This window comes from Macaca fascicularis, chromosome 15 (genome assembly GCF_037993035.2).
Source record: "Macaca fascicularis isolate 582-1 chromosome 15, T2T-MFA8v1.1".
In the NCBI taxonomy this organism is placed as follows: Eukaryota; Metazoa; Chordata; class Mammalia; order Primates; family Cercopithecidae; genus Macaca; species Macaca fascicularis.
In genome coordinates, this window is record NC_088389.1 from 104,217,654 (window position 1) to 104,361,832 (window position 144,179).

General features: G+C 35.2%; 1 long non-coding RNA gene across 2 annotated transcripts; it reads left to right on the plus strand.

Annotated features, from left to right (window-relative positions):
- Positions 1-29,966: 29,966 nt before the first annotated feature.
- On the plus strand, positions 29,967-93,447 carry LOC123569112 (uncharacterized). Of its 2 annotated transcripts, XR_010581612.1 has the most exons (4): positions 29,967-29,999; positions 70,147-70,246; positions 86,441-86,521; positions 87,763-93,447. It is a non-coding gene; the product is annotated as an uncharacterized lncRNA (long non-coding RNA). The 2 variants fall into 2 exon arrangements; XR_006692639.2 differs by lacking the exons at positions 29,967-29,999; positions 70,147-70,246 and adding an exon at positions 83,528-83,896.
- Positions 93,448-144,179: the final 50,732 nt, after the last annotated feature.

Genomic DNA, 144,179 nt, shown 5'->3' on the forward strand with positions numbered 1-144,179 from the left:
AAAGTGGCTCAACCTCTATTTGAATTTTGTAAAATAGGATTTTGTTTGAGGAGAATTTAAAACTAAGTTCCAAAGGAGAAATATAGATAGTAGCAGGCTGGATAAATAAGGTATTATTAAAATTGTCTAATTTTCCCTGGGAAAATTTAAGAAAATAGGTCTAATTCTATAGAGGATGTTTGTAAATCAAAAGTTTAACTTAACTCCTATTTTGGCCTAACATACATTAGTTTTAACATCGATATTTTAAATCATATTTTTAAAAATGACTTTCAATCTGATTAATACCTTTGTGTACAAAAGTAGGAATATTTGACTGGAGATTTAGTAGGCAAAATAGGAACTTACATATAAAACCTTTTTAGACTAATTTAAAAATCAAATATAAATAACCTTGCCTGAAGCAAATTATACAACTACTTTAAAGCAGAGGTGCTACAATCTCTTTGAACTTTTGGTATTCCTATAAGAAGCTTTGTTTTGAGTCCCTGTATAGGAGACTAGAGGAAGCTGTTTTTAGATACCTCAGAGTAAGATAGCACTGCCTTCATTGTCTGGAAAGATTCATATGGTTCACTCATATGGTTTATCCTTTCAATTATTTATCTTGTTAATAAGCCTTGAGGGCACTCCTAAGTCTGCCAAGAACTGGATAGGAGCTGAGAATATAAGGAAATGGAAGATTATTATGGTCCTTAAGGATTCAACAATTTTTCTAAAATATTTTTGTTTTTTTCATCTTTGCTATAGCAGGCATCAGTTTTCCTAGAATATGATTATCTCATCAAAAGGACTTTCTCTTCCATTTTACTCTGGGAAAAAAAGTTAGCAGTGGGTTTGTAACACATTCTCCCTTTCTCTGGGCACTTGAGCTCTTACAGACCTCTAGTAGACATCTTTGTGAAATGTCATTGGCAATTACTGATAAGAAGATAACCAGGGGAGTTCTTATTTAAACTTGTTTTTTTTCCAAAATATACTTGTTGTGATTAGGGTGTTTATTATGAATAACTAGAAATGTGTAGCATATAAAATACAGCTGGCTGGACAGTAGAAGTTGGTAATATAAATTCTCTACATAACAAATGGAGTGTAAAAATCAATATACTTCAAACTTAAAGTGTGCCCTCTGAGATGACATTGAACACATACTTTGTAAACTCTTCTTTGTTACTCCTAAACCAAAACACATTCCAGTAGGAAAAAGGCCCAGGCATGACCCACTTTTATTTTATTTAATTAATCAATTGGTTTTCCTACTTGGTGTCTACCAGTTCTCTCTATATTTGGAATAATTATCCTTTTTTAGGTATACGTGTTGTAAACATCTTCTCCCAATCTGTCCCTTTTAGCATAACTTTAATATATTTTGATCAACAAAGGTTCTTCAAGTTAGTCAAATTAATGCATCTTTTATTTTACGTTTAGTATTTTCTTTGTAATCCTATAATCTTATATTTTATTCTAAGAGTTTTAAAGTTTTATTTTCTTCTCCCTTGAGTTTTTATTTTTGAAATATATATGTCTATAAAAATATCTCAGTAAACATTACAGGTACCATCCATAGACTCTTGACTTACTCCTAAAATTTATACCAAAGAAGAAACCCCAAAAATACTTTACTTACAAATAAGTTTTGCTGTAACTTGTTGACACCTGGTGTGGAATAACGACAAAAAATATTTCTTGTCCTCCATTCACGGACATTTTTAAAGACTCCAGATTTTCTTATGTCATGTACCACAAGTCAAGTGCCTCTGATTAAATTTTCTGTTAGATCCTATCCAGAGGCAGGTGTTGTCTCCTCACTGGAGATACTCAGCTTTATCATCTGACGAAGTTGGTGTCTGTTCAGTCTCTACACTGTATCTTTCACACTTAAGAAATTAATAATAAAGTTAAATTAATTATTTGAATTAATAAATAAGCTTAAAGTAATAATTTTAAACTGTATAAATCTTGTAGCCAACAACACTTCATCAAATGGTTTAGACATTCATCAATGACACTTTACCTAAACCAACAATTACACTGGTTTCAAAAAAATGATGCTTTCTCATTCTATTATTTATTTGCTATTTATTAATTGGCCATTTTCTTCAAGGAAGAGTTTTCCATTCCTCTTCCTCTCCCCACTTTGTGTAATATCACAGCAAACTCATTTATTTAAAAAAATTAATATTGCATAATACATTAGAACCATCATCCCTTTTGTCAGTCAAAATTGTTCCAAATTTGGCTAGTGGCAGACCTTTGAAACTGGCTTCAGTGTCCTTTTGACATGCTACTATTAGTCTTGCTTTTTTGGTCACACACCAAAAGAAGGTATATGAGGCTCACTTTGCATTTCTCTTGCCTCATGTTTGGAACAAAACATTTCTGTAACAAACATTATAAAAAGTGGTATTTAGTTTTTGTCTTTGGTTCTGTCTATATGCTGGATTACGTTTATTGATTTTCATATGTTGAACCAGCCTTGCATCCCAAAGACGGAGCCCACTTGATCATGGTGGATACGTTTTTTTGATGTGCCGCTGGATTCGGTTTGCCAGGATTTTATTGAGGATTTTTGTATCGATGTTCATCAGGCATATTGGTCTAAAATTCTCTTTTTTTTGTTGTGTTTCTGCCAGGCTTTGGTATCAGGATGATGTTGGCCTCATGAAATGAGTTAGGGAGGATTCTCTCTTTTTCTATTGATTGGAATAGTTTCAGAAGGAATGGTACCAGTTCTTCCTTGTACCTCTGGTAGAATTTGGCTGTGAATCCATCTGGTCGTGGACTTTTTTTGCTTGGTAGGCTATTAATTATTTTGACACAATTCAACAGCCCTTCATGCTAACAACTCTCAATAAACTAGGTATTGATGGGACGTATCTCAAAATAATAAGAGCTATTTATGACAAACCCACAGTCAATATCATACCAAATGGGCAAAAACTGGAAGCATTCCCTTTGAAAACTGGCACAAGACAGGGATGCCCTCTCTCACCACTCCTATTCAACATAGTGTTGGAAGTTCTGGCCAGGGCAATCAGGCAGGAGAAAGAAATAAAGGGTATTCAATTAGGAAAAGAGGAAGTCAAATTGTCCCTGTTTGCAGATGACATGATTGTATATTTAGAAAACCCCATTGTCTCAGCCCAAAATCTCCTTAAGCTGATAAGCAACTTCAGCAAAGTCTCAGGATACAAAATTAATGTGCAAAAATCACAAGTATTTTATACACCAATAAAAGACACACAGAGAGCCAAATCATGAGTGAACTCCCATTCACAATTGCTTCAAAGAGAATAAAATACCTAGGAATCCAACTTACAAGGGATGTGAAGGACCTCTTCAAGGAGAACTACAAACTACTGCTTAATGAAATAAAAGAGGACACAAACAAATGGAAGAACATTCCATGCTCATGGATAGGAAAAATCAATATCGTGAAAATGACCATCCTACCCAAGGTAATTTATAGATTCAATGACATTCCCATTAAACTACCAATGACTTTCTTCACAGAATTGGAAAAACTACTTTAAAGTTCATATGGAACCATAAAAGAGCCCACATTGCGAAGACAATCCTAAGCCAAAAGAACAAAGCTAGAGGCATCACACTACCTGACTTCGAACTATACTACAAGGCTACAGTAACCAAAACAACATGCTACTGGTACCAAAACAGAGATATAGACCAATGGAACAGAACAGAGCCCTCAGAAATAATACCACACATCTACAGCCATCTGATCTTTGACAAACCTGACAAAAACAAGAAATGGGGAAAGGATTCCATGTTTAATAAACGGTGCTGGGAAAACTGGCTAGCCATATGTAGAAAGCTGAAACTGGATCCCTTCCTTACACCTTATACAAAAATTAATTCAAGATGGATTAGAGACTTAAATGTTAGACCTAAAACCATAAAAACCCTAGAAGAAGACCTAGGCAATACCATTTAGGACATAGGCATGGGCAAGGACTTCATGTCTAAAACACCAAAAGCAATGGGAACAAAAGCCAAAATTGACAAATGGGATCTAAGTAAACTAAAGAGCTTCTGCACAGCAAAAGAAACTACCATCAGAGTGAACAGGCAACCTACAGAATGGGAGAAAATGTTTGCAATCTACTTATCTGACGAAGGGTTAATATCCAGAACCTACAAAGAACTCAAACAAATTTACAAGAAAAAAAAAAAAAAAAAAAACCCATCAAAAAATGGGCAAAGGATATGAACAGACACTTCTCAAAAGAAGACATTTATGCAGCCAACAGACACATGAAAAAATGCTCATCATCACTCACCATCAGAGAAATGCAAATCAAAACCGCAATGAGATACCATCTCATACCAGTTAGAATGGTGATCATCAAAAAGTCAGGGAACAACAGGTGCTGGAGAGGATGTAGAGAAATAGGAACACTTTTACACTGTTGGTGGGAATACAAACTAGTTCAACCATTGTGGAAGACAGTGTGGCAATTCCTCAAGGATCTAGAACTAGAAATACCATTTGACCCAGCCATCCCATTATTGGGTATATACCCAAAGGATTATGAACCATGCTGCTATAAAGACATATGCACCCGTATGTTTATTGTGGCACTATTCACAATAGCAAAGACTTGGAACCAACCCAAACGTCCATCAATGACAGACTGGATAATGTAGCACATACGCACCATGGAATACTGTGCAGCCATAAAAAAGGATGAGTTCATGTCCTTTGCAGGGACATGGATGTAGCTGGAAACCATCATTCTCAGCAAACTATCACAAGAACAGAAAACCAGACACTGCATGTTCTCACTCATAGGTGGGAATTGAACAATGAGAACACTTGGACACAGGAAGGGGAACATCACACACCAGGGTCTATTGTGGGGAGGGGGAGGGAGGAGGTATAGCATTAGGAGATATACCTAATATAAATGAGGAGTTTCTGGTGCAGCACACCAACATGGCACATGTATACATATTTAACAAACCTGCATGTTATGCACATGTGCCCTAGAACTTAAAGTATAATAAAAAGTAAAAAAGTGATATTTAGAAACAAATACATTGTATTTGTGTATCACTACTTCTTAACCCTTTAGGTGGGAAGAGCAGGAATTTTGAAAAATAAATTATTTGGGGTGAATGTCTTTTAAGATGGCTTCCAATACTCTCTGCCCATTGATATTTATACCTTTGTTTAAACCTTTCCTCTTGAGTATGAGCTTGATTTAGTGATTCACTTCTAGGAAATAGAGCATGGCAAAGGTGATGCTATGCCACTTCTAAGAGAGCAGGTTAGGAAAAGACCATGGCTTCTGTCTTGGGTGCTCTCTCTTACTCTTACCTTGCTCACACTGAAGTAAACTAGCTGCCACATTGTGAACTATTTCATGGAAAGGCTCACATGACAAGGAAGGAAGACAGAACTTCAGCCAACTACCAGTGAGTAACTGAGTACTTCAGGATAATAGCCTGTGATGAGGCACAAGGGTGAGCTTTGAGGCAGATTCTCTCATAGTCAAACCTTTAGATAAGATTGCAGTTCTGGCTGATAACTTTACTATAATGTTGGGAGATACCTTAAGTCAGAGTTATCAAGTAGCACTTGGATTACATACACACTACAGAAAAATATAGTAATTTTTTATACTTTAATGCAATAATTAATTCAGGAATTCTGAGTACCCATAAGATAACAGTGACCCCTAAAGTAAAATTTGTTCATACATTCTCAAAGGAAGAAAAAAGAAAACCCAACATACAGATTAACAAAGAGATGAAATAAGACCATGCATAACCTATGTTTGTAACTAAGAATCAAGAAATAGCACAAATGCCAAATTTTATCTAAGTAGAAAAATAAGCACTCATTCCAGTAGAACTAACTTCACAACCCACATTGACATATAGAGTTGGAAGATGATGCAGCAAAGAAGTCAGGAAAGCAGAGGGGTTATGCATGATGAAATAAGTAGGCAAATGTTTCAAGAAGGGGAGAATGGGACTCTAGTGACAAAATATTCATAGGAGATCACTAGCTACTTGTGAATTGAAATAAACAAGCTTGATAGTGCATGGGACAGAAATAGCTCCTGGAGAGGCATGGTATTGAGAGACAAATGTTTTTGTAGAAAGCAGATGTACTTCTTGGACACTTGTTGGTAAAGCAGGGGATAGGATGTGGGTGAGGAGCAAAAAGTGAAAGTTAATGATGCTACAGAAATAAAAGACTGTCAAATAATCAGAAGATACTATAATCTTTAATTCATGAAAAATAGCATTGTAGATTAAAGAAACTGCAGTTCATTATGCTAGGAAAAGTGAGTACACAGCACACACCTGCAGGAGATACAAGAAGCAATTAAAAGAAGTGTACTAACAATATTAAATTCTGACACTGTAACCAACCCAGTAATCCTATAGATAGTTTTATTTATTTGTTTATTTTGGAAAAACATAGAAGTTGACCTTTCTTGTCTTAAATCTTAAACTTTACTTTTGTTTTATCTGAGTTTCTTCCTCAAAAAATCAACCTTCAGGACTCTCAAAAAAAGTGTCAAAGAACTGAAACTCACAAGATTGCCACATCCAGACAATGAGATGCTAGATTCCTCATTCATCATGACTGCTTCCTCGCCCTTTCTTCATTCCTGTCTTCTTACACACTGTTACAGTTCTTCCCTGCTATATAAATTCGGAGTTTTAGTCAGTCAGGGAGATGAATTTGAGACTGAACTCCCATCTCCTTAGCTGCAGCACCCAATTAAAGCCTTCTCGATTAAAACCTTCTTTCTTGGCAATATTCATTGTCTCAGTGATTGGCTTTCTGTGAAGTGAGCAGCAGGGTAGGAGATACAAGAAAAAATTACAAGGAGTATACTAATAATAGTAAATTCTAACACTGAGACCGACCCAACAGTCCCATATATAGTTTTTCTTTTTTTTTGAAAAACATAGAAATGACCTTTCTAGTCTTAAATCTTGAACCTTACTTTTGTTTTATCTGAGTTTTTTCCTCAAAAAATCGACCTTCAGGACTCTCAAAGAAACTATCAAAGAACAAACTCACCAGATCGCCACATCCAGACAATGAGATGTCAGGGTCCTCTTTCATCCTGACTGCTTCCTTGCCCCTTCTTAGTTCCTGTCTTCTTACACACTGTTACAGTTCTTCCCTGCTATATAAACCCTGAATTTTAGTCCATCAGGGAGATGAATTTGAGATTGAACTCCCATCTCCTCAACTGCAGCACCCAATTAAAGCCTTCTCGATTAAAACCTTCTTTCTTGGCAATACTCATTGTCTCAGTGATTGGCTTTCTGTGCAGTGCGCAGCAGGACCTACACCAAACCCCTGGTTTTTCAGTAACAACAAAACAAGACAGATCTGGAAAGGCACAGGACCAAAAATAGGTGAGTAAATAAAAAACCAAACAAAAGTTACACAGTAATGTAGACTTATAATATTTTGAACTCTAACCATTTGATAGAAAATATACCTTTTTAAAATGCGTGATGACATTCACAAAAGTCACCTACATATTAGTCACAAAGAAAAAATATTAATTACCATCTAGTAAAAATTATGTAGTTATGCAAACAAAGCTATATTTCATAATATAATCAAGCTAGATATTAAGAAAATTAAAAAATGACTTTTATCCCTTGGAATTTTAAACTTTTTGATGACAGAAGATACAAATCAAAGTAAGAGAAATATTAACAATATTATCATGAAGTTGTAGAAATGAAAAGGATCTCTTTCCCTTTCCCTTCTGAAAGCTTAATAATTTAAGTCTCTAAAACAAACTGACAATAGACAGATTAACCGGAACAAAATAGCATACAAATTTACTAATGTGCATAAACATGGGAGTCATATACAATGTATAAGACTCAAAGAAGGGCCAGATGATTGAAGCTTAAATACCCTCTTAATAAGAAGGAGAGAAGAAAGGGGAAGTAAGCAATTTTGGAGGGGCAATAACTGATTTTAAAAGAGATATATGCACCTTAGAGACAGAAATTTGCTTGTAAATATTAATAATTATCTTTGTAAACTGAATGGGACTGGAGGACAAATAGTACCTTTGGACAAAGTTTCTTTGTGCTCTAGGTGTAGAGTTTAATTTTCAGTTTCTTCCTTCCTCTCTGATATTAGTTTTAATATTCTCTGGTTAATAAAATTTCATGGAAGTGATTGAAGGCAATTGTGTTGCTGTGGGGCATATCTAGTTTCTAAAGAACAGCGTTATTCTGTGCTTTGGGAGAGACAGAGTATCAGAAAACCTTGAGGCAGCTTCTATAGTTCAGTATGCCAAAGTGTGATATTTTAGGGTGCTGTGTTCCAAGCCCCAATAATACATATATGTTATTATATATAATGAATTATATAATTTATTTTATCATATAAAATATATGAGAAAAGACTATTAACTAAATTAACCAACTTCAGATATATAAAATACTATAGCAAATAACTTCAAAGTATATATTATTTTAATGTTCACATAGTATTTTTATCAAAGTAGATATGTTTTGTCATAAAATGAATCTCAATAAATTGAAAATGATTTTAAAGTATATTCTATGATAATGATACATTTTAACTAGTATTTAATGACAAAAAAATAACTTAAGCCATCTCCAACTATAGGCGTACCTCATGTTATTACACTTCACTTTATTGTGCATCACAGATAATGCATTTTTTAGAAATTGAGCACTTGTGGCAATTCTGCATCAAGCAAGTCTGTTGCCACCATTTTACAGATCACATGTGCTCCTATTATGTGTCTGTGTCAAAGTTTGCTAATGATCTCAATATTGCAAACATTTTAATTGCTCATATTTGTTATGGTGATCTGTGGTCAGTGATCTTTGGTGTTGCTATTGTAATTGTCTGGGGCACCACAAACTGAACCCATGTAAGATGCTGAATTTAATCAATAAATGTTATATGTGTTCTGCCTGCTTCACTTACTGACCATTCCCCATCTCTTTCTGACTTCTCAGGCATTCCTATTCCTTGAGACACAATAATATTGAAATTAGATCAATTAATAACCCTACAATGTCCTTTAAGTGTTCAAGTGAAAGAAAGAGTCATACATCTCTCACTTTAAATCAAAAGCTAAAAGTGATTAAGCTTAGTTAAGAGGGCACATCTAAAGCTGACATAAATTGAAAAGTAGCTAGCCTAGTTGTGAATGCAAGAAGAAGTTCTTGAAGGAAATTGAAAGTGCTACTCCAGTAAAGACATGAATGATGGGAAAGAAAAACAGCCTATTGCTGACAGCAAGAAAGTTCTAGTGGTCAAGAGAGAAGATCAAACCAGGCACCACATTTCCTTAAACCAAAGCCTAAGTCAGAGCAAGGTGCTAACTCTCTTCAATTCTGTGAAGGCTCAGAGATGTAAGGAAGCTGCAGAAGAAAAGTTTGCATCTAGCAGAGGTTAACTCATAAGGTTCAGGGAAAGAAGCTATCTCCATAACAAAAAAGTGCAACATGAAGCAGCAAGTGCTGATGTAGAAGCTGCAGAGTTATCCAAATCTAGCTAAGATGATTGATGAAGCTGGCTATACTAAACAATAGACTTTAGTTGTAAACAAAAGAGCCTTACTTTGGAAGAAGATGCTATCTAAGACTTTCATAGCTAAAGAGAAGTCAATGGCTGGCTTCAAAGCTTCAAAGGACTGGTTGACTCTTATTACGGACTAATGCAGATGGTGACTATAAGTGGAAGCTAGTGCTCATTTACCATTCCAAAAGTCCTAGAGCCCTTAAAATTTATGCTAAATCTACTCTGTATATGCTCTATAAATGGGACAAGGAAGCCTAGATGATATAATATGTTACAGCATTGTTTACTGACTATTTGAAGCCTACTGTTGAGACCTACTGTTCAGAAAAAAAGTTTCTTTCAAAATATTACTGCTCATAGACAATGCACCTGGTCACCCAGTAGCTCTGATGGAGATATACAAGGAGATCAATGTATTCTTAATGGCTTCTAACAATCTGCAGCTCATGGGTCAGCTAATTTTGACCGTCAAGTCTCATTACTTAAGAAATATGTGTTATAAGGCTATAGCTGTCATAGTAATTCCTCTACTGGATCTGGGAAAAGAAAGTTAAAATCTCTCGAAAGTATTCAGCATTCTATATGCCATTAAGAACATTTGTGATTCATGGGAGGTCAAAATATCAACATTAATAGGAGTTTGGGAGAAATTGATTTCAACCTTCATGGATGATTTTAGGCATTCAAAAACTTCAGTGGAAAAAGCAGTTGCAGGTATAGTGGAAACAGCAAGATAACTTGAAGTGACCCTGAAGATGTTATTGAATTGTTCTAATCGCTTGATAAAACTTAAATAAATGAGGAGGTGCTTTTTATTAATGAGCCAAAAAGTGGTTGTATTATTGAAATGGAATCTACTCCTGGTGAAGATGCTATAAACATTGTTGTAATGACAACAAAGGACTTAGAATATTACATAAATTGACTGGGTGCAGTAGCTTACGCCTGTAATCCCAGCAACTAGGAGGCCTAGGCAGGTGGATCACCTGAGGTCTGGAGTTTGAGACCAGCCTGGCAACCTGGTGAAATCCCATCACTACTAAAAATACAAAAATTAGCTGGACATGGTGGTGCACACCTGTAGTCCCAACTACTTGGGAGGCTGAGGCAGGAGAATACCTTGAACCCAGGAAGTGGAAATTGCAGTGGGAAAAGATTGTGCCACTGAACTCCAGCCTAGGTGACAGAGTAAGACTCCATCTCAAAAAAAAAAAAAAAAAAAAAAAAAAAATTACATAAATTTAGTTGATAAGGCAGTACAAGATTTGAGCAAAGTGATTCTAAATTTCAAGGAAATTCTATGGTGGGTGAGTAAAATGCTATCAAACGGCATTACACACTACAGAGAAATCTTACAAAAAGTCAATCAATGCAACAAACTTCTTTGTTGTCTTAAGAAACTGCCACAGTCGCTTCAACCTTCAGCAATCACCACCCTGATAAGGCAGCAGCCATCAACATCAAAGCAAGACCCTCTACCAGCACGAAGATTACAACTTGCTGAAGGCTCAGATTATAAGATTCTTTTAAAACAATGTTGTTTAAATTAGGGTATGTGAATTGTTTTTGTAGACATGATGCTATTGCACACCTAACAGACTACAGTATAATGTAAACGTAACTCTTATATGCACTGGGAAGCCAAAAAATTTCTGTGACTCACTTTGTTGTGATATTTATTTACTTTATTGCAGTGGTCTGGAACAAAACCCACAATAATTCTGAGGTATGCCTGTATTTGGAAACTAAACAATATAGCTCTGCATTAGCCAAGGATAAAAGAAAAACATACAATTAATATAGAAAATACATATAACCAAACATTAATAAAAACACAACATAAATTTATGTTGGCTGCATCTAAAATAGTACAGAAAGAAGTGTATACTCTAGATACATATATCACAAAAGAGAACACATTTAAAATCAATAAACAGCTTTCACATCAGAAGAACAACTTAAAGCTAAAAAATATAAAAAAGTAATAAAATATTACTAGAAATCAATGAAATAAAAAGCTAATAAGTAATAGAAAAAGTGAACAATAACAATTTGCTTTTCTAAAAAAAAAATAATAAAATTGATAAATGTCTACCAAAACTAAACACATGAAAGTGGAATTTGATGACAGAAGTGAAAAAAGAAACACGATTACAGTTCATGCATATATTAAGAGAAAAATAAGTCAACATAATAAACAAATTTATGCCAAAAATTTAATGAATTAGAGAAAATGCATAAATTCCTTGAAATGCGTAACTTTCTTAGACTGAACAAAATATCATAAAATATCTTAACAGCCTTTTATCTGTTAAAAAATTTAATCACCATTTTAAAATCTCATGTACAAAATTTTATTCTCAGATGATTTAAATAATATATTCTATTAAATGCCTGAGGAAGAACAAAAGTAACTCTTACATAGAGATTAAATGCTTCTTGAATTGCGTTATGATGCAAATATATCACAGATAATGCAACATGAAAAAGATTGAAGAAAGAAAATGTTAAATCAATGTCAGTGATGAAGGTAGATGCAAAGCTCATAAATTGTAACTTTTAAAAAATAAATCCAGCAATATATAAAAGAATATATATTGAATGATTGTGATCATCTCAGTTTAACCTTGTAAAATAAATTGATATAATTCACAATGTTAAGAGAAAATGTGAAATAAGTTAAATATTTATGGCATATAGAAGATAGGAGAACATCTTCATCTTCCAGGTTCATAGGAGAACCCTGTGTAGGTAACGTTTTCTTAGGTAACACACACACACAAGTATTTGAAAAAGAAAAAAAAAATTGATAAATTGGATTTCATTAAAATTTAATACTTACCATCAAAATAAACTGTAGAAGGTCAAACGGGCAAGAAGGAAGTCTCTCCTTGGCATGATATCAATCTTTTATTCTGCTTCGGAGATCATTACACAGGACTATACATTTGCCAAAATTTACAAAGGTGAATACTTTGTGCAACTTTTTGCTATGAAATTATAATTCATTAAAATGATGTTAGCACGAAGTAAATTTTAAATACCCTTCATATTCAAAAGAACTTTTAGGAAACATAATGGCAGAGAAAATCTGATTTGTAATAGTATTGAAAATAGATAAAATTAATTAACCAGTATATGCAAATTCTATTTTTGGAATTTTTTGAATTAATGGAAATAGTCTTGCTCTTAGATAGGCTGCTTCAATCATTAAGTTTCTGTTTTATTCTGAGTTAAGTTATACATTTTATGTAAGCTCAAGAAATATTGTAATCATTTTTAAGAGTGGTGAGATAGATGACTTACTATTAAGTAGATATGGAAAAATAAACATTTCAGAATTAGTATAACAACCCTCGCGGGGGGATAAAAAAAACTCATGAGGTGGGATTAGTTCTACTAGATGTTTAATCATAGTAATAACCTTTAGTTACAATAGTGTCACACTGGTGCATAAACATATATACCAATCAGCAAAACAGGATAGTAGTTCTAGCAATAGATTTGAGTACATGAAAATATTTGCTGCATGATATGAGACACAAGTAAAATCATTGTATAAAAAATGATTTAAATAATATATAGCATTTGAATAGCAAAATCTGCTTGGAGAAATACACATGTCAACCCAGAGTACACTAAAATGAACTCTAAATTAATATCTGCATTTTATTTATTTATCTATTTTTAACTTTAAGTTTAGGGTACAGGTGCACCTTTGTTATATAGGTAGATTGTGTGTTGGAGGGTTTATATATAGATTATTTCATCACCTAGATAATAAACATAGTACTTCATCGGTAGTTTTTTGATCCTCATCCTCCTCCTACCCTTCATCCTCAGTAGGCCCTGGTATCTGTTACTCTCTTGTGTTCATATGTACTTGATGTTTAGTTCCCACATGTAGGTGAGAACATGCAGTATTTGGTTTTCTGTTATTGCATTAGTTTGCATAGGATAATGGCCTCTAGCTCCATACACATTGATGCAAAGGACATGATCTCATTCTTTTTATGGCTGCATAATATTCCATAGTGTATATGTACCACATTTTCTTTATCCAGTCTACAGTTGATGGGCATTTAGGTTGATTCCATGTATTTGCTATTGTGAATATTGTCACAATGAATATATGCATGCACATGTATTTATGGTGGAATAATTTATATTCCTTTGGGATTGCTGGGTCAAATGGTAATTCTGTTTTAAATTCTTGCAGAAATTGTTAAACTGTTTTCACAATGGTTGAACTAACTTACACTCCCACCAACAGTATATAAGCATTCCCTTTTCTCTACAACCACACTAGCATTTGTTGTTTTTTGACTTGTTGTTTCTAACAGATTATACACAATAGCCATTCTGACTGGTGTGACATAATATCACATTGTGGTTTTGATTTGCATTTCTTTGATGATTTGTGATATTGAGCATTTTTATATGCTTGTTGCCCATGCATTTGTCTTCTTTTGAAAAGTGTCTGTTATTGTTCTTTGCCCAATTTTTAATGGGATAGTTTGTTTTTGCTTATAAATTTGTTTAGTTTCTTTATAACTAAATTAAATCTTATAGATTCTGGATATTAGACCTTCATCAGATGCATAATTTGTAAATGTTTTCTCTCATTCTATAGGTTGACAGTCTACTCTGTTGATAATTTCTTTTTCCATGCAGAAGTTCTTTCATTTAGTTAGGTCCTACTTATCAATTTTTGGTTTTGTTGCAATTGCTTTTGGCCACTTTGTCATGAAATCTTTGCCTGGTCCTATGTCCAAAATGGTATTTCCTAGGTTATCTTCTAGGGTTTTATAGTTTTAGGAGTTATATTTAAGTCTTTAATTCACCTTGAGTTGATTTTTGTATACGGTGAAAGGAAGGGGTCCAGTTTCAATCTTTTGCATATGGCTAGCCAGTCATTCCAGCACCACTTATTGAACAGAGAGTGCTTTTCCTATTGCTTATTTTTGTTGACTTAATAAATGATTAGATGCCTGTAAGTGTATGACATTATTTCTGGGTTCTCTATTCTGTTCCTTTGGTTTATATGTCTGTTTTTGTACCAGTACTATGCTGTTTTGGTTGTTGTGGCCCTATAGTATAGTTTGATATCAGGTAATGTGATGCTTCTAGTTTTGTTCTTTTTGCTTAGAATTGCCTTGGCTATTTGAGCTCTTTTCTTGTTCCTTATGAATTTTAAATAGTTTTTTTCTAATTCTGTGAAGAATGTCATTGGTAGTTTGATAGGAATAGTATTGAATCTGTAAATTGCTTTGAGAGGTAGGCAATTTTAACAATATTGATTCTTCATACCAATGAGCATGGAATGTTTTTCCATTTGTTTGTGTCATCTCTGATTTCTTTAATCAGTGTTTCATAATTCTCCTTCCAGAGATCTTTCAGCTCTCCAGTTAGCTGTATTTTTCATTTGTACATATTGAACCATCCTTGCATCCCAGGGAAAAAGACTACTTGATTGTGGTGGATTAGCTTTTTGATGTGCTGCTGGATTTAGTTTACAAGTATTTTTTTGGGGAGTTTTATATCCATGTTTATCAAGGATATTGGTCTGAAGTTTTTGTGTGTGTGTGTGTCTGCCAGGTTTTGGTATCAGAATGATGCTGGCCTTATAAAATGATTTAGGGAGGATTCCTTCCTCTTCAATTTTGTGGCAAAATTTCAGTACAAGTGGTACCAACCCTTCTTTATACATGTGGTAGAATTTAGCTGTGAAGCTGTCTATTCCTATTTTTTTTTTTTTTTTTTTTTTTACTGTCAGGCTTTTATTACTGGTTCAATTTCAGAACTCATCATAGGCCTGTTCAAGGATTCAGTTTCTTTTTTGCTCAGTCTTGCCAGGTGGTATCTGTCCAGAAATTTATCCATTTCTTCTGTGTTTTCTATTGTGTGCATAGTGGTGTTAATAATAGTCTCTGAGGGATTTTTGTATCTCTGTGGGATTGGTGTTAATGTTCCCTTGGTCATTTCTGTTTGTGTTTATTGGGATATTCTCTTTTTTCTTTATTAGTCTAGCTAATGGTCTATCTAACAATTTTTATTTTCAAAAAGCCATCTTCTGAATTTGTTGATTTTTTGTATGGATTTTTGTGTTTCAATTTCCTTCAGTTCAGCTCCAATTTTGGTTATTTCTTGTCTTTAGCTAGTTTTGGGATTGATTTGCTCTTGTTTCTCTAATTCCTCTAGTCGTGATATTAGGTTGTTAATATGAGATCTTTCTAAATTTTTCATGTGGATGTTTAGTGCTATAAGCTATCCTCTTTGCACTCCTTAACTGTTCCCAGAGCTTCTGGTATGCTATATCTTTGTCCTCATTAATTTCAAAGAATTTCTTGATTTCTGCCTTAATTTAATTATTTACCCAAAAGTCATTCAGGAGTAGGTTGTTTAATTTCCATGTAATTATATAGTTTAGAGTCATTTTCTTATTCTTGATTTCTAGTTTTGCTATGCCATGGTTCAAGAGCGTGGTTGGTATAATTTCAGTTTTTTTGAAATTGCTTAGGATTCTTTATGTCCAATTGTGTGGACAACTTTAGAGTATATGGCATATGCAGATGAGAAGAATGTATATTCTGTTGTTTTTGGGTGATGTGTTCTGTAGATATCTATTAGGTCGATTTGGTCAAGTGTCAAGTTCAAGTCCTGAATATCTGTGTTAGTTTTCTGCCTTAATCATCTATCTAATACTATCAGTGGGGTGTTGAAGTCTTCCACTATTATTGAATGGTTATAAGTGTCTTCATGAGTCTCTAAGAATTTGCTTTATGAATCTGTGTGCTTCTGGATTGGGTTCATATATATTTACAACAGTTATGTCTTCCTGTTGAATAAAGCCTTTTATCATTATTTAATGCCCTTTTTGGCGTTTTTTGATCTTTGCTGCTTTAAAGTGTGTTTTATCTTAAATTAGAAGAGCAACCCCTACTTTTTACTGTTTTCCACATGCTTGGTAAATTTTTATTCATGCCTTTACTTTTAGCCTATGAGTGTCATTGCTTGTAAGATGGGTCTCTTGAAGGCAGCATATCGTTGGGTCTTGCTTCTTTATCCATCTTGCTACTCTGTGACTTTTAATGGAGTTGTTTACCTCACTTACATTCAAGGTTAGTATCAATATGTGTGGATTTGTTCCTGTCATCATATTCCCAGCTTGTTATTATGCAGACTTGTTTGTGTGATTGCTTTAGAGTGTCACTGTGTACTTCAGTGTGTTTTGTAGTGGCCAGTAAAGGTCTGTCACTTCTAAGTTTAGCATTCCCTTCCTTCAGGACCTTTTGTAAGGCAGGCCTGGTGGTAAGGAAGTCCCTTAATATTTGCTTATCTGAAAATGGTCTTATTTTCTCATTCACTTATGAAGCGTAATATGGTGGCATATAAATTTGTGATCTGGAAATTATTTTCTCAAAGAATGCTGAATATAGCCCCCTATTCTCTTCTTGCTTCTAGGGTTTCTGGTGAATGGTATGATGTTAGATTGATGGAGTTCCTTTTGTATGTGACCTGCCCCTTCTCTCCAGCTGCCTTTAATATTTTTCTTTTATTTCAACGTTGGAGAATCTGATAACTATGTGTCTTGGGAATGGCCTTCTTTGTGTAGTATTTCACCAGGGTTCTCTGCATTTCCTTAATTTGAATGTTGGACTCTCCAGTGAGGATGGGGAAATATTGATGAAAAATAGCCTGAAATAAGTTTTCTATTTTGCTTGCTTTCTCTCCCTGCCTTTCAGGGATGCCAATGAGTTATACATTTTGTCTCTTTACTTAATCTTATATTACTTGGAAGTTTTGTTCACTCCTCGTAATTTTTTTCCTCTATTTTTGTCTGACTAAGTTTTTTTGAAGAGCAGGTCTTTGAGTACTAACATTCCCCAGCTTGGTTGATTCTGCTGTTAATACTTGTGATTGTATTCTTAAATTTTTAGAGTGAGTTTTTCAGCTCTATCAGCCTAGTTTTGTTCTTTCTTAAAATGATCATTTTGTCTTTTATGTCTTTTATTATTTTACTGTGTTCCTTAGAATCCTTGGATTGGATTTTGACTTTCTCCTGAATGTTGATGATCTTTGTTGTTTTTCATATTCTGAATTCCATTTCTGTCATTTCAGCCGTGTCAGCCTCATTAAGAACCATGGCTTGGGGATTAGTGTAGTCATTTAGAAGGAATAAGACACTCTGGCTTTTTGAGTTGCCAGAGTTCTTGTACGAGTTCTTTCCCACCTGTGTGGGCTGATGTTCTTTCAGTCTCTGAAGTTGTTGTACTTTGGATGGCTTTATTGTTTTCATTTTTATTTTATATTTTATGTCCTTGGGGGTTTGATTGCAGTATATGGTGGGTTCAGTTGACTGGCTTTGTTTCTCATAGATTTATTGGTGGCAGGGGGAAAGACTCATCTCAGCATTCCTGGGCTGTGTAATCTAACTCTGAGGGGCTGGTATCAGACCCTAGCTTTATCCTCTGGCCCCCTGAGGTTGGGAAACTGCACTGGAGAGGCAAAGGTGTTTCCCTGACCACAAGCCTGAAAGGTGGTGATAGCTGAAGTGTTTATTCAGGCAGTGGCTGTGGTATCCATGCTCATTTGATTGTGTCAGCAGCAGCTGCAGCAGGGCAGTGTATGCTTGTCTTCTAGGGGAGGGAGCTGGTGGGCCTGGAGCTGCTGGCCTCTGTATGGGCATTGGAAGCAGTTGTAGTGGCAGTGTGGGGGAGAGAGTTCCACTGGGCTGGTGTGCATATTCACACCGTGGCTCTGTTGACGCTGGGGCAGTGCACTGATGGGCATGTGGCTGGCTACCTCCATGCCTGCATTCATGCTGAAAGCAATAGCAGTGCAGGGTGGGAGGTGTGGCCACTGTTGTCCATGTGCACGTTCATGCTGGCAATGGTGGAACTGTAGTAGAAGGCTGTGGGTGTGCTCATGCTGGTCACAATGGCACAGTTGGTTGCACATGCACCCACATGCCAGCAGGGGAGGGGTGGTTAGGTCTGCCTACGAACACACGTGCCAGCAAAGTAGTGGGGGGTTGACCTTGGGTATGTGCCAGCAAAGAGGCACAGAGGAGGCCACATTGTGAGGAGAGTGCAGGTGGGCTGGTGTGTGTCAATGGTGGTCATTCTGCTGGAGTTCTCCTATGGTCAAGCATGGTCTGCCAGCACAAGAACTATGATGTGGGCTCCCAGGGGGCACCCTGATTGGGCATCCGAGGTTTCACTGCAGGCAGTGACAGCCAGGCTGGGGTCCTGGAAAAGGCCAGCAGACAGAAGGGTGCTCAGGTTGGACTGGCCCCATCTCATGGGTAAGATCTCTCTGCTGGGTTTCTGGTCCAACAGTTCCCTTAAGGCTAGAGTCTCACAGGGGAGCAAGGTGAGCCTTGGAAAATGGACATCCCTGGCCATACTCTCCTGTAGATGTTTCTGCACCAAACCCTCTAGACTCTGCACAGGAAGAAGTCCTGCCCCTGTGACCTCTCCAAGCAGTTTTCCCTACCAGCTCAATTGTCCATGGAGGTCATGTGTTCTCTTGCTGCCAGGATTCTAGAGGTCTGTGGTGAGCACGAGTTGCTCCTTACCTGCTCAATTCACTCCTTCCTAAGGAGTCACTGGGGGCCAAGAATGAGTCTCAGTGTGCAGTAGCCCTGTGCATGTTTCCCAGCTTCCTCCCCTTTAGCCTGGTGTCTATATCTTCCTTCCATCTATTCACAATGCTTTTCTTCTGAAGATCTGCTTGGAGTGCGCCAATCTTCTGGTGTCTTAGTCCCTCACTGGCAGATGTTCCTCCTAGCTCTGTCTAGATGGACATCTTTCCATGGCCCAAATTTTAAAAATTAAAAATATGTATATATACAAGTACTGGAAAAACTATGGATGAAATAACTTATACCTGTAGTTTTGAGAAAGTCTTTCTAACTATGATAAAAAATGTACATGGAATTAATATTGATAAATTCAGTTACCTACAAACAAAATTACATGGGAAAACACAAGACACATAATTAAAAAAATAAAATACAAACAAGAATAAAACATTGACTAAAAAAAAAATCCTACAAATAAAAATCCTACAAATAATCCTACTAATTAAGGGTGTTTAGTCTTTTGGCTTCCCTGGGCCACATTGGAAGAAGAATTGTCTCAGGCAACACATAAAATATACTAACGCGAACAATAGCTGATGCGTTAAAAAATAATAAAAAGAATTGCAAAAAGAAATCTCATAATGTTTTAAGAGAGTTTATAAATTTGTATTGGGCCACATTCAAATCTGTCCTAGGCCACATGTGGCCCATGGGCTATGGGTTGGACAAGCTTGGACTAATTCCACAAGCATGTTTAAGAGTCACAAAAATTGGTAAAACATTAGATAATTGAAAAAATACTCAAGAGTATATACATACACATGTATTTTTTTTCAATTGCACATAGTATGTGCTGAGCCATAGCAATAAGGAAAATAATGTTAAAACTCCCTTTTTTGAAAAATATCAATAAAATTGACAAATGCCTTCCTCATTGATCAAATTTCAGTAAGTTTACAAGAATTGAAATTATACAGAATATGTTTTCTAATGACAACCCAATTAAGTTGAAACTGATACCATAACCCATCAAAGAAACCCCAGATACTTAGAGGTTATTATAACATCATTCTAAATAGGACAAGAAGAAACCACAATGAAATTAGACAATATTTTCTGGGGAATGATAAGACTATGAAACAAAACAGAACTTGTGGGATACAGCTAAAACTGTTCTTAGAAAGATATTTGTAATTTTAAATACTTACAACATAAGAAAAATGAATATAAATGACCTGAGAGTTCATGTCAAAAAGCTAGGAAAAAAATAAAGTAAACCAACTGTTAAGTAGAAGAAAAAAATTCAGATTAGAAAAAATACCAGTAAAAAAGTGAATGGAGTCAAATAATGGAGAAAATTCACAAAGCCAAAAAGTGGTTTTTTAAAAAGATGTTTTTAGAATGGATAAACCTTTGCTAAATAGACCAAGAAAATAAAGAGAATACAGTTTATGAATATTAGGAAAGAAAGAAGGTTAATAAATACTCATACTGCAAACATTAAAATGTTAATAAGAGAATATCATAGACAATTTTATATCTGCAAATCTGAGAATTTAGAGCAAAGGAAATTCCTTCAAAGACACAAAACTATAAAACTTTAGAAGAAATAGATACCCTGAATTGCCCTGTAGCTGTTAAATGTGTTTGGTTTATAGTTAAAAATTTCCTTAATTAAAGAGAATTCTAGAGCTGGTGAATTTTACTAGATATTTTAAAAAGAAATAACAGAAATACTAGGCAAAGTATTTTTGAAAACAGATGAGGAGAAAACACTTCCTTACTCAATTTGTGAGGTTAGCATTGCACTGATACTGTTTACGCTGATGCAGTTTATTGTATAAAATTATACTTCAATAAAATTGATACAAAAAGTATAATTAGAATATATATTAATACACACTTTATTTAAATATTTATATAATAAAAATTCACCTAGTCCAAGGGGAAAAAAAAGGTGGCTCTCAACTATTCCTTGCACCAAAATTCTCCTCTTCTCACATCCAACATCACAACCCCAACAAATCATCTATCATTATTTCTTGTGAAGTCTAAATTTTTTCATGGAACTTATAGAATTGAACCTCCAACATGGTGGATGCTACAATCAGGTGACAGCTTCCTTGAAATGATTTTTAAATTCTGGCTTGGAGTCAGAAGTTTCTAAAATAAAAGGATTCTTTCTGGTAAAAATATTGCACTTTGCGTGCAAATGTATCACTTGTTAGTACTTTAAAATATTATCACATATCCATGTGAGTTATTATCTTAGACTTTTTAGAAATAAAACATAAAAAGCTATGTTTTTATTGTCAATGGTTTAGAAAGAACTCTTTGGATGGGTGCAAGATAGGATGCCCTTCTTCAGGGATTCCAGACAGATGTTTAGTCACTTAGCCCGTCAGCACTGGCATCACTTAGGAGCAGAAGCTCAGGTCTCAGTCCTGACTTAATGAATAAAAATCCAATTTAAAAAAAAATCCAGGTAAGTAATGTACAATAATTTTGAAAAGCACAGATTTAGTTCACCAGGGTAGAAAGAAAATGACAGAAAGGAGAAAACCTAACTTCTGAGTGTTCTCGGTTGCCAAGGCCTGTTATTTACCTTTCACATTGACTGTCCTCTCCATTTCAGTTCTTCTTTACAAGACAGCCTATACTCATTTTTGCCAGAAATCTTGCAATACTTTCTTAACTGGTCATGCTTTTCCATCTTTCCCACCTCTTGGATTTAAAAATCAACCAATTTTAACTTAGCCTGTCTAGCAATAGGGAATGTGTAAAGGGGGATTGTATTTGATTTACTTTAAAAAATTTTAGAGGCTTGAAATGTGTCAATTATTGTTAAGGGAAAAATAAAAATTAATTGATCAAGAAGAGACCTAGTGTTTCTGAATGCTATAAATGACATATATTCATGATAAAAATAAACATGTTATTTCAGGGATGAAGTATAGAAATGAAGGAAAATTATAGCAGCTGTAGGAAAGATTAATGAAATCCAAGTTATAACAATACAAATAATGAGATAGGCCTTTTAGTAAAAAGGAAATCTCAGGAAAAATATATAAAAAAGAAAAGAAAATGTTAATAATATCCAAAGGGGTTTTCAAAGCAATAAATAAGGATTATGTGTATACTAATTAATGAGAAGATAATGAAATCCACAAAGACTTTGAAATGACTAGAATATTGACCTGCTTTCTAAAATCTTCTTTAACAACAAGCAAAAACAAACAAACAAACAAACAAAAGACAAGGTAGGAAGTTGGAGCTGAAGCAATTACCACGTAATAAAGATCTTGTTAAACACATGGAGGAGAGGATCGTTTTAAAAATCCAGCATTTTGCTTTTCTACCATGCAATTCAGAATGCTAAGGAATAAAAACGTATACATTGATTTTGTGCCACAATTTTAAGACAGAATAGGGAGACATAATCTATTCAGTGAGGTTGCTTCCCAATGACAAATGCAGCTTTGTTTATTTTCACAGGTAACTTGAGACTATAAAAGAGAAAAGCTATGAGCAAACAAGGCTCTGTTTTCTTAAAAGGAGAGCACTAGTCATCTCAACTCTTAGTAAAATACGAAGACAAATCCTAAGATAAACACTGGAAGACATCTAGAGGATAAATGAATTATGAAAAGCAAGCAGTAGGATTTTACAAAGAAAAAATCATGCCAGGCAAATTTAATTGCGTTTTTTTTCCTTGTGGATCAAGTTATGAGATTAATAGATGAAAGCAGCAATAGATGTGGTATATCTTGATTTCAGCAAAGCAAAAGGATAGCATGTCTTATAAAATTTTACTCAAAGTATAAGTTTAAATTAGCTTGGATATGAACACTTTTACATAGACTAAAAATTGGCTGAAGTATCAAGTAAAAGGGCTCATAATAAATGACAATTATTCTAGAACGGAGGGGGTACCTAGAGGACCACTATAAGGGCTAGTGGTAGGTCCAGTTATTTTAAACAGTCTCGTTAATGATGGCATTGAGGAAGTAAACAGCATGCTAGTTAAATTCACAGTCCTTGCTAAGTTGGGAAATATTGCATACATACCCAAGGTGGAGAAGCAATAATAAGCCCTGAGGAGGTTCAGTGTATGTTCAAAACCTCATTTTGACTCATCCAAATTGAAAATCCACTGAGGAAAACATCCTAGGCTACATATGATCTCAAGAGAAAGATGTCCCCCAAAAGGGTAGTACGAAATGATACCTATTTAAGAAGTGACCAAATTTCAGAGGCCTTGTCCTTTTAGCCTAGATAGCACAAACCCCAGCTGGTGTGAAAATGCATTATCTAAATCACTTATATTGTTATGCTTAAAATAATGTTTAGTATGAATACAGAGATTTGTTTTGGGCATCTCATTTCTAGGAAAAGGTTAATGAAAAATAAAAGTGTTCGAGAAAACAGTACAAAGATATTGATAAAGGGTTAGGCATGAAAATCCCCATTAGGATGGTTTATTTAACATGACATGTCTTTTGAAATAAGCTTCATTTGTTGATAAAACTTCATTATTTTCCAATTGATGAATTTCATGTGTAGTAATACCCTTTAAGCAAATATTAAGAGATCTATGACTGAAGTGGATAAATGAAATTATTACTTATAATTGCAAAAAAATAGAAATAATATAAAAATAAATGACATTGCAACAATAGAAAGAATAATTTTGCAAACATAGGTAATATTTTCAAAGCATTTCTACAACATTGAATGAAAATAAAGACACCAATAAATAGGATGCAAAATTGTACATATGGTATATTCCTCATTTTGTAACAGTATGTAAAAAAACATAAAGGGAGATTCACCAAGGTTTTAAAAAACTGGTTACCTGGGGCGGAGCAAGATGGCCGAATAGGAACAGGTCCAGTCTCCAACTCCCAGCGCGAGCGACACAGAAGACCGGTGATTTCTGCATTTTCAACTGAGGTACTGGGTTCATCTCACTGGGGAGTGCTGGACGATCGGTGCTGGTCAGCTGCTGCAGCCCGACCAGCGAGAGCTGAAGCAGGGCGAGGCATTGCCTCACCTGGGAAGCGCAAGTGGGAAGGGAATCCCTTTTCCTAGCCAGGGGAACTGAGACACACAACACCTGGAAAATCGGGTAACTCCCACCCCAATACTGCGCTTTAAGCAAACAGGCACACCAGGAGATCATATCCCACACCTGGCCGGGAGGGTCCCACACCCACGGAGCCTCCCTCATTGCTAGCACAGCAGTCTGTGATCTACCTGCAAGGCAGCAGCGAGGCTGGGGGAGTGGCGCCCGCCATTGCTGAGGCTTAAGTAGGTAAACAAAGCTGCTGGGAAGCTCGAACTGGGTGGAGCTCACAGCAGCTCAAGGAAACCTGCCTGTCTCTGTAGACTCCACCTCTGGGGACAGGGCAATAACAAACACAGCCGAAACCTCTGCAGACACAAACGACTCTGTCTGACAGCTTTGAAGAGAGCAGTGGATCTCCCAACAAGGAGGTTGAGATCTGAGAAGGGACAGACTCCCTGCTCAAGTGGGTCCCTGACCCCTGAGTAGCCTAACTGGGAGACATCCCCCACTAGGGGCAGTCTGACACCCCACACCTCACAGGGTGGAGTACACCCCTGAGAAGAAGCTTCCAAAGCAAGAATCAGACAGATACACTCGCTGTTCAGAAATATTCTATCTTCTGCAGCCTCTGCTGCTGATACCCAGGCAAACAGGGTCTGGAGTGGACCTCAAGCAATCTCCAACAGACCTACAGCTGAGGGTCCTGACTGTTAGAAGGAAAACTATCAAACAGGAAGGACACCTACACCAAAACCCCATCAGTACATCACCATCATCAAAGACCAGAGGCAGATAAAACCACAAAGATGGGGAAAAAGCAGGGCAGAAAAGCTGGAAATTCAAAAAATAAGAGCGCATCTCCCCCGGCAAAGGAGCGCAGCTCATCGCCAGCAACGGATCAAAGCTGGACGGAGAATGACTTTGACAAGATGAGAGAAGAAGGCTCCAGTCCATCAAATTTCTCAGAGCTAAAGGAGGAATTACGTACCCAGTGCAAAGAAACTAAAAATCTTGAAAAAAAAGTGGAAGAATTGATGGCTAGAGTAATTAATGCAGAGAAGGTCATAAACGAAATGAAAGAGATGAAAACCATGACACGAGAAATACGTGACAAATGCACAAGCTTCAGTAACCGACTCGATCAACTGGAAGAAAGAGTATCAGTGATTGAGGATGAAATGAATGAAAGGAAGCGAGAAGAGAAACCAAAAGAAAAAAGAAGAAAAAGAAATGAACAAAGCCTGCAAGAAGTATGGGATTATGTAAAAAGACCAAATCTACGTCTGATTGGGGTGCCTGAAAGTGAGGGGGAAAATGGAACCAAGTTGGAAAACACTCTTCAGGATATCATCCAGGAGAACTTCCCCCACCTAGTAGGGCAGGCCAACATTCAAATCCAGGAAATACAGAGAACGCCACAAAGATACTCCTCGAGAAGAGCAACTCCAAGACACATAATTGCCAGATTCACCAAAGTTGAAATGAAGGAAAAAATCTTAAGGGCAGCCAGAGAGAAAGGTCGAGTTACCCACAAAGGGAAGCCCATAAGACTAACAGCAGATCTCTGGGCAGAAACTCTCCAAGCCAGAAGAGAGTGGGGGCCAATATTCAACATTCTTAAAGAAAAGAATTTTAAACCCAGAATTTCATATCCAGCCAAACTAAGTTTCATAAGTGAAGGAGAAATAAAATCCTTTACAGATAAGCAAATGCTTAGAGATTTTGTCACCACTAGGCCTGCCTCACAAGAGACCCTGAAGGAAGCACTAAACATGGAAAGGAACAACTGGTACCAGCCATTGCAAAAACATGCCAACATGTAAAGACCATCGAGGCTAGGAAGAAACTGCATCAACTAACGAGCAAAATAACCAGTTAATATCATAATGGCAGGATCAAGTTCACACATAACAATCTTAACCTTAAATGTAAATGGACTAAATGCTCCAATTAAAAGACACAGACTGGAAAACTGGATAAAGAGTCAAGACCCATCAGTCTGCTGTATTCAGGAGACCCATCTCACATGCAGAGACATACATAGGCTCAAAATAAAGGGATGGAGGAAGGTTTACCAAGCAAATGGAGAACAAAAAAAAGTGGGGGTTGCAATACTAGTCTCTGATAAAACAGACTTTAAACCATCAAAGATCAAAAGAGACAAAGAAGGCCATTACATAATGGTTAAGGGATCAATTCAACAGGAAGAGCTAACTATCCTAAATATATATGCACCCAATACAGGAGCACCCAGATTCATAAAGCAAGTCCTTAGAGACTTACAAAGAGACTTAGACTCCCATACAGTAATAATGGGAGACTTCAACACTCCACTGTCAACATTAGACAGATCAACGAGACAGAAAGTTAACAAGGATATCCAGGAATTGAACTCATCTCTGCAGCAAGCAGACCTTATAGACATCTATAGAACTCTCCACCCCAAATCAACAGAATATACATTCTTCTCAGCACCACATCGTACTTACTCCAAAATTGACCACGTAATTGGAAGTAAAGCACTCCTCAGCAAATGTACAAGAACAGAAATTATAACAAACTGTCTCTCAGACCACAGTGCAATCAAACTAGAACTCAGGACTAAGAAACTCAATCCAAACCGCTCAACTACATGGAAACTGAACAACCTGCTCCTGAATGACTACTGGGTACATAACGAAATGAAGGCAGAAATAAAGATGTTCTTTGAAACCAATGAGAACAAAGATACAACATACCAGACAGATTGGATTAAGAAAATGTGGCACATATACACCATGGAATACTATGCAGCCATCAAAAAGGATGAGTTTGCGTCCTTTGTAGGGACATGGATGCAGCTGGAAACCATCATTCTTAGCAAACTATCACCAGAACAGAAAACCAAACACCGCATGTTCTCACTCATAGGTGGGAACTGAACAATAAGATCACTTGGACTCAGGAAGGGGAACATCACACACAGGGGCCTATCATGGGGAGGGGGAAGGGGGGAGGGATTGCATTGGGAGTTATACCTGATGTAAATGAGGAGTTGATGGGTGCAGCACAGCAACATGGCACAAGTATACATATGTAACAAACCTGCACGTTATGCACATGTACCCTACAACTTAAAGTATAATAATAATAAATAAATTAAAAAAATAAATAAAATAAAATAAAACTGGTTACCTCCAGGTAGTTGTGAATAATTACTGGGCATTTTTTGTTTATTTTTATATTTCTCTGAAATTTTCAAAGGCTATATTACTTTATTACTGTATTATTTTAATGGGTAAAATTTTATAAATCAATCAATGTAAAAGTATGAATGTAAACGATTGGATGTAGACATGTAAAAAAAGAAAAAAGAGGAAGTCAACAAGGATCATGCATTAGGTTAGTCAAGGAAGCTAGTCATAGAAACCGCTCTCTCATGGTTATTTTTAAACCAGACTTAAAGGCTAGAATGGAACTACAGATGTACTAAGAGTCCATTATGTAAGACCATTTGATGGCATGCAACAACATGCAGACACGTACTTTTAGTGTTCTGAATTTACTTACTGGGAACAATAACTTTATAATTTTAAAAAATATGAAAACTGATTGTCCTTTTGAACTACCATAACAAATTCTAAATTTCCTCCAAATCATGGACCTCATTTTTTTCCCCTAAGTACACAACAGTGTTTCCATGCTTGCTACTTAAAATACATGAGTATTTCTGAAATTAAAGAGTTTATGGCCAAATATATCAAAGCATTCTTTCTTAATGTTGTAAGCTATGAAGATTAAAAATAAAAGTAAGATATTTAAAATTTTTCAGTGTTCCAAACCAAACATAAGCTTAAAGTTTAAATTAGTTTTCTGTTAATACAGAGAATGCCTACCTAACCTATTTTATTTTATACAAGTTGATTTATCTTTCAAAGGTGAGATATTGTAATGACTGGTATAAAGGCAGTACATTTAAATGTGCAGAACACATTACCTATAGGTAAATTAAAAATTTGGGTCTGGAGATCAAAAGTTCTTTGTACTTTATCATCCTTTCTTTATCAAGAGATACAAAACCGTGCTGTGCATTTACTATAAAGTGAGAGATGTTCATCCTGTTTTTAGCAAAAGGCATCTTGATCATTAATTCCTGCCGTTTGTCCACATCTCTTATAAGAATGTCAGCAGGAACTTTACTGTTTCTAGAATAATGGCATAGGCATAGGAAATAGAAATATTACAACTCCTAATCTGCATGTGGTAATCATTTTTGAAATACAACAGTTAAATACTTACATTGTGCTTTCATTGCAATCTTCACTGTATCATATCATAAGTATATCTGCAGGAGTGTATTCACTTTTCAAAAAAACACAACTAGTTTTAGTAAAAATAAAGGAAATAGATGATTTGTTTTCTTTTTAAACATATTATTACAAATGGACAACTTATAATTTTGATTTATTTTCTTATGTTAGGAGCTATGGAGGATACAAAATAGATTTTTCTCATATTTAACCTATATATTAATAGATTTAACAGTCTTAGCCCCAAATATCCTGAAACTATTGTTTATGCCTTTTGTAGATTTCTCCAGATTTTTAGTATTTTACTATCACGATCTAGGACTTACCTACTTTGGTTTCATTTAATTAACAACTAATAGCATAAAGGCACTTGATCAATTTTTTAATTACAGAGATCAGATCGTTTTAGGAAACTTCCAGTGTTCTCTTGCCATAATGGCTCTCTTAAGGCCTCATGAAATTACTTGCTCATTAGCTTATTTGATGTGTTATTATAGAAACTATCCATTTAGGCCTACAAAGACTTTTTCTTTTACATTTCTGATTACTCAGTTTACGTACATAGACTTTAAAATAAATTAGTTTTACTTCTGGCAATGTTTGATGTTTTGATACAAACCATAAATAATTTTATGTCAGAGCATCTTAATTGCATTTCCAAAATTCTACTTATTTACTACAATGCAAGATTATTGTAATCCTGGAACTCATTTTAATAAAAACAGAAAATGACATTTTTTAAATGATTGTTCATCATGTAAGAAAAGTAATTTAGAAAAATACAATAGCATTAAATGCTGAACGGCTAAATTCAGCTTCGTTTTCTTAAAAATTAAAACTACAAGTGAATGAAGTAAATAAAATCATTCATATTTTTAGCCACATAACAAATGGAACTATCTAGTAGAATTATGCTTTATACATTAGACTAAAGGTTAGGATGGAAATAAATATCACTTTTAGCTTCCATTAATAACTATCAATGATAATTTTTAAATATACATGAAAATGCTAATATTAGTATACACACACACTTACACACAGGTATTTATGCACTTATTTATTATAAAGAATGACCAATACTTAAATTCCAGATTGATGTCTGATAACTTATTCCAATGGAACACATTGTTTCTTTTCTTAAAGCAGAAAGCTTTTCTTAGACTGCATTTCCAGTTGGATGTTTTATATAGACGTGGTAATGGAATGCATAATGAATAACTTCTATAGTCTGCTATTCCCTAAACTCTTCTCATATTTTTTTGTAGTGAGTAATGCCATACTTTGAACAAATTTTAGCATTTTAATTTAACACCACCTTTTGTTTCTTTAGTGCCAGCTCATTAACAAATTATATAATTTTGACCCACACCACATTTTTCTGAGTTAAACCCTTAATATATACACACCACCAATTATAATAACAATTTTTTTTCTTTTACAGTGAAGTTGCTTTAGTAGAATGCCCTCTGCAGGGTAAGTAGAATCAACCAACTATAATTGGCAGACAAACAACTTGTTCTAAGGCCTTGGAATAATATAATTGTTTTGGTAATTATCCTTAGTACTTTTACTAATGCTTAGTGAGCATTTACTATCATCCAGAAATTGTCATAACTGTTTAAGATGCTTTATCTCATTAAATTCTCACAGTAATATGTGAAGCAATTGCTGTAATTGTCTTCAATTGTAAAATTAAAGAGAAGAGTAAATAGGATCAAATAAATGGTCATTTGTCATCATTGATTATGGTCACTTGGAGAATATTTTGTAGACTAAGATTTTAGAAAACCTCATAGTATTTACTGCTAGGATATTCTGACTTGTAATCTGATGATCTATACTAGAATTTCTTCAGAATAAAGGTGCTAAATTAGATGATCATGACATACCCTTCCATAATGAATCACGAGTTTTGGAAGTTTAACAAAGGTATATCTCATTTGTATCTTCATTGTACTAAAGCTGTAATCAGAGAAAGGTCAAAGACATCAATAGTATAAAAGGATTTGTACACACATAATTATTCACTAAGGTACATGCCCCCAAAAAACAGACTAAAGGAAAAATTAACAATTAAATAAGCAACTTTATTTCTTTACAATCAGAACAATAATTAAAATTATCTAAAATTTGTGATGAAATGAAGTTATTTCCCTAATGAAATAATAATTTCTAGTCATTTCAAAATCCACTTAAAATTATCTTCCACTGTCACAACATTTAAATACTTATACACTGCTATGGACAGTTTTTCCTGCATTATAAATGATAGCATTTATTGTAACTCTATTTAACTGAATGCATTAAAAATCTATTTAATATGATACAAAATAAAGAATTCTTTGGAAAACTATGATCCCCAAATAATTTGCTTGTCATTATTTAAAATAGTTGTTGATAGTCCATACAAGTTATTTCTCTACTTTTTAAGCAGGACAATGTTTGCTTTAATCTAAATAGCTTTAGATTCAATTTGATTACTGTCTCTGCATACTACAATGTCAACTATGAAACTAATATTTATTTGTAAATATATGAAATTGAGGATATTTTACATTTATAAAATACTATTATTTAATATGCCATACATGTTAAAGTTTTATTAATTTTCTCAGTGCTGTCTATCATGACTGCCACACTTTGCGCTGAGCTGGGATCTAATCTAGAATCATACTTTGCAATTACTTTTTGTGTCTCTTTATTCTTCTTCCATCTGGAACAGTTTATAACATCAACATTTTTGAAAAGTACAGGCAATTTTTTTCACGTTCCTCAATTTTGATTTTTCCTCATGAGGAGTTCAAATTATCTATTTTTGGCAAGAATGCTCCTTCCGTGACGTGATGTCCTTCTTAGCATATCCTATCAGGGGGTATCTGATGTCAGTTGGCAATATTCTTTGTCATGTTTACCTTTATCAGTTGGAACATAGGCTATGGGAGACACAGATAAAGAACATAGAAAGAAACGACCTCAGAATGTTCCGGTGGCGCAAAGCCACTCACTTGCCTGAAACAATTCCCACATCAGAAGGTGTCTTTATCACTGCAGCCTAGCTTTACTATAACTATGCTAAATGAAAAGTCATGCCAGAGAGAAGCTATACTGGTTGGAGAACCTCTTTTTTTTTTTTTTTTTTTCACTCTGTCACCCAGGCTGGAGTACAGTGGCACAATCTCGGCTCACTGCAGCCTCTGCTTCCCAGGTTCAAGCAATTCTTGTGCTTCAGCCTCCCAAGAAGCTGGGATTACAGGCGCGCACCCCCAGGCCTAGCTAATTTTTTTTTTTTCTTGTATTTTTAGTAGAGACGCTGTTTCACCATGTTGGTCAGGCCGGTGTCAAACTCCTGACCTCGTGATCCACCCACCTCAGCCTCCTAAAGTGCTGGGATTACAGGTGTGAGCCACCACATCCAGCCCTGAGAACCTGTTAAAAAAAAAAATCCCAAAACTTTATACCATAAAATTTCTCATTTTTAATGCAACATTCATAAAGATGTGGTAAATGTACCAGGTTGTGCAACTATAAGCACTGTCTAGTTTTGAATATTTTATTACTCCAAAAATATATCTTGTGCACATTTACACTCATTCCATTTTTCTACTACCAGCCACAGACAATTGCTAATCCAGTTTTTGTATCTATTTATTTGCTTTCTCTAGGCTTTTAATATAAACGGAATAATTAAATATATGGTCTTTTGTATCTGGCTTCATTTACTTAATATAATGTCAGGGATTCATTCATATTGTAGCATGCATTTTTAAAAATATTTTTGAGTGATATTTTATTATATGGATATACCATATTGTGTTTGTTTATTCACCAGTTGAAGGCCACTCAGATTTATTTCTACTTTTATGCCTATTATGAATAATGCTGCTCTGAACATTCAAATGCATGTTTTTGTGTGGACATGTGTTTTCATCAGTCTTGTGTAGAAACTTAAGAGTTGAATTGTGACGTTATGTGGTAAATTTGTATTTAGCATTTTAAGAGCTACAAACTCTTCCAAAGTGCCTACATCATCTTACATCTCTACCAACAAGCTATGAATGTTTCAATTTGTCCACATTCTTACCAGTATTTGTTATTATCTATCTTTTAAATTTCAGCCATTCTAATGTGTGCAAAGTGATATCTCAATGTGGTTGTAGTTGCATTTACCTAATGACTAATTATATTGAGCACCTTTTCATGTGCTTATGGACATTCATATATTTCCTTTACTAGAATGAGTATTCTTGATGCATTCTGGATGCAAGTGCTTTATCAGTCACATAATTTGCAAAGATTTTATTAGCCTGATTTGCAAACCTTTTTTGTCTCAGTCTGTAGCTTTTCACCTTCTTAATGGTGCCTTTAAAACGAAATAGTTTTTAATTTTGAGGAAACTAATTTATTATTATTTTTGGCTTGCTTTGTGTTTAGTTTGCTCTTGTTTATCTAATGTTTTAAGATAAAAAACATGTTATTGCTTAGAGATTTTCTTTTCTAATATAGGCATTTAAAAGTATTTATTTATTTTTTTAAATAAGCTGCTTTAGCATAAGTTTGCAAAAGTTTTGGTTTGTGTTTCCCTCTTCAGTCAGTTAAAATATTTCTGATTTTCATTTATAAATTTTGTTTTGACTCATACGTCATTTAGAAATGTGTTGTTTAATAACTATTCACAAATGTCCTAATTTTCTTTCTGCCACTGATTTTTAATTTACTTCAGTTGTGGTCAGAGAAACTCACTTTGTATTATTTCAATTCTTTTATATTTATTGAAACTCGTTTTATGATGTAAGCGTTGTTTATCCTGGAGAATATCTCATGTGTTCTTAAGAAATGAGTATTCTCTTACTGTTGAGTGGAATATTCTAAAAATGTCATTAGCTCAACATGGCTGACAGTATTGAGTCTGCTACATATTTTTATAGTGAAGCTATTATTGAAAGTGAGATATCATCCCATTTGACCCAGCAATCCCATTACTGGGTATACACCCAAAGGATTATAAATCATTCTGCTATGGAGACACATGCACATGTATGTTTACTGCAGCATGTTCACAATAGCAAAGACTTGGAACCAAGCCAAATGCCCATCAGTGATAGACGATAAAGAAAACGTGGCACATATACACCATGGAATACTATGCAGCCATAAAAAAAGATGAGTTCATGTCCTTCGCAGGTACATGGATGAAGCTGGAAACCATCATTCTCAGCAAAGTAACACAAGAACAGAAAACCAAACACTGCATGTTCTCACTCATAAGTGGGGGTTGAACAATGAAAACACATGGACACAAGGAGGGGAACATCACACACTGGGGCCTGTCAGGGGGTGAGGGGTTAGGGGAGGGATAACATTAGGAGAAATCCCTAATGTAGATGACAGATTGATGGGTACAGCTAACCACCATGGCACATGTATGCCTATGTAACAAATCTGCACGTTCTACACATGTATCCCAGAACTTGAAGTATAATTTAAAAAATTTAAAAAAAGAAAGTGAAGTATTATCTTCAGGTATTATTGTGGAAATTATCTATTTCTTCCCTTAATACTGTCAGTTTGTGCTTTGTATATTTTTAAGGGCTCTGGTACATTTCTGTTTATAGTTACGTCTTCCTAATGAATTGATACTTTCCTTATATATATCTCTCTTTGTTTCTAGTAACATTTTTGTTTTAAAGTTCCTTTTGTCTGTGGCTGCTGCCTGATAATCTTCCTTTTGATTTATGTTTAATAGTCACGTGACTTTTAACTGACAAATTGCACCACTTTCTTCCATTAACAAGAGTAGATTCAATCAAAAGAGATAATCATAGTGAACTTATATTTTCATGTACTTGAATAGTTACTGGAGCCTATTGATTGACAGGGCAAAAATACAAATAAAAATGGCCTATAAAATTCAAGAATATTATGTTGGGAGGCCAAGATGGGCGGATCACTTGATGTCAGGAGTTCAGGACCAGCCTGGCCCACATGGTAAAACTCTGTTTCTACTAAAAATACAATAATTAGCAGGGTGTAGTGGCAGGAGCCTGTAAGCTCAGCTACTCAGGAGGCTGAGGAAGGAGAATCGCTTGAACCTGGGAGGTGGAGGTTGCAGTAAGCTGAGATCACGCCACTGTACTCCACCCTGGGCGACACAGCAAGACTCTGTTACAAAAAGAAATCAAAAATATTTTAAATTTTCCATTACTGGCCAGGCACGTTGGCTCATGCCTGTAATCCCAGCACTTTGGGAGGCGGAGGCAGATCACAAGGTCAGGAGTTTGAGACCAACCTGACCAGCATGGTAAAACGCTGTTTCTACTAAAAATACAAAAAATTAGCTGGGCATGGTGGTGTACAACTGTAGTCCCAGCTACTTGGGAGGCTGAGGCAGGATAATTGCTTGAACCTGGCAGGCTGAGGTTGCAGTGAGCGGAGATCATGCCACTGCACTCCAGCCTGGGCGACACAGCAAGACTCCGTCTCAAAAATAAAAGAAATCCATTATTTCATTAATGTAGGCCCTTAGAGGTCATTGAAAATAGCAACGAGTAGAAAAGTATAAAAGGTGAAAAATCATCATTAGTCTTTTACTATTAATATTATGATATATCTATTTCTAGTTATTTTATGCCATTCTACTTTTTACATAGCAGTATTTCACTTTGCAGTTCATATAAAATTGTCATTATAAACAATTGTGCCAGAAATTTTTCAATTATATAAACTTTGTACATATTATTTATTGATAAGATATTTTATTATGTGTAATATTTCAGCTTGCAACCTGGAATATGTAACTATAACTCTGTAAGTAGAGTTTTCATTTATTCAATGTTTATTTTCCACATAATAAGAAAAATTGGGGCATAAATGTTGTATTTATTTATTTTTTCATTAGAGGCCAGGTCTTACTGTATTGCCCCGGCTGCCCTGCTCTTGAACTCCTGGCCTCAAGCAATCCTCCTGCCTTGTCCTCCCAAAGTTCTGGGATTACAGGGATGAGCCATGGTATATATGGTTCTATATGTTTAGTCTTTTCTAAAATTCCTTGTATCAGAATTCATGGTTCTTCAGTTTATTTCTCTACAATATATACTACAGCTTGATAGTACTCAAAATTTAGAAAGTTAGGATCAATAAGTCAACTTTTCAGCCTGTATATAAAATATTTTATATTTTAAAATATATGCAGGCTACCCTGGGAGGTGATTCTGCAGATAGGCAGGAGTCAAAACACATGATTCAATAATTTATCCTGAAATACATAAAACTATTGACAAATAAAATATGCATTGTGAATCTTAAAATGCATTGTCATTAAAACTTAATTACTTTGGCTTTAAAATTCTGTACTAAGTCTCTTTTAGATAAACCTTTTAACAGAACACGTGTTTACAAGTTCACATGTGAGTTTAAATACAAGTAAATGATAGCGTGGGTGATTTGTTTCCCCTTCTTGGGAAGTCTGTTTAGACTTCTAATACCATTTGACATATGATATTAGAAGAGTGAAAATGTTTTTAATATTTATGAGTGACAATCTTTTTGGATATTAATATACTCTCCATGTAATGCTCATTAGAAGATGTATATTATTTCATTCATGATTTCAAATATTATGTTTATGTATTACTTCCCTGAATTAAAATAATGCAAGAAAGAAGTAATAGAAAAAAGAATAAGCAGAATTTTCAAATAAAATGCTGAATCAGACAAAATATCACCGGAATATAGCATGCCATGAAAGATTTACAGAAATATACTTCCCCCCCCCAGTGTAAAAGTCTAACACTCACACTTACATATGCGATTATTAATGCTGGGTGCCTCATAATAGAAATATTACAAAGTGATTACTGAGAAAATATTGTGAAGATGAAGAGTATGATTGAAAAATAAGTGAGTAATGTCTCTAAACAGTAAGCAAAATTAAAATCATATGATTTTAGTTTAATTGGGACATTTTAAAAGGTCAGATGATACAACAAATAGTTGAATAATCATCTAAGGGGCTCACCAATTACTCATCAAAAGTTGTGCATTTATCACTAAGGAAGTCATTTAATAAAAAATCATCACCAAGCGGAGGAATACTTCTCACTACTGCGCTGTCTACTTAGATGTCTTTCACAGGTTTAAAGTAAATACTTACACTAGCAATATTTGCTATTATTACTGGGAGAAGCAATTTTCTTTGAAAACTGGTAAACTTGTAGTGCTTATCTGCTATTATCTCTCTTCTTCCGCATGACAGTAGTACTCTTTTTCCCTTTTGCAGTGAAGCAGGATCATCTAAGTATGTCAGGGCAATGGGATGTGATAGGGAGTGATGTGTGTGCTGCAGAACTGGAACATGTATTTTTTGATTCCAGACTTGCTTGTTTCTGTTGCAGCAATTAGGAAAGCCTAGGTTGAGATGGAAGTGACACCACAGCAAAGCAGCCTGCCTCTGAGCACACAGAGGACACGTGCCTGAAAGAAGTTCCTGGGCCTCAACGGATTTTCTTTTAAAATGAAATAAATTTAATTGTGCCATGTCACTGAAATAGTAATTATGCTAATTACTTTAGCATAACTTTCACCTCAACAGATTGATTTTAAAAATTTGTGAAATATCTCAAGTTATTTCATCTGAAAAACCTGATTGCCAGACAATAGTGAAACTTGAAAGGATTTGAGACTTAGCTGAAGTTGCTCTTAGGAAAATGCAATCTTTCTGAAGTTCTGTGTTGTTAATCATTAGAATTTTACCAATTTGTTGCTCTGTATTTGTTTTATATTTTACATAAAAATAATTATCTAAATAACAAATGATTGGATAAAATTGACGTTCTGTGAAAACATGTCATGTTGATTACTGCCTGCCCACAATTCAGTTCTCCAGGCTTAAAGTGTTTACTTTTTGCTATTCTCAGAAAAAATATCGCAGTAGCCAGGAAAAGAATAGACATAGAGAAGATTATTCCCAAATAGTAGAAAGAAAAAAAAGAAAAGATGAAATGAGAAGAAACAAGCTTCTGAAACACTTTAAATAAGGCAAGAGATGAAAGAATAAATGAAGAGATAGTTTTAAAAAAGCTTATAAGTGTAACACATTTATAATATGGAAAAAAAATTTCACCAAACCACCTTTGCAAAAGTTATTATAGTGAGAGAAGTCTAGCATGGCTGACTCCATCTTGCTTCCAGCCTCACAGGTTGGCTGTCTTCACTCATTACTGGGCATAAGCCAAGCTAACCATAAGGGGAATTTAGTTTATAGCTTAAGCTTTTGAAGCAAGAATGATAATAGTCACTCCCTAAAACTGATTCCCTCTTTGTTCAGGTGCTGAAATCTCCTTTGCAAAGCTAATGAAAGGCCACAAGATTAGAATCATGGTAGGGGCCTGAATTCTGCTAAGATATAGGCATAGTTTCTATAATCTCTTACTATTCAGGAGTCATGTGGCCAGAAGTCACAAGATTTATGACTTCCCCAACTGCTCCATAGAAAATATCACTACTGTAGCAACTAAGATTGCCCTTTTGAGATGTTTTTCAGACTTTTTTTTTTCCAGACAGAGTCTCACTCTGTTCCCCAGGCTGGAGTGCAGTGTTGTGATAATGGCTTACTGCAGCCTTAGTCTCCCTGGGCTCAGGCGATTCTCCCACCTCAGCCCCCCAAGTAGCTGGGACTACAAGAGTGTGACACAATGCTTGACTAATTTTGGTACTTTCTGTAGAGACAGGGGTTTTGCCATGTTGCCTCGTCTAGTCTTGAACTCCTGAGCTCCAGTAATCCACATGCCTCAGCCTTTCAAAGTGCTGGGATTACAGGTATGAGCCACCGTGCCTGGACCTGACTTTCACACTCTGGCAACCAACTGATTCCACCCAGACTCAGGAGCCAAGAGTCAGCTGGTCTTGTGGTGCCCCACCCACAGGCAGACTCAGTGCATGAGGATCATTTTTCATACCTCTATGATTGCATTCTGAAACAATCAGCAGCACCCATTCCCTAGTCTCCTGCCCACCAAACTATCCTTGGAAATCCCTCACCGCTGAGCCTTCAAGGAGACTGATTTCAGTAATAACCCTGTTTACCATGTGCCTAGTCTAGAATTAATTAAATCTTTCTTTACTGCAATATAGCAATCTCAGTGAATTGGTTTAGTCTATGCAGTCTGTTTGGGGATTACAATGGCAAAAATAAATCTAAACTTTTTAGTAATCACAATTTATATAAATAGTTTAAATTTTTGGTTGTTTTAGATGGTTTTCTCAGAAGCAGACCCCCCAGACGAGGATTTGTGGGCAGTAATTTGAGAGCTGATTCCAGAAAGGAATGGAGTGAGAGCTGAAACACTGGGCAATTGAGGTTCCATCCAAGTGGGGCTCTCTAGGATAGTTAGTAGAGTCACTGGAAGAATTGCTCCAGGGTGAGGGAGCTATCATGTCTATTCAACAACTTTTATTCCTCATTGTCTCAGGACTGCTGTTGGGGCCATTAGTTCTGTAGTACTTTCTGTCTGTCCCCCAACATCTTCCTGCCACCAGAGGAAATCGTCAGATAGAGTCACCATTTTTTTCTATTTAGGAAGTATCAACATTACCAGACATAGTCAATTCTGGGCTGACAAGGGTGAAGCACCATCAGCTTCTGTTATACCAGTTAATAAACAAAGATTATCAGGTCAGATCTTTACAAATCAGATAAATTGTGTTTACAAGAGACATACCTCCTAAAACATAATGACACAGAAAGGTGGAAAGTAAAAGAGCAAATACAAGGAAAAGGAATATGTTGTCTATGTCAACATCAGTTAAAGAAATTGTTTTAAAGTCATTAATTTGAGATCAAGAGTCTCTACATATTGATAAAATCTTTACTCAGGAATATATAAGAACCTTCTATGTCATCAATAGCAAATTCTTACAATATAAAAACAAACATTTTTAGATCAACAAAAAGATCTAGACTAATCCATGATCGTTTGAGATTTCAGCATAATTCTCAGTAACTGACAGACAAAGCAAGGCAGACTGAGAAAATCCATAAAAATTTGAATAGTGCGAATAATATTAAGTTAATGGAAATACATAGTACATTATACCTAATTGGAGAATGTTATTTTTAGTACACATTATTTACAAAATAATTAAACAATTGTCAACAGTTTCCAAAATATTGATATAATTCAAAACACCCCTCCTACACCCACCCACATATGTATAGTTAGGTAGGTGGGTAAACATAGATAGATATCTATAGAGTCATGTATTGCTTAAGTCATTAGGTGATTTCATTCTTGTGGGAACATCAGGGTTTTTACACAAACCTAGATGATATAGCCTAGGCTACATGGTATAGCATATTCCTCCTAGGCTATACACCTATATAGCGCAGCATAGTAACACTACGGGAAGTATTCGTGCACCTAAACATATCTAAACCCAGAACAGGCACAGTAAAATATAGTCTAGTCATACGGAACCATTGTCATATATGTGGTTCATTGCTGACCCAAACATCATTATGCAGCACATAACCATATGTCTATTTATTGATATATCTATATGTACAGAAAAAGGAGTGGAGATGTTTTACAGATGGTGAATGGACCATTTTTTATCAAGTGACACATACAGATGAAAAGGACATGAAAAACCAGAGAATACCAAGGGAGATTATCTGGGATTGTGGTGAGGATAAGGCAATAAGCACTGTCAGGACATAGAAAGGACTATATCCAGCTGGCTGTTGATTGGCTCAATTTCTCATGTTTACGTCACCTTGAAACCATTGATGTCATCCATTATTCCTCAGGAACGATGAGGTGGTTGATCCATCACTTCTAAATTGAACTTTGTGAATATAGGCAGCCTACAAGCACTTTTCTCATGCATATATTCCATGGAGGCACAGTCAAACACAGAAGGTTGCATCATTAACCAGCATCTACAGCATCACTGCGATCTGTGGATAGCTTGGCTCTACCCCGCATTTTTGTCATATTACAGGCACTATCTGCCAAAGTAGGTGTGGTAGCCCTGACATTTTTGCAGGCTTTCTGCCCTTCCATGAAGGCTCCTGAAGTATCAGAAAACTTTACTTAGAGCTGGGAAAAGCTAGGCCATAAGGGCTCTCAGGACCTAGATCAACAAGGAGCATCCTTTCGGGATGGATGCAAATATAGTTTGAATCTATATCCCTACTCAGATCTCATGTTGAAATTCAGTCCCCAAGGCTGGAGTTGGGGCCTGGTGTTGAGAGGTGAATGGATCTTGGGAGCAGTTTCTCGTGGTTTAACACCATCCTCATTTGGTGGTGTACTTAGGATAGAGTTCTGGTTGTTTAAAAATGTGTGTGGCATCTCCCTCCTCTCTCTCTTGCTCCTTCTCTGGCCATGTAAGACATGCTCGGTAGCCCTTTGCCTTCTGCTATGATTGAAAATTTCCTGAGGCCTCCCCAGAAGCCAAGCAGAGGCCAGCATCATGCTTTCCTGTTAAGCCTGCAGAATCACGAGCCAGTTAAACCTCTTTTCTTTAAAAATCACCCAGTCTCAGGTATTTCTTTATAGTGGGTGGAGGGCACACTTAATACAGATGCTAAAGTGAAGTGCTCAAGTAGCACTATTTAAGGCCTTCGTAATCTACCTGCCTTCCAGGCAGTATTTATTAGCATTTCCTTGTGTGATCTCTTGGGAAGGCCTTTTTGGGGCTAAGCCGTTGATCTAAAACTCTGGAGATATTTAGGAGTTTACTTGTAGAGGTTAGGGACTCCGACTTTTCCTTATTCTAACTGCTTACATTTCTTAGGCTTCCATCTTTTTTTGTTTTACTGATAAAGTTAGGCCTCCATTCCCAAACCAAGTATTCTTTTCATATTTAAGTAGATCAACAATGAAATGTGACTAGTAACCTGTTAGCAAAAACAAAGACCCAGGCCTCCTATGAGATGCAACTCTTCACTTAAATAAGGTTGTAACCATAAGGAACCATGACAAATGAAATAAGCCAGTTCAAAATAGTGTGATTAAGATTTAATAAATAGTGAAAATGTTAATACTCAGTTGATGATTTCTCTCACTTGAGTTCATTATTCAATCAGCAAACAAACATTAAAGAGGGGAATGTATGAGAAAGGGCAGTTGTCTGTTCAGAGGCAGCTTAGACTCATTTTTGGTAGTGAACTTCCAATGTGGTAAGAAACTCCCTAGGTTAGAGAAACCAAATACTCTGGACTGATCCCTTCCATAAAAGTAACTTAGAGGAGGGGCTACATCACATTCAAGATTCAGCCCCGGTACTTCGCCCACATTATAGATGCCTGTCTCCTATTTTTGATGTGTCGTTAGGACGACATCATGCCTATCTGTAGCCTACCGCCACTGTGTAGTGGAGCAACATTTTCAAATTAAACATTTGTTTTTAATTCATCTTATTCCTAGCCTCCTCAATCCACCAGCAAAGACTTTCTATGTGAACTGCCTTCAGGGTAGGGAGGATAAGTAAAGAACAAAGAATGAAATTCTAAACTTTGAAGCTGACTTTTGCAATCCAAGCAGAAACAATACCCTGGAAGCCCTGAAATCAATTTCCAGACACTTGGGAGAGAATAGTGTTTAAAAATGTTTTACTCCAGCCTGGGTGACAGAGCGAGACTCTGTCTCAAATAAAAATAAAAATAAAAATAATTTTTTTAAAAGTTGTAACTATTTTTTATTTTTCAACAAACTTACCTTCACATAGCAAAAGAGCGAGCCTGATATCTCTACCATGAGTCATTCTGATGGGAAGATTGTATGGCCAAACATATTTATTTTTTAACCACTACTTCCCCCAAATGTTTAACAAAAGAACGCAAAGCAAGTGAGTAGACACTGCAAGGGCTTAAATATACTGTCTCTCTAAGATGTCCTCAGAGTCATTTCTCTTCCCCTTTTGCACAAGCCTTGAAACAAATTTGGGGTAGATGTGGGGCATTTAGAGATCTTGGCCTTGCTTTTCAGCACTCTCAGGAAAGTCCCTCTTTCAATGAGATTCTCAGTGTTTGGGTAAGGTAATGAAAACCTCTTAGGAACCTCGTCAAACTTTCTTTGTCTTACTTCCTATCCAGAGCTGCTACAATAACTACAGGTCTCAACCAGCTAAAGATAGTGTAAACTGGCAGCTCCTTCCACAGGCTCATGTTGTCACTCCCACCTCCTGCCCCAGAGATACTCTACTGCTGTCCTTTGAGATGCTTTGGGACAGTTTAGAGTTTCCAAATGTGCAACTTGGTAGCACAGGTGTATTAATGCTCTGTGAAGTAACGTTTGACCAAGAGGAAAATGGAATTCAATGGATAGCTGTTTTGCCTCTTTTTCTCCTGTGTGGAAGGTCAACTAGGTCCTTAGGATTAAGCAATTAATAAAAACATAGAAGATGCCAAATCATTAATGCATCTTTTATTGGATTGCCATCTTATAGTTTATTCCTTGGATCACACTGCCTAATAAAGTACCTGCACTCTCAAGCACCCCGCCATACAATGGTTTCACAGTTCCTAAAATGCTTATCTGTAGTTAGGTGTAAAAAAAAAAAAAAAAAAAAAAAAAGCATTTTGTTATGTAATAACTATGAAACCTGAATTATATAGGGAAAACATTATTATGAGAATAACTAACTGTTACAAACTTTAAAAATAAAAATGACAAAAAGGAAAAGAAGCTATTTTTCCATATATGATGCTGGGTCAATCAGATCAAGGTGGAAAAACTAATGCATATTGATTTCTACCTCACACCACACACTGCAGTTAATTCCAGATATATTGGATAATTAAATGCAAAAAAAAAAAGGGAAACAATACTGTTTTCAGAAGAAAACAGGAGAGTATCTTTGTGATATTCAGTTTGCATGCAAAGATTTATTAAGCAGGATTATTTATTGAATATTATATTCTCTTGATGATTACAACATAGTAATCGTCAAGAGAGAAAAATGATAAATTGGAGTATATTAAGACTTTTGAGTTGCAGAATCAGGCAAAATCTGGAACTTCACTCGGAATTGCCCCCTTGGTTTTTTCTTCTCCTTCCTCATCCAGCTCTTCCCACTCACTTATTTCTCTTGGGAACCCTTCCTCAACACATCACTCACACAGCAACCTTTGACTCAAAGTTTGATTCTGTGCTTATGTGCAGAATATCATCAAGGAATTGGACATTAAAACCACAGTGAAATAGCTTACAAAACTAAGAGAATGGCTAAAATTTTTAAATGAGAGGGAGACAAAACGTCAAATATTGGTAAGAATGCTGAGCAATCAAAATTCTTATTTTCATTGCTGTAGAGGTATAAATTGGCACAATTATCTCAAAAAATGCTTTTTAATATCTTCTAAAGCTAAATCCATCAATATGTGATAACCAAATAATTTTATTTCTAGGTATGTGTCCAGTGGAAATATATACATGTTTGTCAAAATACATATACAAAAATATTCATGGCAGTACTAGCTCTAATTGACTAAAAATAAAAACTACTCAAACACCCATCAATGCCAAAATGGATTAATAAATTGTAGGGTATCCACAAAGTGGGACCAACAAACAATGACAATATTAACATGAATAAATATCAAACTACTCAAGCACAACAAAGAATCTATACTGTAACATTCAATTTAGGTAACGTTCAAAAATAAACAAAAGTAATATTCGTGCTGGGTATCAAGACAATGATATCCTTTGTGGGGATTATAAAGTTGAAGAGAGTTTAGCGGGGGGTGATATTGTTTGGATTAGTGTCCCCACCCAAATCTTATGTTTAATTGTAATCCCCAGTGTTGGAAGTGGGGCCTGGTGGGAGGTGACTGGATCATGGGAATGGATCCTTCATTGATGGTTTAGCACCATCCCTTTGGTGCTGTTCTCATGACAGATTTCTCAGGAGATCGTGTTGTTTAAAAGTGTGTGGCACCTCCCATCTGTATCTCTTCCTCCTTCTCCTGCCATGTAATAAGTGCATGCTTCCCCTTTGCCTTCTGCCATGATTGTAATTTTCCTGAGGCCTTTCCAGAAGCTGATGCCAAAATGCTTCCTGTACAGCCTGCAGAACTGTGAGCCAGTTGACCTCTTTTCTGTGTAAATTACCCAGCTTCAGGCATTTCTTTATAGCAGTGGGAGAACTGACTACTTGAGGGGACTTCTGAGTTGCTGGTAATATCCTGGGTTTTGATCTTGCTGTATAATTCATACAGGTGTATTTAGATTGCAAAAACACAAATTATAAGCTTTATACTTATTGTGTATTACTATCATGTTAGGTTTTAATAAGAAAAATAATAAAGTGTTAAGCTCAGTTCAGCTAAAGATTAGTTCAAGTCATGTGAAAGCAAGAAGTTATGTATGCAAGCAATTAGAGAGAACTCAATCAACTGCAGTGATAGGTTACACTACACTGAAAATTAGACACACATTGTAATATCCAGGTGGCGTAATTGTAGAAATTAGACATGCACAGATTTTCTATGTTAAAGTCAGTGTCTTGTTAGAAAAGAATAAAACTGAGACCTGACTTGGAGGTTTCGTGTGAACAACTCTTAGAATCTTGAAAACCAGACTCCCCTGAACCTTCCAGGCTGGCAGAAGCAGCTCCTTCCCAATTGCCTGAGATGAAAGCTTTCTCTTGCCTCGGGATCATAAGACCTCTCACTTCACTGCAAAAAGGTGCTCCTCAGGATGTACTCCTCACATAACTCATTGCCAGCAAGTTGATAATGAGCACTCAGTATCAGCACTGGTGGTTCTAAGACTCAGTTGTAGTACCTCTTTGAAGTATGGACATGAGGAATAATTATAATAAAATGGAGACTCTGGATTGTGCATGATAGTATAAGAGGTCGAAAGAACAAAGGAGTGTGAATATTATATTTATTATATGAGTCTGAGGCCCCATCAACTGACAGTGTTGCATGAGGAAGCCCAGATAACATTTGATTCACTAAGGCAATAATGAAACTACTGATGAAGGATCTACCAGCATCTTTCAGAAGCTCAGGCATGTTTCTCTCCCATAGGCGGAAATTAACCATGGACAGCATTGTCATAAAACTGGGCTACTTGGTATTAAAATTGTGTGTAGAAATTGTGTGCCATCTAGGGGCTAACCACAAATAAGGTTTGTAGTTCTTTCTCTAATAACTAAAATGCTTGGACCTAGAAACAGTAAGGTAGCTATAGGCCTGGTCTTTCTCACCCTGTTACCATTACTTTCAAGGAAGCACTTGTGAAACCTGTGCTCTCCATCTGTCCACTTTAGAGTATGCTATATATATACACATATCTTGTTTTGTTTTGTTTGATGAAGAAAGGGGGGGTAGTGGGAATGAGAAACATGTCTACCAGAGGATACAATAAAGTTTCCACTGAACTTTAAGCTCCAACTACCATTGGCAACTACCTTTGGCAATTAGTGCCTGCTAAATAGCAGGAAAAGATAGCAGTTACTGTACTGTAGAGGTAATAGATTGATTATCAAATAAAGGTAGGGATTATACTATACACTATGGGCAAAGGAAAATGTATCTGACAACTAGGGGATTGTCTGATTGATCTCCTAGATATTTCCTTGTCTAGTGATGATGGTGTATGGGTAATTGTGCCGTGAAGGCCAAATTAAGTAAAAGCTGACTCCTTATGGATGAGTCTTAGTCACTCCATTGTTCATGGGCCCCAAATATACCAAAGTGCTTGTTGGAGGTAAAGTCTATATAATATGGTTGGTCAAGGAAAAGGAAATACATACCAATTAATGCTTTGGATCAATTAAGTTACAGTAACTGAGATTATATTTTATTAACCCTCTTGTATTAAATATTTGTAGAGGGATTCCTGCTGTTCACTTTGAAGGAGATTTAGATGAATTAGACTTATTAGAGGGCACATGGGATCCAAGTGGTGCAAAGAGTGGACGGTATTAGAAAGATACATCTTGGACTTTACTTTGATTACTGTCCTAATCCTATTACAGATGCTACTGTGGTGATCTGTTCTGTTTTGTCCAGTCAGCTTCACATGATGAATTGTGACAGTGCTTTAGTGCAGGCTTGGGCTACGTACCTCTCATTTCCTGTTCCAAGACTAGATACTCACATATGTGTAATCTAGAAGTACAGAAGAGTGAATACCCTGTGGGGTATTTTTGATCCATGAGTGAGGGAGCTGATGGATAAATAGTATCTCTCTAGGCAGATGTCTCTGAAGCCTCATTTTAGGAAGTCCATAGCATTAAACATTCAGCCTCTATAGAAGAGGCTAATATGCTTCTTTATAATGACTTTTTATCATGTACTATCTTGCTCCTTCTGTGCCAGATTCCTACTGTCTGGATTGCCCTCCCAAATAAAGTACTTGCACTTAAACCTTTGATCAGTCTCTCCTTTCTAGACACAAGCTAAGTCAAATATCAAAGTCTCAAGTGGGTGCTTAGGTAAATGAACATGAGGCCTTGCTTATGGAGTTCAGAATGGAGTGGACATCCTGAGTTTCCTAAGATTGAGAAGGCTGGTAGTCAGGAGTTTTGAGCCTCTCAAGGAGTACTGAATGACTAAGAAGGCTAGCAGAAGTGTGAAGGTTGGGAACAGAATATAATAACTCTGTGAACTTGATGACTGAAAATCATGACTAAGCTCTTACAATTATGACTATATGCAGCACAAAGCAAAGATCAAAAAAGAGATGTTATTCTTGAAAAATGATCAGAGAGAACATAGAAGAGCATACAGAGCAGATGTTACTCTACATGTGTGTTCCAAATCCACACATAAGATTTTATATCACTCCCAAAAGGGACTGCAAACTGGATGGAGCAATACTGTTTTTTCTACTCACATTTTACCAAACAAGACAGAGACTTAAACCCTGTACTGAATTAGTTACTATATATTTGTAAAACATAATTCCATAATCAGTGGAAATTATTCTTCAAGAGAAAAATTGTTTCAGATAGATAACTATTGTTTTAACTTCTGCACAGGCGTTTGTCAACCTTCTGGTAATATAAATTTTCAACCCACTAAAGCTGTAAATCCAAACCAAATGGTGCATTTCTAAAGCAAATGTTTTAGTGTTCTAGACAAAGGTGTGCTACCAAAATAACATTATATCAGCATACATAGCTCTATTTCATGAGATATGGCATTATAAGTCTTTTGTTTGTTTTGTCAGGTAAATGATCCATGAGTTCATCTGGGAGGCATACAGAAAACTCTTTTGTTTTCCTTTTCTGATTATTTTAATGTATTGTTTTAACAGTACAATTATTTTCATATCTATTGGAAAGAAAACTCTTGGGCTGAACTGAATTATTGTCAACTTAGTTAAACTGGAAACTGTGTTTTCTAGAATTATCTTTCCTATAAGAGTTAGGATTAGAGTTGGTCAAAGGAGAAACTTATATGAAATATGGAAGGTGGAGGGAAGTAAAGACCATTACTACCAGGGGTTAATGGGTCATCTTGAGTGATGGGCAGACACAGAAGTCCCCAGGAGTCCCAGCTTGCCTTCTTACTCTCTGTTCTACCTCCAGTTCATCTTCCTGACTGATGGTCCTGCTGACTACCACCCACAGATGCTTGCCTGCAGAGCCACAGAGGTGGCAACCAATCAGAGGCAATGGCTTTCTAGAGACCTTTCAATGAGCATCCCATTTTGCTCATCGCTCATCAATGAGCAGAGCCATTTTGAAGGCCGGATGTGCTGGGCTCTCAGAATTTCCTGTAAGATCTGACTTGTTGACTCATAGTGGGGCTTCAGTAGGAATAGTTATTGATTTCTTCTCTGATCTTCTGACATCCTCCTTCCATAGCTTCATCTTCTCATACTCTCCCACATTTTGTAGAAGGTCTAATCAATAAATTCTTCATTCTCATAACATTTATTGTGCCTCCACTTCCCTGAATGAACCCTGACTTATGTATTTCCAAACTAATTCCATTTTCAATGAAACAGACATTTGTTGGGCCCCTATTTTGACCTAGCACTGATAATTCAAATCTCTTTAAGATTACTATGAATAATTTCATCATGATTAAATATAATTTGTACAATTAAAGAGATGACTTCAATCCCAATTTCATCTCAGAATTTAAAGACATTGATGATACAAATCTTTTCCAATCCTGGTAGGCACAATAACGTTTATTTGCACACTGCTCCCCCACCCCCACCCCCCCAGCAGTGAGTCTGCTTCCCTAGTCTACTGGGCTAGGGCTTTGGCAAGTACAAAGAGTGGTGACCGTAAGTCTGAGCCTGCTTTTACTGGTAGAACAACTCTCACTATTTTATCTGCATCTGTTATGAAGAAAAATATATTACCATGGATCTTTTAAACCCAGACCAGACATTTGAACTGTCATTTTCACCTCTGATTTCCATCAAGGTTCACAAAGCTTTTAAAGGCACTCAGTAATGTATCCTGTATATCAAGATCCACAAAAGGCGACGTTTCTGTTCTACAGGGGTGAGAGGCAGAGCGCCGGACTCTTTGTAGTCCACGACCAGGGAGTTCAAAAGCACCAACAAAGGACTTTTATGCAGCCAAGGACTTTTTTCTATGACTTTTATTCTGAGCAAAATGTATTCAGCCAAGAAAGAATGGGAAATAGTGGTCTTAAAATAATTTCCGTGGCAGAAACTGGATTTCAAATGATATAATGAACTAATGTGCAGTAAAGAGATGGAAATAATTAGCTCAGACAAGGCATTTGATAGAGTTAGTAGAAAAATAATTGATCCACGTTTTATGTGATTCTTATAAAAATGAACTCTATGGGAAAATTAGTAGTCTTTCATAGGTATATTCAAAAATATAGATTCACAATAAATATTGGCATTACATTTTGTGAAATGTCATATAGGCTGGATTACAATTCAGATATTTGTTCTCTTTATGAGTCCATAACTATATTCTTTTTCATGATGGAAATTTCCATTTTCCTTTTAGATTTGTGATTTTACTACACAGATCTTGCTTATCTATTGGTTATTTATAAGTCTTAAGATTTCATCAAGATGTTGACAAAATTTACAGGATATAGATAAAATGAAATTTTAACATGCATAAAACATTAAAACAAGATTTAAATGAGAATAAAACTGGAAAACATGAAGCAATGTTTACCTGCTTTGTCAAAAAGCTGGAACTATTCTTTGGATACTCAGTTTACACACATCAGGTCATTTATTTAGCTGTGGTATGAAATTGTGTTGATCTGCCCATACTTTGAGGACTAGAGTTAATGGTTATGAAATTTTGAATTGCCTTAGCATCCAGGTGAATTTCTTACAGAAGATAAATATCAATTGCCTAGGAAACCACACAGTTTACCACTATTGTTTCATCTCAGACTACTTCATTTATTTTCTTATTTATTTATTGAGACAGGGTCTCACTGTATTGCCCAGGCTGGAGTGCAGTGGCATCATCATGGCTCACTGCACTCTCGACCTCCTGAGCTCAAGTGAACCTCTCACCTCAGCTTCCCGAATCACTGTATCTACAGGCATGTACCAACATACTCTGCTAATTCTCCTAATTTTGTAGAGATGTGGCGTTGCCATGTTGCCCAGGCTGGTCTTGAACTGCTAGACTCAAGTGATCTGCTCACCTCGGCCTCCTAGAATGCTGGGATTACTGGCATGAGCCACCACCCTTGGCCAATCTCAGGCTAATTTCTATGATGAGGGTCCTTCTTGTCGTAGTGGTATGGCCAGGATTTGTGAGCTACAACTTCTGCTCCAAATGGAATGTATTTTTTAATTCAATTACTTTACAGCTCTTAAATTATTGATTGACTTTAGTACCCTGAACACTGGCAGTTTTAAATTCTCTCCTGCCTGAAGCTTTGTCCCAACTTTGGTATTCATTTGTCTGGGTTCTACGTGTAGCTTGTTTGGGACTTTATGGTTTATCTCTCTCAGTCTCTACGTAATCTTAGTTCCTGCTTTTGTTCTGATATCCCCCTACCCTGATGTGTAACTACTTACTATCCTGAATTTCAGAGATGGAAAGAATAACCACCTATGCACACTAATTCTCACTACAGAAATGTATCCTTTGCTCTCCTCAACTTGGCCTACGTGTACTGTTTCCGATTTTCAACCAGGTTATTCCTCTAAGTCCTGATATTATAAAATGTTTACATGGATTTTTTAAAGCACTCAGTAATGTATCCTGTATATTAAGATCCATATTATTATTATCCTTATTATTATCTATAATGATAACAGTTATTATTACTATTATTATAGCTTCAGTTATGGGCCAGGACTATGTCAACAGGGACTGAGTCATTAGGCACAACCTCCTGGAGCTGTTTAGTGCACAGCCTGAGCAACTCTCCACAGCAGCATCCTAATAGCTGGCACGTTAAAGCATAATTCTCTATGTAATCCTCTCAATAGCAATGCAAGATAGTTATGATTGTGCTCATTTTACAGAGAGTGGTTCCTAAGGCTCAGAAAAGTTTAGCCAGCTGCCCCAGATCATTCAACCAGCAAGTCATAAGATGAAGTTTTTACTTCAGATTTGACTCCAAACCACATGCTTTTGTCATACCTTGACTTTGCATTGATTTTTTAAAAATTGTATACAGTATGTAGTGATTTAGTATTTAAGTGGTGGAGCTGTTGGCCTATGCTAAGTCTTTCTTGTGAATATTTCCTATATTTCACACATTTTCTTAAAACATTAGATATTACGGGGAGAGGGTATAAAAGAACACAGTCATCTACAAACTTTAAGTACTGCAGGAAGTAATTTGGATATCTCTCTAAAGACAATTTGTTTACTTCTTAGATTTGGGAAATGCTGGAGTTACCTTTGCTATAATATTACCATCATAGTTAGGATATTTGCAAGGTTATAGGCATAGGGGCTAAACGAATTAGCAATTGACGGTGTTGGTTATTCTTAGACACCCTCCTTCAGCTCCCCAGAAATGGTCAAGAGCACGTTCTAGGGCTGGATTTGATAAGTTCCTTCACTGGCTGCTCACAGAGACATAAGGACATCATGTTCAAAACGATTTCTGACCTTTTCAAACATGTTTGTGGGGAGCAACACTCAACTAGTGAGCAATAAAATGATTTCATTTATACTTAAAAAAATCTTTTGAATATCAATATACTAAATTCAAATAAAATTAAATTGAAAAGTAAGTCCATTTATTGAAGTCATTTCCAGTGTATTTTGGTTATGTATGATAACATTAGTAGAAGAAATAGGGTGAGGGCCACAAGGAAACTATAATTTTAGCAACTCATGAGTCTTAAACTATTAAACATAAAAAATTAAACATTTTAAAAAATTAATAAAAATGTGTCTACTCACTCTTATGGTATTTTCTTTTTGAAATCAGACACATTGTTCTTTCTAAATCTTCACTAATTCAAATGTCATTCATTAATTTCAATGCAATTAATTCTGTAATGGTGGCCACATTTATCCATGCAGGAGCTAATTCTAGAACAGTGGATACTTTGTCTATCACAATTAACATAACAATATATAGAGAAGAAATGAGAAAATAAAACAGGAAGGCAAAACAAAAGAGAGCTTCCAATAGTGGGAGAAGATCATGAAGAACCATCAAAAACACTGAAAATATATTTTGAATTGTTTGAATTTGGGATAAATAGTGAAATTATGTTTCTTGCTGAACAAATATTTATGGACCGCCATATAACAACATTAAGAAGTTTAGAAATATTAATACAGTAGGAATGAAATCATGGGGGCTAAAAGGCATTCCTTTATTTTCTTTTTTATCATCATTTATTGTAATCATCATCAATCTTGTTTATCATTTATTATACACTTAGTTTTTGTAAGGCACTGTTCTAGGTATTACCAAACTTTATATTATAATCCCTTATATTCTAGCTAGAGTTACCTATATTTCATGAAAACATTTCTTGTATTTTTCTATTAAAAAATAAAAACAAAAACTGGTAAATCATTAATGTAATTACTGTCTGTAAGTATTTTAATTTAGTAATATCTTTTGAAAAAATAAAATTTTCATATTTACACTGTACTGTAAAGTGATGTATAACACTAAAGCTTTGATTCATTTATTTTTGAGTTCCAACTATGTCCTCAGTATTCTGCTAAAATAGAATCGTGATATAACAGACTTGCTGAAGCTTAGAATATAGTGGGGAGATAAATAGAAATAGTAGTTAAAATATAACTTAAAATAAATACATGGTTACAAACTGTAACAAGAATTATAAACAGAAAGGTTCAAAGTTAAGAAATTTAGGTTCTCTTCTGAGCCTTGTCATTAACTAGCAGTAAAACATTCAGAGTATTACGCACTCTTGGACCACAAATTTCTCACCTAAAAATTTTATTTTGCAGACACTTTGATTCTATGTTTGTATGTAGAAGTAGATTTCTAATTTATATTTTATTTTTATAGCTTTTTAAAAGAAATACCTATTTATAATGTAGTTAATAATCTGGAAATTGGAAATTGCTAGAGTTAATATTCATTATTAAATAAATTTTTCAATATAGCACGTGCACACACACACACACACAAAGACCGTAAGATTTGGTATGAATTTGATCCTAAAGCTATATTTTAAATAAAACATGTTTCTCAAAATTTTATCTCAATATTCTGTATTTTCACTGCATTGTTTAAGGTTAAAATACAGTTTTCTTCTTGGAGTTGAGATAAATTGCACTATTAATAGATTTTTCATCAATATTTTTATTATTTTAATTATATATTATATATATAATTATATATATTATATATATATATTTATTATTTTAATTATATATATATTATAATTATATATATTATTTTAATTATATATTACACCATATATACTTAACTATAGCTTATGAAAAATTTCCTAAAACAAGTTAACATAGATCTTTTTTTTTTCTTCTGGGTTATGAGAGCACAGCTAATACATATCACTTGCTTTGTGCTGGGTACTACATATTACTTTTTACACAACTGTTGAACGTGATGCTGTTGAATGTGTTGGTGCTTATATGGATCTCAATTTAAAGGTGAAAGAACGGAGATGATTACTAACTACCCTGCCTAAGATGTCAGTAAGGGAGAGGGCAAGATTTGAACCCAATCAGTCTGCCTTCAAAGTTTGTACACCTGCAACTAGGCGACTCTGCCTTCCTTAGCAAACATCTAAATACGGCTTTACATTTTTTGGATACTAACTAATGTAGACCATCCCTTCACTAACCTGGCACTAAGTTCGGACGACACTTTTTTGACAGTTTTAATGTGTTAAAATGTACTGACCTGCCTTTCGGCATTTTCTATACTTTTCTTTTTCGTTAGTCTAAGAATGGGATTATTATGGACTTGTTAAAATGGCAGGAAAACCTATAGGACACTTTTAAAGAGCTGTGACCTAGTTTTGTAAGTGTGCAATGTGCTGTTAAGGTTTAAGGTTAAGATAAGGGTTTCTTTGCCTTAAATTTGCAAATCTCTGTTAATGAACCTCAACTATGGCCTTAACTTGGTTGCTTCTCCATATATATCAGAGCTTGAAGGAAACTCTCAGTACCGAAAAATTTAGAATTGGAGCAGTCTTTCGTAATTTGGCCCAATTCCCTGCTTTATAACAGGAGCATTTAATTGGGTTGAAATCCATCAATCCAAGTAACTTGCCAGCATAATTGCAATTTCAAATGAAAATTAGAGTCAAATGTGGTAATGAAAAACATTGTTCCTTAAAACAAGTTGTTTGTTAAAGTTACTTTGAATACTGTTAAGTTCTAGGCAGTGTTTACTGTAAACACACTATTTGTAGTATTAATTTCATAGAAAAAAGAAATGAAGAGATTACGTCCAAAAAAGGATGCTTTCACAGTCTTAATATCTTATATACAACATTTTTTAACTTAATGGGGTAGTACAAAGGAAATAATGATGTTTGCAATTTTTAGTGTGTTTATATTCAATAAATTCCTTGTAGATGTATCTAAATATTTACAGCTGTATTGTTTTAGGGAAATAGATTTTCTCTTAAAATTTTTAGAATTAGACATAAACAATTACAGTCAACTTGTTCTCAATCTTTAATCTTGGTTACTCATTAGCATCACAGGGAGGATATAAAACACACACACACACACACACACACACACACACACACACACGTTGTAATCCCAACCTAGGAAAATAAATCAATCTCCAAGCTAGAACTGAGTCAATGCTAAGGTTTTATGCATCTTCCCCTCCCCACCAGATTAGTTTTATAATTCATGCCTTCTTCTCTTTTCTCACTACTGACATCAAACTGTGATGTCTTTCTAGGCCTGTAAGAATATTTCCAGATACCCACCCCTATGCAGCCTTTATTTATTTATTTATTTTTGAGACGGAGTCTCGCTCTGTCGCCCAGGCTGGAGTGCAGTGGCGTGATCTCGGCTCACTGCAAGCTCCGCCTCCCGGGCTCACGCCATTCTCCTGCCTCAGCCTCCCGAGTAGCTGGGACTACAGGCGCCCACCGCCACGCCCGGCTAATTTTTTGTATTTTCAGTAGAGACGGGGTTTCACAGTGTTAGCCAGGATGGTCTCCATCTCCTGACCTCGTGATCTGCCCGCCTCCACCTCCCAAAGTGCTGGGATTACAGGCGTGAGCCACCGCGCTCGACCCCTTTTCTTAATAATTAATACCTTCATCTCTAGTCAAAATATTTTTCCTTCATTTGCACTTCTCTAGTCTTTGATATCTTTATTTAACATGCAGTTTGTTGTCTCTCTGCTATTTAATTGTAGGCTTTTTAGGTGTGATTTCCAATTCATTTGTATATACCTTTTCTAGCATATAAAGCATTGACGAGGTCTTTAACAACTATCTGCTTGACTGAATTGAATTTAGAATTTACAAATGAATACACTATGAAATACACTATGGAGAAAAGCAGATTCAATTTTCAAGGCATTCTTTTGTCTTTGATTCACTTAGCATATTTTACTCACATTATTCCTTTGTTGAAATTCATTGGGTAATAAGTCTATTTTTTTCTTTTATACTTTAAGTACTAGGGTACATGTGCACAAGGTGCAGGTTTGTTACATATGTATACATGTGCCATGTTGGTGTGCTACACCCATTAACTCGTCATTTACATTAGGAATATCTCCTAATGCTATCCCTGCTCCCTCCCCACTCCCCACAATAGGTCCTGGTGTGTGATGTTCCCCTTTCTGTCTCCAAGTGATTTCATTGTTCAATTCCCACCTGTGAGTGAGAACATGTGGTATTTGGTTTTCTGTTCTTGCGATAGTTTGCTGAGAATGATGGTTTCCAGCTGCATCCATGTCCCTACAAAGGACACGAACTCATCCTTTTTTATGGCTGCATAGTATTCCATGGTGTATATGTGCCACATTTTTTAATCGAGAATAGGTCTATTTTTTAACGTCTTTAGATTTTTACATATTTTTCTTTTGATGGAGAATACCTCTCTTTGTGTATCTTAATTCCCACCTCAAGTTTATGTTCTCTATGAAAATTTTCCTCACCCCTCTCTGCCTTCCCTTCATTTCCAAGAAAATCGACTCCTTTGTGCTTCTGGAGCACATTGTACAAATTAGTCATTGACTTTTTTTTCCCCCCTTTTAAACAAAGAGTGTATGCTGCTTGAGGGCAAGGGTGAGTATGCTTATTCACCTTTGTATACCAAAAACCTGAAGTCTGATTGCCATTTAAAAATGAATTATTTGAGCAAATGAATGGAAGATTCTGTGGCAAACAGTCTGTCTAGGCTGTTGATCTCATTCAATTTCATTGCTTATTTACCAATTAGAACCTAACTTTTCCCTCTGCCATGCCTTGGATTAGAGCATAAACCCATAGCCAAATAGAACTAATTTAAGGCCGCCATGCAGGGTTTCTAATCTTATGGCCAATTATCTTTGCTTTTTCTTTCTTTTTTTTTTTTCGAGACAGATTTTCACTCTTTATTTCCCAGTCTGGAGTGCAGTGGCATGATTTTGGCTTACTGCAACCTCCACCTTCCAGGTTCAAGAGATTCTCCTGCCTCAGTCTCCCAGTTAGCTGGGTTTGTACATGTCCGCCACCATGCCCAGCTAATTTCTTGTATTTGTAGTAGAGAAGAGATTTCACCATATTTACCAGGCTGGTCTCAAACTCCTGACCTCAGGCGATCCACTCGCCTCGGCTTCCCAAAGTGCTGGGATTACAGGCATGAGCCACTGTGCCCGGCCAATTTTCATTTTTTAAATCAATTTTGCTTTATTGGAAAGGAGATATTTGGACATAGAAAAAAATCATATAGTCCAACGCATAGTCCGAACAGGTAATCTTTAGGAACCTGGTTTAATGAGAGAAAACAACATGCATATGGGATAAACTATTTGTTTCAAAGAGTGGCATTCCTCTTGGAATGTTTTTTTTCTTTTCTTTTCTTTTTCTTTTCTTTTTTTTTTTTTTTTTTTTGGTTTTATCTTACATTTTCTAGATACTAGGCGAAGCCCTAGATTCTACTGCTACATTTTCCTATCTCAAAAAATTGTTCCTCATTGTCTCCTTTTCTTTCTATCTCTGTTCTATGCATGAACTTATGTGCATTCTAAGGCATATTTTACTTTAGAAACTTTGCAAATTTTCTGTTACTTATTAAATATAATTCTACCTACTTTTAGCTATTTAATTACATCAAACTAAAATGTAATTATTTTGCTTCATATGTGTTATTTGAAAAAGAAACTGCACTTCTATAGTTATCTGTATCTATAGGATTAATATCAACACAAGCAATTAATATTTTACAAACTAAGCAACCATTTTTCATTGGCCACTGATTTGTTTTCTTCTTACCTGTTTGTGTTCTCCAAAATCATGAGAGGAGTCTTAGAAACAAAAGTGAACTGCAAACTGTGTATTTCAGAGCTTCACAAACTCACCTTTCTATTTTGTCTTGTACTGTTATGTAAAATTTGCTCCAGCATTTTGCTCAGCAAGATGGCAATTATTAACAATATATTTCTCTAAACTGTTGCTGCAAAGCTATTATTCACGCAGGGCTACAACCGAGTTAATTTTGGAAGAGAGCTGTTCAAAGAGGCCCAGAGCTGTAGCGCTTATGAACACTGCCTTTTCTCTTATTTCTAATTAGTGTGAAATGGTTCCAAACAGGAGTCAGCCCCACAGAAGTCTGTGTAGCACAAAGCCAGGCTTGTTAACGGACACAGGAAACAGTTTTGTTTTGCTGAATAAACAACTGCGTCATAAAGCCTTTTCAAAAGGAACACAATCTGATTTACCACACTCTTTAAATGTTGAATGTTGTTTGTATGCCTCTGAGTCCTTTTTATTAAAATTCGAAAGACCTACTATTATGACTCAATATAGATGATGATATGTTTGTGATGTTTCCCTGCAGTAGAGCAGTAGACTTACCTAGTAATACATTTTCCCTTCTCTTTTTATTTTATAAATTAACTTTTATCTTTTGTTTTGTGTGTTTTTGATGCATGACTGCCCTTCTAAATTTCACACTATGCCATTAAAACAATTTCGTTATCAATAGTGACAATACTGTAAGAAAATCTGTTAATTACTTTGCAAGATTTAGCTTATGTTTTATTAGTGTTTTGTTCCAGTATAAATTTCCCACCCATGTTGCTGATAATTTGTTTGTATAAGTACTTAAAATGCTATAAAATATAGTTTACTGCAGGAGATCTTCTGACATCTGCATTACATGAATAAATTGGACAATTTAATCTAATCTAAAATATAGCTCAAATTTCTGACTTGGTTTTCACTATTGTCAAACCCAGAGATCTTCTAACTAGTCAAATTTGACTCAGTCAGATCACACAAATCCTGGTCTTGAATTTGCCCAAGATCACCCTGTAATGATGTGTAAAATTACGCAAAATTTCTGTCTCATCTTAAGAAAATTAAATATGTCTTAAGTTGTTTGCATCCTTCCAAAATGCCTGTTATATTTTGAGTGCCCAGAGTGGGTGCTCAAATAATGTTATTTGAGCAATGCTGCTTTCTTCATGCAAACTAATATGAAAAGTTAAATATCCTTTAAATGAAAGTCTTTGAAACATATTCACATGAAGTTATAACCATATTATTATATGATGCTTAATTTCATCATATGGCATATCCTTTATTGTTGTACTCTCAGATACAGATCTGATAGTAATGGCATATAATTTATTGTTGTACTATCAAATACAAAGTCATTTCAGATGCAGAGATTAGAGAATACTTGAGAGATTATAAAATCATAATCCCTATTGCTTTGATGTTGCAGCTGTGCATTTATATTTAAGCAGGAATGAGGAAATTTAATTCTAAATGTGTTTTCTTTTCTGAAATCTGTGAAAGAAATTACTTACCCCATGAAATACTAACTGCTGTGGAGAGTAAGGCTCACTGAAGTGGTGTAGATAAAAGAAAACAAATACCCAAGAAAACATTAATTTCTATGGTCAGATGGAAATGAACATTCAGAAACTAATGAGCAGGTTTAATACCTTTTGCTCTACTCTGCTTTAATTTATGTGATCCTTAACTCTAAAATATGTTCTTTTTCTGTCTTTGCTAGCATTACCATAACCTTTTCCTTTCTGCATAGTCACAAAAACTAGAGAAATGTTTTAAGGAGAGAAGTAGATAGAAGACAGGCAGGTAGACTGCTATAAATAATTAGAGATACATTTTAAGAATATATACACACATGCATATACACACATACAAACATGCACAAACACACATACATATATATATGTAAAATAAATTTGGAATATGGTTTAACATTAATTTGTAGTAATTATTTACCCTAATAATCTTGAAATACCGTTTACTATTCCTGTTTTTCAGCTGTATATACTGAAGAAAGAAATCAAATTGTTGCTTAAAGAGCAGAGTATCCTCAAAAACATGACCTGAGAGTTTTTCGCCTTTCACGTTGATTTTATAATGATTTCCCTCAGCAAAATTTCCTCACTTCCTTCAGTGTCTTGTTTTTCTGTCCCTGGATTCTCAGTAATGTCAACACTCAGATCTACAAAAGAATGTGCACCTATTAAAATGTGTCACATTAGTGATGGGCAGATCAATTCTTTTTTAAAAAAATACATGAATTAAAAACTTTAATGTAAACAGAAACTGCTAAAGAGAAATAATACATTTTCCCCAAATCTTAAGGTTTTTGTATTTGCTTAACACTAGCATCTCAACTTATTTCAGGTAAAAATAACCCATATTCTAATCTAACTCTGACTTCATTTGCAGTTAGTTCTTTCATATTTTGCATTCATAAACATTTATGCACAAATATACATACATATATGTATGTATATTTTGCATTCATGAACATACACAAATATACATATATGTATGTATATTTGTATATACATGTATATTTGTGTGTATATATTCATGAATGAGAAAATAAAATTAAGAGAAATTTTACATATATATGTATTGGCTGGGCTAGAAGGTTTTTTTTGTTTTTAAATTTTTTAGTTGTCTGACCCTTTTTGGAGTTTTCTCATTGCTTAATTACTAAAATCAATATGTTAGGGGAGAAAGAAACAAAGAAGATCCAGTTTTGATCAAACATGCCTTATTAAGACTCTGTAAGTGGAGCAAATTAATAAGTCAGGGTTGCAGCTATACAACCACATAGAATGGAAAAATAAAGTCTTCTTTCTACCGTGTGATTTCATTTTCAGCAGTATATTGAAGCTTAGCTCTTGACACTGCATGATTAATGTGTAGAACATCTTTCTTTTTATTATCACAGGTAGCACACAGATTTTTGAAAGATACCAATGTACTAAAGCTGATGTGAGACATAAATGTGCACAATCTAGTGATAATCTGGAAAAATCATTAAAGGAGCAAGTAATTTGTTACTTCTTGTACAGCATTGAGGTACTCCTGGAGCTCACTTTCTAGTAATGTGAAAGTGTTAATTCATTTAAATTCCACATTAAAAGGGCGATCTTAGGTGAAAGTCAAGCACTACATATCTTTAACATTGTCACAGTGGAGGGGTCATAGATGAGAGAGATACAGTGAGAATTCACCACCTAATGCTCCTCCCTGTACCATAGGATTCCCTTACCTGTAGTTAGCCTAATTAAACCGGATAGGGGACTGTTCTTAATTGGTTCCCTGCTCTATTAAGTAATGCAGATTTTTTTTCTTAGTTGTACAAGGTATCTTTTCTCTTTGGTCATACTCTGTATATCTGGAAATTATGCATTTCTGGAGTTCCATGGGTTTCCTTAATTCACTTCTCTTGAAATTAATGAACATTTTCATTAGTTCTATTTCACATTAAACAATGTTTCAAAATCACATAACTTAAATGAAATTTAAATTTATACATAATTTATCTCAGAACATTGTTTGGAGTATTTAATTTCCAGATTGTTTTGTTGTTAGCTTTTAAAAATGACAGTGATACCATTGGAGTGTTAATGTTTAAATGCTTGCTTTCGCCATGTTTTGTGCTAAGCTTTTCCTTATCAGTTTCCTCAATTGGTTAATCCACTACTTCCAATGGTAGACAATACCATACATATTTTATACCTGAGACATCCAAGATCCACTGAAATTGGATATACAGTGTTTTAATCTGGGCATATAGAACTTCATGGACTCTCTCTGGCACCATGTTGTTTACATAAAACACATTGTTAAAATATGTTTCCCCAAAAGTCAAGCCAAAGATCCATCCTGAACCAACTACTGTTGCTAATAAATGCAACAAAAGTTTTAAATTTATAATTTATCATTGTTTATCACACTGTATTTGTTTATTTATTTATTTTAGAGATAGAGTCTCACCCTGTGGCCCAGGCTGGAGTGCAGTGACATGATCACAGCTCACTACAGCCGTAAACTCCTGGGCTCAAGTGATCCATGTGCCTCAGCCTCCTGAGTAGCTAGGATTACAGGTACACAACATCATGTCCAGCTAATTTCCTTACTTCTTTTTAAAGACAGGGATCTTGCTATGTTGCTGAGGACCTCAAGCTATTCTCCCACCTTGGCCTCCTAAAGTTCTGGGATTATGGTGTGAGCCACTGCACCCAGCCTGTTTATCACACTTTTAAGAAATTATGCACATTAACTCATTTATTTCATATATGTCATTGTTTGGGGGAATTTAGTTTATGTCGCTTTCATTAGAAACTGAGGTTGTTGTGTTATTTTGCTCTTTTTATTTTTTATTTTTCTACTTTTGTTTGTCTACTTTTGGTAGTCCAAAGACTCACAATGCTCTGGCCTGTAACAAAATACTCTGGTAATTTGGCCTTCAATATATTTTTTTCTCTCTCCCCTTTCCTTTGCTCTTGCTTCTCATCTTCCCTGTCTCCCTTCTCTCCCTACCTCCCTCCCTCCCTGCTTCCTTTCTTCCCCCCTCCCTCCTTCTTTCCTTCCTTCCTTCTTTCCTTGCTTCCTTCCTTCCTTCTTCCATCCATCCGTCCATCAAGTCAAAGACAATTATTACTGGAAAATCTAGAGTGATGATCCAATCCAATTCCCCGCTTCGGGTAGTAAGTGAAATTTTTTATTGGAACTGAAACTAGAACCTGAATCTTCTGATTCTGGGGTGAGTACTCAATCTACCTAACATGTTTTGTTCTGTATTTTTGTTTGCTTTGCTTTGGTGATTGCAGTTGTTTGTTCTGTTTTATTTATTTTTCAGAGCACAGAGATTATCTTTTAAAGATCAATTTATGTAGTACTGACAGTTGGCATAGATCATAAACTGTCCTTTCATGTAAGTCCAATTCTTCTAGTCTCTCAGACTCTAAAGAAATTGCTGTATTTTAATATCATTGTGTGCCTTTGGAAAATGTTCAGCTCTACGCATATACTACAGAACTTAAAGTCAAACTAGTAACATTAATCAATAATTTCTCTCTTACCTTTACAGAATGGTGATCCATTTGTTCTTAAATGCGCTGACATTTTGTCATACGGAACATTTTCATTTTGGCTACAAAATAAGTGGAAATTTTAGTTTGCAGCAATAAACTTCCATCTCCCATTATTAAAAAGATTATATTATAGTTGCATGCATCTTTATTCTTTTTGATATATATAGTATAGGATCAAAATTCATAAGTGACGTGATGCATAGTACTGTTGCCTGGCTTAGGTAGCTATGGTACTGATGTGATAATGATACAGCAAAAATAAAAAGCAAATTCAGGATTCAGTTTGCTTTCCACATTTCTACACTAACTTAAAAAAGTTAGAAAAGATGGCTTTCAAATAATTTTTCAATCTATTGATCGTGCAACGATATTATATATTATTATTAATGACTACCACTACAAATAGAAACACAATACCTTGACTGGTAGTTAAGCAAAAGGAGAGTATTAAATCTTACTGTATTGTAAAAGTAATGAATCAAATTTTGGAGAGGCTGGAAGAAGGTAAATTTACCTATGTTGCACTTTATTTTTTAAGGTCATATTTTTAAAAGCCCATTCTATGGCTTCAAACTTGAAGTCGTCAGCTAATACGCTATCATTTACAAAAGATGTGCAAAACACTTTTGACAATAGAAAGGTTTAATATAGTTGTTGCTTATCAGGGTCTATTGGTTTCAGTATCTGATATTCTGGATAAATTGAATATTTCTAAAAGCTGTTTTTCAATGCATTGTTTGCATTTCTGAAGCAGCTCATTGTGATATATATCACAGTTTTTTATTGTTTGTAATTAGAAAACACAACTTCACTAACATACTTACCTTATTTTGCTTCCAAAGTATTATTTTTTAAATCCCAGAACCCTATTTTCCTAAAAATATTGGCACAAGTAATTAGAAGGGAAGATATAAACCTAATCCCTGCAATCAGACCCCTTAACCACCACACATACTGCCTTATTTAAGCTGATTGCTTGGCAAAATGGCTGCCTGTTATGCTCACTTGCTGTCTCTTTAGGCTCACCTACGGGGCAACAAGTGTATTTAGGAAAAGAGTTTTCATCGAACACATGAAACTGTTTATCTTGGAAATACCATTCTCCCTAAAGATGTAGGCACCAGGAAGAAAATACCACTGAGTTGTTTCAGGTCATTGTGTGGGATATGGTGAGGAAACTACTCCACTTGTCTTTGAGGTCAGATTGACAAGTAGCATTTCACTTTCAACTAGTGAAAAAAGAAAGTAAGAAAAAGCTTCCAAAAGTCAATGAATGGACAAATATTAAGAATGATTGGAGCATTACTTAGCAATGTAATGTAAAAAAATGGTAATAATTGTAACCAATATTTGAGTGCCTACATGCACCAGGCACTTAAAAATTAAGTGTTTTATTTGATTTTCCATATTAATTTCTTAAATATACGAGATAAATACATTACTATAGTTTCCACATGAAGAGTTATGGTTCAAAATTTAGATAGCTGTTTCAATATCCATTCCTAGTGGATATTGGACATCTTTATTTTTTAAGAATAACTTTAAAATTATGCTCACAGTACATAAGCCCACATCAATTAAAATCTATGAAGTACCACAAATATTAAGTTAGTACTTCATATGTGCTAAGAAATGTGCTGAGTCAATTCTTTAAAATCTTTTGGTCAGAGAAGTTTTGCTATTATTAGATGAAGAAAATGCAATCACCACCTGCTAAGAGCCTTGGTTTTTCCAGAGAGTTGCTAAAGTCTCAGAAAATTCTGCAGTTTTACTTCAACATTTACTTTATTAACCAGAATAGTGGTGCTTATTTGCTCAAGTATTTTGTAAATAAAAAATGAAATGAATAAAGATCACCTGTTTTAATATAAAATATGATACATACTTTGTTCAAAAGATATGCAACCAGAAAATCACTAAAAGGAAATTGCAAATTTGGACCAAACGAAGCGTGTACTTTGTTTTCTAGACACCACGTTACCTGCTCCCTCTAATAAAAATAACACAAAAAATGGGTGGCAGAATATAAAACACAATTTTAAAAAGGAACCAACTAATGAAAAAACTCTGCTTTGTTAGGACAATTTACTTCTGATACAATTTAAGCATAAAATTCAATGGCATTAAAAAATTCAAGTTAAGTGTAAAGTGTAAACACAAATTCGATGCTGGATAAACATGGTGTCAAATCAACTTAAAACTAAGAAGGGAATTATTAACATGATTTTATATAGTCATAGAAATGGTTATTTGCCAATTATATTTTATTCAGTTTTAAATGCCTTAATGCCAGATGTGAATAAAGGAAGACTTTTATGTGTGATGTTATTTGCTTGATTATTTGTTTTTGATCTGGTCAAGACTCTCAGACCTCCAAATAAACTGTTAATTAAAGGTTAATTTCTATTGTGCCAATAGGGAAAAATAGAGAATGGATATAACTTCTGAGTAATGAATTAACTGCAGAATGTGGTTTCAGATAAATGAAAAATTGAAGGAACTCCAGGAGGTTCAACCTGGCCATATATACATACATATATATACACATACATACAAATATATACATATACATATATATGTATATATACATATATACATACCTAAATACATATATATATATATATATTTGCCATGGGTTGCTAATTTGCAATAGCTGTCATAACGAGAATAGCCAAAATTGGATAAATGTGACAAAAGATTAACAAAGTGTTTCATATCCTTAAATTATACCACATCAAGAATGAGGAAAAAGCGTTGCCAAAGGAGACTACTGCAATGCTACTTGTATTCTTGCAATAAAACCAGCACAGCATCCAAATCAAGAGAGTTACCATCTGACTTCTAACTTTTTCCCCTTAAGAACAATTTGAATCTCTGGCATCCGCCATGTCAGTACTTTAAAACCTGTATTTCCCACCAAAAGTCCAATTAGTCTCTGGTTGATGAATACTCTGATTTCGCTTTCTGTTGTCCAGATTTCTTGGTTTGGGATTATTCTAAGTCAATAGCAGGGTAAACTATCTGTACCACGTTTGTTCTAGATGAAACAGATCAAGATAACTTTCCATCCAAATACTGTGTTGATGTCACAGGGGGAAACATTTGAGCTAATTGTACACCATAATCTAAAGTTACACTACAAGTGTCAGGTGTTGCAGTGAACTGGTTATAGTACAGGGAATGTTATTGCAAGAGATTTGGAGGACACTAAAATAGATTAATGTTACACATCTCCCTCAAAAACAAGAACATGTTTAACTCTTTATTTAAAAAATAAATAAAATATTATGGCAAAATAAAATTGAACCTATTTAATGGCATATTTTCTGAAGGGATTGCCTTTTACAGTAATGTGGGGTAAAAATCACTTAATGTACTTGAGCTCTCGTGTCCTTTCACCTTTCCCTCTCTTGAGAGCTCTTTTTTTTCCCACTTCTCACCTGTCCTTATTTAATTTACAATATCGCTGTATGTGCAGTTCTTAAGAAATGGTGCAAGAGACTGTAACAGGGGAGAGAAGAAATCTAACAGCTAAACAGGTGTACATGGAAAATAAATAAAAAATTGAAAAATTGGGCCTCATGGGTGCTATAAAAGGAGCATTTGCTGAATAACTAATTTGGTAGCCCTTGTGCCCTCTGAATTATCATTCTGATTTACCCAATCACACTGTCTAGCAAACTCAAATTGCTTAACACTCTAATTTTCTGTATGCAGTATGAAAGGACAGCAATTTCTTACTGGCCAATTATTATAGAAAATAAGTGGTTCTATTTTTATTTGTTTTTTGTTAATGTTGTTTTAGTTTCCCTCTATAATGGAGGACATCTTCAGGCTAAAAGAATACCTGAATCATGTATTTTTAATGGTACCAAATAATTAAATGCAGTATGACAATTGCTTAAAAGTTAACTGACTATTATTTAGATAATAATAATCAGCATAGTATTGTCCTCTTTATTCAGTTACTAAAGATTTATTGAATACCTACTACGTGTATCCCTGCCTAGTATGACTGTGCTAGTTAGGATCCCAGCCATTTGGAAATGTTTACAGTATTTTAGGCCAGTCATTTTATATAATATATTCTCCATATAACTTACCATTTTTTCCCTAGCATCCCATACTATCATTTCAGTATTCACCTTCTAAACACATGAGGCTTGTAGAGTTAAACCAAGGTAAAATTTAACAATATGTAATTTTGTCTCAGAGTTACTGCCAAATTTTGTGCTAAGTGCATTCTATCTTTTACTTATCATGAAAATCTCATTAGTTATCTACTATTATTATGCCCACTTTAGAGATAATGAGATGGAATTCATTAAGTAACTTGCCTAATGTCACATTACTAGTATGCATATTCAAACTGAACCATACTTCAAAGAATAATCTGTTAACCATGATTTTACATATGATCCAGATGTCAAGTTCATTTACTTTTTATATATAAACAAATACAGTATTTACACAAAAGGCTTTTTAATCTGCCATCTTATCTACTATATGACTTTTTTACCCTTAAAATTTTATGAGAGAAAAGGGATAAAATAAAATAATCTTATAATTTTTTTCTTTAAATGTAGTTCTTTTCCATAAATTTCCTAAGAAGATAATCACTATGGATAACAAAACTCAAAACCAAATGACCTACGTATCAAATTCATTTCAGAGTATTTACTTAGCTATTTAATTATATTGAGTTATGTTGCTTGTTTTCCTTTAAATTCAGCTTCCCTTCTCCAACAGGTTATTTCTTTTCTTTTTATCTGGTTTCTTTACTTCTTCTCTCTATTCATAATAGAGCCTATGTGAATAGGGTCATTACAGTAACAGCAATGCCCTGAACACCTTTTTGTTTTTTTAACTGTCCTTTAATCTTACGGATCTGGCAAAACTTAATTGGAAAGTGGGCCTTACTGTCCACTTTCCCAGCTTGCATAAAACACCTAGAATTGTCTGTGGGGAGTCTCAAAATACATTAGGCATGTATTCCTAGTCACTAATCTCAAATATGCTGTAATTGCCATCAATTCTACTACCTTTCTCTGATCAACACACATTCCAAATTTTCCCAACAATTTCAAATTCTCTGTGTTCTTAAATATCTTGCCTCTTTTTTTTTTTTTTTTTTTAAAAAGCAAAACCTTATTCATGCTCACTCTAGGGCAGACACTCTGATATATCATTTAACTCTCATAATAACTTTGAAACATTTACTCTGAAATGTTTCAGAGCTACTTAACTCTTAAACTGCTGAAATCCAAACTCACCATCAGCCACTAAACAATTGGTCCTCTTAGGATATTCTTTATCTCAGTAATTGGTAGATCCTGGATTTAATTCAGCTAACTAGGAATTTTGGAGAAAACCTAACACCCCTCCTTCATACTTAACATCCAATACACTGCCAAGTGCTGATGATTCTATCTTCCGAATTTTTCTCAAGCATCTCTCTCCAACGCTGCCACCATGCTTAGCCAGGCTACCATCATCTTCCATCAGGTCTATTATAAGAACTGCTGTAATAGTCTCCATGTTGTATAACCAATTACCACAGAATTAGCAGCTTAAACATGTTGCATTTATTATCTTACAATTTCTGTAGAACAGAAGTTCAGAGAGGGTCCCCTGCTTGGTGGCTCAAGGTTTAAATCCAGGTGTTGATTAGGCTGCTTTCTCGTCTGGAGTTCAGGGCCTTCTTCCTAGCTTATTCAGAGTGTTGGCAGAACTCAGTTACTTGTGGATATAAAAATGAGGACTGTTTTCTTGCTAACTGTTGGCCAGGGAATGTTCTCAGCCCCTACAGTCTACTTTTAAGTCCTTCCATGTGGATGTCTCCATAGGCAGTTCACAATATGTTTGTTTATGTTTTTTGAAGGCCAGCAGCAGAAGCTCTCCTGTTTTGAATCTCTTCTTTTAGGAAAGGACTGAATTTTTTTTGAAGGACTCACTTGATTAGCTCATGTCCAGGATAATTTGCCTTTGTTGATCTCAAAGTCTTTAATGACATTTTCAAAATTCCTTCACCTTTGCCATATAATATAGCCTTATCATGAATGTGAAATATCACCCTATTCATATGTCTTACTCATATTCAAGGAGAATGGATTATATAGGGTATATACATAGAAAGTAAGGACTTTGGGAACTATCATAGAATTCTATACGTCACAGTTGCCAGGCAGTACCAAAACGAATTCTGATCCATCTTTGTTCCCTTCTCTAATGCTGGAAGAATTTTCTCAAACACAAATTTGATCATTTTATTCCCTAAATTAAACTCTATTTTTGTTTCCCATTGATCTTGATAGGAAACAAATAAAATACATTTTTACAAAGAATACAGTAAGTAGCACGGCCTGGTCCTATCTACCTCTCTAGCTGTATCTTCTACCAGATTCTCTTCAGTCTCTACATTTAAGTTAAATGATTTAAAAAAATTCCTTTTATTTACCATGCTTCTTCTTGCCACAGGGACTTTGTACCCCCTGATGTCTATCCCTCGACCTTTCTTCCCTCTCTTTTCATCCAGTAATTTTAATGCATTCTCTAGATCTCAGATTAAGCATCATTTCCATAGACTAACTCCTCCTTTTAGGGGCATTCTTTGCACTGTGTAGTTTTTTCAACTTTCCAAGGTGAAATTTCTCTGTCTTATGAAGTAAATATTTCTGTCTCCTCTACTAAGCTGCTTAGGGCAGAAACCAGTTTGAATTTTTATACCCTTGTGTGTTCCCAGCATTAAGAATAGTAAATTCAATCAAAATATATATTATGACTGACTAAATGAACTAAAATTTTTTTAAAAGAAATGTAGTCTTCTTTCTAAAGAAATTAATTATATTTGTGCATGTTTGATTATAATTTATGTTTCTGAAGCAGTAATTAACGGTGTTAACCCTTTAATAGAGTGTGTATGGGCCTAATATGAAAGTGACATATTTGAAAATTGCTTTTCTATGAAAAGGCTCAGATTTTGAACAATTTAGAACAAATCGATTAATCTCTTACAGTCATAGGGAACGCCATCATTTAAAGGAACATTAAGGTATTTGCCAAGAAATGTTTTAATTGTAAGATTTTTTAAAAGAAGAACTATATTCTGACGTGAACATTTGAAAGACATTTTAGTATTAAAATTGTAGACATAACAGAATCTAATTGAACATATAATAGCAAAATATAAAACTGCAGACACTTAGATCTGTAGAAATCTTACTTTAAAAAAGTAACCAAGTTGATTATATTTTTAATCTGATTAACTCTGCATATGCAATCTCCCATGCTAAAATTAGGATATTACTTTGAATAAGAGAAGGAATGTGTAGGAGAAATAAATCCTGCCCAACCTAATGCCTACCAAACAGAGATGTGTATTGTTGAAAAAGACTGATCCACTAAATTGTCATATTTTGCAGAGTGCATTTTCTTATGTCTGCCTAGGTTTTCATATTCAATATTCTAAAAAAAAGATCAAGACTCATCTCTGTATCCAGGTATTCTAAAAGATATGACCCTGAACATTTTCTGATCTCAAAGTTGTCAAATTGCCAAACCAGTGGAGGAGAAGGAATTCTCAGTGGTTATTCATATTTCTTTATCCATTTCTTTTCTTATCTTTTCTTTTCTTTTTTCTTTTCTTTTTTTCAGATGGTGTCTTGCTCTGTTGCCCAGGGATGCAGTGCAATGGTGCAATCTGGACTCACTGCAACCTTCACCTCCCGAGTTCAAGTGATTCTCAGCCTCCCAAGTAGGTGGGATTACTTGCACATGTCACCATGCCTGGCTAATTTTTGTATTTTTTGTAGAGACAGGGTTTCACCATGTTGTCCATGCTGGTCTCAAACGACTGACCTCAAGTGATCCACCAACCTCGGCCTCTCAAGTGCTGGGATTACAGGGATGAGCCACCACACCCGGCTCATATTATTTATTAATATATCTTAGAGATGTATGCTACTAATTATAAACTAAGAAAATTACCTCTGCAAGTGGACGTATGACATGATATGACTATTAGTTGAAGAATAAACAGTCTTTTAAAAAACAAGTGTGTATAAGAACGATCTCTCAAACAGGATCATTCTTAGTACATATCAAGGTCAAATTTGGAAGCCTATTGTTAGATGCATACTCATTTAGGATTGTTATACAGTTTTGATGAACTGATCCTTTATCATTATATAATGTTTCTCATTATTCCTGCCAATATGACTTGTTCTAATGTCTACTTTGTCTGATATTAACACAGCCAATCCAACTTTCTTTTGATTAGAATTTGCATAGTATATCTGATTTCTGTCTTTTTACTTTTAACCTATCTATATCCTTATATTTAAAGTGGATTTATTATAGACAATACAGAAGTGAGTTCTTCTGTTCTATCAAATCTATCAATGTTTGCCTTTTAATTAAGGTGTTTACACCATGAATGTTTTAGACAATTTTTCATATCATCCAATTTACATCTGCCATCTTGCTACTTTTCTACTGTCTAATGTTTTTTTGTTTCTTTTTCTTCTTTTGGGATACTTGAGCATTTGAAAGTGACTTTATTTTATCTTCCTGATCAGCTTATTTTTTGTACCTCATTTTAATTTTTAAATTGTCACTCAAGGGTTTACAATATACACTTTTTTTTTTACGTGGATTTTTACCAAAGACAAAAAACACATGATTATCTCAATAGATGCAGAAAAGGCCTTTGATTAAATTCAACATCCGTTCCTGTTAAAAACTCTCAATGAAATAGGTATTGATGAAACGTTTCTCAGAATAGTAAGAGTTATTTGTGACAAACCTACAGCCAATATCAAATTGAATGAGGAAAAGCTGGAAGAATTGCCTTTGAAAACCGGCACAAGTATGCCCTCTCTCACCACTCCTATTCAACATAGTATTGGAAGTTCTGACCAGGGCAATCAGGTAAGAGAAAGAAATAAAGAGTATTCAAATAGGAAGAGAGGAAGTCAGATTGTCTCTGTTTGCAGACGACATGATTTTACATTTAGAAAACCCCATCATCTCGGCCCCAAAACTCCTTGAACTGATAAGCAACTTTAGCAAAGTCTTAGGATACGAAATCAATGTGCAAAAATCACAAGCGTTTCTTTACACAAGCAGTAGGCAAGCAGGGAGCCAAATCATGAATGAATCCCCATTCAAAATTGCTATAAAGAGAATAAAATACCTAAGAATACAGCTAACAAGGTATGCCAAAAGACTTATTCAAGGAGAACTACAAACCACTGCTCAAGGAAATAAGAGGGATGCAAACAAATGGAAAAACATTCCATCCTCATGGATAGGAAGAATCAATATCGTGAAAATGGCCATACTGCCCAAAGTAATTTATAGATTTAATAATATTACCATCAAACCACCATTGACATTCTTCACAGAATTGGAAAAAAACTATTTTAATTTTCATATGGAATCAAAGACCCGGTATAGCCAAGACAATTTTAAGAAAAAAAAAAAAAAGTAGTAGGCCTCACACTACCTGACTTCAAACTGTGCTACAAGCCTACTGTAACCAAAACGAAAGAGCATGATACTGGTACCAAACAAGCATATAGACTAATGGAGCAGAATGGAGACCTCAGAAATAACACCACACATCTCAACCATTTGATCTTCAACAAACTTGACAAAAACAAACGATGGAGAAAGGATCTCCTATTCAGTAAATGTGCTGGGAGAACTGGTTAGCTATATGCAGAAAACTGAAACTGGATGTTTACTTACATCTTTTACAAAAATTAAGATAGATCAAAGACTTAAATGTAAAACCCAAAACCATAAAAACCCTAGAAGAAAACCTAGGCGATACCATTCAGGACATAGGCATGGGCAAATACTTCATAACTAAAACATCAAAGCAATGGCAACAGAAGCCAAAACAGACAAATGGGATCTAATTAAACTAAAGAGTTTCTGCACAGCCAAAGAAGCTATCATCAGAGTTAACAGTCAACCTGCAGAATAGGAGAAGAGATTTGCAATCTACCCTTCTGACAAAGGTCTAATATCCAGAATGCACAAGGAACTTAAACATGTTTACAAGAAAAAAGCAAACAACCCATCAAAAAGTAGGCAAAGGATAGGAACAGCTACTTCTCAAAAGAAGACATTTATGTGGCCAAGAAACATATGTTAAAAAGCTCAACATCACTGATCATCAGAGAAATGCAAATCAAAACCACAATGAGATACCATCTCATGCCAATCAGAATGACAATTACTAAAAAGTCAGGAAACAATAGATGCTGGTGAAGCTGTGGAGAAATAGGAATGCTTTTACCCTGTTGGTGGGAATGTAAATTAGTTCAACCATTGTGCAAGACAGAGTGGTGATTCCTTAAGCATCTAGAACCAGAAATACTATTTGACCCAGTAATCCCATTACTGGGTATATACCCAAAGGAATATAAATCAGTCTACTATAAAGACACATGCACATGTGTGTCTATTGCAGCTCTATTTACAATAGCAAAGACATGGAACCAACCAATTCCCCATCAATGATAGACTGGATAAAGAAAATGTGGTACATATACATCATGGAATACTATGCAGCCATAAAAAGGAATGAGATCATGTCCTTTGCAGGAACATGGATGAAGCCAGAAGCCATCATCCTCAGCAAACTAACACAGGAACAGAAAACCAAACACTGCATGTTCTCACCATAAATGGGAGTGGAACATTGAAAACACATGGACACAGATAGGGGAACATCACACACCAGGGCCTGTTGTGGGGGTCAGGGGATGAGGGGAGGGAACTTAGAGGACAGATCAATAGGTGCAGCAAACCACCATGGAACACGTATACCTATGTAACAAACCTGTACATAGAATAATTATTTTAGAATAAATTGAAAATATATATACATTATTAAGCTACCAAACCGTATCTTCAAATAGTATTATTCTACTTCACAGTGTAGTATTAATCTCTTCCCTCTCATACTTGGCTATTGTTTTTGCAGATTTTATTCTTATATATATTATAAAGCAAATGATATATTGTTAGTATTTTGCTCTGGAGATAATTATACTTCACAGAAATTAAAAACAAAATGCATCATATATTTACTCTTAGTTTGCAAAGACTAAATTCTTCATTTCTTGTGTAGATCAAAATTTCTTGCTGGTATCATACTTGAGCCTGCAAGACTTTCTTTGATATTTTTTTTGTAATGCAGATCTGCTGTTAATGAATTATCTCAACTTTTGTTTGTCTATAAAAATATTTATGTTACCTTCATTTTATCTTTATATTAAAAGAAGTTCAGAAGCAGCATGGTTCCAGGGATGGTTAAACCAGTGATTCAACAGCTCCATTCAGCATTCAGTTTTTAAAACTATTTATTCTCTGCCACCCTAGGAATGTTGGCTCTTGTCTTAACCTTCATAATCATAGTATGGCTGGATCAGTCCAAAGAATCTTATAGTTTGGTGCATGAATGCCTGAAAAGAGAATGCCTCTTTGTTCTTCTCTCAGAACACAAAGAGCACGTTTTCCTCATTGCCCATTGGTTTGAATAACTTTACCTACCTACTTTTAAAATACTCTTTAACAAGGAGATTGCTACTGACATTTTCCCTGAAAGTTGTACAGAGGCCCAGATCCTCCTAACATGGAAGACTGCTCCGATGCGATTGCAGTTCTGTAAGAGTAGGAATTGGCTGTTGGGTAGACAACCAAGAGAGTTAGCCTAGACCTGCTCTCACTTTTATTATTTCAACTTGGTAAGAAATAGATTTTGTCAAATGCATTGGTTTTTCATTTCATAAAATGAGAATTATGAGGGGAAATTGACATTAAGCCATTTTTTCCCTTCAGCCATTTAAGGAAGTTAATTCTTCTACATATCAATGATGTGTTTAGGCACTCGCACACAATGTCTTACATACATCGGGGGAGGTTTTCTGAGATTCCTTCCCTCAAGAAGCCACAGGAAAAGAAGTAAAAGATGTCATCTCTAGTTATTTACTATGTTTAGTTTACGTGTCTTAACTCATATTTAAACATCGTAGAATCATAAACCATTGCATGAGATTAAAATACAACTTTCTTCTTACTTTCCGTTTAGTTACTTAGTGTGCTCATCAAGTGCATACACAGTTTCTGGTAAACATGTTCTCAGAAAAGGAATTTACCACAGTCTGAGGAAATCAGTTGAAATCATAAGGTTTCTTACAGTAAGCCATGTTTTCTCTCTAGAGATAGCTTCAAGCTGAATGTGTCACTTCTGCCCTCTGGCTGCAGTGGTGTGCTGGAGCTGAGCTTGATGGCTTTGAAAAGCAATCCTGTGTATCTCCTCTCAGCTCTGCGTTCAATGGCTTCACATTGGTAGCCTGAAATTAACTGTGGTGGAAATATTTACACTACAAAAATCAGCAAATACCACAAATCAGAATTTTTACTTCAAAAAATTAGTTTACCAACATCTCACTGCCTCTGGGGTAACATACATTAAACTCCACATTTCACAATAAGTTACTAAAATATTTTAGAATGGCTACTGTTTCCCTCTACCCACGCCACTACCTTCCTATCTCTTATTTTCCATGTTAAACCTCCTTGTTCAACTGCTTTTTTCTAAACATATTGTTTTGTGTATTTTCATCAAGTTAGTCTTACAGGAAAACAAAACAAAAGAAAGCACTAATATGTTAATAACTCTATTGAAATGTGATATTCAGAACTGTCTAATGTACTTTGGATGTCCATTGTAGACAGGTACCATCATACTATTATTCTTATTTTTTTACTTATATAAAATAAAAATCACTTGTTCTGTAGACACTTGATTATATTAGTTCATGTTAAACATACAGTTTTAGCTTCTTGAAGAATATGAACTATTCTCTGTATTCATACCACACATTTAGGCCAGTGGGTGGCAAACTGCTTTCTGTAAAAGGTCACATGGTAATTATTGCAGGCTTTGGACATATGGTCTTTGTTGCAGCTACTAACAATGCAGTTGTAGCACAAAAACAGCCAGAGATAATATATAAATGGACAGGCTGGATTGTGTCTCAATAAAACTTTATTTATAAAAATAGATGGCAGCAAGGCATGACTTGAGGACAATAGTCTGCACACCTCTTATTTTGTCCAACAGAGTCAGACAAGAACTGCACTACTTGTATTAAAAATCAATGCAATAAGGTGAATAACCCTCTTTAGGTTAAGTGCTCTTAATCTGAGTTCCATTAATTGTAGATAGATTTCACTGGGTCTGTGAACCCTGAAGTTTCCATGTAAAATGTTTTGGGCATGTATATTTTTGAAGAAGAGGACACATAATTGAAATCAGATTCTCAAAGCAGCCAATAACCCACTTCTTACCCTCACCCTCAAAGAAGTGGATGAACCTGTGTCTTGGGGCTATAGTAAAGTAAGAGTAGTTAAGACACCCAAGCTGTTGGAGCATTTGTCAGGAGTAATTAGCAAACACAGGGAAATAGCAGTAAAGACACATGTAATAAAAATATAATCAACAAAACCTATATTAAATTAAACAAATCATAAAAACACATATTAAAATAAAATTCTGGATGGCTCTGACTGATTTTTCTTTTCCTTTTTTTTTCGATTTTATTTTATTTTATTTTTTTGAGACAGAATCTCACTCTGTCACCCAGGCTGGAGTGCAGTGTCCCCATCTAGGCTCACTGTAACCTCCACCTCCCGGGTTCAAGTGATTCTCCTGCCTCAGCCTCGTAAGTAGCTGGGATTATAGGCATGCACCAGTATGCCTGGCAATTTTTTATGTTTTTAGTAGAGACAGGTTTTCCCTGCGTTGCCTAAGGTGGTCTCAAACTTTTGCCCTCCAGTGATCCGCTTACCTTGGCCTCCCAAAGTCCTGGAATTACAAACAAAAGCCACCACGCTGTGCCCTGTGACTGCTTTTGATGGTAATATCTACCTAGAAACAGTAAAGCAAGTAGGTGCATTCAACAGGAAATAGTAAGAGCTGGTTATGAGCCAGGATCCATTCTGTGATAAAGAATTAGAAAAATGGTATACAGAAAATCAAAGATACATGAACTGAAACAACACGTGTTGTCACTGATCACTCATTACACACACGATTCTTTTCTGTCGAATCCATATGCATTTTTTTAAGTTGATTTACTTTTCATTATCACCATGAACTGGCAATTCTCAATAAGATCTGCAATAAAATACTCATTCCCCAAAAATCTTTTATTTTTTCAATCAGTGGAAACATTTTTATTTATTTATTTGCATCTATAATAGAGGCCAGTTTAATTCCACATAGTATACATGGTATGTTAATTGAACACAAGGTTTTTGAGTTCATTTACATATATGGTTTCTATAGATCATAATGTAGACAAATGTATCTTGTTTGACAAAGGTTGTACACTGCTAGAAGTCAGCTACAGAGCTATATAAATACTAAAATATAAAACAAAAATGGAAATTATCATTACTATAAAATTGTTAGCAGCCAAATTCTTAACTTTGGTGAGTGTCAGGGCACACACAATATCTAATAGCTGGTGCTTTAATAAAAATATGAATTAGCCTTCTGCAACGTAGTAGTATTCATTTTTAAGACTTCAAAGTCAATGTTTAAAGAAAAAAATACCTATTCTTAATAAATTTTCCACTCTGCAGCCACTGACAATTATTCAATATCCCATTGAAAATTTATTGTTCTCGTAAAATATTTGTTTTTTTGCCCCTTATTCTTTGATTTTTTTATTGCTGTCTGCTTAGAGAAACAAAAGCACGATGACAATAAAAATATTCTTTTTAAAATTTATATGTTTTGTTATTGTTAAAATCTAGCATCAAATTGTAATTTCTGACATTGCTTGGGGGTTTTATCTTCAATCATGAAATCTACAAAAACAGATGGCAACACAAATGACAAAATATTCTTCAGATTTTGGATAATTCAAAAGTTGGTGTGTCTGTAATTGTAAAACATCCATAACCACTTTTACACACAGTCCTTACCAAATATAAATCTTTGTAGTGAAGGCTACATCAAGTGGCCAAACATGTTTAATCCTGTTATGATCCAAGTATGAAAATGAATGACTAAGCTAATGTAATTTCTTTGTTTTTATTCATCTGTAGTATGTCTATGAAAAGTACTATATTTTATTTTAAAGTAACTTAGTCTCCACACTTGGGAAAAGAAGTGTTTTGCACACCAAAAGGCATTTTATCTGACCTAATAACCTCCAAAAACAGCACCGGCAAATAAAAGTTATAGCACAGTTGTAGGTATTTTTCTACATTGTTTTAGGCGAAAGGAGAGTACCAAAGAAATGCTTCAGATAAATATATGTGCTATGTATGGATACGTACCCTCCCAGTAACTGGAAGGAAAGTTTTAATTCCCACCACATAATGGCCCATTTGCCTCGAGTGTTTTCAGAATGGTTCAATAATCACTAGCCATGTGTGTAGTTTGTTGAATTATTTAAGCTTATTTCCAGGGGGAAAGAAAGACAGAGAGGAAGGCAACTGATTCAATGCAAATGAAAAGCTTTTGAAGCTCCCTATGGTGAAGATGTGATTACAGTCAGACAGTTAATAACCTAGACTTAGAAAAATCTGAAGGTTTTAAAACTGTCTGGCCAGTCAGTAAATGAGGTTTTTCCACACTATCGACCAACTGCCATGTGTTGTAATGGTTTCAGATCTGGAGTTTGGAGTTGGAGTGGACCCACAAATGAAGCAAGAATACCACCCTTGTACTTTTGATGATTAAGAAAAGTAGTTTGTAAACCTCCACTGTTTTCCTTTAGATTTAGGATTGAGTCTTTAGTGCAGACAGCTTATAGAGCCATGTAAAGTGAGCGCTGCTCTCTGAAAAACAAGGAGATAGAACTTGAATTGTTAATTTGCGTAGTACCTGTATTTTGGGGTGATGTGTCTCCTCTTAAACTAACCACCGTTCCTCTACCGGATATCCAATTCATGTGTATTACTGGAGAAAACTGCTGCTGCTAGACGAATTTCTGGGCAGCAGTATTCTTTCTGGATATTAGATCAAATTAAAATAGGAATTAGAAGACCTAAGAATTTATTTTAATAAAAATTAAAATACTTATCAAATAGGAATATAAAGTAGGAGACCTAAGATTTTATTTTAACCGCTACTAATAATCCATTTGATACATGTATGAAAAAGATCATTTTATTCTTTTAAATGTTCATCGAATATCTGTGTGGTACAAAATTCTCATCTACAGATCTCTTTGCAGAAATGATAGAAGGATACTTTGTATGAGTTTCATGAAGATTCTTTGTAATTAGACAAGTGTTATATATTTGATTCAGGTTAAACCTTTACATCGTTTATGCAATAGTCATGTTTGAACTTGCTTTGAAAACATGAAAGTAATGGCAAGTGTTTTTTCTGATTTGAGTAAAAGCAACTCAAAATCTGTTATGAGCTCTGTGGATAAAATTTTCTCTTTAGACACAAAATCTAGTTTAAGTGTTTTCTGCTTCCCTAAAATTTTATGTGTTGGTTATTTTATTGTTGTCTGGGAGTATGAGACAAGAAACACTTTTTAAAATATTTTACCTTATAAGGGATTTTGATGCCCTTAAGTAATAATTTCTTATTAGAATTCTTTTAGTCATTAAAACTACCCAGGAATTTGTCCTTAGGGCCAACAGGAGCCTGTTATGCAGCTGTGGTAACCTGGGGTATGTGTGTGTGTGTGTGTGTATGTGTGTGTGTGTGTATGTGTGTGTGTGTTTGTGTGTATGTATGTATGTGTGTGTGTGTGTGTTTGTGTGTGTGTGTATGTGTGTTTTTCATTTTTAAAAAAAGTAGAAGCAAAAGGGATATTAATGTTTCTGATCATCTGAGGGAAATTTCTTACCTCCAGACCTAAGCACTGAAATTTCTTCTGCATCAGCAAAGTTGTATGATTTAGGTAGCTTTATATTTATCCACATAGAAACTTTTTTAAAATTCAATTCTCTTTTAAACCTGTAAAATCCCATAAATCATGAAAAAAATCCTTAAAATAGAAGATGATCTGTTGTATAGCAAATGTAGTATTGTAAATTATTCTATCTCATAATCCCCCAACCAGATTAATTAACAGTAAGATACTTGTCTTGGGGGGAAGAGACCCACCTACTCTTTCAATACTCTTTTGTTATAGCTCAATTACTGAGGGAGTTTACACTTTGAATTTAATCAGCAGTTTTTGCTCTATGCTGCACTATGGAATGAAATACCCTAGTTTCTCATTATGAATGACGATGACTTCTTGTTACATAAGACATAAAATGGTTACTTTTCTTATTTATTTATTTTTTCTTTCTCCCTGAAAACAAAAAAAAACTGTAAAGAACAGAGAAAAAAGTAAGAATGTAAAAACATTGGGAATTATATGAAGCTTGATTGACCTTACATTCAAAATGCTAGAATTAAATTTTTAATTAAATTATTTTTTCTTAAGAAACCACAAAAGAAAGAAACCATTCGTGTGTTATCAGGGAAAATTTAGACATAGTAATATTAGTTACAAAAAAAATTGTTTTGCAAACTTAAAAATACAATTTTATCTTCACAATATATGGTGAATTCTGCTCCCTATTTTTAACATTTGGTTTCAAACCATCAAGTTTTATATCAGGAGTCAAACTGTTTAATTGGCATAAAAGCTCAAATTGTTCAATTTGGCATAGCTACTATTTCATTTTAGAAACTGCCACGTAAATAGCCCTTCCTTCTCCAAGATTACCAATATTTGATCTATATTTACACAAGTAAACTAAAGAAAGAGATCATTCACAAAATTATACACTTGCATTCTGTTTCAAAGTAATAAAATATTCCAAAGCAAACAGGCAACAGCCTCCATACTCACAAATGGAAGATAAACCCTCCTTCCATACAAATCAAAGATCTACGTTAATGAGAGTCATCGGATAAAAAATGTATTTCCCTACATGACTGCAAGGGAAAACATTAAAATATGTGGAAGAGGTCAGGATTTAGCTTGGGAAAACCTAAATGAAAACTTTCAAAATAAAATTGTGTTGTTGTGATTTGTGAGGTATTTGCTTCTATTTTATATATACTTAAGTCAGCTGGATGTGATAATTTCTCAGGAAAACAAAAATGTAGAGTATAAAAACATTAGACAGTCTAGTATTATCATATGAACTGTTTTCTGATAATATCCAAATTAGTGAATTGGCTACCTTTAAAAGAAAGCCACAAGTTTCAAAGTTTTATCAGCCTACATGTGGATACAGCAAAATACTTTAAAAATGATATAAGCTAATGTGTATTTGTGAAATGTTAGTTGAAAAATTTGCATGAATGTCATAAACTACTATATGTTATAGATACTATATGTTAAGAATAATCCTTCAGCAAAATTGGGTAAGGCAAATATATAAACTGTAGCCAAAAAAAGAAAATAGAAGAAACATTACCAATGTAATTATTACATATTATATATTGAAGAGAATAAAAAATTAAATAATCTTATTGCTATATATTTAATATGTGGACAGAACCCTTCTGCTTAAATATTTTCAGTGAGTATGCAACTTTAATATACTATGTGAGTAGAATCAAACCCAGACCCAAAACCCAATCACTCTTTTGCCTTGACTGTTTTCCCAGTAAAAGAAAGGAATGAAAACAATACTTTAGAACTTGTATCCAAAAAGTACTGTAATTTGGAAATGAATAACAGACTTGCAATACTACTTTCAGATTTTAAAGTTGCATTTCCCCAGTAGGACAACAAATTCTGTGTAGAAGGTGGATTGTTGACAATAGTCAGCTTTGGGGCATCCAGAAATTGCATGTGATCAAAGAACAATACGAAGCTATGTCTACTTAACTCGGCATCCTATTGGTGTGAAAACTGAAGTGGGAAGGAGAGAGTGGAGGCTCCTAATTGATTCCTAGAATCTAGAGAATTAAAAAGGTTGGTGTTCAGAGTATTCAGAAATATGCACACCATATCCTAAACCAGTGAAAGAAATAAGCCTGGGCAATACTAGCGCAAGGTTTTTGTTTTTTTGTTTTGTTTTTTAATGGGGTGAAAACAGTAACTTCTATATTTGAAAAGAAATTAATCATTTCAGAATCATACATGCTTGGGTATTATAATGGATTATTTGCCTTGTTCATTTGGGAAAGTCCCTATCAATAACAGGTGTGGTTCAACCACATTGCATTGAAAGGCTAGATTGTTCCATTAATAAAGAAAAGAAGAAGCTATAACTGTAAATCAACAGGGACTCCTAGGGAGTTATATATTAAGCAGTAATTAAATAATAGTTCATGTTGCTTTCTTTCACTGGGAATTACATCCTTTTCACCCCCTCTCTGCTAAAGCAGAGACATCCATTACGATGAGTAGCTTCAACACTTGTCAGATCTAATCAACTCCAAACAGCTGAAGGCCAACTGACGTGTACTCTCTTAAAGCAGGGCTTCTTCTCCCCCCAAAGCCCACTGTCCTTTCACGTGCATGCAACAGTCAAAAGGGATCACATCACCTAATGAAGAAAAACAGAAGCATATGGTTGGAAGGGGCCTCAGCAGGAGATGGCTGAAATGCCAAGGCTTGCACATAAACAAAATATATGCAAAAATGTGTGCTCATAGAACCTGTCAGCCACAGCTTCAGGAAATAATAAGCCTGCAAAGGAAGATAGAGTTGTACTGTGACCACAGTTACCTAGGAGTCTGTATTTTTAGTTTAAATTTTTATTACTCTATAAAGTGGTGCACCAGAGCAGGCTAGTCCCAGGTAGTTAATTATGCATAAGCAGTTGCAAAGTTCGATTTTGCTGTATAATATTGAGCCACATATTCTTCACAGTATATTTTGCTCATACCTACTGCAGACTTCCACATGACAGCTGAATTGCAAACTGTAAGTGACTTCATCGCTGCCTTCCTTTTTGCACCCCGTCGCTATGCAGGGTGAATGTTGAACTAAGTTCGTGAATGAACCCTGTCTTTGTAACTGGAACGTAAGGGTTCATCTTTCCAGAGGTGTACTAATTAATATTTTAGAGGTGGATTGGGCACATTCACTCTTATTGTTTCTTTCAAATTTGCCTCTGTGCAAAATTAGTGGTCTTTATCAAAGCCCTTTCTTCCAGTAATGGCTCTGATCATGAGAATATGGCTGTCCTGATGCACAGAATCTTTATTATTTGTTAGTGAAAATGCACATTATCCCCACTTTTGACTTGTCAGCTTTTATGTTGGGACAACCTTAGTGTTATCATTTTGTATAATCAGTTTGACTGGAACCTTCAAACTTGTATGTCCCTTTGCTGTGAACATTTTAATATTTTGTAATTATATTGTTAGAATTAGGAGATTTGTAATGACAGAACTTGAAGACGAACCCTGTGTGATTTCTAAAATATGACTACAAGCATTTTACATGCCAATGTTGACAAGAGACAAAACAAGCTATTGTTCTAAAAAACGAAAGTGACACGGGCTCTCCTGTGGATGACTGCAGTTATGAAAAAAATATTATCTTCAAGTTGAATAAAAATGCTTTCATTTGAGTTTTAAGCTAGAGTTGCATAAATAAGATCTTTGTTCCATTTAAATATTTTGCATTTTATATGAGGAATAATCATATTTCTAACATTATATTAGAAACAGTTTTTTTAACCTCTAACCATCTGTTCTCAATGGCACCATTTTAACCTAAGAAAATAAACATATTTATATATTCATTTATTTTATTTAGGGGATAATATGAAAATGAGTTATCTACTTTTAATTCTTAAAAAGAATTCTGTGTTGAAAAGGTACCTGAAATTATGGGACTGTCTTTGCAATTTAGCATCTGTTTGAAATTAGGAATGCAGTTAGTTATACAACCAAAAAATTGGTGCAATGAAGTTTGGTTTCTCAACGCTTCAACTGCTTTATATACATTTATTGATCTGTTTGTTTCATTGTACAAGTATAAATGAATAAATGGCATTTGTGAGCAATTTTCTTTTCTTTGGCAGTGATATGAAGACACTTTGTGAGGCATTAACAAAATCAGAACCGTACGGCTTCTGTATTAATCTCTACTTTGAACTAGCCCTTCCTGATGGATATTCTTACTGTTGACAGCTACATGGGGTAAAAAAACACCTTCATGGATCATTTTTAAAAGACTTATTTTGTTCTTCTCTCTTGTCATTTCATCCCAAAATTTCCACTTTGAGTACCTGAAGAAATCAGAAAATACAACTCGGGAATTTGCATCTTAGTGAAACAGAGACTCCAAAACTAACACTGACTGAATCAAAATGATGGCAGAGTTCAAACTGGTGGCTAGTTATTGGAGTCTGTTCAGCAACAACTAACTGAACCTCAATCCCAGTAAGTGTGGCCATGCCTCATCATACGTTTTCTTCTCTATGGACAGGTATAAAGAATTGGATTGAGATGTTTCTCAGAATCACTTTTTCTTTTGGCTATGATTTTTTAGGTGGATCTGAAACAGCTCTGCTTGGCCCAGGATTGTCCCAAATGTCCTTTTAGCTACTTTATTACAGGCAATGGGAGAGTCAGAGCGAGCAACTTCAGGCAAAATGTTGACTCCTCGTGATGTGCCTTTGATTCCAGTGCAAAGGTGCTCTCAGCATTCTGTTACGCCCTTGATTCATCTCTTAATGCTCAGTGTGTTAGCAAAAGCTTGGCCCTGAAGTGCTTTTTTTTTTTTTTCCCCCTGAAGTACAGTCTTTCAGACACTTCTGGCAATTTGGTTTTAAAATGTGAAATAAAGAGACTAGGTCCTTAGTGCCAGGGGGAAAAGCTCTACTACACAATTGCTAGAATAATTCAGAAAAGAAAAAAAAAGATAAAATTTGCCTGAATACTGTGGTCATTATGTATTCTGGTTGGAAAAGACCTTACTTGGCAAATATTTTGCAAGATAAAATAGATATTTCTGCGCAGTCTCTAGGATAGTTTTGAGTGGTTGCTTATTTTCTTCTCTAACCCTTTGAAAAAGTCTCCAAGAATAAAGTAAAGCAGATATCTAATATCTTAACACAATAAAAAGCAAGCAAGACTATTGCATATCATGTTGACAAATATAATCAATTTCTTAAAACTTTCATTATTAGCCTCTTAGAGCATTTAAAAATTATTCTCAGTTATCATGATCATGTGCAATTTGTAACAAATAATATAATTCATACTTTACAAGACAAAATATTTGAAAGAACTGACAAAATTTTATACAGAAAAATATGGCCCTGAGAATTTTGAATTAAAGTATAATAATTCCTGTTTCATAAACATGCAGTTCTTCCTTTTTAGTTATAAGTATGTACATTTAAAGAAGTGTGGTTGGTGTTATAAAATATTTTACATGTTAAATGTATATTGAGAACAAAGATAGAATGATTTTAAGGAGTAAATTATTTAAATATAAACTTACATTTTCAACCTCATCAGAGGTAATGTGAGTGCAAATTAAACCCATCTTTTTTCTTATATTACTAGGATTGTACTATATCCTGTGGAATTTGCAAACACTGAATATTTTCATATCTTATTTGATCTCGTGAAAATGAAAAGACTACTAATATCTAACTAGAGGCAAGTGGCAGAATCCAGATGAACATATTTCATCGATTCCACAAAATTAAGGACTTTTCTATTGGCCAAGAAATGATGTCTCATCTTTAACTGTTGGCAGAAATCATTTCTCTTCTCAAAATTATGTTCTACCGAAGGAAACTCTTAATATGGTTTTCCAGTGCAGACACTTATCTTAGAACATAGAAAGACACATTGGATCTGTGAATGGAATCTTTTTCACATGGAAAAATCGCAACCCTTAGAGGGTTTTTACTTTTGGTTTGTTTTACTTTTATTTTAAGTTATAAATGAAATAATGGGGAAAAAAAGCAAAGCATACAGAAGAGGTGGAAAATATAAAACAGTATGCCTGTAGGAGAATAGCAGAACTGAGTAAATTAGAAATTGAACAAGCACATTGATGATGTTTGGTATGAATGGATTGTTGAAGCACCTCCAGTAATATCCATTTGACTTTTGGAACATGTAGACCTTTCTTTGAATTATTTTCAAGCAGGACAAAGAAAAAATAGCTACTGATAGCCCTCTCTTGCCTTCCCTAGTCCCTTTGATATTCCTAGATGCTAACCAAGCTTACTTTTAAATATCGTGTTTTACTAACATCAGCGCACCCTGCTGCTCCCTAATGAGTTATTTATTTTAGTGCTGAAAGTTTGTGTAAAGCCTTTAATGTCTAAAGTATGAAAATACAAAATACAACTGAACCTGTGGATCAGATCCCACTAAGCAAAAAGAGGAAAGCAAATAATATGTATCCTTTAAGGACATGTTGTTTGAATACAAAATCAGAACAAACATCATTATTTGATTCATGGAGTCATTCGATATATTTTTATATGACAGTGCAGAAGCTGAATGTATAAATGTGTTCAAGTACAAAGACGCAAAGATCATGTGGTATCAGAAACAGTATGAGACATGGGATTTTACTTTGCATTTTAGCAGCAGTGTCAAAACATTTAGGGCTTCATGTATTTTTAAACGTAGGTGTTTTAACAGTGACAAATTTGCAAAGCTCTAAATATTAGCTTCTGAAGGTTATGCTTTTTATATTCGCTAATAGCATGTATTATTTGACTAATTGACGGGTATTTCAGTTAAGAGAGCCAAAGTTAAACATTGTTTTGATAGAGTAGCTCCAAGGATTGACAGTTTGGCACTGCCTTTCAAAGGCTTGGCATGTAGCTTTCAAAACAAACAAAATCACCCACATAATCAATAATGCTGTAATCATAATAAGAAGAAATGGCCCTAGTACAATTACTTTTCTATGTGAATTGTGGTTTCACGCCCCCTACTCATTGTCTTTGACAGGTAAATGGTTGAAGACAGAAGACTTACAGATTTTATATCCAGCCCATGAGGATTTTGACTGATTCCATTGAGCAGGCTCAGGTCAGCTAAGTCCTTTCCTTCAAAGCATCATGGGTGTCTCCGAGCATCATTGCAAGCTTGTCCTGGCAGTAAGCCAGGCTTCAAAAGCCTTTCACTGCAGTCACTGACTCACTAATGGGCAACTGCAGGCTTTCCGATTTTCCTTTCGTTTCATGTGTTCATTTGACATAAATTTAATTAAACCAAATCTGGTGTTAAAGCAAGACGAGATAAAAGTGATATGTTTCAAATTAAAGAACTGTGAAAGATACAGGAAATAGAATTATGCTTTTTAAAAAAATATCTGTTTCTGTAAAATATTGTCAGTTTTTGTAAGCTCATGACTTAAAGTTGGCCAAAAAAAAAAAAAAAAAAAGGATACCGGTATGCATTATTAAGAATAATGTGTATCCAGGGTTAGATGAAGGTCTTGGCCCTATATTCTCTGTAGTAAAACCTTTCATAGAATTCTTATTTTTTCTTTCATTCTCACACTTCAGGTAGTCACCTCTTCACAGGATATAAGACAAGTCTGCCCTTCTGCTGGCTACATAGCTATAGTTGTTAGACAGCTCAAAAGCATACAACAGCAGAAACATGAAAAGATCATATATTAAATATAAAAAATCATCATTTTTCAAAGATCTCTTTTGGTTTTTACTTAAGGCTAAAGAGGAGATTGTGAGAGTGAAAAAGATCATGTTGCTTAAAAAGCTCCATTTAATTGCTTTGAATGTTGCTTTAGGAAACATCCAAGTTTCTCCTTCTTTTAAAAATCTCTTTTTGCCCATTAAAAGAAATCTAGGACTAGAAATACACTACATGAACTAAAAGCAGTTTTGCAATCTTCTTCAAGAATGCTCAGACTGATCCTCTTCCTTTCTGCAGCTGAAATGCTGCCACTTCCTAGGACCACACTCTAAGTCGCTGGATGTAAAATGATTACTCTGAGCACATACACACCATCCAGCAAGTGATTGCAGTGTCCTGTGGATAAGAATCAGAAAAACCAAAAGAACTGAGCTAGCAAGTTATGCAGTAGAAGGGAGATTCCTCGGAGCATGAAGCAATGTGTGGCACATTGACCCTCTACCTTTCTTGCACCCCAACTTTTGATGGCTAGCTTCTTCCCTTGCCAACAGAACTCAGGTGCCTTCTTCATACTCCCCTGACTTGATTCTACTTTCTGTAGAATCCATTAGGGCTTAAACTCTCAGGGTTTACAATAATCAAACGCATCTGTGACTTCTCTCATTTAACAGGTGAAAAACTGAAGGGCCAAGACAAAGTCAGTGACTTGTCCAGGATCACAAAACCAGTCATTAGCTCCGCTGAGAAGAAAATACACATCTCTTGATGCCCAGATGAGTGTTTCATTTTTGTTCTTTAGCACTTCGAGTGCTTCTGTTCAACATACCATTTGTATTCTTTGAAACAAACTCTTCAGGTATTTCCAGGTGTTTTTCACGTTTCTGACCTGAGAGAAAGTATACCTAATGGTATAAGTAGATTTAAAATCTATTTAAAATTCTCAAAGTTTCTAATGCTGTTCTTTCTTTAGTAACTACTTCAAAATGTTAATTGTCTGTCAGTCCTTTGATTTGGAGAATTGCTTATGGGACCACCTAGAGGTTATGATAGGGAGAAGACATTACACATGAAAGCCATCCGACAGTCTGATATTACAGAATGAGCCAACATTCCACCAGCATCCGCTCAGAGTGATAGCCCTGAATACAATGGATATTTAATGTGCCTTAAGAAATTTCACTTGAAATGTTACTCCGAATCCAAATTATCATCAAAATGGAAAAGATAGAGATTGCTATATTTCCTGTTAGACATAAAGCCTTAAATAAACTTTCTGATTCTTTTATGCATGAACCTAAATTTACTTACAGAGTTATTATGTACTTTATATACCTAATTATCTGTTTATCTGTATACATATTTCTAATATAGACTCAGGTTTTAATGAAGACTGGTTTAAAATGCTTAATGAGGCTTTGTCAAGGTTCACATTGATAGCCTGTGTTAACATGACTTTATCAGTGTTTGTTCAATCTACTAAGTTTATTTATTCAGCAAATATTTATCAGAAAAGAACTCTATGCAATTCACTGCATACACACAGAAAAATGCTGAGCCAACCACTGAGCACTTAATAACCACTCTACATAGCAAAGATGCCATGCATTTCTTCAGGTACATATTATGCCTTTGAGTAATTTTACAATGTTAAACTTGACATAATATCAATTTTTCATAATATTTAAATTCTAGAATTCTTTAAATATTTTATTTTAGTAAAGGTGGAATTGCTGGTGACAGACCTCAAAGGTAAGTTTTATAAGATACTAGATGCTCTAACCATACTACGTAATTGAGTTGATTGATCAGTATGTAATTTAGAATGTTTATAAAGCTTGCCACTCTGAACCTCTGATAGGTAAATAAACAATTTAAAATCACAAATATGTGTAAAGTCCTTCAGTGTTTACCACAGTTGCAAAAATAAAACGTCACTTTATTTTAGAGACAGGATCTCACTATGTTGCCCAGGATGGAGTGCAGTGGCTAGTTACAGGCACAAGTGTAGTGTGATACAGTCTTGAATTTGGGCTCAAGTGATCCTCCTGCCTCAGCCTCCCAAGTAGCTGGGACTATAGGTGCATGCCACTGCGTCCAGCTAAATGTCAGTTATATGTAGTAATACGATGACAATACAAAAATTTTCATTCTTTAATTTGTTGCAAATCTGTAGAATTAAACATTTTTGTTTACAAAACTAGAATACGATTTTAAAATATTGTGCTTAATTACCACTTCCATTTTAGGAAAAAAATAAAAATAAAATACTATGCAATCTTCCTGTTTTTAGAAAAGCAGGTAAAACATAACTTTGCATTGGTAACAAGCACATGAATCCTTGTTACAGAACAGAATCTTCCTAAAGCAGAATGACTCCCAAGGGACAGGGAATCCTGAGTGTGTTTTCCAGGAAATATTTTTCTCAAGTTTCTCAACAGTAATAAAAGACTTCTGACAAACTGGTGTCAAAGATTTCTTTGAGCAAATATGAGAAACTGTCAGCTTACCCCTTCTTAATGGCAGTAAGAAGCAAATTATTTATAAAAACTGATGTGTGAAAAAATTAGAGTTCAGAGAAACAAGTAAGAATTTCTAAAGTAATCTTTAGAAATCAGGTTTTTAGAATATTCCCTCTGATATTTAAGCATATGACAGGGTATGAAGTATCTCCAATAGTTAGCATTAGGCTTAATGTCCAAGCAACTGTCATTAGGTAACTAGTTTTTGAAAATAATGGAGAAGTGTAGCCTGAGGCTTGGCAGAGTCTATTCCTCTGTTGTTAAGAGTTTAGATAATATCTAAGGCTTGGTGCCTCACATCTTTAACTTATTCAGAGTGCGATTATGGTGGAGAATACTCAATACAGAACATTAAAGGAAAAGTAATTTTTTTAGAACAACCATTGTTCGGTAAATATGGGTGAGTGATGGTCTTTATAAGCCTTTATGGCCTCCCACACTTGTATCTTATTTGGTATCATATTAGATAAAATCAACCCTTTCCACAGAATATCTTCCGGGTCATGCAGCCTAAGACTTCCTTCTTCTCCACTCCTGCTCCTCCTTTTTCTCCTCCTCCTTTTAAGAAAACCACAGTAAGAATAAAAAAGAGTTTATGCTTGCCATATTATTGTCCACATATATTTTATTTTATTTTATTTTTTCTTTTCTGATTGACAAAGAGTCTTTGGCAAGGAATATCTTTGTCAAACAAAACTTTACTAATCTACATTATATTCTAAAGTAGAAACTGTTAAGAGGAAATATGAAAATAACTCTAAGGCCTAAATGTTGTAGAGTAAGAGTTAGCAAATAAACTAAATATAGTTAATATTTTAGGTTTGCAGGTGGTACAGTCTTGGTCACAACTGCTCAGTTCTGTTGTTGTAGAACTTATGCTGTCTTAATAATATTTAGATATTTTGCTTATAACTTCTTTTGAATTAATTTTAATTTTTAACATATTGCATTAGATATGATTTATCTTCATGACTGAACTTTTTGCACCCCTCCCCACCCTTAGGTTCTGTGCCTGAGGTGAGTACCTAAATTGCCTTAGCCTAGTTTCAGCCCCATGTAGCACAAAAACAGCCACAGACAATACATAAATAGATCAGCATGCCTGTATTTCAAAAAATTATAACACTGAAATTTAAATTTCATATTATTTTCACATGGCATGAAATATTTTTCTGTTTTCAATTTTCAGTATTTAACATCATAAAAATCATTCTTAGCTCACTGGTCAAAAGTTAGGGGCCATTAGGTCATAGTTGGTGGAGCTTTATAGAAATTCAGGTCTGTTTTACTTTGTAAAAGACTACACTGCAAAAGTTGCATTCACATTTAAAAGGCTATAAAACGACAATAGTTGTCTTAGGGGAATGAAATTATGGCAACTATTTCCTCTGTACTGTGGTTATGTTGCTTACATAATTACAACTACTCATAATATTAATTGATGGCTTATTTTATAATAGCTTGAATAACTTCTGTTAGATTGCATCAGAATCACAAAACTATGTGAGTTCATTTTTTTATTGATTTTCAGTGAGCAGTTATTCTTAACGGAAGATTTCAAACTAACCATTACTTATCCCTCAAGTCAAGTTGTTTATGATCTATGGACAAGAGGAGACATTTCCTAGGCACTTGAGCTCATAATTCATTGTCATTAAATGTTAAATGGTAAATAAAAATACCAATTATAAATCTACCATTTAAAAATTCAAATCCTTGAGTATTTAAAAAATGAGTATAGCCACACTGTAAACATATACTATCCATCTCCTTAACAGGATAAGTATTCTAAAGAAAGGTCATAAGGTGTAATGGAAAAACAAACAAAAAATCCTTATAGCTTTGGAGGTCATAGATAATCTGGGTCTTTACCACGAATCTGCCTCTTGAATGGGTGACAGATAACTAGCATTTGTTTTCTGTTATTAGATTCTAGGAAAAGAAGAGGATTTTCTCATCATTACTTGGGTGCAGTGAGGAGCTAAATTTATGGAATCAGAGTCAAATTTGAAATAAATTTGTCCATGAAAAAGTCACAAAAATTGGTTAAGACCTCTAGCGTTACTTGTTCCATGTGGCAATCAAATAGCTTGTGTGGGGCTGAATGTTTAATTTACTACACTCTCTCTAATAACTTTTCTTATCCAATAATGTGTTTCACATTGTAAACTGCTTACATCCCATCATAAGTTTGCTTCACAAATTGTGAGTTTAGCTTTATAAGTGCATATAAAGTTATGCATGGCTTAAGTGATACTATAAATAAATAAAACATAAAAGATACTGCCTATCTGGCTGCAGAAGTAAACTACCACCAGATTTCAGCCCAGTTGGCACAAGAATAATGCTTTGGAGCAATTCAAGTCTGAAACAGCTTCAGTGATACCATTTAAACTTGAGGTATATTGGCAGAGCAAGGATATGACTAAACTAAATTTGGCTTAAGCCACCTATTACTCATACCCTCTTTCTACTGCATTCACACTTCAATTAACAAACTGTATATGATACACACACATATATTTATAGTTTATATTTTTCCTGTGTTGGCAATGAAACTTTTTAAATTACCTTCTGTAAGCTGTGAGAATCTTCTATTTGAATCTATTTGACAAGATAAGACTTAGCTTCAAAAGTGTTGGGTACATGGGTTTTTCCTGTTCATCTTAAAAAAAGAGTTAACATTTGTGCACTTTAACTTACCTCATTACCACTCCTCACTCCTCTTGCTAAGTGGGATATGATCATCACATCCTTTTTATGATAACTAACACTTACTCAGAAGGAGGCTCTATGTCAAGCATTTTGTATGCGCTACGATTATTTTCAATAGTGTGATAGGTACACTGAGATTTCAAAGTTAGAAAACTCCACCCAAGTTACAAGGTCAGTATCTCCTTTAGTCAAGGCATCATTCTCTACTCTTTTAAAGGTCAAGTTTATTGAAGTATAACTTACATGAAGAGGCACCATTTTCTATGAGTTTTGACAAATATTCTAAGTGTGTAACCACCACCACAGTCAACAGAAAAATATTTTCATGGCTGTTTATGGTCAATCCACTTTCCCAACCTGGCTGGCTGCTACTGACATTACTGTCGTCATATGTTTGTCTTTACTAAAATGTCATAAAATTGTAATCACACAGTATGTGGTCTTTTGTGTAAACTTCTTTTCCTAGCGCTATTTTAAGATGTATCTGCATTTTTGCATGTTAATTCCTCTTTAGTGATAAATTGTATTACACTGAATGGAAGTACTTTGTTTATTCATTCACTAGTTAACAGGCATTTGTGTTGTGTCCAGTTTTTAACATTTATGAATAAAATCACTATAACCATTCATGTATATATATTTGTACAGGCCTATATTTTCATTTATCTGGGTAAATACATAGCGGTTCATAAATATATTTGTTTGTATGTTTCACTTAAGCAGAAACTACCAGACTGTTTTCCAAAGGGACTACTTTTTTTGCATTCCCATAGGCAATGTCTGAGATTTCCAGTCGCTCTACATCCTCATGAGCTATTTTAAGCTTTGTGTAGTGGAATTTTATTGTAATTTCTATTTCCCCAGTCAATAATGATGTTGAGCATTGTTTTGTGTTGCCTGTCTGTCATTTGGCTTTTTTCTTTGGTAAAGTGTCTTTTCGAATCTTTTGCTCTTTTTGAAAATTTGATCGTTTTCTTACTGTTGAGTTCTAAGTTTATTAAAATACATTGGAGGAACAAATACGATGTCAACTCTGTTTTGCAAATATTTTCTTCCTGTCTGTGACTTGTTTAAACCTTTAAAAATAGTTACTTTAAGAAGAGTAAATGCTTTTAATTCTAATGAAGTCTAATTTATCATTTTTTCTTTTATAATTTGTGCATTTTTTATTTTTTCTAAGAAATTTTTTCTGAGCCCAAGATCACAAAGTTTCTTCTATGTTATATTCTAGAAATGTGTAGGTTTAGCTTAATTTATATCTATGATTCATTTTAAGTTAATTTTTGAGTATGGTTCAAGGTATAGATAGAGGTTCAATTATTTGCAATTGTTGAAAAGACTATCTTTCCCCCATTGAAGTACATTTACACCTTTTCCAAAAACAGTTGCCCAAATATTGGTAGGTATAACCTGGTTTCCAATTATGATGCATTTATCTCTATGTCTATATTTATGCCAATATATACTGTCTTGATATTGGAGCCATATTGCAAGTCTTAGTCATATAGTGTAGTTAGTCAACTTTGTTCTTCTTTTTCATTGTTTTCTTTTAAACAGTGCTTTGTAACAGAGCTTTATACTAATATTCTAAAGACAATAGCTAATAACCTCTAAAATCCTGCTATGGTGTATATTTCAATGTGCTTACTACATAGAGATGTATTAATCTCTCTTACACCTCTAAGGAGAAAGTTTAAGTTCTTCAAAAAATGGGACTCTTTATTCAGTAGGTGACATCATTCTGCAATAGTTGAAAATTTTAAGACTGTGACAGACGAATCACATTTTTAATAGATCATCAAAACGTACTATTAAAATATCTATCTTATATTAAAAATCTGTTTAGGATAACAAGAGTCTTAAGAAAATCTCAAATCTGAAATAAAAATTACACTAGTTTATTTTTAAAGAATTATCACAAAAATACTCAGGTGCTGTTATATTTATTCTGATCTTTGATGAAATAATTCCAAAATATATTTTGAAGAATAAACTTGTCTAAAAGGCAAATAATTTCTTGAAAATAAATTACAGTGTTAAAGATGTTGCACCAAGATAAAATCATTAAAGTGTCAAGTATCATACTAAAACCAGAATAGACACGTTCCTATTACAGAACAAAAAATACAAAGCAGATCAAAGTGTGTTGTGTTCATGTGTGTGCATGAAAGTGCATGTGTCGGGAGGGAGAACTGTATGCAGTCTATTATGAAATTACATTTTAAATAATTTGGAAAAATGTAATTTACTTAAAAAATGATTCTGGAGTACTGAGCATTATGAATAAAATAAGTGTACATAAATAATGTTTTACCATATATAAAAGGCAAATTCTATTCTAATTAAGACTTAAAATATAAACAAGAACCACTAAAGCATTGAAAGATAATAAGGTTAAATAAATACATTACTTTGTTGAAGAAGCATTATTAAAAAGTAACTCAGTAATTATTGACTGAGACTTTACAAATTTCTAAGCACTGAAATTCAAATCCCTTGCAGGCATTATCTAATTTAACCTTAATTGATTGACCATGAACATGGAAACTGAGAGGTGATAATATGAAGATCTAATAAATTCACATCTGGAACTCCCTGAATCTGTGCTAAAAATGATCAACATATTTGACATTATAAAATTTTAAAAATGTATACTTGCATGACTTAATTATAATAATTATATAAACTGGTGAAATGTTTGTTCTCTCTATAAAACAAAGCATTAATATTCTTACATATAAAGAGTAATTATCGAAACAATCACAGAAATAAAAGTGTGCAAATAATAAGATTAGGTAAATCACCAAAGAAGAAATACATAATAAATGAACATGTCAAACAATGTTCACACTTCTAACAATCAGAAATGCAAATAACTAAATATACCCATTATTGGAAAATATTTAAAATATTTATTATAATCAATGTCACTAGTGATTCGTAGCAATTAAATCTAAGCAAGATAGGAAGTCACATTTACTATTGGAGGGCCTATAATTGATAAAAGCTCTTTGGAGGACAGTTTGGCAATATGTATCAGGAGCCTTAAATGTGCATTTACTTTGATCTCCAAATTAAATAATGTAAACCCCAAAACTATAAATACCCTAGAAGAAAACCTAGGGATTACCATTCAGGACATAGGCATGGGCAAAGACTTCAGGACTAAAACACCAAAAGCAATGGCAACAACAGCCAACATTGACAAATGGGATTTAATTAAACTAAAGAGCTTCTGCACAGCAAAAGAAACTATTATCAATGTGAACAGGCAACCTACAGAATGAGAGAAAATTTTTGCAATCTACCCTTCTGACAAAGGTCTAATATCCAGAATGCAAAAGGAACTTAAACATGTTTACAAGAAAAAAACAACAACCCCATCAAAAAGTGGGCAAAGGATACGAACAGACACTTCTCAAAAGAAGACATTTATGTGGCCAACAAACATATGAAAAAAAGCTGAACATCACTGATCATCAGAGAAATGCAAATCAAAACCACAATGAGATACCATCTCATGCCAGTCAGAATGACAATAATTAAAAAGTCAGGAAAGAATAGATGCTGGCGAAGCTGTGGAGAAATAGGAACGCTTTTACACTGTTGATGGAAATGAAAATTAGTTCAACCATTGTACAAGACAGTGTGGCGATTCCTCAAGGATCTAGAACCAGAAATACCATTTGACCCAGCAATCCCATTACTGGGTATATACCCAAAGGAATATAAATTATTGTACTATAAAGATACATGCACTTATATGTTTAGTGCAGCACTTTTTACAATAACAAAGAAATGGAACCAACCCAAATGCTCATCAATGATAGACTGGAAAAGAAAATGTGGTACATATACATCATGGAATACTATGCAGCCATAAAAAGGAATGAGATCATGTCCTTTGCATGGACATGGATGGAGCTGGAAGCCATTATCCTCAGCAAACTAACACAGGAACAGAAAACCAAACCCTGTATGTTCTCACCCATAAAAGCGAGTTGAACATTGAGAACACGTGGGCACAGACAGGGGAAAGGCACACACCAGGGCCTGTTGCATAGGTTGGGGGGTGATGGGAGGGAACTTAGAGGATGGATCAATAGGTGCAGCAAACCACCATGGAATATGTATATCTATGTAACAAATCTGCACGTTCTGCACATGTATTTCATTTTTTTGGAGCAATAATGAAAAAAAAAGAAAATAATATAAAGAAATTTGTAGAAATGCCATCATTAAAACATTTTTGGAACAGTAAAAAATTAATATATTAACAAATTATGTTATAGTAATATAGTGGACTACAATATTATCAAGAAAGTAATGCTATATGTATTCTTACTATATCACTGATGAAAATTTACCAATATTTTATTGAATAAAACTTGTGTTATAAAACATTGTTGTGGTATTAGAATCCAGCTGCCATTTATTCCAACTATTCCAGGAAGTACTGAAACATATTCGTCCTAGGAGGACAACCATCCTATCTTTTGGATAAGTCGTGTTAAGATGAATATGAAATGAAATGGTTCTAAATAATAGATTGTAAGAGTGATTGCTTGCTTGGTCTTTCGATGTCATTTGTGGTGCCTGTAATGGAAAAGAGAGAGCAGAGATGGAAAAGTGGACCCCAATTTTAAGATGAGGTATCAAAAAGAGTGATGACCACTAAACAAGGGAACTGCAAAATTTACCATCCAAACCAAGATATGCTTGACAGGGAAGAGTCCCTGTTTATAATTATACCCAATGAGCAGGAATATACTCAATTAGCTATATAAACTAGAAAATTGCTCTTATCTGTTAGTAATCTCTCTGACGATGGCCATTTTTGTTTATAAGGACCCCTCATGTCTTGTTTTAGGTTACATTATATTTGCAATGAAATTCCCTCCTATTATCTTCAACTCTCCATGATGATTTCCATGTAACAGAGATCTGTGCCTGTGGAACTGTAGAGGTATGAAGGTAAGGGAGGCTGAGTAATTATCTCTGTGCAGTGGTACAGAGAACAGTAAGAAGGAGTTATCTGGAAAATTTAAATAGTCCTGGAAATCCACAGGTGTCTACTGTTTAACTTAAAGACAGGAAAACTATCATTTCTTTATATCCATGTACATAGCAATGGGTTTAAAATGTAGAAGATGCTGAATAAAAATACATTTGTTAAATAAATAAAATAAACATACCTAAATATGAATACTGACATTCCATGAGGCATTTTGACTGCGTTTAAAAGTAATGATGGCTTAAACTTTCTATATGCCAGATGCTGTTTTAAATGCAAACTGTGCATTAATCAATTTAATATTTATAACAGTCCCACAGTCTGCAGCCAAAGATTAAGATAAATACACCCCAAATCATGAAAAATTGGGCTTATTGATGCATTACAACGAAAAAAACTAAAATCCTAAAAAAAGTCAACAAGCTAAAAAAAAAAAAAAAAAAAAAGAAATCCTGTGGAGTAAGAAGGTGTTGGAAGGGACTTAGGGAATTTAGTCTTGGGTGATTTTAGTGAAAATTCAAGGAAGCAAACTTTTTCTCTCGATAGGACATTGCCAGGAAGCCTAGGGAATTCTAGAATTTGACATAGTAATTTTTATGTAGAACATAGTATGAATGAAGAGGGGCTAAGATGTAATTGATGAATAAGCTTATGTTTTTGATGTTAGCTGGGAGAGGATTGTAGTTTGTGCAATCACAATATTTTTGTCTCTGCTCAGATATGATCATGAAGTAACGTTGATTTTGCTTCACTTTATCTCAGTCACAGACCGACTGTCTGATGGTGGCGATGTCTGACGTTAGGTGTTCAGTGGGAGAACACCACAGCCTAACTGTGAGGCAGGTTTAACAACAAGGCCTAGCTCAGTGCCAGGCTATCTGCTAACTGTCTGATGCCACTTTCCTCTTTCTCAGTACCATTTTGTCCTCATTTTGTAGGTAGAGAAACAAAGAAGCTGAATAATTTAAACACAGTCATAGTAACTGGTGGAGGTAAGATTCTTGGATTTTTGGTTCTAGAGCCCATATGAATTATTATGCTGGAAAAAGTTTTCTATAACAGAATTTCTTTTGCAATTGTTATGGAGGAAAGATGCATTTCTTCTTGTTGAACATGAAACTGTTTGTCTCCTGAAAATAAAAATATTGCTGTTCTTTAATATAGGTGATTCAATGTAGACTTTGCTCTTATATATTTTCTGACAATATTTAATATGTACACATTCATTTTTTTAAATCTCAGTGAATTTGGCTCTGTATTTCTCAAGAACAAGAAGTCTCTCATTTAACCACTTCTGACTTTAGACTTATACACATTAAGAGATATAGGAGTTGGCCATGCAGATGTTGAGCCTATTGAGACTATTGCTCTCAATCCAACATCTCAATAGAGGACATCCAGTCAAAACGAGAGTATGACTGTGGGAACATCCAAGTCTCAAAATTCTCATTACGCATTGGTTATTGTCCTAGTGATGACTTTATTTTAAATCCTACTGAAAGGCAAGAAAAGGCTGAGCATAGGGAAAAAAAAAATGTTTACAATGCACCCTGCCTCTCTGGGAGTTTATTGAGGAATAAAATAAAGCCTGATAAGTACTGACAATGAGAGTAGAAGCTCAGGAAGAAGGAGGTAGAGAGAATCTGCCTGTGCTTGATGCTCACTTCTCAATAACATCCTTGATATTTTACCACTTCTCTTCACTAGGGAGGAGCCTGATATCCTCTCCTTTGACCCAGCAATAGTCATAATTACATTTATTGATTGTTTACTCTACGTGAAGCATAGTACTACTTGCCTCATAATACACAGTATTTCTAATTTGTGATGGTTAATATTATGAGTCAACTTAGGGAGGTAGCAATGATACCCGAGTGTTTGGTCAAATGCCAGTCTGATGCCACTGTGATGTATTTATTAGATGAGATTAACATTTAAATCAGTAGGCTTTGAGTAAAGCAGACTCCCCTCATAATACGGGCAGGCGTCATCCAGTCAGTGGAAGAAGATAGAATTCTGCCCCCAGATTGTTTTCAGGTTTGAGTTGTAACATTAAGTTTTCTGTGGATCTCCAGTCTGATAGCCTACACTAAAGATTTTGAACTTGCTAGCCTCCACAATCATAGGAGTCAATTTTGTAAAATAAGTTGATCTATCGTCTTTCTGTGTATCATCTCTCTGTATCTATCTATCTATCTATCTATCTATCTATCTATCTATCTATCTATCTATCCATTCATTCATCCTATTAGTTCTGTTTCTCTGGAGAATCCTGACTATTAAGATCTCAACCCTTTTTAATTTTTTGCTGAAAACTCTCAACAACATCTTTCTTCATTATTCTAATCTCTGCTGCTGAAGACTTGGGATTCCCATACCTCTTCCTCCAACACTTATAGAAAGTCTTTAGAATTCATTGTTCTTTTACATAACCACTGCTACTGACCAAGTCTAGACCATCACCATCTCTCTCCTAAATTCATACAACTTTCTAACTAGCCTGCCTTCTCCTTTCTTTCCCTTTTTTCTGCTACAGTCTACAAAATGTATTTCCACTTTTACTTTTCTCTCCTGAACAGCACGACAGTTCTCTCTCTAACTCTTCTGCTTCCCGTTACCTATTTGCTCATTTATTTCTTTCTCGGTTGATTTACTTTTCTGGTTTACAATTCTTGCCTCCTTATAACTTCAGTTTATTCTTGGTGGTGGTGTTTTTTTGTTTATTTGACAGGGTCTTTCTCTCTTGTCCAGGCTAGAGTACAGTGGTACAATCACAGCTCACTGCAGCCTCAACCCCCTTTGTTTAAGGAATCCGTTTGCCTCAGTCTCCCAAGTAGCTGGGACTACAGGTGCATACCACTGTGTCTGGCTAATTTTGTTTTTGTTTTTGTAGAGACAGGTTCTCTCCATCTTAACCAAGTTGGTCTTGACCTCCTGGGCTCAAGTGATTCTCCTGTCTTGGCCTCCCATATTGCCTAAATTACAGGTGCAAGCACCATGCCTGATCTTTAGTTTGTTTTAATTCCTCTTGCCCTAACTCTACTTCATGTCACTTTTTTTTTTTCTATTAATTCTTTTTAAATTTCTTGGTAACAGAATTCCAGATGTGAGAAACATCATTTGGGGCCACATAACAATTATAGATCTCCCCTGGTATCAGATGTTGAGCTTTGATATCAGATGTGGCCAAGAGATCACAAGTTACAAAACGTGACTGATGATCCCTCAGTAGGATTCTGAGCTGTATTTTTCCTTACAAAGTTTAATAATGAAATAAAAATCATGAAATCCCTAGCACATATTTCTGCCTAGTTAAATATTTTCTTAATTGCCATTCTTATGCAAATTGATACATCATCACTTTAAAGTTCATTTATACAGATATATGAGTTTGAATCAATGCTTTTCTTAACTTTGAATCTCTTAATGGCTCTTCCTCATTCCTTTTACTGATAATTACTTTAGGTAGAGATGGATGATGCATTCTTCCTTAATATTATGTTAGTGCTATTTTTCTTTCCTGCTTTTGGTTACATGATTGACTATATACTAGGGAGTTTTCACTAAATTTACTCATTAAATATTTTTTAATTGGCATATTGCTTTGCTAATTTATAGAAGGTGCATGCAAATTATCATCAACATTGCATTCTCTTTCGTCACATACAAATATAACAACAGTCTACAACTGTGATTCTTAAACATTAGTATACTTCAGAATGCCCTGGAGAGCTTTTAAAATCAGATTGCTGGTCCCAAACCCAGGGTTTTTGATTCAATAACTCTGGGTTGGGATCTGAGAATTTGTGTTTATAACAAGTTTTCAGGGCATGTTGATTTTATAGTTCAAGAACCACACTTTGAGAATCACTGCCTTGCACAACTGAGATTTCAATATGTTTTTGAAGCCAGTCAGATCTGAATTCAATCCCCTTTTAAGTAAAGTGATTTTGATAAAGGGACCTAAATCATAAGAGTCCCTGTTGATTCTGTTGAAAAATAAGGATATTAAGAGTCTTAATATCATCAACCTAGCCTAGCACTTACTAAGGAGTCAATAAATGTTACTGCTACTTCTAAATGAAAATTTGTAATATTTGTGTATTATCAGGCATTTAAAGTTTTTGTATCATCAGGCATTTAAGGTTCCCTAGCAATTTATGCCTGCAGGCAACAGTGGTGGACTTTAAAATATCAACAGGGAAATCTATTAAATTTCTCTTCCATTTACCTTGTGACTTCATCTGAGTCTTTCAGGATTTTGCTGACAATCTGTGCATTTGGGTTAGTGCTTTTACATAATGAAACCATTCAAAGATAACAATATTTCATAGTTCTTCTGATTTAGTATTCACATTTTTTAGCATACACAGTCCTAAATAATTGTTCCTGAACTAACATTCTCTGTGAGTTTCTCTCTGGCTGTGATTTGCTCCTTCCTCAATGCGATGGGGAGTTGTAGTCTACTTTGCAAGTGGAGACATTCACATATACCTGGGCGGTTCTTCAATTCAGGATACCATAATGAAGACAAGCTAATTAACTAAAAAAGATGAAACCCACCTATATATGCAGTTAAATATATATTTTTTATATATGTTTGTGTGTATATATATATTCCATTAAATACATATTTGTATATATATGTGTGTATATATACGCACACACATGTATATGCTATATACATATATGTGCGTGTTTGTGTGTGTGTGTGTATATATATATATCTTCTAATGAATCATTGGTAAGAAAATGGTAATAGCACAAATCCCTCTGTGTTACAGACTCTTCTGGTCTGTATTCTTCTTCAAGTTCCTGAGATCCCTTTCCTTATGCCACAAAGTTTCTAGGCAGTAGGTCTGCTTCTAGTTAACAGGCTGATTTCTAAGCTTTGAATTTTGGGGCAATAAAAGCAGAATGTCAAAGCTCCTTAACTGTTTAGAACAAAGATCCGTGCTCAACAAGTTACAGAATGAAAAGTAAGTGAAAGTAATCGGCTGAAGAAAAAAATTGTGGAATGAATTAAATGTCAACTTCTCCAGCTCGTCTCCAGCTTTTACCTGTCTTTAAAATTTTTCCCAACTTTTTTTTTTTTTTAAACCCAGAAGAATTGTTTGTGGGAAAAAGTGACAATGACTCAGTTCAGTTTTGTAAAGTACCAACAGTTCTCAAGAGGAAATATGCTATATTGAGTAAGTGCAAAGTATGATTATTAATCTTAATATAATATTTTTAAACTGCTGACAGATGGTGAATACAATGAAATATTTTGATAACTGCTTGTTATATTTTCAGAGACTTGGAGGCTTAGTGAAAATATGAAGTTCTAAATATTTGAACATCCAGATGCCATTTCAGATCAGTGTGACCAAATCATATTTTTGTAAATAACATGTTGGAGTTTAGAAAGGAAGGTGGAGCTAAGAGAAAAGAAAGAAAAAAAATGCATACAAATGTAGGATTCCTGCAAGAATTCTAGTGGAACCTCAGACATTACACCTCCGGGGCAATCTATGTATCTTTTAAACAGAAACTCCCTCCGATGAGCTTGTCTAGGATCACTAAAAGAACTTGGGCCAAGTATGTCAGCATTAAAAATACCGAATTGGCTAGAAATACTGTTGTGTGTCAACCTTTATTTGTCCTTTAAGCCAAGAAAAAAGAATAAAAGTATGCCTGTAGGCAAAATAAAGGCCCCCTTTTTTCTTTCCCCTCCCTTTCATTCCTCTTGCTCTCTTCAACTTATATGAGATTTGTAAAATGAATTGTAATAGAAAGTTCAGATGACAAAAATTACAGTGGTGTGGCCAAGAAAACACCCAGGGGGCTTTTAGCTTCCGTTGTGCCAGGACTGAACTATCAGATCAGCCTTCTGGACTCAAATGCGACACTGTCAATAAGAATACATCATCTTTTTTGTGGTGTAGAAGAGCTGTCGGTTATAATTCCCATTATTCCAAAGCCAGGATTTTCCATTAGTACAGCCACCTGCTGGGTTGCTCTACTCAGGTTTAATGGAGTCTGAATTTGAATTTATCACCATCTGTGGGAAGACAGGAAATGAGAGAGCATCACTAATTCCTTTCTTCATTTGCTAAGCATAAGTGTAATCTTCATAAGGAGGCAGCAAAAGCAACAGAGATTGGGGATAGATGGAAGAATATTTTAGCTCATATTGACATCAGAGTTCCAGACCAAGGGGAAAGAATGCTGACTGTTCTATGGCCAATTCCAGCAACAAAAAGAATGTTTTAATTTCCTATGTAATGTAGTAACAAAACCATGCAGATTCAGGATACTGTTCCTCTTTGGCTTCCAAAAAGATCTCAGAAGATTTAATATGATTTCTGGTGAAGATGAAAGAGTTGCATACATATCAAGTTCACAAAAAAGAGTTCAAGATTCCTAATTACCATATTAGCTTATAAATAGAACAGTATAGACCATAGGTGTCTATTTTATGCAATTTCTTCTTTTCCTCCAGAAATTTTTTTTAAAAGCCTTTGTAGAACTCAAGAAGAGGCAAACATGACTCACACAGAGTCATGAAGGGTGCATCATTATCATTTCCAAAATTTAAAAACAAACATTAAATGGGTTTACAGGAGAGGTAAGCAATTTGCAATTAAATTCTTGCATTGGCTGGTTGCAAAACTTGCAGATCTGATCTGCCCATCTTTCACACTACTCCATCAGAATGTTGCCGTCTGGATTCTGCTGTCCAGGCAAAGACTCAGAGAAAAGCTAAGCCATCCCGACACACCAGTTGTAATAGATGTTGCTGCCCCCCTCCCGCCAGCCCACAATGAAGAGCAAGCCAGAAAATAATGGCAGTTGAAAAGATGAGGGGCAAAAAACATCCTTGCAGGAAAAAGGAAGGATTTAAAATCAAAATACACACATATGCACATATACACACAAAGCCTCTGGGAAAACACTGCATGCCATTGTCTTTCTTCAGGAACCATGAGTTCATGCCTTTCTCATGAATCTCCCTCCATGTTTATAATCTTGGATTAATGACTCTAAACAGTGAGTCTTTTCTAAAGTCATGGAGGTCAGCTCTGCGGACTTGAGGAGCTTGGATAATTGGAAGGAATGTTACTTATTACAGTGAAGCAACAATTCCAGGGGAGGAGAGGAAGAAGCACAACAAATAACTGCACTGTTGTTCTTTAAGGCTACCAAGAGAGTTAGCACTCCTATCAGGGTGGCTGTGAATACTGTATTGTGACAAAACAAAATGCCTCCTGGGTGCCTGCTTCTAGTGGAAAGCGTTTGATGTTTGATCTGTAATGAGATGGAAGAGGAAAACAGTTCCCTTGGTTAACTAATACATACTAGATATGAACAGATTCAAAGATTTAAGTTTCAGTTCTGGGACAAGATCCCCCATCCCACTAATTTATTATTTAGAAAATTCTGTAAGTTCTTCTTCTTTTTTTTTTTTTTTTTTTTGTACAGAACATGATGTGTTTAACATACTTCTGCTTTCATATTTGACTTGAATAATAATCCTAATGATTACTATGCCATATTTCACTTTTTCTGGGTTGACTCTTTTCTCAGTGCGAATGTCATGTGGCTTTATCTAATTTCCTTTTGGCAAATATGAGTGATCAGAACCTGGGACGCCATCTCGGGCCTAAGTACTTTGTACAGGAAAATGTCCTGGGCAGTGAGCTAAGAAAAGAGTAGAGGGCTCCATGGAATGCAGAGCTCAGGGGGCAGACAGAATAAAAATCAAAAACAAAATAGGATGCATAAGCAATTAATTTTATTCCACATGGCACGTTATGGATGATGTCACACATATGGTTATTCATACCAGGCGCAGCAACTTTAGAGATGAAGACAAACCCTAGAAAATCTGTCAGTTTGGGTTAATGGAACATTGTTATTACCTCAGGTCAAGCAGATGGAGGGCAAACTTCTCTGCTGGATTCTGCTGCTCTTTAATTAATGTCCACATTTGTTATGTCAATATAATGCATCACATTTGGTCTAAAGCTTGTTTTACTATTTTTTTTTTAAACAAGAATGATCATTTTATGTATTTTCAACATTGGAATAGTTGCACAGAATTTTAGAGGTATATTAGATACCTGAAAAATAATGTTTAAATTACTGTATAAGAGGGGGAGAAAAAGAGAAGGAGCTAGGCTGGCTTTACATATTTCATTCTTGATGTAGAGATGGATTTGATACTTCTTTTATGATCATTTCCAAACGAGGGATTTTGATTGCATGCATATGAATATCTCAGAACTCTCAGATGATAAAGCAAGGCAGGTCTTATTACAGTGTTATTCCTTCATAAAGAAATTAATAGCTGCAATTCATTTAGTGTTCTGTTTACTCTTGTCGGAGAAGAATGGCAAGTGAAAAAATAGTACAATAGATACATCTTATCTTCTTCCGTAAACTTTCATTATCTTAGGCATGTTCAGAAGGCACAAGGAATCCCTGGTGTCTGATATTATGCGTGTGAAGCTGTGGTGTTGAATCTTTAGCACAATTCAAAGAATCAGTCTATTATGTAACAACTAAGGAGGATGTATGCCGTAACTGTGAGCATTCTTTCTTATAGATGACAGGCTTACATTGTTCATTTTGGGAAAGTATTTTTGCATTGTTGGCTCCAGCCTCTAATTATTTAAGCTAGTCAAATCCGAAGTCGTTAAAATGTGCAAATATTACCTGGAATCACTCCAAGAGGAAACAGTAGGCAGTGATCTGGCCCTTGCATTGAGCACTCAATTGCTGCTTAGTTTCTTTTCAAATTTCAGAATAGATACACTCTTTAAAGCCAGTATAACCTTTGGCACCTGGTAAAATATGCTTGGTAGTTACACACAAGGTTTCTGAGTGACTAGATCACACCCAGTCCATTCTGTTCTAATTTCTGGAAGGTGAGCACTAAATGTTTCCATGAATATAATTTTTCACATTAGTCACTTCATACACGTCCCCCAATAGACACATACACATGCACACATGTGGATCCAGGAGAGGAGAGTTATAAGATCTTGTATGCTCATAGATTCACTGTAGTAACAGGCATTTGAAGAATACACTTGAAGACACTACTGTTAGTGCCACACTTTTAAAAGTTGACGATTTAGGCCAGTGGTTCTCAAACAGGGGCAATTTTCTCCACTCAGGGTACATGTAACTTGAGGAGAGGGATACTGTATTAAAATCTAGTCGGGGAAAGGCCAAGAATGCTGCTAAAACTTTTGAAATGCCTAAGATAGACCCCCAAACAAATACTTATCTGGCCTAAAATGTTAATAGGGCTGAGATTTAGAAATCCAAGTCTACGTCAACGAAACCACCTTGTCATCGCTAAAGAAATAAAACATTGCCGCCTAAGTAGGTAAAAAAAAGAATAGTTTAAAGTCAAAGAATTGTTTCCACAGTAGGTTCTAGAACTAGTGATGAGATATGTAATATCGACCTTGGTTGTCTTACTTGTAAATGAATTTTATTACTACATATGACAGTAACATATATAAATACAAAATATGTAAAGTTATTCTTTTCATTGGTTCTTTCTCTCCATGACTTCATCATACATTTTTACCAATTTGTTTTTACATTTCTAGAAAAAAACTCTCAAAAAATATTCCAAATTACATGTTAGCCATGTACCAATGACACACATGTCTGTGTCTAGAATCCTTTTTAATATTCAGTCCTTCAAAACCTGAGGTAAAACACATCAACTGAGAAACTTTTCCTATCCTTTTAAGTAATGGTTTGTTTTTAAATTTTACATGTCTTTTCCATTTAAGTGTTTGGTTTTCCCATATGATTTTACATGTTTTTAAAGAATCTTTAAGTGAGCCTAACATCTCTATGTTTCCCATCTTTCATAAAACAGCAATATTCTTAGAGTTTTCTTTTTCTTTTGTAATGTTCCTTTCTTTATTACCCATCTCTAAGGTACCTTCTCCAACACTTTCTTTCCCTCCTCTCCACCCACAGCCCTGGATAGGATTTGGGGTGCAGGACGAGTTTGGGAAACAATGTTGTTTTTCTCAAAGAAACAAGTAGGCTGGGAGACTCCTCATTTATTTAAAGGTATAAAAATTGATGACAACCCTAATATGAAGATACTACCTTAGTTTTTTATTTCTGTTTGCCCTGAGATCATTGATGCTTGATCTAAAATAAGCCACACAAACTGAAAGTGTCTTAACACATTGGAAGAAAGCATAAAGCAGACCAGAATGAAATTTGAGGCTATGTGAAGTATATTCACACCATGAAATATACAACAGTGAAAATAACAAACTATAGGTATATATATATATATAATCGTCAGTGCATCATATACACATAATGTTAAGTGAAATAAATGAGATCTAACTTAATGCATACCTCTGATTCCATTAATATAATGTTAAAAAATAAGAAAACTAATCTCTATTGTTAGAAATAAAGGTGATGGTTCATTTGGGAAGTGAAGGGTGGCTAGCGATTGGAGCAGGTTTTTATTTCTTGGTTTGGATAGTGGCTATATCAGTGTATTTATTGTGTAATAATTCTTTGAACCTGGATTATTTTTCTATTGCTGTAGTAACAAATTAGCATAAACTTAGTGGCTTTAGGTGACATCCGTTCATTATCTCACTGTTTCTAAAAGTCAGAAGTTCAGGCTTAGCTGTTTCCCTGCTGAGAGTCTCCCAAGGCTGAAATCAAAGTGTTGGCCAGCCTACATTTCTTTCTGGAGACTCTAGGGCAAAATCTGTTTCCAGCCTCATTCAGGTTGTTAACAAAATTCAATTCCATATGGTGGTAGGACTGACGTCTCCATTTCCTTGCAGTTAGCCAGGGATTGTTCTCAGTTTCTGAAAGCTACCCACATTCCCTGGTGTGTTTGGCCCCCTTCATGTACAAAGCCAACAGTGGAGGTTGAGCACCTCTCCCATTTTGAATGTCACTCATCTTCTCTTCTACCTGATTTCTCCTGTCTCACTTTCTTCTCTACAGCTCTGTGACTCTAGCTGGAGAAATTTATCTGCCCTGTGACTCTAGCTGGAGAAAGTTAACGTGTTTAGATTGGGCCCACCTAGATAATCCAAAATACTCTCTGTACTTTAAGGCCTGTAACATCAATTAGCTCTGCAAAGTCCCTTCAAAGCAGTATCTAGATTCATATTTGGTTGAAAAACAAGAGGGCAAGATTCTTGGGTGAATGTCTTTAGAATTCCGCCTATCAAAATGCATATTGTTGTATGCTTCTCTGAACATATGTTATAATCTAATAAAATGTTTTTGATTATGTAAAAATATACTTCAGAATATCATTTTTAATTCAATCAACTTATATTGATTGACTGCTTACTATTGTTGGGGCTTGGAAACTAATACCCCTGAATATGGCGCTTTGACATGCTAGACTAAAGCAGCAGCTTCCAGTTGTCTGTGACTTCGCCACCCTCCTGTCTCTCAGTCTCTCTCAAAGCTCTGGATGAAACCCTTCTCTAAAGTTCTCATCCGCCGGAAGTCCAGACCACCCAGAATAGAAAACAGTTACCACTGATTCCTTCCCTCAGTTTTCGTTTTCTTAACTCCTGTTGCAAGAAAAAAGACAGAAGCCTGTCAGCCCACCTAGACAGACTTTTGTCATAAACCACTGTCTTCTATTTTGGTCACATTTAATATTACTTTTTTTTTTTCCTTTTTTCCTTTTTTTTTTTTTTTTTTTTTGAGACAAGGTCTCACTCTGCCACCCAGGCTGGAGTGCAATGGCACAATCACGGCTCACTACAGCCTCAACCTCTCAGGCTCTAGCAATTCTCCCACGTCAGCCTCCTGAGTAGCTAGGACTACAGGCACGCACCACGGCACCCAGCTAATTTTCGTATTTTTTGTAAAGATGAAGCCTATTCGATACTTCAGAGAATCATTTACCAGCCATTGTCTGCTCTGTAGGTCCAACAAACTTTGTCTCAGGCCATTGTATGTTCTCCAAGTCCATTCATTTTCCCCTAAAAACCATTTACTATCTTTCGAATTGCCACTTTTCCTGCATCTCCCTTCCCCTATGAAGAAGGGTATATAAACATCTGTACCCAGGGGTTATTGAGTAATTATTCTCCTACAGTTTCCATGTGCTATTCACATTAAAATAAATTGTGTATGCTTTTCTCCTTTTAACCTGCTTTTTAATGGTTGATTTGTAGAGAATCTTCAGATTTAAAGGGAAAATTTCTTCTTGCCCCTATGTTATAAACCATAAAGACAATAATTCCTGCCTTTATAGACTATATAATTTATGCATATTTTAAAAATTCACAAAAAAATTACTTACTCTCTGTGAACACAAATAAATGTATAAGAAAATATTTAAAATGATGGGACACATATAAACCAATTTATTGCTTTTGATAGGTCCACAGAGTATTATATCTATCAAATAAAATATCGTAAAATGATTAAAAATTTAAATCATTCTGTACGTTTGTTTATCATAGCACTGTGGTTTTTCTGTTTCTTTGAAATTTTCCAGAAAAGAAAACATGCTGTGAAGTGTAATAGGGGATTTTTAAGATAAATTTAGCCATTTATTACATATTCATTTAAATTCTAACAGTCTTTCTTTTAGGTCTATGATCTAAAACAAAATAAAGATGCTATAGTTTGACCACAATGACAGTTATTTAATAGCTATTCTCAAACAGTTTTGCAGATGAAAATAATGAGTATTTAGGAAAAGAATATTTTCTTATTCATGGACTGGTTTTCAAATTTATTAGGGCAAGATTTTGTCTTTCATGTTTACTAATGCACCCCTGATACTAGATTATTGTCTATCATAGTAGACACTCAATACATACTTGTCAACTACATGAATGAATGCATCTTGGGTATGAATGAAAATGTTGGAAGTAGCAATGGAGAACTAGTATGCAAATATGGGAGCCCCTTCCTATTACCTCATTTATTTTTTCTGTTGTTGTGGAAATACATATGACATGTGCCACAGAAAAATAGTATTTGTCCAACATACTATTTTTTTTTCCTGGAGCATAAAGAAATATTACATTGCCTCCCTTGTTGCTAGTTTGGAACCATGTAATTGAGTTCTTGCCAATGGGAATGTGGGAGGTAGTGAAGTGATGTGCTACTTCTAGTTTGAGACAAGTAAGAATGCTATGGTGTCTCTATTTTCCTCTTTCTTGTCTTTGAGATTGAAGAAAAGAAGTGTGAAATGATGGATGTGTAATATGGACAAGTAGAACGCAACTCAGATCCTGAGTCACTTTTAGGAGGATCACCAACAAAGAGTCACTCAATCAGCAGACTGTAATATGAGAGATAAATAAAATTTTTGGAGGTAAATCCTTGGAGATTCCAGGATTTAGGTGTTGCGGAAGTGGAGTCAGTAAGTTTGTGACTAATATATTATCAAAGGAGTTTTCTTTTGCAAATATATTGACATTTGGAGATGTGGAAGATAATATTGAGCAAGGTTTTTCAATTTGTGCTCCAAGAGGTGTTATATATATATGTGTGTGTCTGTGTGTGAGTGTGTATGTGTGCACGTATGAATGATATTAATTGATATATTGAAAAGTCCATATTCAAATAATCATTTGTAAATAGTGTGTTTAAGCAAAATTAAATTATGTTTACTGCAAGTCTTTTCAGAATCTCTAATATACTAATATGCATTGCAAATTCAAGAAAGGGAGATTTAGTAACTATATTTTCCAATGTTATTGGATCACAGAACTTTTTTTCAGGAACTTGTAATTAACATCCTATCAAATTGGTGGTCTGAAAAACATGCTATGGCCAATCTCATGAGTTATCCAGAATGTCCTTTCCCTATTGCTGAGAACCTCTCATTTATAATTCCACAATTTTACATTAATAATTCTGAAGCCACTAGAAATCTAGGGATCCAACTTCTGATAGAGGATAAGCACCTTTACTGGGCAGAACGTAATGCGACTCCCTTGCTAATCCTCTATTGCTTATAGTCCACTTCTGGTTCAAAGGAAACACTAATATACACTTTGGCTAAACAAAATCTGAAAATGCATACCAAGCCCATTGCAACTGCCTCTCCTCTGGCTTATAAGTTAATTGCTGGCCAACCTGTCTCCAGCTCTTCAGACTTCTCAACATGAGACAAACACTAATCGCCAGTGTCCCTTATATTGCAGAAAGTATAGATTAAATTATTTTAGTAATCCCATTGAAGATTATTTACTAACTGAGTACCCTCCCCCATTTTGAGTGTTGAGAGTCACAATGTGGCCACTCCCCACTCCCACAATGAAGTCTTCCTTGGACTTTTCTAATTTCCACCCTGGAGTCTATGATCACTTCAATACAATACTTCAGTGAAGTGTCATATTATATTTTTGTTTATTTCTCTATCTAATTTTTTTTACCAGCTTATAGGCTAGCCAGTCTCATAATTCACTCTGAAATTTCATATCTACTAAACCTTGATGCTTCAATATAAAGTTGTAGCACAGAATCAAATATACTGTACTGCACTTTGTAGATCCTTTAGAGAAATTTCAAAATAATTTAATCGGTACTCAGTTTTCACCAAATATGTGAACATTAGAGCTAGACTTAATGGTGTGCGTGGTGGCTCACACTTGTATTCCCAGCACTTTGGGAAGATGAGGCGGGAGGATAGCTTAAGGCCACCAGTCTGGTCAACATAGGTAGACCCAGACTCCACAAAAACTGTACAACAACATCAACAACAAAAGTTAGCCAGGCACAGCTGTGCCTGCCTGTAGTCCCTGCTACTCAGGGTATGAGGCAAGAAGACTGCTTGAGCCCAAGAGTTTGAGGTTGCAGTGGCTATGATCTTGACATTGCCCTCCAGCCTGGGCAACAGAGCAAAACCCCTTCTCAAAGAAAAAAAGAAAATAAAAGTAGACTCCAAGTGTAATATTTGACTGCTCTCTGTAAAAAAAGACTGGAGAACTGAGAGGCTGGAGCCTTGCTTTCTAATTTCATTTCTTTGACCGAATGGTTAAATGAGCTGATTAACTTCTCCACTTATTTGGACTTGTTTTTCCCCTGTGAAATATAGACAGTTCCCTGTCTTCCTCTTTAGAAACATTATGAAAGCACAGCGATAAGTGATGATAAAATCCATGCTCTCAAGTGTAAGATTTCCTTAATATGCATATATTTATACTAAAATCAGCTAAATCTGTTTCTGAATTTTGAAATTTTGGTTCATGTTCTCTTTAAAAAATGCATGGAAAGATGTATAGCTTTGTTTACAGAGATAAATTTTAAAAATCATAAGTGAACAATATGTATGTTAACATTTCCTTGATATAATGAAGGAAATAGTGAAATGTTCTTGGGTAGGACAAGAAACAACCTTAAAAAATACTGTGTTTCCAAAATTCGGATGTTCCATGTGACTTCAGTCAGGAGAAAAGAGAGGATAAAGAGGGAGAAGAGGAAATTTCTCTAACTTAGGTAGATACGTTAAGAATTATTTTTCCCACTTTAATTTGTTCAGAAACACCAAAATGGGGGAATATATTATCTTTGCAAATAATTATTATATAAAATACAGGAATGTATTCATTTCAAGATATTCTTATGATCTGGAGTCAAATTACTGGATGTCTATACCATTCCCTAACAGAATTTGAATCTCAGTAATTGACTTGCATTGAGGTAAAAAATTCCAGTCTGGAGGTAAAAATAGTCATTGTATCTGTGATAATATGAATTTATCTAGATATTTCAGTTATTTAAAGCTCATAGAAAGCTCAAGAATGTCTCATATACTGATTTTTTAAAATATTTATTAAAGTAGTAAAAAATGATGATTATATTAAAAGTATACCTTTTCTCAGTCACAAAAAAGTATATACATTACCAATTTGTCACTCAGATTATTTAGTTGTAAGTGAAATATTTATGCCACATAGTAACTTTGCAAACTGATATCACGCTTCGTGTGTGTGTGTGTGTGTGTGAGAGAGAGAGAGAGAGATGAATTAACATATTGGGGCTTATAGTTCTAAGCACTGATCATGTATTTTGACTCAGATCTCAAAGAAGAACTTTGTGATGTCCATTTGGTTGTAAATTATCATTGTGGTAAACATCCGTCTTCAATGATTTTAGATAGTTCTTTTTTAAATATTTAGTTAATTGTCTGACAAGACATTCCAGTGTTCATTTCAGTAAATAAGGTTCATATTGGAATCATGTAGGTTTCTAACATATTTGTAATCTGGAATTATAGAGGGAAGCACTTGCTCCTGAAGTGATGTCAAAAGAGAGTGACCAGCTGGACAATTTATAAAGAAGATACAGTATTTTATAAGGCCATCATGGCTCTAGACACAAATGTCTTTCATTTGTGCAGGTTCAAGCACAGAGGCACCAACAAAACATCCATGAACAAACTTATAAGATGCTGATTTATTAGTTTCTAATGAAATATGTTTTTGTTAACTAAGAGATCGATATATAAAGCAAATCTTGATACTTTAAGCAAGAGGTTTCCTTGTGGTGAATTAATTACTAGGATTAAATTTATTATTTAAGAGAGGGGTTTGTGAACATAGGATTGTAAGTGAGAAGATGTCAATTAAACCAGTTGTCTCTATTAATTGACTGTGCTGGTGTTACAGTAGTTTTTCAGAATTCACATAACTAATTGAAAGTAAAAACATATCTCCAAACATCTGTGAGAAAACGATACATTATTGTCTAATTTTTCACCTTTTTTGTATGTTTGCTCCAGTTTATATTATTATTTCAGTTAGGTACAATACAACTGATTGATGTAGAACTTCTTTTGTACTGTTTATAATCTTCTCCTTGGAATAGAAGCTGCTATTGCTTTTATCAGAAGAAGTCTTATTCCTACAGGGAACACACAAACCACACACCTAGGTAATTCTTTTATGTAAAAGGTTAATCTGATGTATTGAATGTTCTCTTTAAATTTCAATTCCAGAAATATATTTTCCTGATATATTTTACCAATTTTGGGGAGTGTGCTCTATACTAATTGTCTTTAAGTATAATGATTATCAACATAAGAGTTATTATTAATATCTGCTAGCTATGACATCTGTCTTGGAAAATAATACTTCTCATTTGTAGATCAGTTTTTCCCAGCACACATTATGATGCAGATTAGATAACAAAACAGTGTCTCTGCAGCAAATGACAATAGTCAGAGCAAGAGAGGTAGGGGGAGCTGAGAATCAGTACCTCAAAAAGAAAGTTTGCTAAAATTTTGCCTTATTTGTTTGAAGACCTATTTCTTATGCTGTGGATGGGGATGAGGATGGGAAGCCTATAGATTAGACACCACTTTACATCAGTGTCTGTAATCTCAAAACCGAAAAACTAAAGTATCAGTGAAAAAGCTTCTTCAGTTATTCATGGTGTTTGAGTATTTGAAAAGAAATAGAAATAAAAATGTTAAGAGTATTGGTTTTAGATTTGTTGGGAGGTGATTCTTCCTGAATAGAAAGGCATTGATATCCTTTGTTCTAAACCACGTTTTTGAGAATATTTGTGTAGTACTTACTACACTTTTATTTAAACATTCTCTCCACTATCATAATAAAGATAATGCTTCCCTCAAGAGCAAAGGTTGAAAACCAAAGGAGAAAAAAAAGAAATGTTTATTATTTATCCTTAAGGTTCTATTTGTTATTTTTGTGTTTATTGTTATCAGGTTTCCATGTAACAGTATTTTCGAGCGTGAGGCTTGGCAGTGGCTCCATGGATTTAATGTATGCACTCTCCTCTGCCTGGCTGTCACGCACTAGAGGGAGGGAACACAATGATATGCTCCCTCAGTTTTATAAGTTTCTAAGCATTGCCACAGCATAATTATAAAGTATATGCTGATACCCTTTAGGGGAACCATAAAGGGTATGGTTCACATGGTTCTCACGACCATGTGAACTCCCCATTGCAGGTATCCAGATCCCCTTCCTTCTGCAGCTTACATTCAACTCCCAATTTTAACTTACCTTCCTGGCTTTAGAAGGCAGAACATAAAAACTGATGAGCAGGTAATGTGAAGGTACAATCATTGCATTTTAGATTTGAAAGACATCATGGAGAGCTTCTAATCTGATCACTCCATTTTATAAAGAAGGAGTAAATTGGCCAGAATTGCTAAGAAGATGCTAGTCAGCTGTGAAATCTCTTCTACCCAGAATAGGACAGGAGTCTATGATTTACTCTACTTTCTTCCTATGTAAAATGACTTTGTCCAGATCCCCTACTTTCGTACTATAGTGTAGACTCCTCAAAGGCAATAATGACGTTTCGTTCAACATCTACCTATTCCACAGCTCCCTGGCATGTGACTGAATTCATAGCTAATACATTTAACTTTATCTACTTGAGCAAAATCTCCAGGGAATAATGGTAGTACCTGAGTAATGGAGGTAAATGTCATCATGAGTAAAAGTATAGATTCACTAGATTCAAATACTGCATTAATGTCTACTGTGTGACATGGTGTAAATTGCTTAAATTCTCTAAATCTTCAGTTTTATTATTTTTAACATTGAAATGGTAATAGCTAAAAAGTAGATAGGACCAACATGAAATAATGAGGGTAAAGTACTGACTTACCACCAAGTATGGAGCATAGTAAATGTTCAGTGAATTATAGTTAGATTTTCCCCTAAAAGGTACAATAACTTATGAAGTTCTTAAAAGGCATTGTATTTTAACCTACTTGAGCATCTTCCTCCTGGATTACTGAGCAACCAGACATGATTCTTTTTTCCTTTTCTGAGTCAGCCTCTTCCGTTTAGTTCTTCCAAAAACATCTTCCACTCAAGGCTACCTAAAATAAATCCTTCTGCTGGATCTACTGTTAGGTTACTCTTCCCATCTCAGTTGCGTGCTATATTTTTATACTTGAGGGATTATATCTCCTGCAGTTGACTCTAATTTGCACCTTTAGGTTAGATGAATAGTTTGTAATTTGAAGTTTGGAACTGGCAAGGTGGAAGCACAACTAATATACAATACAAAATAAAACCATTTAAATCATCACATGCCTCATACAAGTATCTATTGACTAGCTATTATACACCAGGCATCTTTCTAACAGTACAGTAATTAACAAGACATCAAATAAAGGTTTATGGCATCTAACTGCTTGAAATTATTAACAAAGTAATAATCATAACTAACATTTATTAGATATTTATTAGGTGCCAAGGATTTTTCCAAGTGCTTTATAAACTGTCAATTCATTTACTCCTTGCAAAAAAAAACCCTTGAGATAAATATGATCTCCTATATACAAAAGTAAAATAAGCAAAATAGTCTCTAACTAATTTATCGCATGTCAAACAGTTAGTAAATGGTAAAACTGGTACAAAAAACTCAAATAGTCTGGCTCCAAAGCCCTTGCTATAAATCACTATGTAGAATGACAATAGAGGCATACAGGCAGTAAAATGCCATGAAAACAAAAACTCAACGCCACAAGAGATATTGCATTAAAGTTAGGTTTTTATTTGAAGAATTTTGATCTAGGTTAGCTTATAATATAGTACTTTCTCAATTATATCAGCTAATTTTTTGTGTGTCAAAACGCTCTACAGAGACACCCATGGGGATGGGGTGATGTTAGTTTTACCATCATCATCACTTACTATTAACTTTCTGGCTGATAAGTTTCTCAGCTAAAATAAGGTGCTCACTTGGCTTATAGATACCATGCACTATACATTTTCTAAGAAATTCCAAAGTTTTAGTAATTGTGCTTCATGAACATATTATGTTTTATGTGGGTGAATGTGCATGTGTGTGTATTCAGTGAAGTTGGAGACTATGTTTTAATTTGTGTGCTTCAAATGCTTCCCTAATTCTTTCTACCCGACAGATCCATAATTAGTATGTTTTTAAATAAATCCATAAGTGCGACCAGAACAAACCTCCCAACTTGATAATAATCCTGTTGGTTAACAGACTAAAGAAGGAATTTAAGCTCTTTTAGGGTGTGACCTAAGCCCATTACTCCTAAGTTGTTTGAAATCTCTTCTATTTGATTCTGTGATGCTGTGATTATTCAGAATGGTTAACTAATCTTGGAAATTACTGAACTTGATGATAACTTTAATTTCAAGACTTTGAAGTACTCTCCTTGATGCCTCACCGCTTTTATGGTTGTCTTCAAAGTTCACACTGTCTCATTTGCAGAAATCTCTATGTAGATCTATTGCAAATTGTATATAATGTTTCTTGTGCTCATCATATCCTCATCAACATATTTTGAGGTTATTAATAGCATGATAATTTTGAAGTGTTATGTAAAAGAAGAAGCCTTTTATGTAAAGGAGATCACATTAATCCAAACTGAAGTATATGCAGTATAGGCTTGAGGGAAAAGAAATTTGAATGCAAATCAAATTGGATTTTTTTTTCTGGAAATGTTCTAAGTCTGTGAGGAAGTCACTGCAGCTGTGATTAAAACTTATTCTCTTATTTTCTCATATTTGATTAGAAATAAAAGTCCCTCTCTTTTTCAAAAGGGATTTGTTATGAAGGAACTTTACAACACGTCCAATCCCATTTAATTATTCATTCAAGAGGCATTGCCTTTCACTAGGGCAATATTAGCAGAATTCCAAGTGTAGCAAATACATAAAATAATCAGTGGGTCAAATGAGAGGGAGATCACAGAGACAATGAGGGTGGACAGCTCTTTATACAAGATTTCTAGTAAAGAAAAGGAGAACCTGAATCATGAGCTGAAGAATCCCTGACAGCCTCAGTGGGTGAAGAGAGGTTTTAATGAAGCATCAAAGCAAGGAATGGGGCATCTTCTGCCTTTTGAGGAAAAGGGCATTTAATATTCACCTGTTTCTCAGTGAGCAGGTCTATGCAAACCTACCCGCAAAGTCCGGGGAAGCTGAGAGGCCTAAGAAAGAGGCTGACAAATCCAATTTTCTAGAATCAAACATTTCGCAGGGACTTAGGAACAGAAGCCATGTCTGTGTGTCAAGCAGTATTGAGATAAGATCATGGATCCCCACGCCATTGTCACTCAGACCCAGAGCTTATATAACATAGGGAAGGGGTGACTCAGAAATAATGTGTAGGACAATTGCAGTACAATAATATCAAGGTTAATTTGAGCTAAGGGCAGGATTTATGGTAAGCACCTGCTCTTACGTAAGAAACAATAGATGAACTGAAAATCTTAGCGGACTTCCCACAGCAGGAATTAATCAGAAGTCAATATGGCGAATTAGCATCCACTGTGGAGTTGACTTGGCCTGTACATCATCTTTGCAAGAGAGCTGTTCTTGTTTTACTTCGTGATCTCTTGTTTTGCCTTCAAGCTTCCTTAAAAATCCATGGTTTTTTTCATTTAAAGAAAAAGAAGCAGGGTAAGGAGTTATGGATGAAAGGGGGAGAAATGTTATTTTAGATAGCAGTCAGAAAAAGCTTGTGTGAGGGAATATACTTCAACGGTAATCATAATGAAATGAGGGAACAAGACATGCAGATGATTAATAAGAGCACTCCACCTCTGGGCACAGTAGCTTAAGCCTGTAATCCCAGCACTTTGGGAAGGCAAGGCAGTCTGATCACCTGAGGTCAGGAGTTCAAGGCCAGCCTGGCCAATATGCTGAAACCCTGTCTCTACTAAAATTACAAAAATTAGCTGAGCATGGTGGTGCATGCCTGTAATCCCAGCTACTCGAGAGACTGAGGCCAGATAATCTCTTGAACCCGAGAGACAGAGGGTGCAGTGAGCCAAGATCGTGACACCTTGCTCTAGCCTGGGCAACACAGTGAGACTTCATCTCAAAAAAATAATAAAGATAAATAAAAATAAAAATAAAATAAAATAAGAGCACTTCAGATTAGTTCCAGCAAAGGCAATGGAATTAATGTCAGAAAATTTATGGGAAGTTTGAAAAGCAGTAAAAAAGTTAATGAAATGCATTACGGTCAATGAAGAAGACAATAGTAAAATGATGCCGTGAAGAACACTAGGGACAAGATTACAGAGAAATTTAACGCCATGGTGAGAACTTTGGATTTCATCTGAGTAGGATGGGAAGCCATCCGAGTGCATCGAGAAGGGATGTTTCATGATAAGAAATACATTTTAAAAGGATCATTCTAGCCACTGGACGGTGAACAGATTTTTAGTAGGTATTGGATAATTGAGGACCCGAAAGACCCTGGTAAGGAGTTTGACATTTAATATAAATGTGACTGAAAGCCATTCGAGTGATATAAATAAAGCATGAAATGATCAAGTGTATGACTTTCAGGCATGATTTTAGTTGCTGTATGGATAATAATTTTTAGGAGAACCAGGAAGATAATTAGGAGACCATTTTAGTGGTCCAAGTAAAACGCAGTAGTGATTTGGACGAAATAGTTGGTAGGAAATGGTAAAAGTAGTTGGTTTTGGATATTGTAAAGGTTCAGATAAAGGAACTTGATGTTAGATTGAATATGTTATTTATAAGAAATGGGAGACGGCCAAGCGCGGTGGCTCATGCCTGTAATCCCAGCACTTTGGGAGGCCGAGGTGGGTGGAACACCTGAGGTCTAGAGTTTCAGAACAGCCTTGCCAACATTTAGAAACCCTGTCTCTACTAAAAATACAAACATTAACCAGGTGTGGTGGTTTGTGGCTGCAGTCCCAGCTACTCAGAAGGCTGAGGCAAGAGAATTGCTTGAACCTGGGAGGTGGCGATTGCAGTGAGCCGAGATCGCGCCACTGCACTCCAGCCTGGGTGACAGAAAGAGACTCCGACTCAAGAAAAAAAGTAAGAAAGGGGAGAGTAAAAACAACTTTATGTTTGGTGCCTGAGCAAATTAGAAATTACGAATTAATTTGCTGAGACAGGGAAGCTTTGAGGAGAAATGCTTGTACACTTGGGGAATCAAGTATTCTTCTTTAGACATGCTGAGTTTGAGATGCGCTTAAGCTTTCAAATTAGAATGTGGATTTAGAAGTTGGATGCATAAGTGTGGGGTTCAGTAGAGGGTACATTCTCAGGATTAAAAGTATGGGGTCATCAGAAAGAAATAGATAATCTGGTGTCATATTTTTCAGTCCTCTGCTTTTCAGGTATTTGGTAACATGGCATTTCTTAGCTCTCTGTGGTTATGTGGGGCCTTGAAAATAGCTATGAGAGGAAGCTATTTTAGTCTGGACCATGTAACTTCAGCATGAGAACTTCAAGAAATCTTTTTGTTGTTGTTCCTGTGGTTGTCTCCTGACAGTTCTCCAGATGGTGGCTGCTCCATCTGTCTGGGTCCCAGATTAAGGACAACTTATAGCATAACTCCCAACTGACTCACAATGATATAGCATGAGTGAGAAATCGACCTTGCCATCTTGGTTTCCTGAAATATGGGAGTTATTTGTTATTGCATCATGGCCTAGCCCATCCTGAAAAATACAGAAATAAATAAAGTCGTAGGACTGAGTGAGATCACCCGAGGAGTGAATATGGAAAGAAGAAAGATGAATTCCAAGGATTTAGCCATGGGATACTCTGACACTCACTAATCAGAAAATGAAGAGGATGAAGATTAGGCAAAGGGACAGATTTTGAGTTTCTTATTTATTTTCTAAAACACCATTATTACTGTTATTATTTATTTTTTGTTTCAAAATTGGCAACAATTTAATAAAAGCACTTTTCCCGTGACAGGAGAAGAGAACACTTCTTTGAATACCAAGTAGAAACATTTATAGCATGAATTTGTCTGTATAACTAAAAGAGTATCTATTTCTGTACCAAAATAAGTCGAGTGTAAGTCCTACTTACTTCCAGTTTATACAGATTATTCTAAAACAATTTTGACTACTGAGGCTGACTTACCCACAAGATGAACCCTAAGTCATAAAATCTGCTTAACTTCATCATTTCTTCAATATATTTGAAGTTGTGGTAAAACTTTATGGCAAATTTTAGTACGTAGCATAGTCTAGTATATCATAGTCCAGTAAAATTTAATAGCATATGCCAGGTTTTTAACTGAATTTCTTGTTTTACTCATTGCAGGGTCATTTTGATTTCCTTAATTTAATTATATATCTCTGGACTTCAGTTTTACATAAACTGAATCATTTGGAGCAATAGGTATTTGTTGCCCAGGTGATAGCCTGAAGAAAGACAAATTGGCCACACACACACACACACACGAACACACCCTATTTAAACTCTATAATATACACTGAGCAATGTGCACACTTGGCTAATATAATCTTATTGTGTGATACATGATAGGCAAAAATGCTGGTTCCATGTGGATTGATGACAAGATATAGCTGCCCCTGTGGCCACCTTCCCTTGTTAGGTTGTGAAAAGCTTTACAACAAATGTGAAAATGCCATATTTCCATCAGTGACAGGTATCAGCTTCATTTATTAATGTATGTTTTGAAACTGTTCTACAGCTGTCCTTCCTATGCAAGAAAGTTGATTTCAAGGCTGTCATAATTTGATCTTTTTGAAGACAATTGAATTTACACATATGAATCCAAATTCCTATTAAGAAATTAACTGTCTGTGATAATACTAATGAAAATAACCCTCCTAAGGTGATCGCTGATGAACAGATGAGCATCTTTAACGTGGGTAAGCACACACAGACAGATGGTGACAATTGTGTCAAGGGTGTACTCCTTCCCAGCAAGGTGTAAGTTTTCTTTTGACGTTGATTTTAAAACAAACCCCAATTTCAGGAACATTGAAAAAAAATTTTGATTGTTTGAATATTGCCCCATCATCTCTCTCCTCTCATTGCTAAAATGGGTTCCGGTTGTCTTTGGTTTCCTTTTCTCTGACCCCATTCATATGGGATAAACCAGCTATTGCCAGCTTAATTTGAGGGTTTTTGTGATGCTAAGTCATAAAGAGGGAAGGGTAGAAGAGCAAAGTGAAAGGGTCGAAGGAAAGGTGTACAAAGCCTAAGGACAAGAATTGGTGTGGTTGGAGGGGAATTGATAACAGAAGAGTAATCAGCAGGTGTGAATAAAAACGGTGAGAGGAAAGAAGAATGACTAAATGTCAGGAATTGGATCTCCTTTCTAGACTTTTAGAAGTACAAGTGAAAAAGGGAGTTTGTTTTGAACTGTTTGGACATTGCCTCTTTAAAGAAAACTGAACTCAGCTATTTATTTTTTCAATCATTTATTCACTCAACAATTTTTTATTGAGCTCCTACTATATGCCAAGCATTTTCTTTGGTTCAAGGAATATGGTAGTAAATGAAACAGCCTGGTTTTCAAGGAGCTTTTGGGTAGGAAAACATTAATTAAACAAACAAATTAGGAAAGCATATGGTAGAAAGTGATAAATTGGCTAAAAAGAAAGGTAAATCAGAAAAGACAGATAGGGAGTCGTAAGAACCTTCCAGGGAGAAGGTACAAGGTGAAGGTCTTGAATTAGTTAGAACCCTTTCCTGTTCCAGGAAGAACAAAGGTCTATGTGGATGGGTTAAGTGAGATGGGAGGGAATTCAAAAGAGAGATTAAAGCAGCAACAGGGTCCAGGTCTTCCACGTCCTCTCTAGGGTCATTGAGAAGGTCAGCTTTTGCTAAGAATGAGATAAGACTTTGGAATGTTGGGTGTTTGCATGTGAAAGGGCCAAAGAAATATTGTTTTATTTACATCAAGATGCTGTTCATTGTTCTCAGTGGGGCCACCAACTTAAATGTTAGATTCCAAAATATTTTCAATTTCAGGTGTAAATTGAAGTTTGAAGGATAGAGTCATTTCATTAAAAAACACAGATATGATATTGTTTCTGGGAAATTACCTTCAGAAACTATAAAATGCTATTAAAGCAATAGTTAAATAAAAATAAATATCTAGGACACTTCATAAAGACAGCTTGGTTCTTAGCAGGTTCAAAATAAACGATACCTATTATTGCTATCATCAAAGTTTCTCTTGATGTGGGAGCTGACTCATAGTACTAAGGTATCAGTTACACAAAAATATAAGATGAATGATGTTTTATGTGATGATAATTTCCTTTATGAAATACTTTTTCTTGGTGAGTTTTAAAGGAAGCATTTGCACTGTTGCAATAATATCTCCCTTCTATCATAAATTGCTCTTTAGCAGACATACAGCATGCTGGAGGGCAAAAACAAAAATTAAATGGAAACTATTAAAAGTAATGTCTAGGACAAACTGAAATAGATTGCATTTTCCATTAAACTAGGATTTGTGGTGAGGGAGTAAAACACTGTACTCAGAATTTAATGTTGGAAGTTCAGAAGGATAACCCAAGTCTAAACCGGAAAAGCAAAGGACAGGAGAAAGTTTGAAATGTTAATAGTCTGAAGGGCTGTAAATGTAATTGACAAAAATGTCTTTCTTTTCTTTTTTGCTTGGAAACTTTGATTCTGACTTTCCTTCTTCCAGCTTTCACTATATGAGGCAACAGAGAGAAACTCAGCCTTGGGGAACTAAGCCAAAGCACCAGCTTGGCAAAATGGCTACAGATAATCAGAATTAAATGTGGAAGCTACTGAATAATGTTCTCTGGAGGCCAATAGGTCTAGTCAATATGAGGCACTGGAATATTGGGTAGAAGACAACCATGGCTTTCCAACCATAATATTTACAGTCGCTGCTGACTTGTAGAGAAGATGCTGCTCCAAATATAGTACCCAAGTATGTGCTTGATGTCATTTCAAGGTAGATAGGATAGGAATGGATATCTATCTTATTCAAGCAATTTTCCAAGAAGCTAGGCCAGAGTTGAGAGAAAGTTGTTGCAGAACGGGAGACTTCTCACAACATGTCTCTACATTACTGGCTCCTGGTATATATGGATCATAGAAAGACATCACATTCAGAGTCTTAAATAGATCTGAATTCCAGTGAAGTCACTTATTAGAAGTGTGACCTCGTGCCATCTCTCTGCCTGCTGTATTTCATCAAAGAGAGCAATACCTATATAATGGGATGAAATAAAATAATATGCAGTATATGATATATAGCAGGCATTCAATGTAGCTTAAGTGTAAATGTTAGTCTCAGTGAGTGGGCAATCAATGAAAACTGGATATTCAGAACATCTTAATGTTCATAACTATCAACTTTCATATTCAAATCATTGAAACATTATATTAATGTCAACAATAAATCTATAAATTTCACTCTCCCCAGTCCAGAAAATACACAAATTAAACCATCTTTTAAGTAATAATTCATTTTGGTGGCAGCCATTTTTTTTTCTTTTCTTTTTTTTTTTTTTTTGCGGGGGGCGGGGTTGGGTGTTAATTCTCTCTACCTTGGAGGAAGGTAAAAGAAAATATAAAAAGAATACTTAAGGATGTGATTGCATCCCTTGTCAACTTTTACTTTCCTCTTCTCGAAATGATCATTCCTATACTTATGTTAAGCATCAACAAGTGAGCCAATTTAAGTCTGAGCCTCCCTCTCCTCCTTCCCTTCCTCTCTCCCCACCTTCTTCTTCTCCCTTCTCCTCTCGCTACCTCTTCCTCTCACTCCCTTTTTCTCTGTTTTGCTCTTGCTTTTACTCTCGCTCACTCCCACTCCCACTTGCTCCCTCTCCCTCTCTCAGTATAGAAGGTCATTAATTGCTATTGGGACCTTCATAAACCCTAGTCTGCCGAGGGGGTGAGAACTCTATTGTTAAATGTATTATGGCAGGACTGTCTTCGGAGATTGCCTGCTTGATTGCTTTGTAAAGGCCCAATGGCACACAGCAATTAAAATCCATAGACCTCTATAACCTTTCTGATGTTTTATGGGCCTTTTTGTGTCCTTCGGTAGAGTTTACCATTTGTGTATTTCCCACTGGGTCTCTCTTTCAAAACTCTAAGTGGGATTTTTTTTTAAATCCACTGTGATAAAGCTAGTTATACATCATGTGAAAGGTTAATGAATATTTTCAAAAGGAGCATATGTTTTAAGTCAGAGGGTGAAAATTATAGTAAAGAATGGTAATATAAAAATGAATACTATTTTCCTAATCTCATCAGAGTTAATTTCTATATACCTCACCAATACCTGTGATTCCTAAAGTAAAGCATAGCTTCTAAGATTTAAATGACCTCAAAAATTAAGGGAGTGACTTGAATTTACTTGAAAAGCCCACTCTGAACTACTGCATATGATGCAATTCAACTGTCAGGCTTATGCCATATGCAGAACTGATACTGCTATTTATTTATTATTTCATTGGAATTGTAAGTTTTATCTGAGTAGAAGGCTTTGCAAACAAAGATTCCTAGTTTTGGGCCAGATGTGAGAAATTTGATATTATAATACTGGGAGAAGACCAGAAAGAAAAAAAAAAAAAAAAAAAAAAAAACCTCCATAGTGGTGTTAAGGACAGTAGCACAGCTGAGTGTAAGCCAGGGTTCTAAAAAGTCTCCTGGTTTCAGATATCTTCTCCTTTCAGCACCACTATCAGCAGCCCTGACCCCGACAATAAAGTCATTAGGCAATTCATGATGCCTTTAGTCATTTGACATTGTAATTGCTTTCTTTCCCTGAATACCTTTTCCCTTTTCCTCCCATTTTCACTCTTCTTTACTTCCCCATGCTCCTTCTCATATACTCAAAGGGCATTTAGAAATCTTCATTGGAAAAATGATTTGTACAATTTAAAAGTAAATTGTTCAGTGCCTGGAGCTCTTTGAAGGAACAGCATTATTGAACTTCAGAAAGTGAACACTGAGCTTCAGATTGTGCTCTGCATGAAGCCCACATATTCTACAACTTTGCAAACTCTTCGGTGTAAATGGTAGATCTGAGAAGAGGACAAGTCTCGTCTTACGAATTTTCTAAATCTACTTATGGACACATATTGCAGTATGCAGTTTATACATTATGTTTTTAATTTCTAAATATTATTGCTTTGTAAATTACATCAAGCTTCAACTGCTTGAGCAGTAAATAATTCATCCTAGTTATGAATATTTTCTAGAGTTGTATTTTCCAAAGTGTAGTCATGCTCTTCATGGATCTAGATGATATTTAAAAGATAGATTCCTATTCTACTTTCTGAAATTGGAGTATTTGAGGATATTCATTGAAAGCAATCTTTTCACGTGGCCCTTAAGCACATAAAGTGTGGAAAATCTTTTAGAGCTTAAAGTTCCCAGTAGCTTTTGTTCAACAAGGAGTTGATCCTGAAAATGCACATTCCAGGCACTATGTAGCTGTTTTAGTAACGATTACTCTTTTAAAATTCTCAATATTCTTGCAAAGTAGGTCTCATTACTTTTCATTTATAGATAACCGTTAGTGTTCCTTGGTTTTCAAAACTATTTTTTTGAGTACCTACTACCCTCTAGGTACTGGAAAATTTACGAATAAGACAGTTCTTATTGTTGAGTGGCTGTCAGTTTAAAAGTGATCTGAAGAAAAGTAGAGGGATTATATTGTCTACTAATTTTTCATGTTGTCATTTTCAATGACCCTAAAATAAATAATTAAATCGAAATCTATAGCTATATTTTTATAATTTAAATTTTTATATTTCTAGAGACAGAGTCTTGCTTTGTCACCCAGACTGGAGTACAGTGGTACAATCATAGCTCAGTGCAGCCTTGAACTCTTGGGCTCACGTGATCCTTCCACCTCAGCCTCCCAAGTAGCTGGGGCTACAGGTGTGGCACACCACACCTGTCTATCTTTTGGTTTTCTCATTTTCTGTAGAGATGAGGTCTCACTATGTTGCCCAGGGTCTTCTCAAACTACTGGCCTCAAGTGATCCTCCTGCTTTGGCCTTCCAGGATGCTAAGGATTACAGTGTAAGCTACCATGTTAATATATTTGACATATTTCTCCATTCCTTGAAAACTCTATGTTATGACAATAGTCTTTTTAGTTATATTAATAATCTCTAAACATATGTTAACTCATTTCTTTTATATAAAATATGTCAATAAAATATTTAGATATATCTTTGCATGTTAGAATTTTACTGTAGTGAATTTCTATAATTTTATGTTGCCTCAGCATCTATTTTGAATGTAAGTTGGACTTTCTCATGCCAGAAACAAGCCTTAGTCATCCTTGACATAGTTTCCAGCTTTCTGCCTCCTCCTAGTTCCTCAGTGTGTCCATCCAGATATCTTCCCTAAACACCCACCTCCTGATGGCCACCTCCCTATGGGACACCTAGATACAACCCACTTGATTCCCCCCACCAACCCAAACATGGATAACATGACTTCCTGGGACTCATGCCTGTTTGCTCCAAACCCACCAATTAGAACTGCCCTATGGAACCTGCAAGGATGACACCATGTACTTCAATAAAGGCTTTGGCTCACAGGTCTCTCTCTCTCTCTGTGTCTTGTTACCCACTGGCTGACTGAGTACATGTGTCCCTGATGGCTACCCCTTTTTCTTTGGCCCTGCAACACATTCAGTAGTGATGATAAATGTGCGATATGTGTGCTGCTAAGGCTTCTTTCCTATCTCGCTGCAAATCACTGCACTTATTAATACATGATGAGATTAACTTGACCTCAAAATACCCATCAACTCAGGTAGTCATTACTAATAAACCAGAACTGGTAATCTAAATGAAACTAAACGTTAGCTTTTTCAAGCACCATTAGTAATGTAGATTTGATCTATGTTGCTATGATCCAAGTCCACTCCAGTTTCAGCTTTTTAATCAGAAAACCAACTTGTTCATTTACACTTGGGTGTTTTTCTAGTATGTATGAAATGCCAATGTTTGTCATCCCAGGCTTCTCAAATGTTAGGTCCCAGGAAAATCAAATGTATAGTCAGATTCCATTTTACAAGTTTGGACATGTAACAAAGACAATGAGACAGTTTTGAAATATCTATGGTGTATCCCAAGGAATTCTCCATTTTGAATATTTTATATTCTTCAAAGGGTAAATATATTTAAGGACACTAAATCAATTTTTATCTTTGTGTATGTGGAATTGAAACTGCATTAGGCTCCAGTTACTTTCCAAAATTTAACTACACCATACCTTTCCTGTTTATACCTTTCTTATGCCATTGACAGGCATTGTTTCATCAGTTTTTATTATTCATTATATTTTCCATGTTTATGGACATTTTTATTATGTAAGTATCAGTTTGGATTCTTTCAAAAATATATAGAGAAACATTCATATAATAAATAAGCTCTTTCAAAATATATGGCTGGGCGCAGTGGCTCATGCCTGTAATCCCTGCACTTTGGGAGACCAAGGCAGGGATATCACTTGAGGTCAGGAGTTCCAGACTAGCCTGGCCAACATGGTGAAACTTTGTCTCTACCAAAAATACAAAAATTAGCCAGGCATGGTGGCATGCACCTGTAGTCTCAGCTACTCAGGAGGCTGAGGCAGGAGAATCGCTTGAACTCTGGAGGCGGAGGTTGCAGTGAGCCGGTATTGTACCACTGCACTCCAGCCTATGTAACAGAGAGAGTCTCTGTCTCAAAAAAGACAAAAACAAAAAAAAAAACAAAATATATTATGGATGGGTTATTTCTGGAAATCTATCAATTGTGGATGTGTATAAGCTTCAGTTCTGATGGTGGTCCTTCCCAGACTTGATGGTTTTGTTACTTTTCTTTAGATTACAGAACCTAACTCACTATGAATTATGTTGTCCTCTATCCACTAGTCATCCATTCAAGATAAGATCTTTTATTTAAGGCCTAGGTATCATTTTAAATGAGTTAAATCTCACTATACAATCGAGGTATTCTATATCTTATACAAGACTGTGTTAAAAACATAAAATAAGTAGTGAAAACTGCCATGTTCATTTGATGATGATAGTACACAATCAATATCAAAACTAGATAAGAATAATACAACAAAATAAAAATTTTAGGCCAACCCCACTTTTGCAAAAAATGATCAATATCTAAACAAATAAAACACAGATTATCTTCCAACAATGTGTACGAAAGCTCATCATAATGCATCATAATAAAAGCAACAAATGCATCATAGTAAAAGTTGATCTCATGAATGTGATTAATATAAGTTCACCTGTTAATATAATTCACCCAAATAATGAATTAAATGAAAAAATAAATAAATAAGAGATGTAGAGAAAGCACAAGAATTAACAATTTTTTTATTCCTAAAACTATCTTAGCAAACTAGAAATAGGCTGGAACTCCCTTATGAGCAAAAAGTACATCTTACATTAAAAAACCTACAGAAAATGTTAATATATGAGGCTCTAGAACAAAACCATTAAAATCATTCACACACAAGGCTGCCTGCTATTAACTATTTTAGTATTTAGCATCCTATTGGGAATCCTAGCCAGTTCAGTAATATCAAAAATAGATAAATAAATAAATAAATTAGAGGAATAAGAATGGGGGAAAAAGCATAAAAGCTGGTTATCATGTGCAGAGGATAAAATTGGTGCAAACATAATTATGGTTTTTGTATTGTTGAAATTTGCTGTTTGATTTTGAAATGCATCTTAAATAAATGTGGTTATCTTAATGTGCATTTCTTGCTTTATGTTTTTTTGTTAATGACTTACTAGTTGCTATTTATTTTATATTTACTTTAGACTATGGAAATGATGTTAGACAAAAAAGCAAATTCGAACGATTTTCTTATTCGATTTTAAAATGGATCATAAAGCAGTGGAAACAACTCACAACATCAAGGAATTTGTCCCAGGAACTGCTAACAGTTCCATGGTGGTTCAAGAAGTGTCCCAAAGGAGAGGAGAGCCTTCAAGATGAGGTGCTAATGGGCTGCCATTGGAAGTTGATAACTGCCAATTGAGAGCAATCATCAAAGCTAATGCTCTTACAACTACATGAGAAGTTGCCAAATAACTCAATGTCAACCACTGTAACCCAGATGAAACTAAACATTAGCTTTTGCTGAGCTCCATTAGTAATATAGATTTGATCCATGTTACTATGATCCAAGTCCACGCCAGTTTTCATTGTAAATTTTATATACACACACAAAATTGTGTATATTTATAGAATTCAATAAGATTGCTGGACACACACAATGGTCTTTTGGCATGTGAAGCAAATTGGAAAGGTAAAAAAGCTTAATAAGTGGGTGCCTCATGAGCTGAGCAAAAATTTTTAAAAATCATTGTTTTGAAGTGTTGTCTTCTCTTATTCTATGCAATAACAATAAACCATTTTTCAAGTGAATTGTGACATGCGATGAAAAATTGTGACATGCGATATATGTATAAAGAACTCATGATTGCTGGACACACACATGCATATGTGTATGCACATACACTATATCCATAGATGTATCTGTACCTATCTGTCTATACTTATGTCTATGACTGTGTTGACATCTAAATCTATATATAAAATCACTATGTATATGTTTGTGTATACATATGCTTTCTTATACATCATAAATCTTTACTAAATATAATAAACTAATATTTTATTTATAATTCCAGCCATATTTAAATGTATCTGAGATTAAATTTAACCAAAGCAGCACAAAAATTTAACGGAAAATAATGCAAAACTCTGTTGAAGTGTATAAAAAATAATATATGGAGAGATTTGCTTTGCTCATAAATAAAAATGATAGTATAAAGATGTCTATTTTACTACAATCTATACATCTGATTCAGTTTCAATCGGTATCTTAAAAGACTTTTTATAGATATTTACAAACTTTCTATATTATTTGGCTCTTACTAACAAAAAAAAAACAATTTGAGTAGTAAACATTAAAAAAATCCAAGAAAAATTCAAAGATGAAGGTAAGGAGACTTTTTTTGTTAATGATGTAAAGACTGATTACAAAGCTATGGTACTAAGGCATGTAATATGACTACAGGGATGTTTAAATTGAATGAAGAAACTGACATCATAAGCAATAGAGAAAGACAAGACAGCCAGTAATTAATCCAGACACAGCTAACTATTCACATTTTTTTAATATCAGGTTACATAAATGCAAATAAATTCTAGATGAACTAAGTCACATATATGAATAAGAGAACTTTAAGCCAGACATGGTGGCTCACGCCTGTAATCCCAGCACTTTGGGAGTCTGAGACAGGTGGAACACTCGAGCCCAGGAGTATGAGAACAGCCTGGACAACCCCGTCTCTACAAAAAATACAAAAATTAACCAGGCATGGTCGCACGGACCTGTGGTCCCACTTACTTGGGAGACTGAGATAGGAGGATCACTTGAGGTGCAGATGGAGTTTGCAATGAGCCAAGATGGTCCCACAGCCCTCCATCCTGGGTGACATAGCAAGACCCTATCTCTAAAAAAAAAGAAGAAAAAGAAGACTTAAAAATTTGTAGAAGAGGAAACCTAATTTCGAAGATGGCCGAAGAGGAACAGCTCCAGTCTCCAACTCCCAGTGTGAGCGACACAGAAGACCAGTGATTTCTGCATTTTCAACTGAGGTACTGGGTTCATCTCACTGGGGAGTGCCGGACGATCGGTGCTGGTCAGCTGCTGCAGCCCCACCAGCGAGAGCTGAAGCAGGGCGAGGCATTGCCTCACCTGGGAAGCGCAAGGGGGAAGGGAATCCCTTTTCCTAGCCAGGGGAACTGAGACACACAACACCTGGAAAATCGGGTAACTCCCACCCCAATACTGCGCTTTAAGCAAACAGGCACACCAGGAGATCATATCCCACACCTGGCCGGGAGGGTCCCATACCCACGGAGCCTCCCTCATTGCTAGCACAGCAGTCTGTGATCTACCGGCAAGGCAGCAGCGAGGCTGGGGGAGGGGCGCCCGCCATTGCTGAGGCTTAAGTAGGTAAACAAAGCTGCTGGGAAGCTCGAACTGGGTGGAGCTCACAGCAGCTCAAGGAAACCTGCCTGTCTCTGTAGACTCCACCTCTGGGGACAGGGCAATAACAAACGCAGCCGAAACCTCAGCAGACGCAAAGGACTCTGTCTGACAGCTTTGAAGAGAGCAGTGGATCTCCCAACACGGAGGTTGAGATCTGAGAAGGGACAGTCTCCCTGCTCAAGTGGGCCCCTGACCCCTGAAGTAGCCTAACTGGGAGACATCCCCCACTAGGGGCAGTCTGACACCCCACACCTCACAGGGTGGAGTACACCCCTGAGGGGAAGCTTCCAAAGCAAGAATCAGACAGGTACACTTGCTGTTCAGAAATATTCTATCTTCTGCAGCCTCTGCTGCTGATACCCAGGCAAACAGGGTCTGGAGTGGACCTCAAGCAATCTCCAACAGACCTACAGCTGAGGGTCCTGACTGTTAGAAGGAAAACTATCAAACAGGAAGGACACCTACACCAAAACCCCATCAGTACATCACCATCATCAAAGACCAGAGGCAGATAAAACCACAAAGATGGGGAAAAAGCAGGGCAGAAAAGCTGGAAATTCAAAAAATAAGAGCGCATCTCCCCCGGCAAAGAAGCGCAGCTCATCGCCAGCAACGGATCAAAGCTGGACGGAGAATGACTTTGACGAGATGAGAGAAGAAGGCTTCAGTCCATCAAATTTCTCAGAGCTAAAGGAGGAATTACGTACCCAGCGCAAAGAAACTAAAAATCTTGAAAAAAAAGTGGAAGAATTGATGGCTAGAGTAATTAATGCAGAGAAGGTCATAAACGAAATGAAAGAGATGAAAACCATGACACAAGAAATACGTGACAAATGCACAAGCTTCAGTAACCGACTCGATCAACTGGAAGAAAGAGTATCTGCGATTGAGGATCAAATGAATGAAATGAAGCGAGAAGAGAAACCAAAAGAAAAAAGAAGAAAAAGAAATGAACAAAGCCTGCAAGAAGTATGGGATTATGTAAAAAGACCAAATCTACGTCTGATTGGGGTGCCTGAAAGTGAGGGGGAAAATGGAACCAAGTTGGAAAACACTCTTCAGGATATCATCCAGGAGAACTTCCCCAACCTAGTGGGGCAGGCCAACATTCAAATCCAGGAAATACGAGAACGCCACAAAGATACTCCTCGAGAAGAGCAACTCCAAGACACATAATTGCCAGATTCACCAAAGTTGAAATGAAGGAAAAAATCTTAAGGGCAGCCAGAGAGAAAGGTCAGGTTACCCACAAAGGGAAGCCCATCAGACTCACAGCAGATCTCTCGGCAGAAACTCTCCAAGCCAGAAGAGAGTGGGGGCCAATATTCAACATTCTTAAAGAAAAGAATTTTAAACCCAGAATTTCATATCCAGCCAAACTAAGTTTCATAAGTGAAGGAGAAATAAAATCCTTTACAGATAAGCAAATGCTTAGAGATTTTGTCATCACTAGGCCTGCCTTACAAGAGACCCTGAAGGAAGCACTAAACATGGAAAGGAACAACCGGTACCAGCCATTGCAAAAACATGCCAAAATGTAAAGACCATCGAGGCTAGGAAGAAACTGCATCAACTAACGAGCAAAATAACCAGTTAATATCATAATGGCAGGATCAAGTTCACACATAACAATCTTAACCTTAAATGTAAATGGACTAAGTGCTCCAATTAAAAGACACAGACTGGCAAACTGGATAAAGAGTCAAGACCCATCAGTCTGCTGTATTCAGGAGACCCATCTCACACGCAGAGACATACATAGGCTCAAAATAAAGGGATGGAGGAAGATTTACCAAGCAAATGGAGAACAAAAAAAGGGGGGGGTTGCAATACTAGTCTCTGATAAAACAGGCTTTAAACCATCAAAGATCAAAAGAGACAAAGAAGGCCATTACATAATGGTAAAGGGATCAATTCAACAGGAAGAGCTAACTATCCTAAATATATATGCACCCAATACAGGAGCACCCAGATTCATAAAGCAAGTCCTTAGAGACTTACAAAGAGACTTAGACTCCCATACAGTAATAATGGGAGACTTCAACACTCCACTGTGAACATTAGACAGATCAACGAGACAGAAAGTTAACAAGGATATCCAGGAATTGAACTCATCTCTGCAGCAAGCAGACCTCATAGACATCTATAGAACTCTCCACCCCAAATCAACAGAATATACATTCTTCTCAGCACCACATCGTACTTACTCCAAAATCGACCACGTAATTGGAAGTAAAGCACTCCTCAGCAAATGTACAAGAACAGAAATTATAACAAACTGTCTCTCAGACCACAGTGCAATCAAACTAGAACTCAGGACTAAGAAACTCAATCCAAACCGCTCAACTACATGGAAACTGAACAACCTGCTCCTGAATGACTACTGGGTACATAACGAAATGAAGGCAGAAATAAAGATGTTCTTTGAAACCAATGAAAACAAAGATACAACATACCAGAATCTCTGGGACACATTTAAAGCAGTGTGTAGAGGGAAATTTATAGCACTAAATGCCCACAAGAGAAAGCAGGAAAGATCTAAAATTGACACTCTAACATCGCAATTAAAAGAACTAGAGAAGCAAGAGCAAACACATTCGAAAGCTAGCAGAAGGCAAGAAATAACTAAGATCAGAGCAGAACTGAAGGAGATAGAGACACAAAAAACTCTCCAAAATATCAATGAATCCAGGAGTTCGTTTTTTGAAAAGATCAACAAAATGGACAGACCACTAGCAAGACTAATAAAGAAGAAAAGAGAGAAGAATCAAATCGACGCAATTAAAAATGATAAAGGGGATATCACCACCGACCCCACAGAAATACAGACTACCATCAGAGAATATTATAAACACCTCTACGCAAATAAACTGGAAAATCTAGAAGAAATGGATAATTTCCTGGACACTTACACTCTTCCAAGACTAAACCAGGAAGAAGTTGAATCCCTGAATAGACCAATAGCAGGCTCTGAAATTGAGGCAATAATTAATAGCCTACCAACCAAAAAAAGTCCAGGACCAGATGGATTCACAGCTGAATTCTACCAGAGGTACAAGGAGGAGTTGGTACCATTCCTTCTGAAACTATTCCAATCAATAGAAAAAGAGGGAATCCTCCCTAACTCATTTTATGAGGCCAACATCATCCTGATACCAAAGCCTGGCAGAGACACAACCAAAAAAGAGAATTTTAGACCAATATCCCTGATGAACATGGATGCAAAAATCCTCAATAAAATACTGGCAAACCGGATTCAGCAACACATCAAAAAGCTTATCCACCATGATCAAGTGGGCTTCATCCCTGGGATGCAAGGCTGGTTCAACATTCGCAAATCAATAAACATAATCCAGCATATAAACAGAACCAAAGACAAGAACCACATGATTATCTCAATAGATGCAGAAAAGGCTTTTGACAAAATTCAACAGCCCTTCATGCTAAAAACACTCAATAAATTCGGTATTGATGGAACGTACCTCAAAATAATAAGAGCTATTTATGACAAACCCACAGCCAATATCATACTGAATGGACAAAAACTGGAAGCATTCCCTTTGAAAACTGGCACAAGACAGGGATGCCCTCTCTCACCACTCCTATTCAACATAGTGTTGGAAGTTCTGGGTAGGGCAATTAGGCAAGAGAAAGAAATCAAGGGTATTCAGTTAGGAAAAGAAGAAGTCAAATTGTCCCTGTTTGCAGATGACATGATTGTATATTTAGAAAACCCCATTGTCTCAGCCCAAAATCTCCTTAAGCTGATAAGCAACTTCAGCAAAGTCTCAGGATACAAAATTAATGTGCAAAAATCACAAGCATTCTTATACACCAGTAACAGACAAACAGAGAGCCAAATCAGGAATGAACTTCCATTCACAATTGCTTCAAAGAGAATCAAATACCTAGGAATCCAACTTACAAGGGATGTAAAGGACCTCTTCAAGGAGAACTACAAACCACTGCTCAGTGAAATCAAAGAGGACACAAACAAATGGAAGAACATACCATGCTCATGGATAGGAAGAATCAATATCGTGAAAATGGCCATACTGCCCAAGGTAATCTATAGATTCAATGCCATCCCCATCAAGCTACCAATGAGTTTCTTCACAGAATTGGAAAAAACTGCTTTAAAGTTCATATGGAACCAAAAAAGAGCCCGCATCTCCAAGACAATCCTAAGTCAAAAGAACAAAGCTGGAGGCATCACGCTACCTGACTTCAAACTATACTACAAGGCTACAGTAACAAAACAGCATGGTACTGGTACCAAAACAGAGATATAGACCAATGGAACAGAACAGAGTCCTCAGAAATAATACCACACATCTACAGCCATCTGATCTTTGACAAACCTGAGAGAAACAAGAAATGGGGAAAGGATTCCCTATTTAATAAATGGTGCTGGGAAAATTGGCTAGTCATAAGTAGAAAGCTGAAACTGGATCCTTTCCTTACTCCTTATACGAAAATTAATTCAAGATGGATTAGAGACTTAAATGTTAGACCTAATACCATAAAAATCCTAGAGGAAAACCTAGGTAGTACCATTCAGGACATAGGCATGGGCAAAGACTTCATGTCTAAAACACCAAAAGCAACGGCAGCAAAAGCCAAAATTGACAGATGGGATCTCATTAAACTAAAGAGCTTCTGCACAGCAAAAGAAACTACCATCAGAGTGAACAGGCAACCTACAGAATGGGAGAAAATTTTTGCAATCTACTCATCTGACAAAGGGCTAATATCCAGAACCTACAAAGAACTCAAACAAATTTACAAGAAAAAAAACAAACAACCCCATCAAAAAGTGGGCAAAGGATATGAACAGACATTTCTCAAAAGAAGACATTCAGACAGCCAACAGACACATGAAAAAATGCTCATCATCACTGGCCATCAGAGAAATGCAAATCAAAACCACAATGAGATACCATCTCACACCAGTTAGAATGGCGATCATTAAAAAGTCAGGAAACAACAGGTGCTGGAGAGGATGTGGAGAAATAGGAACACTTTTACACTGTTGGTGGGATTGTAAACTAGTTCAACCATTATGGAAAACAGTATGGCGATTCCTCAAGGATCTAGAACTAGATGTACCATACGACCCAGCCATCCCATTACTGGGTATATACCCAAAGGATTATAAATTATGCTGCTATAAAGACACATGCACACGTATGTTTATTGCAGCACTATTCACAATAGCAAAGACTTGGAATCAACCCAAATGTCCATCAGTGACAGATTGGATTAAGAAAATGTGGCACATATACACCATGGAATACTATGCAGCCATCAAAAAGGATGAGTTTGTGTCCTTTGTAGGGACATGGATGCAGCTGGAAACCATCATTCTTAGCAAACTATCACAAGAACAGAAAACCAAACACCGCATGTTCTCACTCATAGGTGGGAACTGAACAATGAGATCACTTGGACTCAGGAAGGGGAACATCACACACCGGGGCCTATCATGGGGAGGGGGGAGGGGGGAGGGATTGCATTGGGAGTTATACCTGATGTAAATGACGAGTTGATGGGTGCAGCACACCAACATGGCACAAGTACACATATGTAACAAACCTGCACGTTATGCACATGTACCCTACAACTTAAAGTATAATAATAATAAATAAATTTAAAAAAAAAATTTGTAGAAGAAAATTAAGGAAAATATAGAAACATAACTAAATGGATTATTTTAGAACTAATGTTAAATGAAAATTAAAATTTATAGAAATATAAAGTATCACATCACTTATATCAAATAATTTAAAATGTAGAAAATAGTACAACATATTGATTATCAACATACATATATAATTTTAAAAATGAACAGTAACAAACTTCAGCATGGTGGAACATTTGGGGTATGGAGAAATAGGGGTTAAAGGGCCAGGAGGATCAAAAACACTTCAGCTATATCTGTAGTGTTTTATTTCTTTAAAATATATGTAAAGCAAGCCGGGTGCGGTGGTTCACACCTGTAATCCCAGCACTTTGGGAGGCCGAGGCGGGCGTATTATGAAGTCAGGAGATTGAGGCCATCCTAGCTAATATGGTGAAAACCCGTCTCTACTAAAAATACAAAAAATTAGCCAGGCATGGCAGCAGGCACCTGTAGTACCAGCTACTCGGGAGGCTGCGGCAGGAGAACGGCGTGAACCCCAGAGGCGGATCTTGCAGTGAACCGATATCGCGCCACTGCACTCCAGCCTGGGCAGACTCTGTCTCCAAAAAGAAAGAAAGCAAAATTTTGCTTCTTTATTAGCCTCCAGATTAGCTGGGACAACAGGCGCCCGCTTCCACGCCCAGCTAATTTTGTTTTTGTATTTTCAGTAGATACTTGATTTCACCGTGTTAGCCAGTGTGGTCTTGATCTCCTGACCTCGTGATCCGCCTGTCTCAGCTTCCCAATGTGCTGGGATTACAGGCGTGAGCCACCGCGACCAGCCAAGAAGCAACATTTTTCCTTGAGTAAAACATGTATTCCCCCTCGACTTGCCGTTAGGAGATAATTTTAGGTCTGGGCCATCTTTTACAACTTGCGATAATATTGGGAGGAATATGTTATTGGGTGGCCAGAGTAACTTTAGTGTTAACTTTAGCTAAATCTTTCCTGTAATTATTAATCCTGTTATAAAGACGACAATTAGGCAGAATATTACAGCAATTAGAATTTTCTGTCCAGAATTCCACATTGCAGGTGCCACAGTGTATAGTCCTACTATAAATAAGACTATTTGTAGGATAGCAATCCTGCAAGTGTGGTGTAGTAAATAATTTCCATCTAAAACTTTACTCACCAAGATATAGAATTTCCCTTTGGGGGTCTATGAAGTTACAAATGTAATCTCATGGATAATCAAAATCTCTCTGTAAATACACATCATAAAGAAGTTCTAATACATGACGCTGAATCTCAAGAGGAAAAGTAGAAATGAGTGAAAGCATTTGGTAAGGTAGGGGTGGGATTGAGTAGGAGAAGTAACCCTTACTCATTTACTTATGTCCTAGACAAATTTAATAAATTCAAGCCAAGACAAAACATAATGCAGACATTCAGGCAGAAAAATGCTAATTACCAAAATACAACAATCTAATTTTTCTTAAATTTCCATCATGCTAAATCATTGAACGATACATCACAAAATTTTCTTGCGTTATAATTGGTTACCATACAAAACTTTTCAGGTCCTGTTTTAAGCCATTTGAAATTTTAAATAAAATATACATTGTGATGATATGTAAGTCAAACCATATCTCTGGTAATTCTCAAAAGAGAGTTGACAGAGTTGTTAACCCCAGTACTAGATAAGATACGGAAAGGTAATTCATAAAACAGGAAATATAATTAGCCACTCAACACAGGAAAAATGTGTGCAACTTCTCTATCTAATAATCAAATAAATAAGACTTACTCAAATAATATGAAGTGCGTTGCCTGTATTAAATTGGCAATGATACATTCTTTTCATTATGAGTGTTAAAATTAAGGTTATATGAGCTCTGAATGTTATAATTTAGCATAACCTTTTAGGAAATCAATTTTTTACTACAAATAAAAACATCTTAAGAGTTTATGTCTTTTGAATCAATAAATTATTTCCTAGGAATCTGTCCTAAGGAAATAATTAAAGAAGCTTCCACACATGCATATACATAAAAGTTCAGCAGAAGATGATTTGTTATCACAAACGAAAACTTTTTAAATATCTAAGTATATGGGAGTGTTCAGTTAAATTATGATACAACAATAAGATAAGTAGAAAATCATTTAAAACCATGCTTTTAAAGGAATGTTTATAAAAATTGAAAGTCATCATGAACTCATAGTGGGAGAAAAATGACTACATAAATTCTCCATCTAGTATAATAGCACTTAAATATGTAAACATGTAGATATACATTTTAACAAGTGATCTTATATATTAACATCAATTCTCTCTGGAGAATAGGCATACAATCATTTTTTAGAAATTATTTTTATATTTTCCATATTATAAAAATAATATGTAAAGTAAGTTGAAAGAAAATGATAATTAAAAAAGAATAAACTTAGAAGAAGAAAAATTTTCGCAGGGCACTTTGGCTTACACCTGTAATCCCAGCGATTCGGGAGGCCAAGCCAGGGGGATCAGTCGAGGTCAGGAGTTAGAAACCAGCCTGGCCAACATGGTGACACCCAGTTTCTACTAAAAATACAAAATTAGCCAGGAGTAGTGCCATGGGCTTGTAATCCCAGCAACTTGAGAGGCATGAGAATTGCTTGAACTCGGGAAGCAGAGGTTGCAGTGAGCAGAGATTGTGCCATTGTACTCTCACCTGGGTGACAGAGTCAGACTCTGTTTCCAAAAAAAGAAAAGAAAAGAAAAAGAAGGCAAAATACAAAAAAAAAAGAAAAATTTCTATTAAAAAAGGAACAAAATTATAGTTTTGAGAGGAAAAGTACTGTATAGCCAAGACATTTTAAATTAAAATATTATATTCTTGTGAATAATTTAATGGCAATTCTGAAATTTAGAAAAAATAGACAAATGTACAGTCCACATATTTTCTTAAAAAAATTATTTTCTAGGCAACTAGAACACCTTTGTAAATTAATAATTTTGTGATGGTGAAGACTTATTTAAAAGTGAATAGTGGAAAGTCATAAAAATTGTTAGAGAGTTAAGTTTATGTAATTATCATTAATATAGGCTTTAATACAAATGTCAAAAACATTTCACAGAAGTGTTAAAAATAATTTGTAATGATAACAATTAGTATTATACTCACAGGTATCAGAGAGGAAATATATGGTATGTTTGCTTGCACTATTATCTGGTAAATATCACCAGCTAGAACAGACAAAGTTTGTGAATGAGGCTGGTGGATTTCTGTTAAAATTCTTTAAGAAAACAACAACAAAAAACATACTACATAGAGTACCAATGTCAGAGATTGCAGGCAAAGGTCTTCTTGGGGGACAGTGTCTCAAGATCAACTTTAAACCTCAAGCTGAAAGAAGTCACAGTGACAAATATGTAGTGAGTATTCTTATTTAATTCAAGAGATTTAAGTTTATCATTGAGACATTTGTAATGTGGTAAAACCTTAAAAAATAAATTAAATAAAAATTGCTCCAGAAAAAAAGATAAATAAAACACTACAGAAAACTTCTACCAATCTGTTGGACTTGTCATTTAATGTCCTTATATCAAAACAATGAAGCATCATATATTTAACTCCATTTTAGGAGCAAAGAATTAGATGATTTTTAATAACAGAAAATTATAATCATTTGGCAAAGCTGTTTGCCAGTTTGCAGTTTTTTTTCATGAACTCCAAAAGAGGTCATGGGCCAGGTAGCATTGAAGCAATTTGAGAAAAAATAAAAGCATGCTAAATACAAAGAAAGCTCAAAAAACACTACAGTACCAAATGGAGTGCTTCAAATTGCTCCTGAGTATTAGGATTTTAAGACGCAGAATTTTGAGGGTCTATTTAAGAAAGCGCTGTATCCTTGGACTCTCCTAATCCTTCATCTAAAATAGCAGATATTCGTGGCCTATCCCAGGGCCACTGCTTTATTATTTATTTATTTATTTATTTAATTTTAGATTCCAGGGCACATGTGCAGGCTTGTTAGGTGGATATCTTGTGTGATGCTGAGGTTTGGGTTTCTACTGAACCTGTCACCCTAATAGTGAACTTAGTACCCAATTGGAATTGGATGCAGGGACTCTCCATGGTCTAGAACAGGCTCCTCCCCACCAGACTTGCTTGATCTGGACCTGCTAAAGGATCAGGAAGGATGAAGATACTAAGAACTAGACGCATGTACTCAATAGTATTCCCATTCAGTCTTTGAAGCTTAGTATTTTAGACCAACACTAGTGCGACCTTATAAAAGGAATTTAAACAAAAGCAACTACTTAGCTCAGTGCCTAAAACAAAGTAGTTAGTAATTTAACGATAATTCATTTTCTTTTGTTATATTTGAAAATTGACTGAACATGTCATTTCTTATTGAAAAATTTAAATATACATAGGTTAGAAAAATAAGTGACCTTATATATGTATATATATCTGATTTTGTCTTATTCATTTTTAATGGCATAATCTTCAATTTTTTCCTCATTTAATTAATATTCACAAGTGGAAATATATTTCAAAATACTTTTAAATATATAACGTAAAAAAACACTTGAAAATTAACCTACATTTACCATATGATCATTTTTCTTAAATCTGTAAGTTAAACCAATAATATTTTATAAAAAGGCATAATCACAGACAATAGGCATTTAAATTCTTATGTTAGGGATTGAATTTTTACCAAATAGAGGACAAATAATATTTATAAAATATGTCTGATTTTTTATTTACATAGAAGTTTCCTGGCTTATGATTTTCCATTTAATTATTCCACACTTGCAAAAAAGTAAACCTTTTATATTTGAAAGAAAATAATTCAAATATATGTGTTAACTTAAAAGTAGGTATATTTACATATTTGCATTTTGAATGTCATTCTCCAAGTAAAAAACAAAACAGTTACATGTACTTGAACTAGAGGTAGGTCAGTGAAAAATTCCCTGATTGTAAATCCATTTGTTCCTCCTATTTATTTTAAGCAGCAATCAGCAAACCACAGCCTGTGGTCCAAATCTGGGTTGTGGCCTGCTTTGTTTTGTTTTTGGAGTTTTCTGAGCCTTCTAACACTATCATCATCTCTAACTCTTTTTCCTTTTTTATTTTTTTCCCTGTTTTAGGAAAAATTTCATTGATATACAGCCACACTCATTTGTTTTTGTAATGTCCATGGCTACTGTCTTTCTAAACAGTAAAGTGGAGTGGTTGTGACAGAAAACTATAGCTGTGAAGCTTAAAATATTTGCTATCTGGGCTTTTATCAGAAAGTTTGTTGATTCCTGATATGGACAATAAAAGTTAACCCATTGTAATAAATTCAATGTATACAGATTTGGTTTGATTTGTTTTATTTTATTATATTTTTGGCGTATCTTAAAAGTTGATTTATTGTGGAACATTGTTAACCTGTCCTTTATTTCCTATTTTTTTATTTTACTATGCTCTCCTACTTTATTTGCCCTCTTTTTTTTTTAACTCCTCATTTTTCATTGCTTCTTCTTACTCTTCACTCATACATCTAACTCCATTTTAGGAGCACAATACAATAGGGTATTTTATTTTTTTAAGAAATTGGTAATTATTTGGCAAAGTCAAATTACCAGTACAGTTTCAACAACTCCAAAAGAGGCCATAGGCCAGCATGAATGGCCATGCACAGGGTGGAGCCGGAAAAGCACACACGCCTCCAGTAATTCTACCCTCTGTCTCCTTACTTCTTCCCTCTCTTCCTGTTATATGGCACAGTATCTCTTCATTATTGAGCACCTAGGTAAGGATGACTACCGAAATTCATCAGAAAGGAGTTTTGTTCTCTGCATCTACAGGTTTTACTTCTACTCACACTTCCACATTTGAAGAATATTAAGTTAGAAGACATCGTTTTCATGTTCTTTTGTCTGAGTCATGGAACGTGTACATTTTTATGTTATTTGAAGGTGAACAATGTGTAGTTTCGTATTTTCAATGTTTGAGTACCATACTACTTGTTAACTGTTTGTGTACTGAACAAATATAATAACTTCCTGGGCCTCAGTTGTTTTACATGTGAAAGAGGACTGTTGTGACGATTAAAAGATGTATAAACAAGACATAAAACACTATAAACATGCTTAGATGGGCACAAGTAAAACACTTAGTGTATGTGAACTATTTTCAAATAAGCAGACAAAATCACCATCTTTATTTAATCTTTTCTAAAATCATCTGAGGACTTATTAGTGATTCCCTTTAGCAATAATCCTTCCCTTTCTTTTCAGACAATAATAAACATTATGCCCTGCATGTGTAGAGTTTGGTGGAATAACTCAGTACTCATTTAAAGATTTTGGATATTACAAGTGTCTTAAATGTGAAAAAGTGTCTCAGAGTTAGATCTATCATTGCACCTGTTA